At 43.1% G+C, this 144,179-nt stretch overlaps 1 protein-coding gene across 3 annotated transcripts; it reads right to left on the reverse strand.

Annotated features, from left to right (window-relative positions):
- Positions 1-11,619: 11,619 nt before the first annotated feature.
- On the reverse strand, positions 11,620-112,824 carry SPI1 (Spi-1 proto-oncogene). Of its 3 annotated transcripts, none has more exons than XM_030200922.1 (5): positions 112,553-112,824; positions 22,742-22,838; positions 21,818-22,002; positions 18,128-18,287; positions 11,620-12,425 (listed from the first exon to the last, which is right to left on the reverse strand). In XM_030200922.1, exons 1-5 carry the CDS (start codon positions 112,583-112,585, stop codon positions 12,109-12,111), a joined length of 792 nt encoding a protein of 263 aa, XP_030056782.1. In that variant the 5' UTR covers positions 112,586-112,824; the 3' UTR covers positions 11,620-12,108. The 3 variants fall into 3 exon arrangements, with proteins under 3 accessions (XP_030056782.1, XP_030056781.1, XP_030056779.1); XM_030200921.1 differs by lacking the exon at positions 112,553-112,824 and adding an exon at positions 36,062-36,374 and having other exon boundaries at positions 18,128-18,284; XM_030200919.1 differs by lacking the exon at positions 112,553-112,824 and adding an exon at positions 36,062-36,374.
- Between the last annotated feature and the right edge of the window lie 31,355 nt (positions 112,825-144,179).

Below are 144,179 nucleotides of genomic sequence, written 5' to 3' on the forward strand. Positions count from 1 at the left end.
GACCACAGTTAAAGGGCACAACACAATTCCTTGCCACCATGCAAATGGAGGGTAGATACCACTATTTAATTTACTAAACCATCAACATTATAAGTAAGCAAAGTCCATCAATAAAGCTGGATCTTGAAGGTTGACAGCTCCCTGCCTGTCCCAAATTCTCTGTCGCTCAGATGACCTCTCTCTCTTGCAGTCCCACAGGAGTTGAAATGAGAGATAGACAACACAAACAGCACAAAAGAGAGAAAAAATCTCTGAGTCTCTGGATTGGACAACGGTCTACAGAATTCACATTTCCTTGTGGTGTATGTGGATCACTGGATCAATTATGGCTCTGGTGAAGCAGTTCATTGTCTCCTGCGGGAGTCTGGGGCTGAAATTCCCAGGTGGTGCCAAGCTGTCACTGATGATCTGCAGTTCTGATGGCACTTTGATGATAAGTGTCCAATCCTCCGTTAGCTGGCTGACAAACTGAAGACACAATGTTGGCAGCAAGAATGGTCATCCCCAGATGGGTCTCCACGTCAGAGCCAGGGTCCACAAGCTCAAAGGAGTTCTCCATAGCTGGTGATGATTAGTTTGGCCCTAAAAGAAAATCTGGTCCTGATAACCACGCGGCTACCACCAGATGGGATGCTGGCAGCACAGTCTGCTGGAATCTGGTTAGTTGGAACATAATGCCACTGTTCTGATCATGTTGACCTCTGTATACACTCAATTCTGTTGTTGATTTACAAGGAAAATCTCCTGGCCTGGTTGTATATATAGCCCAGGATGATCCCACTGTCAGTGTAAAAATTGACTGTGTCTATTTGAATGTCCATTTCACTTAATATCATCTCTTCTATCTCTACTGCCAGCACTGTTCCACACAATTCTAAGCATGGAATGACATGATTGGGTTGTGGTGCTAACCTGGCTTGACCAAAATGATTCCCACATGAGATAGCTGATCTGAACAGTAGCCTTCAAGTAGGCCACTGCAGCCATGGCCCTCCCAGAAACATCTGAGAAGATGCAGATCTCCTAATGACAGGTAGCACCAAGTGCTGCAGGGATGCAAACATGTGGGATGTGCAATTGTGCAAGAATCTCTATAGAATCTCTCCATTTCTCCCACTCCCATTGCATCTACAGTGGCAATGGGACATCCCACCCATCAGAACCCTGGGAAAACTCCCTCAGTAGGGATCTTCCTCGAATGGTGACTGGAGCCACAGTGGATTGCACAGATCTCTGTGTGCACATGGTCTCTGTTGGGTGGAGACTTGAAAAGTAAAAACATCTCCCGTTAGGTCCCAATATAATCGAAGGCTTCTCTGAAGTGGATGGGTGTCTACTCCTAGATGTAGATCCTTTAAGTCTTTGGCATGATCCTCTGCAGGAAATGCTTTCATTACTTCTGGACTGTTGGAGACAATCCTGTGAAGTCTCAGATTGGCCTCTGCCAGCATTGCTTGTGTTCTCTTTAACAAGTCTATGATTTCTCCTATGGTAGGTAAGGACCTCAAACTGTTGTCAACATAAATGCCTCTTTCAATGAAGTGTTTGGCATTAGTACTGCTCTCTCTCCCCTCCTTCCTAGGCTGTCCCTCTAAATCTGTAGGTTGCTACTGCAGGTGATGGACTGTTACCAAAGACGCAAACTCTCATTCCGTGTTCTACAATCTCCTGGTTATTGTTGCTGTCACAGAACCACAGAAACCTCAAGTAGCCTCTGTAGTCTTGGTGTATGACAAAGCAGCAGAACATCTGCTGAACACCCGCTGTTATGGTGATGGGTTCCCTCTCTGAAACGAATCAAGACTCCTAATAAGCTGCCAATCATGTCAGGCCAAGAAAGCAGCATATTGCTGAGTGAGATTCCCCAATATCAAGAGCTGGAACTGAACACAATCCCAATCTGGCCCAGTTTCCGTGGGTGACACACACCAAAGGCAGGCAAGCACCAACATTCCTCACCATCCCCCAGTGGTGGAGCTGGCTCTGCATGGCTACCATCCAGCATGTTTTGCATGAATGTTACAAAGTGCTGTCCTGTCTCTGGTTTCCCTCCCAGAGTCCTGTGCAATGAAGTAAGTTAAAAGAGAGCTTGCTCTCCGCTACCAGGGAGTCATGATCTGGGCATCTGAAATGGGCATAGGAGCTACCAACTGTTTGACTCATCTTTGTAGAATTCCTTATCCATGATTCTCAAGAACTCTTTGTCTTCTACTGAAAGATCAGTTTGTCATCATCCTTGGTGATTTGGATCACTCAATTCCCCAGATGTTCTCCTAAATATGGTGGAGAGATGTTCTGACAGAACCAGGGTCTGGTTCTTCCTAGCCAAAAACCTCCTTTACATGCAGATGGCTTGAACAAAGTGGTGAACTCTGATCAATGTTGGTACATCTCTTCCCAACAAGTTAGGTCTTGTTGCTGCCATCCATCGTTTCTATCACATATCCACTTGCTCTTCTCCCCATCCTTTTTGTCATCCCTGTACAGGTCTTGAGGTTGTAGGGATACCGATTTCCATGGATGTCAAATAAGTCAAACAATTCTGTCCTTGGTAGGGACTGATTACTCTGCTTATCTATGATGACATACATCTATCAGGATGTAAGGCACTGACGTGCTGGTTACTATCTCACTCTGTATACCTGATGGCTGCTTTACAGTCTTTAGCCATATGCTTGGATGAAGAGTAACATTTGTAACAAATTCTGTACTTTTTCAACAGTTATTTATGTTTTTTCAAGTGTTTCTCCCTAAACCCTCAACATTTTTTGAGAAGATGAGGTATCTTAAATATAGGACACTGTCGGTCTGGATTCTCTAATTTCTCTGTAGTAGGAGGAAGATCAGATGGCGGTGTTGCTGTAGACAACATGTCTTCCTAGTGTTACTGTACTTCTTGACTGGCTTTTCATTCAGGAAGTAATCTGTCTTGATTGCTTTAAGTACATCAAACATGAAACTGGGATCATTTTTTCTCTTTGCCAAATCTCGGATAAATTTCATGAAGACTGAAGAAACATCTCTTGAATGTCCTCTTTACACTATGTACCTAATAATGACCATTGCTCTCTTATGTCATATGGCAGCTTTGTAATAATCTCATTTATGTCCCAAGCTGTCTCCAAGTAGCACAGGCCTGGAAGGTTTGGATCAGCTTTAATGGCTTCCAGTTCCTGGAGGAGATCTCCTAATTCTTGTAATTTGTTATTATCTCTACTTGTAACCTTTGGGAAACTCCTTATTCTCTTTATCAGTGTCTTTTAGATAGCTTCTGGGCTGCCAAAGTGCTGGTCAAATCTTTCCCACATTTCTTTCAAACCTCTAGCAGGGTCTTGCAAATATGCCTCCTTTAATCTCTTTACATGACCAGCTGACTCAGTTCCAAGCCATTTTATTATCAGGTTCATTTCTTGCTTTGGGTAGGCTTCATAATGGCTATGGCATCCTTAAAATCAGATTTTCGCGCTCTATCATTTTGGGGGCAGTCATTGAACTTGGTAAGCCCCATGTTCACCATCTTTTTGTGAGCCATATATGTTGATAGACCTTCTCTCTGAAGTTTCTAGTGCAATGGTAGTGGGTACCTGTGGCTGGCTGTTCACCACAATTTGTCTGGAGTCAGGTGTGGAGTGTGGCTGATTGAGTGCCTCTTGCTTAATCATAGTCTTTTTAGCTGGGCACAACGGCTCAACCTTTATTCGAGCCCAGTTCCTGTGTGGCACCAGAGTCTGTTGTTGAAGTGAAGCATTTTTCTCAGTGTGCTTTCCTGGGTGAGAGCCAGAGGTAGTGCATCCATATGCTTGCAAGCATGTGGATCACTGTGGTGGCAGTTTGCCTCTGTGATGTGCTTTGGCTTAGGCTTGCTTCTTTTAGGTGTGCTAGACTCTGGTGTGGAGGGATGTACTTTCTCTAAATCTGATAACTCTTTTGAATCATACTGGGACTGTACACTTTCATGTGCTAGGGTATGAGCCTTCACATAGGCTGCAGTTCACGTCTCACAATCTTCCATGGCAATGTGGCTAAGCTGGATCTCCCTGCCTTTTTGCCTTATACCCATTTCAAGGGCCATGGCTTCGGCCTCAGTGGCGGCTGCTTCTTTCTCTTGCTGGAGCTCCTCCAATGCAATGTCTAACTCCATATTCTTGCATTCAGAGGCAGCAGCAATGGTGGTGGCAGTGGCTTCAGCAGTGGCAGCCACAGAAGCAGCATCAGCTGCTGCTTTCTTTGCCTCTACTTCTAGTCTAATTTTCTCAATTTTTAGGGTGGTTCCTGCTGACTATAAAGAACATGTGACTTAGCAGCCTTGGCCTTAGCTTGGACCCAGATGGCTGCTGAAGTAGTTGCAGACTGACTGGAATGGCTGGTCCTGTCTGATTCTGAAGTTCTATAACTTCTAGAGGTTCTAGAGTTACACCTAGAGGTGGCAGAATATTGAGATTATGTCACATCCCTCGCCAACTCCGTCTGTGCCTACCTAGAGGCCGGCCCGCGGCCATGGCCGGCCTTGACCCCGCCGCTGGGCGATGCGCCTGCTCCTCGCCCTGATGGCCGGCCATTCCAGTCTCGGGGAGATACCGGCCAAAAGCGGGGGCCGGCCGCCGCTGAGACTGCGGCCGAAGACCGGCCAGTTGTGACTTCCAGTTCTCCATCGCCGGCTATGGAAATTGGGCTCGCTCCGGCAGGGAAGATGGCGCCGGGAACTTGGGACCAGCATCTCTTCCACCTAGTGAACGCGGGAATCAAGATCTCGCCCTGGAGGACCCTGATTGGGTGGTTGGGACCAAGGCTCCGCCCAAAGACCGACCTTGAACCACTCCGAAGGGTTCCTCGGGGGAGCTCCCCCGAAGTCTCCACCCCTGTCAGCTGAAGCTTGCTTGCTGATTACTAGTAGTATTTAAAGCATCACCTCCGGCAGGCATATTGCTTCGGCTTCTGTTTCGTGAGGCTCCAGCTTAGTGGTGTTTCCTGGACTATTTTGCTTCTCGCCTGTTTTGACCTTTTGCTTGTTCCTCGACTACTCTGCTCGCCGCCTGCCTTGACCTGTTGCCTGTCCCTGGACTACTCTGCTCACCGCCTGCCTTGACCTGTTGCCTGTCCCTGGACTTTGCTGCTCCTTGCCGGCTCCTCTCCCCTGCTGGGGTTGGGAGGCTAGTTCCCTTGTGTCCGGTCAGTCCGTCCATCCCCGCGGTTCCAGAAGTCCTGTTGGCCACCTGCAGCTGGGGGCTCAACCTCTGGTGAACGGTGGTCGCCGCGGGTGAAGTCGGGGTGCTCGGCTGTCCTTTGGGGGAACTTCAGGCATTCCTTACGCTCTCCCGGGGGACCCAAGGGCTCACAACTCATTAGTCAGGACAGATTAATTCTCTCCTGCAAGATCTGTATGAGGGTCCGTGCCTTTAATTGCCTCTTTCACCATGGTCTGGCATGTGAGATCTGTAGCTTGCTGTCTCTCTCGGGACTAAGCTACCTTCTGTGTCTTTCCTGCTTAGAAACTGGCAATATTTTTCTGACTTGTGCTGGTACTGCTTATAGAATGACTGTAATTGCTCTATATGGAGGCTATCAGTTTTGCCTTTTTTTGATACCTCACTTATTTTCTGCCCTACTTTGAGTCGGAGTCTTTCCAAGACAGGCAGTACCTCTGTACTTCTGCTTTATAATTTTTTCAGGGTTTCTGTAAGATTTTTAAACTAGTAGACTGTCCATTCTCATTTATGTTTTCAGCATCATCTAATTTTGCTTGAACATTTTGTTCAGTCTGCTCAGTTAATTTATTATTTAACACAATAGAATCTTCCATTGCTTTGCACTGGTAAAAATAACCCTCCCCTCCCTTTTTTTTAACCTTTGTTCTTTTTTTTTTTTTCTTTCTTTGCTTCTTTAGAACACATTCTGCAGTGACTGTGAACCTTGGCTCTGTGCCACAATTGTTACTGTTTTGCTGAAGCAACATAGGGGATAATAGTTTAGTTTAATAGTTTAATACACTTGATAGACCACCCTTCTCAAACTATCCAGAGTGCATTAGCTCCTTCCTCTGCTAGTACTCAGCAACTGTTTCAGTTAATTATATATGCAGGAAACTGGCTCTTAAAAGTCTGGAGCACCAAGTGAGAGAAATAACTTTCCTGTTTGTGAATTTTTGTTAAAAAATGTTCATACAGGCTTTATAATTCTCAGTTATTCACACACTGAATGCCTTAAGACAGTATAATTTTTAGCCTTGATAAACTTCCTCTGAGACTGCTTTCTTGACTCTGTTTTGAAATGTGTAAATTAATGATAGCATTCATCTGTCATCATACATCTGATGCTTTGAGTAAATGCATTGAGACTTTATTAAACTGAAGAAATGTACTGAGACTTTGTTAAACTGAAGAATCCCAAGATTGTTATTGAGACTCACAAGATTTCACTGCAACTCACAAGATTTTACAGTTCTGTCCTCTCACTGGAATGACTGGCATGCAGTTTAAATCAGAGTATAGAACATCACTATCCTGCTTATAATCGAACGAGAAAAACGCCCAAGTTCCGACCTAAATCGGGAGATGGACGTTTATCTCACAAAAACGAATAAAGCGGTATAATCGAAAGCCGATTTTTGGACGTTTTCAACTGCACTCCGTCGCGGATGCGGACAAAGTTTATGGGGGCGTGTCAGAGGTGTGGCGAAGGCGGAACTGGGGCGTGGTTATCTGCCGAACAAAGATGGGCGCATTTCAGCGATAATGGGAAAAAAGTATGCGTTTTTAGCTAGAATTTAGGACACTTTTCCTGGACCCTGTTTTTTCACGAATAAGGCCCCAAAAAGTGCCCTAAATGACCAGATGACCACTGGAGGGAATCGGGGATGACCTCCCCTGACTCCCCCAGTGGTCACTAACCCCCTCCCACCACAAAAAAATGATGTTTCACACATTTTTATTTTCACCCTCAAATGTCATACCCAGCTCCCTGGCAGCAGTATGCAGGTCACTGGAGGAGTTGTTAGGGGGTGCAGTGGACTTCAGGCAGGTGGACCCAGGCCCATCCCCCCCACCTGTTACAATTGTGCTGCTTAATGCTTATTAGTCGTCCAACCCCCCCAAACCCACTGTACCCACATGTAGGTGCCCCCCTTCACCCCTTAGGGCTATAGTAATGGTGTAGACTTGTGGGCAGTGGGTTTTGAGGGGGATTTGGGGGGCTCAACACACAAGGGAAGGGTGCTATGCACCTGGGAGCTCTTTTACCTGTTTTTTTGGTTTTGTAAAAGTGCCCCCTAGGGTGCCCGGTTGATGTCCTGGCATGTGAAGGGGACCAGTGCACTACGAATCCTGGCCCCTCCCACGAATAAATGTCTTGGATTTATTCGTTTTTGAGCTGGGCGCTTTCATTTTCTATTATCGCTGAAAAACAAAAATGCCCAGCTCACACATTGTTGAATAAAACATGGGCGTCTATTTTTTCCCAAAATACGGTTCGGTCCGCCCCTTCACGGACCCGTTCTCGGAGATAAACGCCCATGGAGATAGGCGTTTTCGTTCAATTATGCCCCTCTATGAGACTCAGAACTCTTGAATCAAGATAGTCTTTAATGCAGTAATCAAACAAGGAAAAAAACCTTATAATTCAGATGTGCTGGACAAGAGTTTGTGCCTTGCAAATTGGGAGTCTGTTCTCTACCAGCTCTCTCTCCTTACAAGAGAGAAGCTGAGAGTAATGCTATTTATACTTTTACACTGATAAAATCTTGATAGTGTTACAATAGCTTGAAGGGGGTTATACTGTAAACCCCGCACCCCTGAAACTCTCAGCCCAAAAATAGTGTGTCCCAGGATACCTGATGTTATTGTTTGTAGTCGAACCGAGTGTCCAGGATCACACCACCGAGAGCAGGAGGGAGCACATTAAACTTTACTTCATCTCTCACACTTAAGGTATGAGGGGGAAAGTAAAACTAATTTCAGGTTTTTTTATTTTTTTTATTTTACATAATCAGACACAAGTGTTCACAAATTATTTTTGTATTTTCCTTCAACACAACTTCGTAAGTATTTAACCTTTTTCTCTTAAATTCAACAATATTTCCTTTCTTCAAACATTTGAACATAAGTATTCTATATGTGGTTATAATTATTTACTTATATTTATTTTTATTCTCTTAACAGAGTTATCTCAAATACCCCAGAACAAGAACAATCATCAGATAAGTATACATTTTCCAACATTAAAATGTATCAATTTTCTTTATAAACTTTTAAATTTCTTGCTTTTAGTAAGAATTTGATTATTTGTGGGTATTTTTGTGTGTTCACAGGATTCACTTTAGAAGAACCCAGCAAATATTCAGGTGAGTAAATCAGCTTATCTTTCTTTTATGCAGTTACTTAGCTGTAGCTAAAAATATTATTCTCCAAATGAAATCTGAAGTGCAAAATTCTTTCTTGTGTGGGGGCCCGAAGAATTTTCAGATAGTAGTTCATTGCTTTCTCTTTCCTTTTCTTGCAAAGCTTCTTCCTAAACCTCTCTTACTCAAATTAAATTTGGGGAAGAAAACTCTAACTTCCTGACACGATTCATTAAATTCCAATGTGACATTAAACAATTCTTAAAACACTGTGGCCAATTAATCTAATAAAAATTAAATTAATTAAAATATTCCCTCACTTCCAGGCCTGCACTTTACTTTTATTTCCCTAAACTAGGAAGGGCAAATGAAAGGGCAAAATGCTGTCACTCTGGGATTCTATCAGCACTTCATACAACATTCTAAACACCCAAACACCATTTCATTCATACCCCATTAATTCCCTTTGGTATAACAATAAAACTAACCCCCTTTTTTTCCCCTAGAAAATTAAGTAGAATTAGCTTTACTCACGTCCTCTAATCTATACTAAACCACTTTTAAAATTGCTTTAAACCAGGTTTTTTTTTTCCTGTTTACTGTTTGGTTGATCTCCTTGTCTTGTTTCACTCTCCCTGTTTAGTGGTCTAAGGAAGAGAATAGAATTACCTGATTGAAATAATTCCTATATATTACCTTCTTTGTATTTCTGGCAAGTTGTTTTATCGCTTGTAAAAATTTAAATGGTTATAAATAAAAAAATTTACAAAAAATTGCTTTAAACAAGCTTCACTTACCCTGCCATACACAGCAGTCAAATCTGCACAATCTCTCACCAGAACTACCTGTACTCACCAGTATAAATATCTACACATCACTGTGTCACAGTTTCCCCGCTTAATGCAGACTGGAATCGACTAACGCCGTTAACGGTTATATGTAAGCCACATTCAGCCTGCAAAAAGGTGGGAAAATGTGGGATACAAATGTAACAAATAATAATAATAATAATAAATACTTTCAAACTGCTTCTTCTTTCTCTCTGCCACAAACACACTGAAAACACATCCTCTCTCCTCAGCTGCTTCAAAGTTGCCAGGTGGGCGGTTTTGCGGCTGCGGGGTGCATTTTTTTGGGCTGTTTCCCTGCGGCCGCTGTGCGGTTTGGGCGCTTTTTTTCGGGCTTCTATTGGTCCAATTTGGTCCAATAGAAGCTTTTCAGGGGCGGGGTTGATGTTGGGGGTGGGGTTAATGACGTAAGAGGTGGGGTTTGGTGATGTAAGAGGTGGGGCTAGTGATGTAAGAGGCGGGGCTAGTGACATGGGAGCGGAGTTAGTGACGTGGGAGGCGGGTTTGGTGATGTGGGAGGCGGGATTTAGTGACGTGGGAGGTGGGGTTTGACTTCGGGCGGGGTTAGGGCGGGTTTAGGGCTGGGAAAAATTTTCCCATGTGGCAACTCTGCTTCTGCCCTTCTCAGCAACTGACAGGCAAGCTGTTGCTAAGGCAACGGAGACTCAGCTTGCACACCTGACATCTCCTGGCCAATAGAAATGTCCATTCAGAACCCACATTTTTTTACAGACACTTAGAATCCTGTCTAAACAAACTGATTCTGCATTTTGATTTTTAGTTTTTCCATAGAGAATAATGGAAAAAGTACCATTTACTAAATATTAAAGTGAATTATTTACCAAACTGTACCAAAATCACCAAATCAATTATGCATTACAATGCCCACAGAATTATAGTTTTACTTTTCAAAATTAACCATTTTTGATGGAGTCACACATTTTTCATTAATCCCTTTTAAAATCCCAAAATAAATTAAAACACTTATTAAAAATTTAATTAACCCCTTGAACACCTGCTATGTCGATGGTTTGTTTTTAAATTCCGGCGGAGACCTCTTTTAAGCCCCCCTGGGAAAACTATGACTTAAAATCTTTTTTCCAAATTTTAACCCCCCCCCCCCAGTAAATCTTAAGAGGTTCTCAAAAACCCATAATTAAAAAAAAATTGAAAATCTCATTGACCCCTTAATTTCTATAAATATAAGTCCCAAAATCCACAATTTAAAATAAAACCAAATAAAATTTTGGGCCACCAGACCCCTTACCTGACTCGCTAGAGTCCCCTGACCTGGCGACCACTATTGGTTCCGGTCCCAAAGGTCCCCAGCAAAAATCGGGTCAAAAACAAAAAGACCCCAAAAAGCACAAAAATCCCTGGAACTCCGGCTGGGCAGCTCTAAAATCGAGCCCTAGGCTTCAGTGAGGCCTAACCGAAGCTCCAGGGATTGACTGAGCATGTGCAAACTCTGCTCATGCTCAGTCTGCCCCCCCCCCCCCCGGCAGGCTAGGCTGAAAGCCGGCCATTTTCCTGCTGGGTCCCAGGTTGGTTTCCATCATTCGCGTCCAGTGTGCCTTCGCAGCTGGACACGTTTTTACGGTGCTCCCGGTTCCAGAGTGCCACGGAGCCCCATGGCCACCAATGCCTGTCACAACTGGCCAAGAACGGGCCCGAAGATGCCCGGACTGTCCGGGCAACAACGGAATGGCCCAGAACGGGCAGAACACCCATCGGGCCAGCAAAAGAGCAGCTCTGGGCACAGAAGCACCCCTGCCACCCAGGACTACCCAAAATTGCCCGAAGTGGCCACAACAAAGCCTGGGGAAGCCCAGGTAAGATTTATTTATTTAAAAAATATATTAACCCCTTAGGGTTACAATACAGCAAAATACAGCATAGGCAGTTTCAGTTCACAGAGAAGATATGTTACAGACTAACTCCTACATACCCGATGGAGAAAGAAAGGGGGAGAGAAAGTAGCTCAGAATGCACAGAGTACAAGGCAAGTCAACAGAAAGAGTCCCAAAAGACACAGGGAGCTGGACATGTCCCCCAAAAGAGCCCATCACAGGGAACCACCTGAACATAGGGAATTGCTGTTCAAGAACATCACCCAATTCTCTACCTTTGTGCAAATGGGGGGGGGGAAGAATAAAAGAGTCTATTCTTCCTATCAATGGTAGTTCAACATGGGACAATACTTGAATACTGACCACTTTTAACTTTTTCTTTTTTAGCTATTTCTTCTTAAGCTATCTCCTGGTATTTCTGATTCTTGGTTCCTCTCAATTAGTGGACTACAACATTGTGATATAGTTGTGTTTTTAATTCGATATGTTTAGCTTTATAATTTTGTGTTTTTCATATTGCAATACTTTTCTATTTCAAAGTTGTTTTGATGTAATATTTGTAAATGCAAAAAAAAGAAAAGAAAAGAAAAAGAGAGAATTTGGTTTATTGGCTACTAAAATGCTACAGTGAGGAGAGGGCACATCAGATCTTCTTTCCCTCCATCCCCCCCCCCCCCCCCCACGTTTCACACTTTGATGATGCAAGCCACAGCTATTGCAACATAACATAATAGAAAACAGAACATAATGAGTAGTACAGTAGAAGATCTGGTAGATGTCTTTTTTGTAACACCTAGAACGAAATTAGCATTAATGCTAATCATAGTACAAGTGGAGATCTATTATCCCATTCCCACATTCTTCTTCAGTCCCTGCTTAGAATAAAAATAAGTTTATATATACATACATAGCATAGTGTCCACTTTTTCACAACTCTGCATGATTTGGGATAGAAAAGAATCTTTCGTACCAGAAACATAAGTCTGTGTCCTTAGCAGCCAGACATAGAAGGAATGTTTCCAGTCTTCCCTCCATGCTAGCTGCTGACTTCTTCGGGGCTAGACCATGAGAAAAGTTTTCAATGAGTAAAATGCTTCCTTTCCACATATGCCTTTTGTAAAACTTCTCCACTGAACTGGTAGGTTAACTTCTTCTTGACCTTTTTGACTTCTCCTGTCTTGCCATAGTTCCGTAAGGCTCGGGCCATCTTCTGGTAAGTCATCTTCTTGCGATTCCCCTTCTGAGTACCCCAACGGTTTGCTAGGCTCTCCTTGTTTTTGGAGGAAAATTGAAAGGTTCCCTTGTCCTTATCTACCCACCAGATGCTATCCTTCATGTCTCCACTCCGCAGGAGGTCCAGAAGGAACTGGTACAGGCGGATTTTCTTCTTGCTTCCTATGGAAAAGATGTAGAGACAAAGAGACACTATAGAACGGCTGGGGACAAAAAAAAGTGTGGCAGAGTAACTTAAATGGTGACACAGAACGGTTAGAAAATGTTAAGAGACTGGGGAACTGAGAGAATGCAGCAACGCTATCAGCAACACATTCACAAACAGAGGGCAACTTTCAAACTTGTGTATTTGCATGAAACGTTTGCAAGCACATTTCCTTATGGCTTTTGCACCAGTTCTCAAAGATGAAATACATACATGCTTTCCCTTTGAAAATTGCCAAGTAAAAATTGCCCAGCAATTTGCGCCCTCTTTTTCTATGGGAATATTTTCTGATGATAAAAATACATGTAGTTTTGAAAATGTCAAGTGACATGCATTGTTGTCTAACCCTGCTGCAGGAATGCCTCCATGAAAATGTGGGTATAGATATGCCCATGTGGAATAACTAACAGGGGTTCAATTCGCCCTTTTGCCTGTGTAAAGAACCATTTTGGCAGGTGAAAGACTTTTTGGAATTGCCCTTGTAGCAACCATTTCTAGACCTCAGATACACAAGGAGAGAATAATTTTCAGAGATATTTAACTAGGCCAGAGGTAGGCAATTCCAGTCCTCGAGAGCCCCAGGAAGGTCAGATTTTCAGGATATCCACAATGAATATGCAGGAAATAGATTTGCATACCAAAGAGGCAGTGCTTGCAAATCTATCTCCTGCAAATTCATTGTGGATATCCTGAAAACCTGACCTGCCTGGGGCTCTCGAGGACCGGAGTTGCCTACCCCTGAACTAGGCTAATTGGCCCATCTGAAAATCCCCCTGCTTTGTCTGCCTAGAAGTACCTCTGGGCTTTCACAATATGCTTGTATCTGGATTCAAAGGAGGCAGTTCTGAGAGCATGTGCTGGGAGGGGTTGAAAATTAACAGATGCAGACTGCATTTTCAAATCTATGTGCATCTTTTTTCCAGCAAAATCTGCCAATATAAAGCCTGTGAATGATTTGTACTCACAATTCCTGTAGGTAAATTTTAAAGTGAAACTACCAGTGCAGTTTCTGGCATGGGTAAAAAATGCCTGTAGATACTGAAGCTTTTTGACAATTGCTCCCATGGCTAGTCCCCCAAATATGCACAGAGGCTGCCAGGGTTTTGTAATTTATTTTATCTTTATTTAACTCACACCTTTTCACTAGTTTTTAGTACTGGGGCGGGTCTGGGGACAGAAAGTGGGCGTGTTTTGTGCTAGTCAGCTAGAGTAGCTACAGTGCTGTATGCTAACAGATAAGAGCGTGCTTAGTGCATGAGCCCTTACTGTCTACATAATGGGTAGCGGTAGGGACTCACATGCTAATGGGAAAATTAGCGCATTGCCATTAATAGTGAAAATAGAAAAATCTGCCATTTTACCCCCAGTAAAAATGGCCTTAGTACGTGGGAATAACCCTATAAGGATGTGCTCAGGCCACTTTTACCATAGTTTGGTAAAATGGCCCCTAAGGAGCATCAGTGGGATTTGGGTTAAATGGTCAGTGTTCTCAATGGAGAAGGGTAGATAGTGGGGTTCCACAGGGGTCTGTACTGGGACCGTTGCTTTTTAACTTATTTATAAATGATCTAGATATGGGAATAATTAGTGAAGTAATTAAATTTGCTGATGACACAAAGTTATTCAAAGTTGTTAATTCACAAGACGATTATGAAATTATGAAATTGCAAGAAGACCTTATGAGACTGGGACACTGGGCATCCAAATGGCAGAAGATGTTTAATGTGAGAAAGTGCAAAGTGATACATGTGGGAAAGAGTAACTCGAACTATAGCTACATGATGCAAGGTTCCACGTTGGGAATCACCAACCAGGAAAAGGACTTTGGTGTCATTGTTGATGACATGTTGAAATTTTCTGCTCAGTGTGCGGCTGCGGTGAAGAAAGCAAATAGAATATTAGGTATTATTAGGAAAGGAATGGAAAACAAACATGAGGATGTTATAATGTCCTTGTATCACTATGGTGCGATCACACCTCGAAAACAGAAAACAGAGCCCGTAGTGGGAGGCGGGGCTGGTGGTTGGGAGGCGGGGATAGTGCTGGGCAGACTTATACGGTCTGTGCCCTGAAAAAGACAGGTACAATTCAAGGTAAGGTATACACAAAAAAGTGGCACAGTGGGAGGTGGGGCTGGTGGTTGGGAGGCGGGGATAGAGCTGGGCAGACTTATACGGTCTGTGCCAGAGTCGATGGTGGGAGGAGGGGATAGTGCTGGGCAGACTTGTACGGTCTGTGCCCTGAAAAAAACAGGTACAAATCAAGGTAAGGTATACACAAAAAAGTGGCACATTTCTTGGGCAGACTGGATGGACCGTGCAGGTCTTTTTCTGCCATCATCTACTATGTTACTATGAATACTGTGTGCAATTCTGGTCACCACATCTCAAAACAGATATAGTGGAGTTGGAAAAGGTACACAGAAGGGCGACGAAAATGATAAAGGGGATGTGACAACTTCCCTATGAGGAAAGGCTAAAGCAGCTATGGTTCTTTAGCTTGGAGAAAAGACAGCTGAGGGCAGATATGATAGAGGTCTATAAAATAATGAGTGGAGTGGAACGGGTAGACGTGAATCACTTGTTTACTCTTTCCAAAAATACTAGGACTAGGGGGCATGCAATGAAGCTACAAAGTAGTATATTTAAAACAAATCAGAGAAAATATTTCTTCACTCTACGTGTAATTAAGCTCTGGAATTCGTTGCCAGAGAATGTGGTTAAAGCAGTTAGCTTAGCAGGGTTTAAAAAAGGTTTAGATATCTTCCTAAAAGAAAAGTCCATAAGCCATTATTAAGATGGACTTGGGAAAATCCACTGCTTATTTCTAGGATAAGCAGCATAAAATGTTTTTTTACTGTTTTGGGATCTTGCCAGGTATTTGTGACCTAGATTGGCCATTGTTGGAAACTGGATACTGGGCTTGATGGACCTTTGGTCTGTTTCAGTATGGCACCACTTAAGTTCTTATGCTGTGGCTTAGGAAGGGGGGGCGGGGGGTGGTCCGCCCCGGGTGCACGCCGCTGGGGGGTGTCGGCTCCGCGCTGGTGCACTGCCCTCTCTGCCCCGGAATAGGTTACTTCCTGTTCCGGGACAAAGACAGCAGTGAACCAGCGCGGAGCCGACACACCCCAGCAACGTGCAGTCGGGGCGGATCGGCCCTCCTGCCCGTCCCTTGCCGCAGGTATGCTCTCTGGGAGGGGTTTGCTCCAGCGGGAGGAGGGTGTGCCGTGCTGCACCCGGGGGGGGGGGGGGTGCGCAGCGGCGACCCGCCCCAGGTGTCAGCTCCCCTCGCTTCGGCTCTGTTCTTATGTTCTTAATTCTGGCTCAGGTTTTCAGTTGCCTATTCCTCCTTATATAAATACTGTTAAATGTATCTTAAGCTGTGCGGTACAATTAAGTTGGACTGATGAATATATATGGGTAAGTTACTGGTTTAGGTCAGGACAGCTATTTAGTCAGTTCTACTTAAATGGATAAAGTTAACCAGATAGTACTTAATATCAGCACTAGCCACATAACGTTTGGCTCTCTCATTTGGATGGTTTCTAGCCCTCCTCCTCATAAAGACATATAGATGACTGACCAAAGGTTATGCAGTGAATGGCCCTGAATTTTCAGCCCAAACAATTTAAGCTGTTAATGACAAAGTTAAGTGCAAAAAGTGTTTGGAATATCAACCTCATGAGGAGCCAGCTCCAATATCTCCAAGCACTCACATAGCAGTTCCAGACACTGAATAGACAAGGAAGGGGTATCTCTTTGAAAATTGCAACCCCCCCCCCCCACTCACCTCACGCATTGTTCATAGAATGCATAACTTTACTGGCATGAAAAAAGTGTCAGGGATGGGTTGAGGGAGTTAAAGTAGATTCAGCGATTTTCTGTTAAATTTGCTGCATGTACTTGGCAATTGTTACACTCTGTTCCACTCCTCCAGAGGTGCAGCCTGCTTGCGCAGGGTATGGGCATTCGAGGATGTGGTGGCCATCTTGGATGTGGTATCTCCAGGATAGGAAGGCCATCTTGGAGATGGGCATCTCAGGTTGTGGCAGCCATCTTGGAGTTGGGCAGCTTCAGGAAGGAAGCCCATATTTGGGCGTAGGACATCTCTTCTGATGGAGGCAGCCATCTTGGATCAGCTGCACATGTTTGAACCTAATTCCTACACTATTTAAAGCCCTGCCTCCAGTCCTTCCTTGCTTCGGCTTCTATTGCTGTAGAGGTCGTAGTCCTCGTCTGTGTTCTACTACCGGTTATCTTGTGATCCTGTGTTCCTGTGTTTTGAACCTTGGATTGTTTCTGACTAGGGTTACCATTTTTTGTCCTTAAAAAAAGAGGACACTTGCCCCGCCCCATTTCATGCCCTCTCCCCACCCCTTTCCACACCTCGCCCCGCCCCTTGTCGCACCTCACCCTGCCCCCCTGTCGCATTTTCACCTCCCCCTGGTCACCCCCTCACCTCACCTCCCCTCCCCCTGGCCCTGTCACCACCTCTCCCCTTACGATCTTCCCTGGTGGTCTAGTGACTTCGGGGCAGGAAAGAGCCCCCTCTTTCCTGCCCGGCGCGCTGCTCTGCATCCTGTATGCTGCCTGTGACGGTCTTGGCGAGATTCAAAATGGCCGCCGAGAATTGAAGCGGCCTCGCAAGACTTCAATTCTCAGTGGCCATTTTGAATCTCGCCGAGACCGTCACAGGCAGCATACAGGATGCAGAGCAGCGCGCTGGGCTTTAAAGAGGGGGCTCTTTCCTGCCCCGAAGTCACTAGACCACCAGGGAAGATCGTGAGTAAGGGGAGGGGAGGTCCGCCGCCTGCACGTCAGCGTCAGCCCGCCCATTTGTCCAGAAATCCGGACAAATGGGCAGGCTGACCAAAACCCGTCCGGACATGTCCTCAAAAACAGGACATGTCCGGGTAAATCCGGATGTATGGTAACCCTATTTCTGACTACTCTGCTGTGTTGCTGCCTGCCCAGACCTTGGATTGTTTTCTGACTACTCTGCTGTGTGCTGCCTGCCCAGACTTTGGACTGACTCCTGACTACTCTGCTGTATTGCCGTCTTCCTGGTCCCTGGACTGTGTCAGCTTCCCTGCCTGTCTGGTTGGTGGCCGTACATCCCGCCAATTCCAGAAGTCCTGGTGGCCACCTGCACCTGGGGGCTCAACTCCCGGGGAACGGTGGTCGCTTCCCAGGTGAAGCTAGGGGTTGTCTGGCTGCCTGACCGAGCGCGGTGCTGCTCCATCTTCGCCGTGCTCAGCTGGGGCACAAGGGCTCACTTTCCCAGACGTAACAGCAATTCAGTCCATGCCAGCCCAATTTTCAGAGGATCACTCTATGAGGAGTATCCCTGTGAAAATGAGCATGCAGTTCCAGAGGAACAAAGTTCTTCAAGCGCCATAGGCATATTTATTATTGCCCCTCCACTTCTACTCCATTCTTCTACTAATATACAGCAACCACCTTGGGTGAATCTCTTCATAAAAGCGGTTAACAAATCCCAGTAAATAAAAAAATCTAACAAATCTGTTCCAGCAATCCCCCACATACATACAGCAGCCATCTCTGGCCCTCTCATATATACAGGCTCTTATCCACTCCACCCCTTTTCCTCCCCTCCACTCCCTCAAACATAATCTAGAGGTTTGCTTCTTCCTTACCATGTTCTCCATTTAAAATCCCAGGATTTGGATCACTGCTGTCTATCTCGCCATCAGACACTTCAAGGGGTGGGCTCCGTCTCTCCATATCCTCCTCGTCAGAACTAGCCTGGGTGGGAAAAGCGTACTGAAGGCACATACGAGGCACATAGGGGAGCTGCTGTAGAAAGAGGGATAGGGAATAGTGAATGTGAGAGGTGTTTGGGAGAATAACACAGTGAGTGAAATGGCATGAGAGAATAAAGAAAAGATAGAGGATGAAATAAAGGGATGGAAATGACTGGGAAAAGAGCAAAATGTGTAGGGACGGAAAGAGGGTGAGTAGGGGTTAGTAACTGAGAAAGGGTGAGAGATGGGGAGTGTAAGAAGGGGATTAGGGATTGAGAGAGGAAAATAAAAAGTTGGTACAGTGTTTCCCAAACTGTGTGCGGTGGCACCCTGCTGCGCTGTGCTAAACTCACAGGGGTGCTGCGGAAGGAGACGCACATTAATGGACTGCGCACGCCACTACTGTTTCCTGCCAGCCCTTAGCATGCCGTCTCTAGCAGGGGAAGCAGCCGCACCATGAGAGCTAACACCTCTTGGGGCAACAAATCCCAGGCCTCACTGCTGCTAGAAGGTGAGGAGCACTGAAGGCAGCAAACAGAGCAGCCTGGGGAGGGTTGGAGCTGAGGGCTCGGCACAGGCTAAAGGCCTGATACAGAGGAGGAAACTTGGCTGTCAGTGGCCGCAAGGGAAGTGAGATGCTCTGTCTCCAGACAAGGTAGGACTCCATGCTGCTTGGGGGATGGTTGAGAGAGAGACCTGCACGAGGAAATGTGTGCTTGGGGGGCGGGGTGTGACCTGAGAGGAAATGTCTGGCAGAGGGAGGGAAGACCTGAGACTGAGGCTGGGAAATGTGTGGCTGGAGTGGGGTGCCATGAAAAATTACTTGGACACTAAGTGCACCATGAACTGAAAAAAATTTGGGAAACACTGGGTTAGTGATTGAAAAAATATGAGAGATGATGAACGTGAGAAGGGGATTAGGGATTGAAAGAGATGGAGTGTGTGAGAAGAGGTTAGTGGCTGAGAGTGGGGATTAGGGATTGAGAGAAGGGAGAGATGCAGAGGGACAGAAGATTTGATATACCGTATCCTTAACAATCTTTCTGACAAAAACCACAAGAGCCAAGAAAACAACTACAATAACTAATAGGAAAGGGGAAACAAGGCAGCATGGAGAGGAAAAGAGAGAGAAATCAGAATGCAAAGAAACAAATAAAGATCAAGATAAAGATAAAAAAAAATAGTGGGCCAGACAAGCACCAACTGGGCCACACTGCTGCACTGCAAATCAATCAGGAAAAGCCTTCGTGAATAACTAGGTCTTCAACCCCATTTTAAACTTATCCAATGACAGTTCTCGTCGAAGGTGCAGAGGAAGTGAGAAGGGGGTTAGGGACTGAAAGAAGGAGAGAGATGGAGTTGTGGTGATTAGGGACAGAAAGGAGAGAGATGGGGGAGTGTGAGAAGGGGATTAGGGATTGAGAAATGGTGAGAGATGGGGGCGTATGAAAAGAGGTTATTGATGATAAGAGGGCAAGAGATGAAAAATATAGGAAGAGGGCAGGATGATATAATATGTTATAAAAGAGAGGTCAGTGGCTGTGACAAATTCCAATCCAGAGACATTCCACTGAAGTGTCATAACTAAAACAACTTAGTAAAAATCAGTTCCAATCTTCCTGTCCACAGGGAGCAGAGTAAGTGACTAGGGGTGAGAAGAGCAGCAATGTTCACCCAGGAATTCAGCAACCCATCTTTTCGCCTGCTCTTTCCTTTCTCTTGATCCCTTCTTTTCTTTTTCATGCCCTCACCCCTCTCTCTTCTATTGTCTCTCCATCCTTTTCACCTTCATCCACTTTCTTGTATTTTCTCTTTTCCACCCTTCCTTTGCTCCTTTCATGCCACCCCATTCTCTTTTCTCCTCCTTTTGTTGCCTCTTCCCCCCCCCCCCCCCCGCGTCTCCTCTCCAGTCTTGCTACCTTTCATGCATTTCTGCAGTGGCCTAGTCATGCGCCTGCAGGATGGGCACAGATGCCTCAGAGCCACCTGGCAGTTAGTGAGCTAGCAGGCTTGTCAGTCACGCAGGAAGGGACGAGATTGAGTAATAACTTGTGCAAGCTTCCTGTTAGCTCTTTGAGGATGGAAGCAGCTGCCTGATTAGAAATATTTACCAGCAACATACCTCCCACTGGCCCCTAGGCTACAATTACACAAGCCCTTGCTGTAGCTTTTGGCTTTAGGATTTCTTTAATTAGCTTGCATGTACTGCAAACAGCAGCATAATCATTATAAGACAGATACATTTCATGCTCACTGGAGAAAGTAGAGCATCCAGCAGGTGTAGGAGCTGCAGTGATGTTTCTATCACTGTCTCCAACTCCAATCTAATCTAAAGAGAAAGTATAGTAATTAGCTTATTATAATACATTTGCATTCTGTTTTTGTTAGCTGCTACCGTGACTGGAAAAGAGCTTGGAGAACCCTTTTGTGCATGTCTGGCTGTACTCCTTGCTTGCTAAACCGGTTAGAACCAGTTTAAAACCCATGTTGCTGGCTTGTTAGGTTTTGTGCATCTGGGCCTAAATCAGAGACTTAATTCTCCAGTTCAGCAGGCTCAGAGCATCCAGTTTCACACTCTGCTCAACAACTGACTGTTTTAGCTCTTTAATTTCCCCTGTCACTTCTGCATGGAAGGCCTTCAACTTTTGCAAAATTCTTTCTCCTGGCTCAATCATTTTCTGGGCCTGCTGACTGCCTCCGCAGCCTTTACTTCCTTCTCTAGGCCCCACCGCTTTCCATGCCTCTCCATTCTCCCTGTGGTAATCTGTAATCTGTCCTAATTTCTCTCCCCCTCCTCTGGTTCTTGTAGTCCGTGTTCTATTCTCTCTCAAATTCATGGAAATTGTGGCAACAAAACCTTAGATGAGCATGGATGGTGGGGGTGGGTTGTCAGAGAGCGCTGCGTATGCCTTGTAGCGCTATAGAAATGCTAAATAGTAGTAGTAGAGAACCACATGGAGCTTCAGCAAAAAGAGTACACTGCTTTGAGCTTGTTAATGCTCCCTCATCCCCCAGATTAAAGGATTTTAGAAAGCTCTTTGAGCTATGGTTTCATTTATAATTTTTATTCCCCACCCCCTAATACCTAATAATTAGGGGCAGCACACCATTTCCTATATGTACCTCCTATAAGCAAGCATTTTTTTTACAGTGTTCACTATACATCCCACCATTATCCACAACACCTCAATGTTTTTCTACAGTCCCTCTACACATTCAGAGCTATCACATTATTCTCTACAACTCCTTCCAAAATGCAGTACTCCTACACTATTCCCTAACACCTTACCCCAGCCACCACTCCCTATCATTTCCTGTAATTTGTTCAATGATCAGAACTCGAACACAATTTCCTGAATGTCTTCCAGCAAACTCACACCATCAGTACTCTCCACCATCCCACACAGCTCTCCCACAGCCAGTGCTCCTCCTCCGTTCCCTAAAGCTCCCCCATGGTCATTGCTCTGACATTTGAAACTCTTGTGTGTGGCTTGCAATGATACTAAAGTTCTGGGTTTGCACCAGGAGGCTGAGGCTACTTTGGGTAATGGATTGCCTGGTGACTGGTACTGGAGTGTTTACCTGGTGATTAAGGCCGATGTGTGTGGGCAACATTGTGTCTAAGATATGCATCGGGTCGATCTCCATGTGCCGATGCAGCTGTTGCAGCTGCAGGGGTTGAACACTCTGCAACTCTGTGAAGTGGTTATCAGGGAAACCTTCAAACTCGTTGGGCATGTGGTGCGGATCAAATTGCCATAAATGTTCTAAAAAATGACAGAACACACAGAACAAGGAATGAAAACAATCAGGTATAAAGTAAGAAAAAGAAGGACTGTGCATTGATAATCTTTTTTTTTCCCTGAGTGATGACCTCACCTTCTTACTCCCTTTGCGCCTTGATACAGACTATCCGTGGTAGTATGTTAAAGAAGGGACTAATATACAGAGGGTAAATGACATATGTGTCACATATGTAGAATATGGAAAGAGAAGAACTGTAATATGCAGTGTCACAGCTAAGTCTGCAAGGAGAGAAGCTACAGTAATACATCCCAAATTCTAGAAAGTTCTGCATGCAAATTTCTGACTAGCGTGCAAATCTGTGCAAACAACTTATAGAATAAGGTCAGTTTCTCATGTAGCTTGATAGATTAATTAGATGATAATTGGTCAAGATCAATTGGGGTTAATTGGTACTAAATGCCACTAATTGGCAGTTACACTAATAATTGCCCTTAGTTGGTATTCTATGTTGCGCACTTAAATTCCAGAGTGCGCAACTCTATGGAGGGCCTGGGAGGGGCATGGACGGGTTAGGTGCATGGGATACAGAATAGTATTTACTTGCCATTTTGCTAGTGTAGGTGCGCATACCTATAGTTAAGCTTGTAAATGCGAACTTGCACTAGTGTTAAATAACAGCAGTTGCGCTTAGCACGCATCATCCCGGCACTTTTAGGTGATCTATTGAGAATTACCCCCATACTGTATAGCTGAACTCACCCCCGTGGCTGTCGCCATCACTGTTGATATACTGGTAACACTCATGAGACTGACGGAACATATCTGAATCATAGGAGACTATGTCCTCGGCATGTTGCTGGAAGAGAGATAGACAGAGAGATGCATGAATTTAGCCAATGGACTGCAGTAAAAACCTTATAACAAATTAGGAGAGTGCAGGGAGTGGGGCTGAGGTGCTAGTCCTTCCTCAAAAAATGATACTACTACAAAGTCATGCTTGGATAGCAAAGCGCTAAGATTCAGGAGCTATTCTTGTAGAAATGCTGCAATGAGATGGGAAAGGAGGCCATATTGTCTGTCCCAGGATCACCATTGCTTCTGGAAGTTGCCATTCTCTTCAACAGTCAATATAGTTTAACCTTAAAAGAAAGGTTCCAGGTAGAAAAAACTGTAATAAAGTCTGAAGGCATCGTCAAATTATTTTCTTCCTCCATGCTTATGAATATAACATGGAATGAAAAGTGCTGAATCGACACCCTAGGAACCAAGTCTCCCAATAATCCACAGAACAAGTATAACATGAATAGCTACAGTACAAAGTTCCATCCACCAAACCTGAATTCATATTCACACAGTCAGCCTATCCACAATGAACATATGTGAGTTAAATTTGCATACATAGAGTCTCTAATATATGCAAATGTATCTCATACTTATTCACTTTGGATCACCTTAAAAGCTGATTGTGGAGTTTGAGAAGCCCTGCCCTATACAGACCTGCCAATGTGCTTCAAATTTGCTTTGTAGGGTCTGTCTCTAGGGGGTGAGAGAGTGAGGCAGCCAGCGTCCTTTCAATACATGTCTTCTCTGTCAACAATGGCCATATAATGGTAGTGATTTTAGTGATTGACACTCCTGTTCTAGGGGTATTTAACTGAGCCCACCCAGTATTTCACATACAGCTAATGGCAGATGAGAAGAACAGTGCAGCCTGCTTTCAGTCACGTGATTTTATCTTGGATAGAAGTGGTAATCAACCATAAATAAATATACATGTAGGACTTGATTTTAGGTTCTAACCAATAAATGCAAAATAATATAATAGGTGTTTATTAGAGAAATGCTGCAAGAAAACTGTTTTCTTCTTCTGTCTGCCCTGCATCCTCCACTCTATTCTTGTATCCTTCATGCTGATGACTCCTCAGCTGCACAAATCTATATTTTGGATTCAATCAATGGGTTACACTGATTGGCCTTACTGGTGAGCCAGATTTTGCACAGATCTAACACAATTGCTATATAATGGTTTTGCTAGAATTTATGAGTTTGAAAGATGTTTCATACCTGCCTCATGAGCCCAAGCCAATCATTCTTACTTAGCAACTGAAATCAAACCCTCAACTGTATTACTCAGTGAAGAGATGCACTAGATATGAGGGTATATGAGGAAAATATGGGCCTGGAGTTTCTAAATTTTAATTCCAGCAGGATTAGAGTAGCAGGTTGGGTGAGTTTAGGGGTTCTGTGCCAGGACTGCATACTGCCATGTGGAGGATCTGAGTTCAATTCCTGAGTCAGGTCTTCCAACTCCTGAGTTTGCTAGGACAGCACCAGAGGATGGAGTCCTTAACATTATGCAATAGCTGGATTTAGTACTAATGATTGCACAGGAGAACCATAAAGCATGGCCACAGCAGAGGGCTGTCACTATGAGTAGTGTACCAGGCAAGCTAGGGGTGGGGGTATAACATGGTGATATATTCCCTGGGAGATTATGAATGAATACTCATGGTACCAGATCCCAGCCCTGGTTATGACTGGAAGTATAAAGGAGCAGAAGGAGGGGGAAGGGGAAGAAAAGGAGGCAAGCACAAATAGACAGAATAGATGGAAAAAGTAGTCTTTACTTGCCAACACCTTCTATGTTTCTAGAATAAATGAAGACACGGTCAGTGGTCCATGTTTTAAAGAGTATGCACATACTTGACTGAAGGAGACCCAGTAGATGCTTTTAAGAATAATCTTTTCTGATTTGAACAGAGCACAGCAACATTACAGCTTGGGTGATGCCAGTCTTGCGTATCCCATGAACAATTTTTTTTCTACCATAAAATCTATTGCTGGAACCTTTTGATTCCTCACCCGCCCCCCACCCCCCTTATGTTTCTCATGCAAAGACTCAAATAGAAAAACTTGCAGAGGATGCATGTCTCTTTCAATTAAAAAGGAAGCTCTAGAATAAGGGGGCATAGGATGAAGGTGAAAGGGGACAGACTCAGGAGTGGAGTAGTGGCCTAGTGGTTAGGGTGGTGGACTTTGGTCCTGAGGAACTGAGTTTGATTCCTGGCACAGGCAGCTCCTTGTGACTCTGGGCAAGTCATTTAACCCTCCATTGCCCCATGTAAGCCACATTGAGCCTGCCATGAGTGGGAAAGCACAGAGTACAAATGTAACAAAAAAAAAAGTAAATTGAGGAAATATGTTTTCATGGAAAGGGTGGTGAATTTGTGGAACAGCCTTCAGGTGGAAGTGAAAACTATATTTGAATTCAAGAAAGCTTTGGACAAGTACATAGGATCTCTAAGGGAGAGGAAGGGATAATAGAGGCATGGATGAGCAGACTGGATAAGTCATATGGAGGGGCATTTTTGAAAGAAACGTCCAAGTTGCGATTTGGACGTCTTTGCAAAACATCGAAATCCAGGGGCGGGGAAACCCATATTTTCGAAAAAAAGATGGACGTCCATCTTTCGTTTTGAATATACCGTCAGAGACGTCCAAATCCTTAAATTTGGATGTCCCTAGATTTGGATGTCCTTGGATCTGGACGTTTCTGACTTTCGGCGATTTTCGAAACCAAAGACGTCCATGTCAAAAACGACCAAATGCAAGCCATTTGGTCGTGGAAGGAGCCAGCATTTGTAGTGCACTGGTCCCCCTGACATGCCAGGACACCAACCGGGCACCCTAGGGGACACTGCAGTGGACTTCATAAATTGCTCCCAGGAACATAGCTCCCTTACCTTGTGTGCTGAGCCCCCCAAAACCCACTACCCACAACTGTACACCACTACTATAGCCCTTATGGGTGAAGGGGGGCACCTATATGTGGGTACAGTGGGTTTGTGGTGGGTTTTGGAGGGCTCGCTGTTTCCTCCACAAATGTAACAGGTAGGGGGGTATGGGCCTGGGTCCGCCTCTCTGAAGTGTACTGCAGTACCCACTAAAACTGCTCCAGGGACCTGCATGCGCTGTCATGGACCTGAGTATGCCATCTGAGGCTGGCACGAAATATTTTTACAGGTGTTTTTTGAGAGTGGGAGGGGGTTAGTGACCACTGGGAGAGTAATGGGAGGTCATTCCCGATTCCCTCTGGTGGTCATCTGGTCATTTCAGGCACCTTTTTGTGCCTTATTTGTAAAAAAAACATGTCCGGGGGTGAAAACGTCCAAGTGTTTGTCAAGGATGTCCTTGCTTTTTTCGATTATGGGTCAAAGACATCCAAGTGTTAGGCACGCCCAAGTCCTGCCTTTGCTACGCCTCCGACATGCCCCCTTGAAATTTGGACATCCTTGCGATGGACTGCAGTTGGAGACGTTCAAAATCGGGTTTTGATTATACCGATTTGGATGTCTCTGTGAGAAGGACGCCCATTTTCCGTTTTATGTCGAAAGATGGATGTCCTTCTCTTTCGAAAATGAGCCTGATGGTCTTTATCTGCCTTCATTTTTCTAAGTTTCTATGAAACATTATTTTGTGTCAGATTTTATTTTGTTTCAATTTTTCTGTTTAATTTTTATTTAAAGTGAGCTAACATGATTCAGTTTGTACTAAAACATTTTAATGCATGCAAGGTAAAGATAAAGGTTGTCCTTGGTCCCCTCCAACTCTCTCTCCCCCTCACCCTCATCTCTTGGAAACCATTCCCTTCTGCTGGGAACATAGCAAACCCTCTCTTCACCCTCACCCTGTAAAGACCACCCCAGAGGCGCTGCTTTAACTGCCTCAGACCCTTGGATTATGGAGCCCTTCTCAAATAGTTTTTCTTCCTCCTAGTTCTCTCAGGCTGTTTCTACCACCACTCTCTCCCCAGGCAGACTAGTCAGGTGAAGAGTTGATCCTGGCCAGCCCCAGAGCTGGAGGGCATCTCCACTGAACCACATTCTTAGCACCACTTACAGACTGGTAGGAACTATCACTGTAGAGGGACCCCCCACTCCATTTAATGCTTAATGCTACCTAACCATTCCTTAATAATTTAAAAAAAAGGTTTTTATGTATTGAGTACGTATCTATATATAATTACTTTAGAGATTCATTGACTGTTGTATGTCATGCAAATTGCAAAACAAATAAAAAGCCATTAACTGGATCAGTCTTGAGTTGGTTTTGCTTGACTCAGGATATCTTGGACTAAGGATGCTACAGAGGTAGCATTCACAGCCCTGGAGGGGTGGGGGGGAGGAAGTGGGAGAGGCAGGGCCATGGTTAATGCTTGTGTTGCAAATAGTGTCTGGATTTAGGGCCTATTCCAGAATCCTGATGTTGGGCTCCATCTGTCATTGTAATCAGGTTTGCCAAATAAAAAAAAAAATTCCCACACAAAACAGCCCAAAACCCGCCCAAAAACTGCACACACCCCACCCCCGCCATCATCAACCCCGCCCCTTCTATCATCAACCCCGCCCCCGCCGTCATCAGCCCCACCCCTTCCATCATCACCCCGCCATCATCAGCCCCGCCCCCACCGTCATCGCCCCGCCCAATACGTCACCAAACCCCGCCCAAAATGTCACAAACCCCGCCTCTGTCGCCATTAGCCCCACCCCTGCCGGCAGAAAAACTGCCCCAAAATCCGCACAAAAAACACAAAACGAGCCCAAAAAAAACGCAACCCGCTGCGGGCAAAAGTTACCCGCGGCGGGTTGCGGAAACGCCCAATTGGGTGGGAAAACCGCCCATCTGGCAACCGTGATTGTAATAACCAAACTAGATACTTTGGATGGGAGGGAGCAGGGGCGGGGTAGCTGCAAATGAAGACTCATGGTACCAGGACTCAAGACCTGGTTCCAACTGTTCTAAAAGTACAAAGCAGCAGGAGAAAACTGCTGGGAATAAGAAACTTATAAATGTAATAAACTGAAATAGGCATTTAAATTCTGCACTTCTGTGCTTATAAAGTGTACACAAACGTTATTTAAGTTGGGCCAAGAGATTCATTGATAGTAATATAATACTGCCATAGCAGCCCTGGCTTAACCATTAAGCAAAATAAGCTTGTGCTTAAGGCACCAAGGGAAGGGGGGCGCCACAGAGTTTTTTCCCTTAGCAATCATGCCCTTAACGCTTTCACTGCCATCTGCCACACCTATTATCGAACATGAATTTCAGTGTGTTTCTAATCATTATAAATATATATGATGTTTTGTTTTGTAGAATAATGATATTTCTCAGTACTTACTGTGTCTTAATGTCTTGTCAGTTAAGCAATAGAAGAGCCGAGGGGCACCATTGTTGGGCTGTGCTTAGGGCATCAGTTAATCTGGCCCTGTGTTATAGGGCAGTTTATGGAAAATGGCCTCCACATACTTTTCACTCCATGCACTTTGCGACACTTTCACCATCCCACCAAGTCTCCCACAATGAACAGGAGACTCCCACTTCAGAGGGCTATCTCCCACACAAAATCAGGAAACTCCCACAGAATGTGGGAGACTCAGGAGTCAACCACTTAGTTTCTTCTCTGCCTGACCATCACCATCAGCAACTTCAGGGCTCCACACTTTCTGAAGCAAGATTAACATAGACAGGGCAATGAGATCTGGAATAGTTCCTAGTCCTGATGCTGACAGAGAAGTAGTGCAGAGGTGGTGGAGTGGGCTGGGGCATGAGCTGAATTCCTGATTCCAGGAAAAGCACATTTAAATATGCTAACTTCTGCCAGTAGTTTTATGTGCATAATTTTAGAAATTTGAAAAGTATGCATGTTGCTCCAAATCTTGCCCCTACCCCACACGCATAGCATGCGTGGAATGGCACTTTTACCTGCCTATATGTTGGGCAGTTTTGTAAAAAGCACATTTGTGGAGGCAATGCATGTGCAGAAATGGCTTTGATAATTATCCTCCCTATGTCTGCCATATTTAAGAACATATGGACATAAGGAAAGCCATGCTAAGCCAGACTAAGGTCCATCGAGTCTGGCATCCTGTCTCCAAGTACCCAACTGATCACAAAATGTAGATCCAGTTTGTCAAAGCTCATTTCCAGGAATAAGCAGTGGCTTTTCCAAGCCTACCTGGCTAATAATTTTTTATGCACTTTTCCTTCAGGAACTTGTCTAAATCTTGTCTTTGCTACATCCTCCAGCAACAGATACCCTAAGCCAATGGTTCCCAAACTTGGTCCTGGAGGCACCCCAGCCAGTCAGGTTTTCAGGATATCCACAATTAATATTAATGAGAGAGATTTTGCAGTGCATGCAAATCTGTCTATGAATATTCATTGTGGATATCCAGAAAACCTGACTGGCTGGGGTGCCTCCAGGACCAGGTTTGGGAACCACTGCCCCAGCCTTCTGCCCCCCTGATTTGAGGCTCTAGGCCCCCTCCCCAACAATTTTATAATTAAACTCAATCATGATCACCTCAATGCACTCTTCTCAGAACAGTCCTGTGAAAATGTATAATTGGACATCATACTTTCAGATATTAACTCTTGGTTTATCTACCTATCTACAGATACATATAGATATACATAAATGAGGCAATTCTACAACTGGGTGCTTAGAACTTGAATATTATAACCATATCTGTGTGCACAGATTCTATCCTAGAATACTAGTGTAAGTCAGGAGAAACACATCTACATTTAGGGGCATCCACTTAAGCCAGGTCTATTCTTCAACTTGTGCACTTAAGTGGGAGACACACCCAAGTCCTGCCCATGCTCTACCCACAAGTACTCTCTCCTTGCATTTACACTCTAAGGGTCCCTTTTACTAAGCCACGGTAGGGCTAATGAGTGGCATTAAGGGCACAGGCAGTAAATAGCTGTGTGCTATTTTTAATATTAGCATATGGCCATTTTACCTGCCATGGTAAAAAAATGGCCCAGCGCATGCTAATTTCACACATCCAGACTAGCGCAGGCCACATTTTACCACAGCTTAGTAAAAGGGCCTCTAAGGCAGTTGTGCACCTATACAATACCACTGTGCATATGCGTACAAAAAGCACCTAACGTTAGACACCCTGTTATAGAATGAGGAGGAATAAGGGCAATTTACGAAAGCCATTGACCTGGGTAATCAGGCTATTTGAAAACTGTCCACCCTCCCTGTGGGTAAAAGTACAGGGTGATGCTTTTTTAAGTCTGCTTGACTATTACTTTGCTGCCCTTTACTCTCCCCCTTGAACCTGTTATCCTAGGCAACTGACTAGAGTGCCTAATGGTTACGCCAGTCCTGTTTCTACCATTTATTTTCAGTCTGCTGGTTGCCAGTTTCATGGAGTGTCCCCTTATTTTAGTGTTAAAAACGTAAGAATAGCCATACTGGGTCAGACCAATGGTCCATCTAGCCCAGTATCCTGCTTCTAACAGTGGCCAATCCAGGACATAAGTACCTGACAGAAACCCAATTAGTAGCAACATTCCATGCTACCAATCCCAGGGCAAGCAGTGGCTTGCCCTTGTCCATCTCAATAGCAGATTATGGACTTTTCCTCCAGGAATTTGTCCAAACCTTTTTTAAACCTAGATACGCTAAACGCCATTACCACATCCTCTGGCAGTGAGATCCAGAGCTTAACTATTCTGTGAAAGAAAAAATATTTCATCTTATTTATTTTAAAATTATTTCATATAATTTCATTGAGTATCCCCTGGTCTTTGTACTTTTTAAAAGAGTGAAAAATCAATTCACTTCTACTGGTTCTACACCACTCAGGATTTTATAGACCTCAATCATATCTTTAAATTCTCAGTCTCCCTGTCTCACAAGATTCTTCGGCAAACCCTTGCAATCCTCTGCTGTTTTAATGATTTGAATAATTTCATCTAAACATCAACTCAGAGCTAATGGAATATCACATTATTATCTCATCATCCAAAAATGATATCCATACAATTATCATAAAAGTGGTGTAATGTTCTTTTAAGGGAGGAAAAGCCTCAAACAATGATAGGATACTCCTTTGTTGGCTTTGAATACGACAGTCGATGGGGGAAGAGAGAAAAGCCAGCATTGAATACGACAGTCGACGGGGGAAGAGAGAAAAGCCAGCATTGAATACGACAGTCGACGGGAACCACGGACCCTGATGCAGGTATCGAAACTCGGGCCGAAGTTGGGCCATGGACGGTGATAAGAGACTGAACAGCTGGAGAGATAAGTGAACCTTAAAACACTAGCAGAAAGCAGAATTAAGTGTGGTTTGGGGACCTTATGTTTAAAACTATGGAGGTTTTTTAGCCCATGATGAATGGATGGAACTCCCTTATTTTGAATGAGTGATCAACAAAGGAGTATCCTATCATTGATTGAGGCTTTTCCTCCCTTAAAAGAACATTACACCACTGTTATGATAATTGTATGGATATCTTTTTTGGATGTTGAATAATTTCATGTCATCATAAATTTGATCACCTCATTCATCATTCCTATCTCCAGATCATACATGAATACGTTAAACAGCACAGGCCCCCCACAGACCCTTTGGGTATTCAAATGTTTGAACATCTAAGCAGGAAGACCCAAGGTATGATTTTATTTGAACATCCAGGTACTGTTTTCAAAACACGGACCATCTGAATATAATGCTATTTGAGCATCAAATTCTGCACTAAATATTCAAGCCTCTACAGTTTGTTTTATTTTTTTCTAATAATGATTCACAGATAATTTGAGAGTGTAAACGGTTGTATTGTGCAGATTTTAGAAAAATGTTAGAATTACTCAGATGACCTTCATTTCTACACAGCCTCTGCTACAATGATTTCATATGGTTTTTTTTTTCATTTCTAGCATTTTAGGTTCTCCATCATTTATTTCAAATTGTGACTGTGGGCATATGAATATATGGAAAAATTTTTTGCTCAAAGTTAGAATCATTATTATCTCTTGGATTTTGGTTCAGAGCTGTAGGACATATTTATTTGCCATCATTTGGACTCTGTTTTGATTCATGGCTGTCTGAGGTAATTTGATGTACCTGGGGATACAGGTTGAATGTAGTTTAAAAGTGGGCCATAGTCACTAAAGGCCCACAACATTTGCCCTTTATCTGTATATTACTTTAGCGACATGAGAAAAGAAATAGTTTTATAATCTGCCAGTCATTTCCAAACTCTTAGTAGAATTTATATATTTGTAATAATTAATACTTATGTATTGACTGTAACATAAATATTGTTTATGTGAGGTTGGTAAATTCTGTACCATGCCCAAACTCCCAGCACTTTTAAGAAAACATGGATCCAGATATTGGCGTAAAAGAAACAACAGGAAGAAATACTACAACAGATACGCCATACCAGAAGTGCGGAGGTGGCCACCAGGGGATGAAGCAGGGGCGTAGCCAGACACCCAATTTTGGGTGGGCCTGGGCCCAAGATGGGTGGGCAGAACTCCGCCTTGTCCCTCAAGTGATTTGGTCTCTCCCTCTCTCACTTGCATGCCATATGGTCTCTCAAATATTCCCCCTCCCCCCCGGCATACCTTTTAAATAGCAGATTTTCACCAGCAGCGAGCAGCAACCAATACACACTGCTTATGTTGGCCCCACAGCCTTCCCTCTGATGCAACTTCCTGCTTCTGCATAGGCGGGAATACATCCAAGGGAAGGCTGTAGGGCCGGTGCGAGCAGTAAGTATCAATTGCTACTCACTGCAGGCGAAGATCTGCTATTTACAAGGTATGCAGGAGGGACAGTTGTTGGGAATTTTCAGCTGGTGGGGCTTGGGGATCCCTGCCAGCCACATCATAGGTGTGCTTCTACTGGGTGGGCCTGAGCCCAAAGTGGGTGGGCCTGGGCCCACCCTTGGCTACGCCACTGGGATGAAGAACAACCAAGAGTTGTTACTATGAGAATCTTCCGTCCTACCCATCAAGCCACAGATGTCCACTGTCTTTAGGTCCAGTGGCTCTGTCCATCAGGCTGCCCAATGCTCCAGCTGTCCTCTGCCCCAGAGCCTGCCTGCACTCTGCTATCACATAGCCTGCCTATATTCTGATGCCATGAGGAACTTGCAACTGTCCTGGGAAATGAGATGAGTATTAATACTTTTTCCATATAATCTGGACATGCTGAGTCAGTCCTAAATTTTACCCATTGCCTCTAAGAACTATGGGCTAAATTCAATAAATGGCACCCAAATTTGGGTGCAAAAAAACAACAACAAAAAAAGAGCACTGAGCTCTATTCTATATATGGCACAATGAGTTGAATGCATTTATAGAATGGTGTTTAGCGCTGGGATATGCATACAAAACAACTGAAACCTGGTGTAAATTCACACCTAAATTAGGTGCAGAATTGTCATATTCTATAACACTGCATGCAAATTCTAGGAATGACCCTGACCCTCCTATGGCTACACCCCCTTTTTGGATCAGTGCTTAAAAATGTACGTGCGCATCTTTATTAAATACCAACTAGGAAGATGCACATGTAAATTCAAATTGTTGCCAATTAGTACCAAGAATTGCTTGTTAATGCTCAATTATTGGTACTAATTGGCTCATTATTCAATTAAATTATGCACACAAATTTGGCACACACCCAAATTTTCAAGAAATTTGGAGTGCCATTTATAGAATTTGGGGGTATATGTATAAAAATAAAACCCAGTACCAGCTCAGCCACAAACCAAAGAACGAGATGAGAAAGGGGATAGGATGACTTCCTTATGAGCAAAAGTTAAAGAGGCTAGGGCTGTTCAGCTTGGAGAAGAAACGGCTGAAGGGGGATACAGTAGAGGTCTATAAAATACTGAGTAGAGTGAAATGAGTAGATGTAAATCACTTGTTTACTCTTTCCAAAAATACAAGGACTATGGTGCATGCAATGAAGTTATTAAGTAGTACATTTAAAACAAATCAGAGAAAATATTTCTTTACTCAACATGTAATTAAACTGGGAATGTGTTGTCAGAGAATGTGGTAAAAGCAGTTAGCTTAGCAGAGTTTAAATAAAGTTTGGATAATTTCTTAAAAGAAAAGTCCATAAGCCATTATTAATATGGACTTGGTAAAATCCACTGCTAAGCAGCATAAAATATATTTTACACTTTTGGGATTTTGCCAGGTACTTGTGACCTGGTCTGGCCACTGTTGGAAGCAAGATATTGGGCTTGATGGACCTTTGGTCTGTCCCAGTATGGCAACACTTATGTTCTTAACAGCATATTAACATGCTACATAGGAAGATGGACTATAAATATAATGGATCAAAATAATGCAAAACACAACACGAGGAAAAGTAATGTAAATCAACGCATAGCTAAACAAGAAAAAACCCAAATAAACAAAACAAGAAAAGGAAATAACGCAGCATATTTCTTCAAACTGCAACACAAAAGGCAGAACAAACTTCTACAAACCAAAGCTCAACAGAAGAAAAAGTACAGAAAGAAAATGCAACTACTGAAAAAAGATTAAAGTGTCACAAAGCAAAGCACTACTCAACAGAAAAACACACAACATGGCATAGAGAAACATTTTCTCAATCCCACTAAGGCAGATGTAGGCAACCTTAGTCCTCAATCCAGTCAAGTTTTCAGGGTTTCTCCAATGAATATGCATGAGATCTATTTGTATGCACTGCCTCCATTGTATGCAAATAGATCTCATGCATATTCATTAGGGAGATCCTGAAAACCCAAATGGGTTGCAGCCCTCAAAGGCCGAGTGTGCCCACCCCAACGCTAAGGAATGGCAGAAACTGGGGAAAGCACCACAGAGAACACATCATCACAACAAAATTAAGCAGCCACAAGACTCTCTAGCTTGGGCACAGAACTAAACAGAATTTAAAGCCCAGGCACAAACATTCAGCTACACATTTAGGGGTACATTTTCAATCATACACCTAGGAGCAAAGCTGCTCCTGTAATTTTAAGCTTGCACAAAACAAGGCCGATTTTCAAATGCAAGATACCTAGCTAGTATTTGAATTGTTATGAGGCTACACACACAGACATAACTTTGCCTGTTTCAAAACAGTATGATAAAGGCACACACATCTGAGCCATGCCTATGTTTTGAAAATTAAAACTTTATGTGCATTATTCAAAGCAAGTTCTTCCCTTCCACAATGCCTCTTGTTTATGCAGCCAAAACGAGACACATTATGAACATAATGCTGAGAGCTTTAAGATGCTGAAAAACCACCTAAGTGCCTACTGGTGACATATGCAGGTGATTCTTTATTTTAATGTGATAAATCCCTGAATCAGCCTTTGAAAATAAAGCTTGCTCTGTAATCAGGCAACCATAAGGAGCAATGCAGTTAAAGAGCTAGGTTTAACAGAAATAGACAAACGTCAAAGCTACAATAAGAAGTTGCAAATGAAGTCTCTTTGTCAGGAATGTTAATCTAAAAGAGACAATGAAATGAAAACAAGACAAACTATAAAGTGACAAAGATTTGAAAATACAGTAAGGTTGACTTGTATTTGGAACTCTAAAAACTCCATTTCATGCTGTGTTCTGTACCTCATGTTATAATGTATCCGCATGTCAGCTCTTTTCATCTGGCTTAAACATTAACTATTTTCTGAATTTCTCCTTCCCAAAACTTCCCTTCCTCATCTTACTGTAGTCTTGTTTTTGCTGTTGAAAATTTCCTTTAAGCATTTCAAATACTGTTATGTGTGATCCTATTACCTTCATAATGTGTCACTGTTCCTTTACTAAGCAAATGTAGAGGCAGATTAAATAAATATATTTTCCTTTTTAATAGATTTTGGTTACAGATATTTCATTCTGTTCAGATCTTAGGAAAACAGTAGTCTGGAAAGAGACATTTATAGCAAGAAATCCATCAAAGGGTAACAAGTTTTAGGTCAAAGAACACTGTAGCTGGTAAGTACAGGAATCAGACTGTGGGCAAGATCTCCAATTTTACCACAGGCCAATGCCTGAAGTGACTTGTGGCAAAAACTTTCTGTATGCCTAGAAAAACTCTTTTACTTGTTGTATATTCATTTTCTGGCTCAGATCATGCTATTATAAAACACACACACACATATATATATATATTTTAAAACGTTGTAATCACTAGACTAAAAGACATGCACTGGCTTTTCAGTTTGGACTTTGCTAGGACAGTAATTACTGAAATAACCTCCAAAACTCACCGGGGTTATGAGGGCAAATCCTTCCATTTTGCAAGCCTGCAACATTCAGGCAATATCTCAAACACTTATTTTAGCAAACTTCAATTTCCAAACAGCCAGGGTCCCTGTATGTAAAAAACAGTGTTAAAAGAAAAGAAAAGTAAAATATTGCAGACCGCCTGGCTCTTCCCCTTTCCCTGGTGCCCCTGTTCCTCATTCAGTGAAGGGGGCACCACTTGCTGCCCCTGTTGTGTCCAGATGATTCAGAGGTGAAGTAGCTGCTTCCCCTGAAGTTGCGTTTGAAGTTCCTGATTTTGTAGACTGTGCTTGTACAATGAAGATATTGAGCTGTATACCAGCAGTGTGTGACATCATAGGACTCTCACAAAACCAAGTTTGCATAAATCTTGTTGTAAGGAAGAGGCAGAATTGTGTTTCAGGAAGTCTGTCACCAGCAGTATGGTAATGGAGATCTCTCGTCCCTTCCCACATCTCCTGCAAGTGACAACAGCAGCCTGGACCCAGCACAATAAAAACATTTTAGTAATCTTCCTCCACTGCCCACATCTCTAGCTCTGTAATAAGAGAGATAGAACCCAGACCAGAATCCCTTCTCCACAAGAAACTCCTATTTCCTCACATCCCCCAACCCCATCAAGTTCTATGGCAGCAGAAGCTAGGCCCCAGGTCACAAACCCTCTCTTTAGGAAATTTCCCCCACTTCCCATATCTCTAATTCTCTGATAGAAGAAACTGAAACTTGGTCCAGAGGCTCTCTCCTTAGGAGCTTAGCAGCTACCTTCCTCCTTACTACTAAGAAATGTAGGCTTTTGACATCCATAGGCACTGCCTAGATGCTTCCTCCCAATGGATCTTGGGTAACTTACTTCCTGTCCCTGCAGACTTTGGATCACTCCACTACCCTCTCTTGTCTCCCATCACTCACCCCCCCTCCCATCTACAACATTAGACCATTCCTTTCTTTCCCCTCCATATCCCGTCAACCTTTGACCATTCCTTTTCCCTGCATCTGCTGGCCTTGGATCACTCCCCTTCTCTCCACTCTTCATCCCTCTCCATGAACCTCCAATCACTTCCCTGTTCCCTACTCTGCATGGATCTCCAATCCCTTCTGCCGCTCTTCCTCTCAATCTCCTGGCACCAGCAGCACCAGTACTCTACAGAAAATAAAAATCCTATGAGGAGAAACTCCTCAAGTCTGAATGACTCAACAATGCACAGCACGTTAGTAATAGTGGTAACAATACTCATAATTTTTTGAGACCGTCAACATAAAAGCATAAGGCAGTCACACATCAACTACTCTTCTGGCCATTACATCTGCACCATTGCTAAAATGCGATCACCGGCCTCATTCTAAAGATGAGCTCTGAAAGCATAAAAAGGCCCTTTTACTAAGGCGCGCCAAAAAGTGGCCTGCGCTGGTGTAGGCGTGTGTTTTCCGTGCACGCAGATCCATTTGCTCTGCACGCCTGGAAAAAAAGGCATTTTTTTTGTGCCAGAAAATGGACCTGCGGCAAAATTAAACACCAGCACGCCAGTGCCGTAGCGAGGGCGGCTGACACCCGGGGCGGTTTGCCGCAGCGCAACCCCCCCGGGTGCAGCATGCCGCACCCCCCTTGGCGCGCATGCACCCCCCCGGAGCTCATTCTTACCAAAGGGGCGGGCAGAAGGGCCACTCCGCCCCGAGCGCATGTCGCTGGGAGCTGTGTCGGCTCCGCTGGTTCCCTGCTCTCTCTGTCCCAGAACAGGAAGTAACCTGTTCTGTGGCAGAGAGAGCAGTGAACCAGCGGAGCCGACACCCCCCCAGCGGCGTGCACCCGGGGCGGACCGCCCCCGCCCCTTCCTACGCCACTGCAACACGCGTCCATTTTCAGGCCGAGACCTTACCACCACCCATTGACTTAATGTTAAGGTCTCACGTGCTAACCGGGCGGTAAGCGACCAGTGTGCATAAACTGCTGCTTACTGCTGGATAAGCGTCACATGGTAGAAAATAGAAAATATTTTCTACTGCATGTTTTGGGCGCATGTCAAAAATGGAATTACCAGCTGGGGCACTCGGTAGCCAGGCAGTAGTGCCAATTTGACGTCCGTTAGACGTGCATAGGTACCTATGCTCCTTTGTGAAAGGGCCCCTAAATGCGGCGACTACACTCTTGGCCACTTGACGTCATATGACTCTTTACAACATATAAAAAATAGTGCTAGTGCTAATAGATGTTCTGTTCCAACTAAATTGTCCTTGCAAAACCCAAAAGTGAAAATGACTGTGACAGTACGAAAATGTTCAAATTCAAAATAAAATTGACTTAACTTGGCTGTATGCTGAATACTATACTACTACTTTGCTTTTATCATCATGCTGACCAAGAACATGCAATACTAAATGTTTATATTACTAACATTCTTCCACTACTCATGGTGTATTGTAAGCCACTTTGAGCCTGCAAAGAGGTGGGATAAGGTGGGATACAAATGCAACAAATAAATAAATAAATAGATTCGGCTGCCTTTAGGATTATGAACGGGTCTGACGTGGGTCCTCATTTCGTAACCACTCTGGCAAGCCAACAGCTGCCAAATACTCAGAAAGCATTGCGTATATGCTTGGCCCTATTCAAGTAGCAACATTAATAATCATCGGTGTCCACTCTGTGTGTGAAGTGAATGCTGAGCATCCCCAATATAGAGCAAGTTTGTCCTGGGAAGTATAGTTTGTGCTATGTTTAGCAGCTCCGCTCATTTTGAAAAGTTGGCACCTATATTAATAATAATGACTACAGGGCTGCTCACGGTGGGAAATTTGCCTAATAGGCCTGCATGTAATTGGTGGCCTCTCTCCTTTCTCTTTCTGTAATAACATCCCCAGCTCTGTGACAGGAAGCTTAAAACTCAGTCCAGGTCCTGAACAGCTTTTACTGATCTTTTTACATAGGTCCAGCAAACACTGAAATCCATTGACCATGTGGGTGGATTACCACTTATGTGACTGCAGACTTTCAACTGTAGAAAACTGTTCAATAATAATAATAATTTTAAAAAATCTATGTGTAATTGAAACAGAAAAAGCTTGTTGTGCTCTGTATTCCTAACAGATGCTGATGAGGATTTAAACACTCAGCTAGATTGTTGAGATCAGTAACCTCCATGATAGCTCAGTAAATACATCACTTACTAAACAGAAATGGAAGACATCCAACCAATAATAATGAAGACATCTGCAGAAAGAATGCCTTGTTATATTGTATGTGAGCTTTCCAAACTGCCACTTTCTCTCTCTGGCTGTTATAACATCGGTCATCAATAAATAAAATTAGTGGTATAGAACGGATAAATGTAAATTGATTTTTTTCACTCTTTCAAAAAGTGCAAACACGAGGGGACACTCAAGGAAGTTACATAGGACTACTTTTAAAATGAACAAGAGGAAATATTTTTTCACTCAGGGGTCCTTTTATTAAGCTGCATGAAAAAGGGCCCTGCAGTAGCAGCGGGGGCCATTTTTCCTGCATGCCAGGGCCCTTTTTACCGCAGCGGGTAAAAGCCACCCCAAAAATGGCCATCTGATAACAGTACTCTTACTATGTAGCCATGCAGTGGGGGCACTTACTGCTGGCAAAGGCTCCCCCAGTAACCTGGCAGTGATTACCTGTCGGGTTAGCACCGTGCTAGAAAAAAAAAATCCCGGTGTGCCGGAAATGGCACACACTCAAGCCACAACTACCACTGGTGGCTGTGTTAGGCCAGCGGGAGTTCCGATTAGCATGCAGTAAGCCCGCATTGAGCTTACTGATGCTTTCTAAAAGGGCCCCTATATGAATAGTTAAGCTCTGGAACTTGTTGCTAGAGGCTGTGGTATCAGCGTTTAGTGTATCTGGGTTTAAAAAAGGTTTGGACAAGTTCTTGGAGGAAAGGTTCATAGTCTGCTATTGAGATAGATATGGGGAAAGCCACTGTTGTCCCTGGGATCAGTAGCCTGACTTTTGCTACTATTTGGGATTCTGTCAGGTACGTGTGACCTGAAATGACCTCTGCTGAAAGTAGGTTACTGAGCTAGATGGACCATTGGTCTGACCCAGTATGGCTGTTCTTATGTTCTTAAACTCTAGATAACACCTTCTAATTGGACAAACTCAATACATCTGCCCCTTCACCGACATGATGAAGGGACTGTAGCTCTCAAAAGCTGGTCACAGATGTATGAATTTATCTAATAAAAAGGTATCACTTTTGTAACCCATGTGTCCATGTGGGCAGGGTTGGTTGCTCTGGCTCCCTTTGCATCAACAGTGCTGAGCCACTGGGTACCAACCCTCTCACAGGTTGGGGCACAACACAACCCCTCTGTTGTGTGACTATGAATTGCCATTAGTTTCCCTGGAGGTAGGGGAGAGGGGCGAGTACTTTAAAGAAAATGATTAGCAAAATAGAAAAAATTTCTTTAGGGATGGGAAGAAGTAGGCAATAACTGTCAAGAATGAATGTCTTAATGAATTTTTATTAAAACAGTGGGGCTTGGGGGTGAGGGGGAATGGGATTTGGCAGAAGAGGTTTGGGGTATGTGTGGTGTGTGTGACTGTAGAGGTTGTTTCACGTTTAGTTAGGTTCTTATTATAAGAAAATGCAATGCTTCGGGGCCACCTGGCACAGACTTACATGCTTATATATATATATTTCTCATTATTATTCTGGTTATTTCTTAGATGTGGTACATTGTTCTTGGTGAAGCTGTGTTCTGTACTTGTACGCTTCTGATACTTTGTTTAAGATTGTTCCTTTACATTGCTCTTATAAATAAATAAATAACAAACCAGTGAGGTGGATGTAAAGGACAAGAAAGCAGAGTAAAACAGCATCAACAAAATTCAGTTAGTGCAACAACCTTTGGCTCTTACATTTCACAATATCAACAATAATAATAGACTTTTACAATTGCAATCACACCAATTGTGTAAGTAACTCTCTTCATGTAAGGTCTTCTCTTGCCAGTCCCAGGAAGATCTCTCTTTACAGCTAATAGTTCTGGATATTTTTCTATTACAGCAATTTTATTTTGCAACTCCTGGATATTTATGTATTTATTTGGATTTATGAACTGCTTTTATGAAGGACAAATCCCTCCTCTCAGTACCCTTCTCCACCACCGCCAACTCCAGGCTCCGCCCATTCTGTCTCGCCTCACCCTATGCGTGGAATCAACTTCCTGAGCCCCTACGCCCAGCCCCCTCCCTACCCATCTTCAAATCCTTGCTTAAAGCCCACCTCTTCAATGTTGCCTTTGGCACCTAACCTTTATACCTTTCAGGAAATCTAGACTGCCCCAATTTGACTGCCCCTACTTGACTGACTGTACATTTGTCCATTAGATTGTAAGCTCTTTGAGCAGGGACTGTCCTTCTATGTTAACTTGTACAGCACTGCGTAACCCTAGTAGCGCTTTAGAAATGTTAAATAGTAGTAGTAGATTAGCTTGATCTGTGATATGCAGGTCAGCTCAAATCCTGGGTCCTTTCTGGACAGGTCCCAGGGTCTGTAAAGCTCCCAGAAGAAGTCAGTAGTTCTCCTCAGGGTCAGTGTCATATGTATCAATGCTCCCCACTACAACATTAAGGAGATTTCTACAAAAGGCGCCTGCCTTTAGGTGCCAATTGCATACCATGGGCAATTTGCCTAGCCATACACGCACCTTATAGAATTGAGCAGTTGTGCACTTTGCAAGGTGCACCAATTTAGGCTTGCCATTTACCTGGCTTAAGCTTTTGCACCTAAGTTTTGGCAGCTTTGCTAATATTCTATAATGGGTTAGGTGCAACTTAATGGCATTATAGAATTGGCACTTAAAGCACTTCTTTGTTGTGCCCTACATTTAAATACCACTTCATAGAATTGTCTCCATTGAGTTTCGGCTCAATTGCCGTTACCATTGGCCAGTGTGTTTGTTGCAGGGTCTTGGAGGGTCTCTGGCAATGAGGTCCACAGGCCACCAGAATTCCAGGCCTAGCACTAGGATAAAAAATAGTTTTCTAACTAATTATTAACCATTTTACTTACTTCCCTAGCTGAGTTCCTTTCTCTTCAGGGAGGTCTACTGGCTTCTGTGCAACCAGTCTACCTTCAGAGTCCCTCTGGAGTAGGGGTTTTTCTTTCTGAAATCAGAAGGTCTTTCTGCCACTTACAACTCACAGTGGCTCTCTCTCATTCTGGCAGGATGGTTCTTACATCTCTCTCTCTCTCTCTCTCTCTCTGTCTCTCTGGCAGGATGGTTTTTTCAGCTTGCTCACTTGCTCTCTCCTTTTCTCTGGCAGGATGGCTGCTACCTCCACTTACTCAGAGTCTTCCTCTGCACATGCCGTCTGTTCTGTAGCCACTGAGTACCTGTAGCTTGCTGCACAGCTTCAGCCCCGCAGCCCTGGGATGCTGGTAGTTCTGAGCACTTCTCTGCCTGTCTTCTTGGCATTTGCAACTTTCTGCAGATCTGGGTCTCTTTCCAGAGAAACTTCACAGGCCACAGCCTTTTTTGCTGCCCTTCTTCAACTTCAATCTTCAGCTCAGTCTACACCTTTTCCAGCTTAGGCAACGCATCTTTCTGCTGTCTCTCCTGTTCACTGACCTCTTCCCTGGTTCCACACTGTTCTCTCCTGCTCTTGTTCTCTGAAGGAATCTGCTTTGTATTCTCTTCTGGGGCTTCTCTGATGTCATTTTCTACAGTAGTTGAATCATGACAATTTGGAAGCTCTTCCTTCCTCCTGGTTCCTGTGCTTGGATCTCAGACTCTGACAAACATGAATTATCCCATAGATCTCAGACTATCATGGATCCATATTATCTCATAGAGCTCAGATCCTCTTATGGCCCTGGATTATCTCATACAGCCCACTCTCATTGTCTCACGGAACTGGGAAAGTCATGGACCCACATTATCTGATAGAGCTCAGATGCTCTCAGCCATGATCATGCTGCATTTTTACACAGCGCTGAGGCTCTACCACAACCCCATCTTACCCATGGAGACCAGGGGGTGTAGCCAAGGCAGACTTGGAACTCATCTGGGTACTGCTGATATTCAATTCCGGTACCCAAATAAGTATCCAGGTAAGTTAGAACCACAAAACAGGATAGTTACACAGATAACAGTGATGAATATCAGCCATACCTGGATAAGTTCTGATGGCCTTATAGCCGGATATTGGGCACAGGTATCTCAATATTGCCTGGTACTGAATATCTGGAAGAAAGGCGGGAGAGAGGGGATATGATAGAGACATTTAAATATCTCCATAGTGTTAATGTACAGGAGGTGAGCCTTTCTGAAATGAAGGAAAACTCTGGAATGAGAGGGCATAGGATGAAGTTAAGAGGTTATAGGCTCAGAAGTAATCTATGGAAATATTTTTTTACAGAAAGGGTAGTGGATGCAAGGAATAGCTTCTCGGTAGAGGTGGTGGAGACAAGGACAGTATCTGAATTCAAGAAAGTGTGGGACAGGAACATGGGATCTGTTAGGTAGAGGAGGAGACAGTGGATGCTGTGGATGGGCAGACTGAATGGGCCATTTGGCCTTTATCTGCCCTCATGTTTCTATAACTTTAAACACCACAGTCGGCATTTTGAAGCAAAACCGACCATGGAGTTTAAATGTCAAGGGCACAGAAACTCTCTCTTACAATATTTCAGAACAGTACATTGGTTTCTCAGATATTTTTTAATCTACATGTAGCATCTGTCCACAGACAGATGCTACACTGTGAAAGATGCTGCAGATAGAGATAAATAACCAGAGAGAGAGAGAGAGAGCGAAAGAAAGAGAGATCCCGTGCTCCATGCCTGAAACTAAAATGATTCAGAGATCAAATGTCTGCTGAGTGCAGATGATCTGATCATTTTATTCCATAATCTAAACCTTCAAAAGAATTAGTGCATGGGCCCAACAGGTGGAAAAGACAAACATTATGATTTTCCAGAAGAAAAACAAAAATATATATACTAGGTAGGAGATTACACAAAACCCTTTTTTGTATACCCCAGTGATAATGATATAACCAAACCAACCATTCATTCAATCACTTGCGATACATCAAGTGCTGAAAATAAAGAAATAATATAACTGGATATGTTATAAAAATTTCACTTAATCATAAATGCTAACACAAAATTAAAAAAAAACATTAAAAAATCTAGAAAACTATGAACCCAATTCTGTAAATGTCACCCAAATTTGGGCACAAAAAAAATGCGCACTAAGTGCTATTCTAGAAATGGTGGGCGCTATGTCTAGAATAACGCTTAGTGCCAGGATCTGAACCCAAAATTGGGCATGAGGATTTACACCATCTGAACCCTGATGTAAATCCCCACACCCAAAATACCCTTGGATGCCCCAAATTTTATAAAACTACATGCAAATCCTAGAAATGCCCCTGACCTGCCCCTCCCATGGTTAGGCCCCCGTTTCAGATCCAGGTGGAAAAATTTACGTGCACATCTTTATAGAATAGTGACTATAAAAATGCACACGTAAATTCCAATGATTGCCAATTAAGACATAAGTGGAATAGCTAACGATTTCACTGAGGAATCAGTATATTACTATGCATCACCACAAATTTAATATTATTTGGAGGAAACCTTTCTTAATGAATCAGAGAATTTATTCCATAACTCTGACCACTTCCAGAAGTTTTCTATTATTGGCTCAAAAAAACCTCCAAATATTTGGTCCCTGCCTATGTCCAGTTCCAGATCTTTCCCTCTGACCCATCTCACTCATGCAGAAACAGGAAGTGATATCAGAGGAGGCAGAATGAGCCAGAGGAAAAGCTTTGGAGGAGATCACAGTCAGCATATGTGCACTACTGCCGCTGCTGGGGACCAACAGAAGACCATTTTTAAGGTAGGTTGATGTGAATCCTGGTTGGAGGGAAAGATGCTGAATCATGCTGAGGACAGGGGTCAGAAGTGGAAGAGAACAGAAGAGATGTTTGGAGGAGACAGGAGATGCTGCAGCGTGATTAAATTCTCTAATTGCGATTAATTTTTTCAATCGTGATTAGTGCAATACTTGCACACTTAACTGTGATTAACTTGCAGCCTTAAAAATTATATTAAAAATTATGTATATACATATACATATACCCCTTAATTCTATATGTGTATGTATGTACATCATTTTTAATATAATTTTTATTTTGTGCTAGCATGTATGATTAAGCAACATTTTTATAACATACCCAATTATACAGTTGGTTTGCATAAATTTAAATGCCACTTGAATGCTTAAATTACAGAATACCAGTACTTAAGTGGGTAAGTGTACAGTTATGTGCATAAGAGCTACATGTGCATTCAGTACTATCTATAAATGAAGCACGCAACTTGCTTAGCTCTCCTTTTACTAAACTGCGTTAAGCACTACTGCTTGCTTACCGCAGCTTACAAGTGCTTACCGTGAGACGTTCTGAGGCATCCCACGGTAAGTTCTAAATGTGTGTGGACAAACCATGCAATAAATAATATTTCTACGTTGCTGTGTGCTAACTGATTAGCGTGGAATTAGTGTGTGAGCCCTTACTGCCTTCAAAATATGTGGCGGTAAGGGCTCACATGCTAATTTTTGGTGGTAACATTAGCATGTGGCAATTAATTTGGAAAATAGAAAAACAGCCATTTTCCGGCTGCGGTAAGAATGCCCTAAGCTCATGAGAAAAACCCGCATAAGGGTGTGCTAAGACCACATTTTACTGTAGCTTTATAAAAGGACCCCTGGGGGGGGGATTCTCTGTATGGCACCTAAAAAATCCATGCAGAAAACATTTCCGCCTAAGTGTTTTCTATAAGTGGCGCCTAGATTTATGCACGGTATATGCTTATTTGATAGCCCAGCACCTAAAACTACATGCCTCCATTTACACCAACGAAAACATGACGTAAATCCTGGTGCATAGATTTAGGTGCCGAGGGCCATATTCTGTAACTTTGCATGTAAATTTCAGAAGGCCCACGAAACACCCATTTCCCCGCCCATAACCATGTTCCTTTTGGTCTGTGCACATTAGAAGCTAGGCGCATTACAGAATACGCTTAGCGAGTTGTGCATGTAAATTCTAATTATTGACAATTAGTGCTCATTATTACTTGTTAAGTGCTATTATCCATGCTAATTAGCTTCTTACGCCAATTAATTCAATTTGAATCAATTCTTGTATATCATTAATATCCCCTTTCCAGGGTTCAGTGCGGTTTACATTCTAGGTGAGACAAAAGCAAATAGTGTTAGTGTGAGGTATGAGAAACATTAGAGATCATTGGTGTAATGCATGAGACTAAAAATATTAAGGAAAGGATAATGGATGATACTAGGAGGTCAAAGTCATGATGGATTGTTATGAAGCAGTCTTTGGGAAGAGAAAGGTTTTAGCCTAATTAAGTTACTTGCGTTGTTATAGAATCCACCTGGATTTCGGCATGGATCTCTAGGTGCGCTATATAGAATCCGGGGGTTAGTGCATAAAGGCAAGGTGGGTGTTCACAGCGGAGGAGCATGGCATTGGTGTTAGCACCTAAATGTAGGCATGATTCTGTTGTCGTATGCTATAAAAACACTACATGCTTAAGTGTATTTATAGAATAGTGCTCGACAAGCATAGATCTGGAGTTTAACTTGTAGCATTGTAAGCTCTTTGAGCAGGGACTGTCTTACTTCTATGTTTGTGCAGCGCTGTGTACGCCTTGTAGCGCTATAGATATGCTAAATAGTAGTAGTAGTAGTAGTAGTAGTAGTAGTAGCATTGGTTATAGAACTGCCCCCTACATGATGTTAGATTAGAAAGAGAAATATGCAAACAGTGGACTGACACTCCAAGAGCCTGACTGCATGCAATTCAGCACTGGAGGAAGAAAAACAAAAATGCATTTTCTCCTCACCAGTACAAATACAAAGATAGAAGAGATATAGATTTTTTAAAAACTGGTAGTTTTATCATTAACTGATATTGGGCTGTACTTGAACGTATTGGGCTGTTTGATTTGGGTGACCATCTACCTATGGAGACTGCCTGATGTGTGCTTCTTTATTATAGGAATACATTTTATTATGGGTATGTTATTATGGGTGGGGTTTAGATTGCAATTAAGTTTTTTTAATGGACACTCTTGTTGGGATGTATGATTTTTTTGATTGTAAAAATCACTGCTGTTTTTATGTCTACTATGTAAATTGCCTTAGGCTATTTTAATATAAGATGGTATATAAATAACATTATTGTTATTATAAAATAAAAGATTTACCACAAATGAATTATCAGGGAAAACTCTGTATAATTCTGAGGAAAATAGGAGGAGCAGCAATGGAGCAGCAAAATATATCACATCCTGGCAGTAGTGCACATACAGAAATCAGAATGTTTTTTTTCTACTTTGTAATTTTATTTTACTCATTTTATTTATTTATTTATTTATTTATGACATTTATATCCTGAAAACAAGACCGACTTCAAAGTGGCGTACAGTTTAGATTAAAAATACAGAGTTTGAATTTCAACAATAGTGAAGTAGTATGATAAAGTGGCTGAAAGTGACAGATTAGCAAATAAACTGCAAACAGTGGACATATTGATAGTTCCACAATACAGAAAAGAGTCAAGATTATCAACTGGTTATTGTTATATTAACTAGTGTACTGAATTCTGGAGTGAACTGGTGAAGAAATGAATTTTTAGCAAGATTTGGAATTGTAAGTAGTTAGGATGAAATTTAATAGATTTTGGGAGAGAGTTCCAACATTTGGTTCCAATATAGGTGAAATCAGCAGAAAGTACTGATTTATATACCACATCTATAAAATTTGGTGGACAAATTATGAGAGTGTCCCTGGCTCCAAGGAAGGCTTTATGTGAAGACGTTTTTATTAAATGGTTCATATAATCTGGATCTCAAAAAAAGTTTGAAACTAAAGTTTTGCAGGTGTCTGTCCTTGTAATTCAAGGAAAATCATAGAGATCCTTTCCTTACTAGCAAATTAACCAATAGGGAACCTGAAAGCTTTGAGGTTCCCTATTGGCTAATTTGCTAGTAAGGATCTCTATGATTTTCCTTGAATTACAAGGACAGACACCTGCAAAACTTTAGTTTCAAACTTTTTTTGAGATTTAGAATTTACATTGATTTTGTTTGGAATTCCCTGTTTAAATATAGAGAGTTTCTCATATAATCTGGAGCCAGTCCGTGTAATATCTAGAATATAAAGGTACATGAATGAGATCCTGGCTTTAATGGGGAGCTAATGTAATTAATAATATTCTTTTCTATTACATGTTCTCTTTTCTATTACATTCTTTTCTCTTCTTTTATATTATTACCCCTTGGGGGTAAATTCTGAAAGGATCTACCATATAAATGAGAAGCTGGAGTGGACTTAGATAGCAACTCCTGTATTTGGGACATACGGACAGTGCCAGGCAGACTTCTACAGTCTGTGTCCTAAAAATGGCAAAGAAAGATCAGGATTTAGCCACACATATTATAGAATAGGACATAGGGCAGATCCACATGTAAGGCCTAATTACTACCAATTAAGTGCTTGTTAATGTCAATTATTGATTGTTAGTGCTTAGTTGGCTAATTAGTTTACGTGCAGATCTAGGATCTGCACCCAAATTTGGGCAACCTTTACAGAATAAGGGGGAATATAAATGACCCATCCCTAAGGATGTAAAAAGAATTGAAGCGGTGCAAAGAAAAGCTACGAGGATGGTATGGGATTTGCGTTACAAGACGTATGAGGAGAGACTTGTTGACCTGAACATGTATACCCTGGAAGAAAGGAGAAACAGGGGTGATATGATACAGACGTTCAAATATTTGAAAGGTATTAATCCGCAAACAAACCTTTTCCGGAGATGGGAAGGCGGTAGAACTAGAGGACATGAAATGAGATTGAAGGGGGGCAGACTGAAGAAAAATGTCAGGACGTATTTTTTCACGGAGAGGGTGGTGGATGCTTGGAATGCCCTCCCGCGGGAGGTGGTGGAGATGAAAACGGTAACGGAATTCAAACGTGCGTGGGATAAACATAAAGGAATCCTGTTCAGAAGGAATGGATCCTCAGGAGCATAGCCGAGAATGGGTGGCAGAGCCGGTGGTGGGAGGCGGGGCTAGTGGTTGGGAGGCAGGGATAGTGCTAGGCAGACTTATACGGTCTGTGCCGGGGCTGGTGGTTGGGAGGTGGGGATAGTGCTGGGCAGACTTATACGGTCTGTGCCAGAGCTGGTGGTGGGAGGCGGGGCTGGTGGTTGGGAGGCGGGGATAGTACTGGGCAGACTTTTACAGTCTGTGTCCTGAAAAAGACAGGTACAAATCAAGGTAAGGTATACACAAAAACTAGCACATAAGTTTATCTTGTTGGGCAGACTGGATGGACCGTGCAGGTCTTTTTCTGCCATCATCTACTATGTTACCACATTACTATGTTACTAATCAAAGTGAAGGAGCTTGCTCAATATTGGGCATGCTCAACAGCCACTGACACCCACAGAGCTGCCTCCTATGGATGCCACCACCATTCTTGTTAAAGGGGCAGGAAGTCTTGTGGTACAACCTCCCTGTATTCATATGCAAATTTGCATGCCAAGAAAAACAAAGAGAGATGAGAGGGAAGTGGGAACATAAAAAAGAGAGAACAGGATACTGACATGATAATTTGCAGTGGACCTATTTGCATCAATTTAGACATTATATTGCTGAGCATGGTCCAGTTTGCTGTTGTGGTATTCCTTGTATGTTGTTTCGCTTGGTATGAGGGAAGAACTCTTTGGCGTGTAATCATTGGAAGTATTGAAGCAGTGAGAGGGGAAAGAGGGAGACAAACAGAAATATGTTTTATTACTATATGCCTGATTATTACAATTGTTTATCTGTTCAGTACTTTGGATCGATGGGCTATTAATAAGTAAATTAATAAAAAGTACCTAAATGAATATAATTGATCAGTATCTTAGGAGAGATAGATGCTCATTTTCAAAGCACATAGACTTACAAAGTTACGTAGTAACCTATTTAACTTTGTAAGTCTATGTGCTTTGAAAATGAGCCCCCAATTATACTTAAGTCCTAGATATGATTTACAGATATTGCAGATGATAGTAGTTCATCAATCCATCCTACCGTCTACTCCATCTTTGTCTCTCTTTTCTCACATCCTCAGGCTTTGTCTGTAGGGCTGCAGGAGGCAGGGGAGGTGGCCAGGTATTTCCTAGCTGTCTACAGTTTGCTTTTGTTGATAAGTAATGAAGCTGCCTCTTTATTGTTTGTAGGAGAGGCTCATCTCTCTGGAAAAGTGAAGTTAGGGCTTGACTTCTCTTTTATTCCATAACCTGTGGCACTGTTCTGCTTTTGTATGGTTCACCTTGAACCGTGTGCAGGGGAAATAAGAAGTCAAAGCAAACTTCCTTTCCAACACACAGGGAAACCCAAACCTTTCACAGAACTTCCTCTCAGTTCAGCTTTGGGGAACCTATAAAACAAACTTTAACTATGCTGTATAATAAATTCATAATCTGTAACCCGTCATTAAAATCATCCATAGTACCTGAAGATTGGAGGATGGCCAGTGTAACATGGATTTTTAAAAAGGGTTCCAGGGGACATCTGGGAAATTACAGACTGGTAAGCCTTACTTCACTGCTGGGCAAAATAATGGAAACTATTATAAAGAATAAAATTACGGAACACGTAGACAAACATTTAATGGGACAGAGTCAGCATGGGTTCAGCCAAGGGAAGTCTTACCTCACCAATCTGCTTCATTTCTTTGAAGGCGTGAATAAGCATGTTGATGTAGTCTATCTAGATTTTCAGAGAGCTTTTGACAAAGTTCCTCATGAGAGACTCCTGAGAAAATTTAAGAGTGATAGGGAAGCAATGTCCTTCGGTGGATTAGAATTTGGTTATTGGACAGAAAACAGAGGGTAGAGTTAAATGGCCATTTTTTTCAATGGAGGAGGGTGAATAGTGGCGTGCCACAGGGATCTGTACTGGGACCGGTGCTATTTAACATATTTATAAATGATCTGGAAATCAGAAAGACGAGTGAGGTGATTACATTTGCAGAAGACACAAAACTATTCAAAGTTGTCAAAAGACATGCGGATTGTGAAAAATTGCAGGAAGACCTTAGGAAACTGGAAGACTGGGCATCCAAATTGCAGATGAAATTTAATGTGGACAAATGCACAGTGATGCACATTGGGAAGAATAATCCAAATCATAGTTACCTGATGCTAGGGTCCAACTTTGGAGTCAGCACTCAAGAAAAAGATCTAGGTGTCATTGTAGACAATCGCTGAAATCTTCTGCCCAGTGTGCGGCGACAGCCAAAAAAGCAAACAGGATGCTAGGAATTATTAGGAAAACTATACAAAATAAGACCAAGAATATTATAATGTCTCTGCATCTTTCCATGGTGCGACCTCACCTTGAGTATTGCATTCAGTTCTGGTCGCCGTATCTCAAAAATGATATATCAGAAGTAGAAATGGTTCAAAGAAGAGCAACCAAAATGATAAAGGGGATGGAACTGCTCCCATATGAGGAAAGGCTAAAGAGGTTAGGGCTCTTCAGTTTTGAAAAGAGACGGCAGAAGGGGAATATGATTGAGGTCTATGAAATCCTGAGTGGTGTAGAACGGGTAAAAGGGAATCGATTTTCCACTCTTTGAAAAAGTACAAACACCAGGGGGCACTAAATGAAATTACTTGGAAGTACTTTTAAAACAAATAGGAGGAAATATTTTTTTTCACTCAAAGAATAGTTAAACTCTGGAACTCACTGCCAGAGGATGTGGTAACAGTGGTTAGCATATCTAGGTTTTTAAAAGGTTTGGACAAGTTCCTGGAGGAAAAGTTCATAGTCTGTTATTGAGATGGACTTTGGGGAAGCCACTGCTTGCCCTTGGATTGGTAACATGGAATGTTGCTACTAATTTGCTTTGTGCCAGGTACTTGTGACCTGAATTGGCTACTGTTAGAAGAAGGATACTGGGCTAAATGGACCATTGGTCTGACTCAGTATGGCTATTCTTATAACTATATGTACAGGATCAAGGGACTCTTTGGATTACGGTGCTGCAGATGAGAGAGAGAGAGAGAGAGAGAGAGAGAGAGAGAGAGAGAGAGAGAGAGAGAGAGAGAGAGAGAGAGAGAGAGAGAGAGAGAGAGAGAGAGAGAGAGAGAGAGAGAGAGAGAGAGAGAGAGAGAGAGAGAGAGAGAGAGAGATCCTGTGCTCTAGGATTGAAACTAAAATGACTCATGTCAAAAGTCTGCTGAATACTTAGCACTTAGCACCTGTGGAGGAGTAGCCTAGGAACAGAGTTCAATTCCCACTGCAGCTCCTTGTGACTCTGGGCAAGTCACTTAACTCTCCATTGCCCCGGTACAAAATAAGTACCTGAATATATGTAAACTGCTTTGAATGTAGTTGCAAAAACTTCAGAGAGGTGGTATATCATTTCCCTCCCCCCCCCCCCCTTTATATATCATCAGCATGAATTATTCTCAGGAATAAGTTCCTGTATATAATATGTAAACCACTTTGATTGTAACCACAGAAAGGCAATATATCAAATCTCATCACCTTTTCCTTCCCTTTCCCATTACCCTGTATCCCACCTGTGTGTTACTTAAATGCTGGATACTAAGAGATGAAGGTGACTAATTAATTCTGATTGACTTTGCTATGTATTAGTCTGGATATGTCTGGTTGGTTCTGGTTAATATTGATCTGGTGATGGCTGGTACCATATGGTTAACCAAAAGAAAAAAAGCAGATCAAAAAAGACAAAAAAAATGGAACAGGAGGGTAACAGAAGAAGTGGATTATTGCAAGGTTACCCGACGTGGCCATGTTTTGCCCTCAGGCTGCGTCAGGGGTACAAAAAACTAATAGGGGTAAAAAGCAAAGTGAACCCCTAAAAGTAGTCATACAACCACCTTACATAAGTGCTTCCCAAGCTTACTCAGCAGACTTCGCAATGCTATGCTGCCAGTCAACAAGGGCGAAACGTGGCCTTGTCAGGTAACCTTGCAATAAATCACTTCTTCTGTTACCTTCCTGTTCCATTTTTTTGTCTTTTTTTATCTGCTTTTTTTCTTTTGGTTTGCTATTTCTGTGGTAGATCTTTACCTTTTTTTGTTTCTGTCTGGTACCATATGGTTTCCATCATAATATGCCGGATGTCGATTGGGGCGTCCCCTGCTGTGGGGTTGTCCAGAAGCAAATGAATCTTGGATTCCCTACAGGAAGAACTGTTTCAGCAGTAGGTAACGGAACCAACGTGGGATGGAGCGATTCTGAACCTGGTGCTTACAAATGGAGAGAATGTTTCTGATGTCACAGTGGGAGACCATTTGGCGTCTAGTGATCACCAAATGGTGTTGTTCAATATTAAGACAGATGAGAGGGCTTATTCAAGATTGAAGATCCTGGATTTCAAAAGAGCTAACTTTGCTGAAGTCTCAAGAAATTCTTGGTAGGATGGGAACAGCTAAAGGAAGTAGAACAGCAGTGGCGATGGCTAAATGGAGCTATTTTAGTGGCCTAATGGTTAGTGCAGTGGACTTTGATGGCAGCATCCTGGGTTTGATTCCCACTGCAGCTCCTTGTGACCCTGGTCAAGTCACTTAACTCTCCATTCCTCAGATACAAAAACCAAGATTGTGAGCCCTCTAGGGACAGAGATAGTACCTGCCTACAATTGGATTGTAAGCCACATTGAACCTAAACTCTGTTTGGGATAATGCAGGATACAAATAACTTAAAGGCAATTAACCTTTATATTAATAAATTACATAAAGGAAAGAGGAAAAGAATGCCACTGTGGTTCTCTAACGTAGTAGCCGAAAAGGTAAGGGAAAGGAGGTTAGCTTTCATACGTTATAGGATGACTCAGAAAGAAGAAGACAGGCGAGAGCATAGGCGGTCGGTGGCCCAACTGTTTGGGGAGGCTAAAGGGGGCGGGGTTAGGGGGTGGGGGCCAGGGGTGGAGCTTAAATCCACAATTGTCCGATAACACACAGAAAAAAATAAATAAATAAAAATAAAAGTCACAATTAATACCTTTTATTAAATTTAGATATTAGATATGTATCATATGTCAAAGAATAAAGTGGTTGTTCAAAGCATATACTAACCACAATCGCTCAACTCCAAAACACTATGCACAACTTTGTGCAAAAACACACTCAGAACCTTACTGTACCATAAATATTACACTGGGCAGAACCTAATACACCAATATACTACCCATACGGAAAATGCAGACCGTCAACAATATGAAACAAGGGATCATAATATCACAATTCTCATGTAGAGCCACAAAACATCCTAATTCATGTTTAATGTGGGATAAAAAGCCATACATAAGTAAATAAATATAAACATTTAATGTTGAGCACCTGATTCTCAAAGTGGACATATTCCAAACACTTTAAAGAAAATAAAATGATTTTTTTCTACCTTTGTTGTCTGGTGACTTTGTTTTTCTGATCATGCTGGCCCAGTATCCGATTCTGATGCTATCTGTCCTCTTAACTCCGTTTCCAGGGCTTCCTTTCCATTTATTTGTTTACTTTCCACCTTTCTTCTTCAATTCTTGTCTTACACCCTTAAGTAAAAGCTGGGTCCTCCGCAGACTTGACTGTCCAGTGGATCCAGCTTCTGCCTATTTTCTTCATCCATGTGCAGTTTTTCTACTCTCTTCCTTTTCCCTCATCTCATCTCCTTCCTCACTCCTCCCTCCCCCTCCATCCATGTCCAGCATTTCTTCTTCTCTCTCCCTTCCCTCTCCTCCATCCATGTAATGCAACCCTCCTCTCCATCCGCCCACCCATGTCCAGCAACCCTTCTCTCCCCTGCCCTCCCCTCCCTCCACTCATCCACCCACCCACTTACGCAGCAACCCTCCCCTCCCCTCCATCCACCCATGTCCAGCAACCCTCCTCTCCCCTTGCCCTCCCCTCCATCCACCCACCCATGTCCAGCAACCTCTGCCCTCCCCTCCATCCACCCATGTCCAGCAACCCTCCTCTCCCCCTGCCCTCCCCTCCATCCACCCATGTCCAGCAACCCTGCTCTCCCCTCCATCCTCCCATGTCCAGCAGCCCTCCTCTCCCCCCTGCCCTGAGCCCTCCCTGCCCACCAGCGACTCTTCTCTCCCCCAGCCATGTGTGCCATCTGTAGCTTTCGCTCCCAACCCCCCCCCGGGGGTCCAGTCTTTTCACTCCGCTCTCACCCATCCGCGTTCTCCCTCACTCCGACACCGGTGATTCAAATAGATGCCAGCCTTAATCTGCCTGCGTTGGAGCCTCTTCCTCAGACGCGTCCCACCTCTGCGCAAGACAGGAAGTTGTATTACAGGAGGTGGGACGCATCTGAGGGAGAGGCTCCGACGCAGGCAGATTAAGGCTGGCTTCTATGTGAATCGCGGCGTCAGAGTGAGGGAGAACGCGGATGGGTGAGAGCGGCTGCAGTGGGGGGAGGCAGAGACCGGTCATCTGTTTGGGGGAGCGACCGCTCCCCTTGTGCCCCACCTTGGCCAGCAGCCAAGGAAGCCCACGATTTGGCTGGGGAGGCTTAGCCTCCCCAAGCCTCTTATACGGTGCGCCTATGGGCGAGAGAACCTGGATAAGCTAAGAGAAGCTGGAAAAGCTGTCTGGAAAGCAAAGAGGCCAATGGAAGAAAAGATAGCTAATACGGTAAAATTGGGGGATAAGACATTTTTCAGATATGTAAGCGATAGGAGGAAGTGCCATAATAGCACTGTGAGGCTCAAACCTGAGTGGGAGGAATATGTGGAAGCTGATAAGGATAAAGCTAAACTCTTGACAACTATTTTTGTTCTGTGTTCAAGGATGAAAGGCCGGGGGTAGGACCACAGAAAACAAATGCAAATGGGGATGGATGTATGGTAGACCAAGACCTGTTCTCAGAGGATTGTGTTCATGAGGAGCTAGCTAAACTAAAAGTGGACAAAGCAATGGGGCCTGATAGGATACATCCGAGGGTGCTCAAGGAATTTGGAGAACTTCTGGCGGCTCCACTGACTGACCTCTTCAATGCTTCCTTAGAGTCTGGAGTGGTCCCAGAGAGTAGGGCGGATGTGGTCACTTTGCACAAGAGTGGAAGTAAGGAGGAGGTTGGGAATTACAGACCTGTCAGTCTATCAGTCTGTCAGTCTGACTTCAGCGGTGAGTAAACTAATGGAAACACTTCTAAAGCAGAAGATTGTGAGGTTTCTCGAATTGAATGGAATGCAGGACCTGAGGCAGCATGGCTTCACTAGAGGAAGGTTGTGCCAGATGGATCTGATTGAGTTCTTTGACTGGGTGACCAAACAGTTGGATGTGGGAGGGGTGTTAGATGTGGTGTACTTAGATTTCAGCAAAGCCTTTGACATGATTCCACACAGGTGACTCATAAATAAACTGGGTACCCTTAAACTGGGTACCCTTGGTATAGGACCTAGAGTAATGGAACAGAAGGAAACAGAGGGTAGTGGTAGGAGCTTAATCTGAAGATAGGGATGTCATCAGTGGAGTGTTGTGGGGATCAGTCCTAGGGCCAGCTCTTTTTAATTTCTTTGTGACTGATGAATGAAGGGCTGTCTAGTAAGGTTTGTCTCTTTGTGGATAATACCAAAGTCTGCAACAGGGTGGACACCCCAGAAGGTGTGGATGACATGAGGAAGGACCTAGCAAAACCTGAGGAATGGTCCAATATTTGACAACTGAGATTTAATGCTAAAAAATGCAGGGTCATGCACTTGGGTCACAAGAATCTGAGAGAACGGTACAACATAGGGGGTGAAGTGCTTCTGTGTACAAAGGAAGAGCGGGACTTGGGGGTAATTTTGTCTGAAGACATTAAAGTTTCCAAACAGGTGGAAAATCAATGGTCATAGCCAGAAGAATGCTGGGTGCATAAGGAGAGGGATGACCAGCAGGAAGAAAGAGGTGACAGTGCCCTTGTATAAGTCTCTGGTGAGGCCCCATTTAGAATACAGTGTGCAATTCTAGAGACCGCACCTACAGAAAGATGTAAACAGGATGGAATCAGTCCAGAGGATGGCTACAAAATTGGTAAGCGGTCTTGGACATAAAACATATAGGGACAGGCTCAGAAACCTCAACATGTAGATGCTGGAAGAGAGGAGAGAGAGAGGAGATATGATAGAGATGTTTAAATATCTCAGGGGCATTAATGTACAGGAAGAGAGCCTTTTTCAAATGAAGGAAAACTCTGGAATGAGGAGGCATACGATGAAGTTAAAAGGAAATAGGCTTATGAGGAATCTAAGAAAGTGTTTGTTCACTTAGAGGGTGGTGGAAGCATGGAATGGCCTCCCAGCAGAGGATTGTGTTGTGTTAGACACCACATTTGTAATCTTACTTAACATCGTAAGGAGAGGGAGGTTGGGGTGCCATGATGTTGAATCTGGCTATCCAAGCAGTTCTGTACTGTGAGTGAGTCCTGCGGGACATGCCCAGCCACTGAGCACCACTTGCATATTACAAAAAAAGAAAAAAATAGTACACAGTATCAATACAATTAATTTATGCTTAGTTGTTTTATTTTATTTTTTTAGTTTGTGGTTTTCACTGGTAGGAATTAAGAAATACAAGTAAAACTGAAAATAAGTATTTACCCCAGAGGATTCAACTATTAAATTTAACTGCTAGACCCTCGACCATTCTTCTAACTTTTGGAGATCCCTTCTCATCGTTTCTACTCCCTCCAGGGTATCCACTCTATTGGCTACCTTTGTGTCATCCACAAAAAGACAAACCTTTCCTTCCAACCCTTCAGCAATATCTCTCACAAATATATTAAACAGAATAGGCCCCAGCGCCGACTCCTGAGGAACTCCACTGCTCACTTTCCTTTCTTCCGAGCGGATTCCATTTACCACCACCCTCTGCCACCTATCAGTCAACTAGTTTAGTTCAGCCCTTTCAGCTTATTCACGAGTCATCTGTGAGGGACCATATCAAAGGCTTTGCTGAAATCCAAGTAGATTACATCTAGCGCACGTCCTTCATCCAGTTCTTTGGTCACCCAGTCAAAGAAGTCAATGAGATTCGTTTGACAGGATTTTCTTTTGGTAAAGCCATGTTGCCTCGGGTCCTGTAACCCGTCAGCTTCTAGAAAGGTAACTATCCTTTCTTTCAGCAGCAACTCCATTATTTTTCCTACCACCGACGTGAGACTTACCAGTCTGTAGTTTCCCACTTCTTCCCTGTGTCCACTTTTGTGAAGAGGGACCACATCTGCTCATCTCCAATCTCACGGAACCTCTCCCGTCTCTAAAGATCTGTTAAAAAAATCTTTAAGAGGTCCCGCCAGGACCTCCCTGAGCTCCCTCAGTATCCTAGATTGTATCCCATCTGACCCCATAGCTTTGTCTACCTTCAGCACAATACAAATGACCTCTCTTTGAACACAGTGAAGGAGCTTCCTCAAGATTGAAGATCATCACCCACAGGCACCCATAGAGCTTGACTCCAGTGGTTGGTGGAATCTTCATCATTGGAGGTTTTAATGAATTTTAGATACATACCTGTCTGGGATTCTATTGGGAAGGGCTTCGGGTAAAATTTCATATAAATTTGTTATTCCTCCACTGAAGGAGATTATAGTGGTTAACAGGAGGCCTATAGTCTGTATTGTATGGCCACAATCACACTGTAGCTTGTCTTTAATTTTTCATTTATGAAAGAGATGAGCACATTAGCCTGCTGCTATTTTAAAGCAAGGGTGTCCAACCTTGGCCATTGCCAGTTTAGGTTTTCAGGATTTCCCCAATGAATATGCATGAGATCTATCTGCTTACAATGGAGGCAGTGCATGCAAACAGATCTCATGCATATTCATTGGGGAAATCCTGAAAACCTGATTGGATTACAGCCTCAGGGACTGAGATTGGACAACCCTGTTTTGAAGAGTTGATGGCATGCTGTGTCTTCAAAGAATGTCACTGCTAGGAAGAGCAATATTTGACTCTTGAATGAGGCCTTCGTTTAGGATGTTTGCATTGTTCCATTCTGTTCACCAGATGTGGATGAATGTTTAGGAGGCTGGCAGCTCATTATCAGAATAGAGATCAATAGCTGAATTGCTGTTGAGGTACATTATTATGCTGACATATTGTTTTGTTGGAAAGGAAGCATGGACTCTCTCGTGCAGTTTGCATGATCCTGCAGCTAAGGTTTATGGTTTATTTCCTCCTAACATTCATGCAACAAACACTGCTCTTGATTTATCTGGTGGCAGAATGTTCACCAGAGCAGGAACACACAGAGCAAGTGCTGGTGTAAGTGTTCTGGTTATGATGCATATCATGCTATTCAGTTGTGCACTCAGAAGTTTTGTATATGAGCTGCCTGTTCAGGTTGGAATGCAGTAATCTGCCACATCAGCTGAGGTGCTCCAGAATGTTTCTGCAAGTTTCTGCATGAAAGCGATGCTCAATATGATCTTTCGATAGATCTATTTTATTTGGGGATCAAAGGTCTGACTGATATCCATCCTAGATATCTTGAAGTGGTGTCACTGTGCTCTGGGTTACCACATGACAAGTCAAGGGTGGTGTTTGTTGCATATTGATAGGTGGAAATCACTTGAGGCGATTTTGGAGAAATTTAGTCAGATCTCTAGTGACAGAAATATGCCTCCAATAACATTTAACCAATTGTTTGAACACTGGAAATGCTCTTGATGTTGATTTATTTTATTTTATTTGTTGCATTTGTATCCCACATTTTCCCACCTATTTGCAGGCTCAATGTGGCTTACAATGCATCGTTATAGGTAGATAATAGATTGGCAGATAACAATTAGTGTTACATAGAGAACATGGATGACATAATAGAAATTAAACAAGCAGATATAAGAAAAAAGAAAAAAACAGTTCTGATTGTAGGTAAGGTGGAGATGTGTTACATTTACAATTGCTGATCTTTGTGGTATGCCTTGTTGAAGAGGTGGGTCTTCAGAGATTTACGAAAGTTAGTTAGTTCATATATAGTTTTTAAATTGAGCGGTAATGCGTTCCATAACTCTGTGCTGAGGTATGAAAAGTTTGACGCATGCGTTAGTTTGTATTTTAGACTTTTGCAGCTGGGGAAGTGAAGATTAAGGAATGTGCGGGATGATCTCTTAGCGTTCCTGGGTGGCAAGTCTACCAGATCTGACATGTAGGCTGGGGCATCTCCATGAATGATTTTATGAACTAGGGAGCATACCTTGAACGCGATACGTTCTTTAAGTGGAAGCCAGCATAGCTTTTCTCTTAGGGGTTTAGCACTTTCATATTTTGTTTTTCCAAATATGAGTCTGGCTGCAGTGTTTTGGGCAGTTTGAAGTTTCTTGATGATTTGTTCTTTACAACCAGAATAGAGTGCATTGCAGTAATCTAGGTGACTAAGCACTATTGACTGTACCAGGTTGCGAAAGATGGTCCTTGATGTATTGTGCAGTAAGGTCTATGTTCTCTTCATACATGAATTTGTAAGATGATGTGCATGATAGACCAGCTGCATGTATAGACATTAAATAGAGATGGTGCAAGTACAGAGTCTTGAGGGAGTCACTATTCTGGAGTCTTTCCTGGCCATATATATCAGCAAGGTGTACAGTGAAGGGACAGTTGCAGAATATAATGCCAATAAGTTTACAATATCTCTGATGATTGTGGTAGTCCTCATCAAAAATGCATGACATCAGTTGATGTCATAGGCAACAGAGAGGCCATTCACTGCTATATAAATTTTCTGTTGATGTTGGAAATCAATAAAAGCAATAAGGACAATGATTTGTTTGAAGTATCTGTAGTTCAAAAATCAGTTTGGTCAGGAAACAAGTGAGGGTCAAATAGAAGGGAAAAATCTAGGAAGCAGTCTGAGTAGATATAAGTAAGAGTGGTTATAGATCTAGGAAATTCTTGTAACCAATGAAAGTAATTGATATCAGACAGAAATAAAACACCACAACTTATCTGCTGAAATTTTGAACCATTTATCATACGTACATTACAACCACCGCACAGGTAGTCTTAGGAATCCATATTTTAAAAAAAATACAAAAGGTTAAGTGCAAAATCTCAGTACAAATCCAACATGACACTTAAAGCCCACTTTGAATTATTTGCACCTGTTTGAATGAACACTCATAAAAATAATGCACGATTTGCCCAGAGCCGTTTCATAACTACTTTCTTCTGAAAGTATAGAAAACCATTCAGTTATTTTGCAATGGGAGGGAGAATTCTCAGGAAAGAGCTACAGCACAAGGATTTGCAGACATCGACACTAACACAGTTTACAACACAGCTTTCCTTTCTTGTCTAACGCTTACCAAATCTAATGTCGTGATGGAGAGTATACATGTGGTCAGTAACATTGAATCTCACCATTCCCAGTAATGATAGTGAGTTGCATACAGTTCAGTAACAGTTGTTTAATTGCTGCTAGTAAGAAAAGAACAAGCTGCAACAGAAATTCTCCTAGCTTCTGCTTCCCATCCAAGTCCTCTTTCTGCTCCCTGCTCTTCCTTGGCCGTAGGCAGCTGTAACTGGACGCTGTTAGCTCAATATTCAAAAGCACTTACCCAGCAGCAGCAGGTACTACCCCAATAAATGCCATCAATTGGGGCCAGTCACTGATTTTTAGTGGCATAATCTGAATAATTTATTTATTTGGATTTAGTTCACATCTTTTTCAGTACTAGCTCAAGGTGAGCTACATTCAAGTATTGTAGGTATTTCACTGACTCCAAACTCTCTAACGGGTCCTTTTACTAAAATGTGCTGGAATACGGGCTTCATGAATAATTTAAAAACTGAATAAGCAAAAATCAAAGATGATATGGTTTGGAGGTTTTGATTGTGTTCCATGTAAAGAGTTGGTTTGTTGGTTTCAGAAGAAAACTTGAAGATAGATGACCATTCTGAAGTACTTGGGATTATCCTGGATTCTAAATTGAGTTTTGATATGCAAATTAATACCTTTAGTAAAAAGATTTTTTTTTAAAGACTTAGACAACATTTGCCAATTAGATCCTAGCACAGGCAATTCTTCTTCCACAATTGGACTATTGTAATTCCTTGTATTACATTGTTTCAATTAAATTGCAGAAACGTCTGCAAGGCTGATTTTTGGTAGAGGACGATTTGATAGCATTACACCAGTCATGAAAGATCTTCATTGGTTGTTGGTTCAGCAGTGTATTAGATTTAAAACAGCTTGCTTAGTTTTTAAATCACTTTATTGATTGCATTCAGAGGGCCTCAGGGAAATAAATTACTTGTGAAACCTTCTTCTGGACATAATCTCTGTATTTCCCATACTTTGCAAATAGGCTATCCTGCAACCCTTACAAATATACATTTGAAGTCTATTTATGAGCATTCATTTCCATTCCAAGGGGAAAGCCTTTGGAATATGCTACCTTGGGAAATCATATTTATCCTTTAGAAGGGCTTTGAAAACATACTTATTTGAAAAGTAATCTGAATGTTAAACTGCTGCTTATATACTCACTGTATCCCTTAATTGTTGAGATTTTCTTGTTTGTTAACCACTGTGAATCCTCACTGGATAGTGGGTGGTATATAAAACACCAATAGAATAGAATTTTACTGCATGCTAAACCCAGATTTAATGCAGCATTTTGGGGGGATTTTTAAAATATATATTTTGTCAAGTCATGTGTTAATGTTGTCATTAGTGCATGTTACCTCCTCCTATTTAGAAGGCGTGGAGGGGCATAATCGAACGAAAACGTCTATCTCCATGGGCGTTTATCTCCGAGAACGGGTCCGTGAAGGGGCGGACCGAACCGTATTTAAAAAAAAAATAGACGTCCATGTTTTATTCGACAATTTGTGAGCTGGGCGTTTTTGTTTTTCAGCGATAATGGAAAATGAAAGCGCCCAGCTCAAAAACGAATAAATCCAAGGCATTTGTTCGTGGGAGGGGCCAGGATTCATAGTGCACTGGTCCCCCTCACATGCCAGGACACCAACTGGGCACCCTAGGGGGCACTTTTACAAAAAAAAAAAAACAAGGTAAAACAGCTCCCAGGTGCATAGCACCCTTCCCTTGTGTGTTGAGCCCCCCAAATACCCCTCAAAACCCACTGCCCACAAGTCTACACCATTACTATAGCCCTAAGGGGTGAAGGGGGGCACCTACATGTGGGTACACTGGGTTTGGGGGGCGGTTTGGAGGGCTCCCATTTACCAGCACAAGTGTAACAGGTGGGGGGGATGGGCCTGGGTCCACCTGCCTGAAGTCCACTGCACCCCCTAATAACTGCTCCAGTGACCTGCATACTGCTGCCAGGGAGGTGGGTATGGCATTTGAGGGTGAAAATAAAAAGTTGTGAAACGGCATATTTTGTGGTGGGAGGGGGTTTGTGACCACTGGGGGAGTCAGGGGAGGTCATCCCCGATTCCCTCCAGTGGTCATCTGGTCATTTAGGGCACTTTTTGGGGCCTTATTCGTGGAAAAACAGGGTCCAGGAAAAGTGCCCTAAATTCTCGCTAAAAACGCATATGTTTTTCCATTATCGGCGAAAGGCGCCCATCTCTGATCGCCCGATAACCACGCCCCAGTTCCGCCTTCACCACGCCTTCGACACGCCCCCATCAACTTTGTCCGCATCCGCAATGGAGTGCAGTTGAAAACGTCCAAATTCGGCTTTCGATTATACCGCTTTATTCGTTTTTGTGAGATAAATGTCTATCTCCCAATTTGGGTCACAATATAGGCGTTTTTCTATTTCGATTATAAGCAGGAAAGTGCTCCTGTGTTAACTCTGTATTAGCCAGATAACACGCATTACGTATAATGTGCTAGCTGGTTAAGGCTTCCACACCCACTCTCCACCCATGACACGCCCTCTCCCAAATATATTTTTTAATATTCAGTAATGCACAAGTTAGTGCACATAAACAGGCAAAATACCATAACATGCATTTCTGCAGTAGCTTATTTACATGTGCTAATTGCACATTAAGGATTTAATGCCCTTTAGTAAAAAGACCTCAATGTTTCTACCTAAGGCAATAGAGGGTTAAGGGAGTCTTTTACAATGGTGCACTAGTGTTTTTAGTGTGTGCTAATGATTAGTGCAGGGTAAACACTAGCGATGCCCATAGGAATATATGGGTGTCTCTAGCTTTTAGCTTATGCTAAAAACATTAGCGCACCTTTGTAAAAGGACCCTAAGTGACTTGCCGAAGACCACCAGAAGGAACAGTGGGATTTGAACCAGGCTTCTCTGGTTGTCAACCTGGTGTTCTAACCAGTAGGCTACTTTTCCACCAGTGTAGCTGAAAATCATTGCGGACCACCCCAGTGGTACCTGAATAGCTCCAGGGTGGTATGGGGGTGGAGCAAGAAATTATCCAGATAGTAGCAATATTGTACACCGCTATCTAGATACTATCTAAACAACTTAGGACAGAAAAACTGCTGTGCTAAGCTGTCCAGACAGCAAACCAGATAGCAGTGCTGAATCTTGTCATTATCCGAGTAACTCCAGCTGCTGGTAGCATGCCAGAATATTCCGCATCACTGGAGAGTGGCCAGTGCTGGGTATCCGGAAATATACTCAAATGTTGTGGTTTGTGATTAAAAGAAATGCTGACCATGAAATCTAAAAATTGTTCTGTGACTGTCCTACTTCTCTTCCTCTCCCCAGTCTCTCCTGACACATTGCTTGCTCTTTCCTGCAAACATGAATTATGATGCTTCTCTTCCACAGGTTGCAGATTCAACACCGGATCTGAGATTCTATTATTTTAATATGAGATCTTCCAGACCACAGGCAACTAGACTGCAACTGTTACTTTCCCAATGTTTAACCTCACCTGAAATTGTGAGTTAAAGTTACAAACTTTCAGCTAATAGACTGTTAGAAAGGAGATTTTTCACTTCAACATCTTGCAGATCTGAAACTAGAACTGGGATTCTCAGAGGGAAACTGACAACTGTGGTCTTACATTTAAAGTCTCCTAGGAAGATTGCAGGGAATGCAGGTTTGTCACATATATATTTATTTAGCATTAGCATATAGAGATATGATGGTGGTCATGAAAGGAGGTACTTGGAAGAAAAGGCACAGTGTACTAGGATCAAGAATTTGAACATTAGACATGCAAACATGAGGAACCAATGTTCTTCCTTGGGGAGGGGGATATGTGGTCATAGCAACCAGCCTTATGTTTGAGTTTCACCACAGTACACTGAACTAATTGAAGATACTGGAGAGATTTAAGGGTCAGCCCATTGTAAAGTGCGTTACAATAGTCTAAACTACTGATGACTAATGCAAAAATGAGAGAGTAGAAGGGTCTAATCAATTGTACACAGTCAAGTGCAAAAAAGGAGGAGCTCACCTCCTAGTCAATTTGTGATCAAAAGAAAGAGCTGAGTCAAAGATTACCCCTAAGATTTTAATTGTGTCATGGAAATGAAGGGTAGAATCTCCCACTGCTGGAAATGGAGGAATAGTAGAGTATGGGTGTGAAAAAGTGAATTACTTCACTTTCCTGGAGTTAAGAAAAAGAGAATTGTCCAGAAGCCAGTTTCGACAGTGCAAAGGCAAGTCTAGAGAGGATAATATTAGCAGAAGAATCCAGGGTGTACATGATTTGGATGTCATCAGCATAGAGGACGTCCAATGGAAAACAAAAATGAGGACCGCACCTCGAATACTGTGAGAAATTCTGGTCACCGCATCTCAAAAAGAAATAGTGGAATTAAAAAAGGTACAGAGAAGGGCAACAAAAATGATAAAGGGAATGGGATGACTTCCCTAGGGTTGTGAATTCTTTTGACATAATGACTGTTAAGTGGCTCAGCAAAATAAATGTAATTAATATTATTAGCATTTGTTTAGCACTACCAGATGCACACAGCGCCGAACACCTGACATAGAGAGACAGTCCCTGCTCAAATGTTCTGGGAAATGTCTTGCTCCAGTTTTGTGTAAGATCAGTTTGGACAAAGATTCTCAGTAGAACATGAGGAGCTCATAGGCATGGTTTTTATTTTTTTTTTTTTGGGGGGGGGGGGGCATACAGCACCACCACCAAATGCTTCAAGTGCTGGTGCTCAATTGGTCCCCCATGCTACAAGCAATATGGCTTCTTACTGCCCACTCCCTCAAACCAAGCAAGGAAACTACACCCATGGAGGAGAGCAACTTGAAAGATGAGTCCAGAAAGGCCTTGACAGATGTGACCAAAGAGGAAGGACATGCAGTAATACACTAAAAGAGTTAAAAGTTATTTTAAGGTAATGTGAATCAGAATGCATTCTGCATTAGCTGGAAATTCCCTTAACAAGTTATATAGTCACTGAGAAAAGGGAAATGATCTGAGCACAAAAAGAGCAATCATGAAGCCAGAGCTGGGACTCTTTGTTGGGGATGTAACAAAATCCCAGGACTGCAGAAGGGCTTACCTGTCCAGAAAGTGAGAAAAGAAATTGGTAATAATTTAATGCAATGTATGAAAAAAGTTTGTATCTGTAGCCTCTTCTACTGTCCTTAATGGAGACAGGAAGCTTTGGGTGCCCTTTCTCTGGGTGAACTTTCCAGCAAAAGCTTAAATAAATAAATAACGTACTTAAAATATTTAATTCCCTTATATGTTAAAGCACATTATTTAACTTTATTACCACAAAATATTTAAGATCCGGTATAAAAAAGGCTTAGGCTGGCAGGTATATTCTGCATAGAAAAGAATTAATTATGCAATAGAGAAGCCAATTCAGCTGACAAACAACTTTACCGGAAATCTCAAGAAGTCAGACTCTGCATGTACAGCAATATTAGAAAAATAGAAACTGAAATGCAAGATATCAAAGATGTGCATTTCCCAAAGCTGAAATATTCCAATTAATAAATTCAAAACAAAATGTTCTTTTCTATCTCTGTTGTCTGAGCATTTTATTTTTTTATTTGCTTTGATTCCAGTATCTCTTTTCTGCTTTTCTTCGGTGTTTATCCTAACTCTCTTTCCAGGGTCTCCTCTCCATTTTACATTTCTTCTCTCTACATATCTGTCATCCGTCTACCCTTTACATCCCTATCTGTCTAGTCCAGGATCTCTCCCCTGTGTCTCTATCCCTCCCCTATATCCAGTATCAACCCTCTGTGTCTCTATCCCCCCACTTTGTCCAGCATTGCCCCTCTGTGTCCCGATCTCTCCCCCTATGCCTAGTATGTTTATGTTTATTCACAATATTTGATATATCACCAAAATTTGAACTAGTATTGTTCCTCTCTTTAGCTCCCCATCTGGTCTCTGTTCCCCCCCTTCCCTTGTGGGTCCACAGAGACACCATGGCCCCCTTTTACTAAGGCGCGCTCATGTTTTTAGCATGCGCTAAAATTGTGGGCACGCTAAAAGTTAGAGATGCCCATAGGAATGCATCAGTGTCTCTAATGTTTAGCACGCCTACCGTTGTAGCGTGCACTAAAAACGTGAGCGCTCCTTAGTAAAAGGGGGCCCAAGAGTGGCCCATCCCAAAGCTGGAGATTTATCACCACTATGCTAGAGGCTTTTCTTGTGGGCAGATATGCATTCCAAAAACTGAGATATTACAATCAATAAATACAAATTCAAATTCCTTTCTCTACCTTTGTCATCTGGCCATTTTAATTTTCTAATCGTGATGGGCCCAGTCTCTGAGTTCTGCTTTTTCCTGTCTTCTCTTAGCTCTCTTCTCAGGGTCTCTTTGTCCATTTGGCATTTCTTCTCTCTCCATGTCTACCATCCATCTTTAGATGTAGATTTTATTATTTATAACCCGCCCTTATACAGAGTGAGGTACAATATACACTCATAAAAATACATAGAACATACTAGATAAAATTTGACAAACAAAACCTATACTTTATTTATTTATTACATTTGTACCCCGCGCTTTCCCACACATTGCAGGCTCAATGTGGCTTACATAGTAAATACAGTTACAAAATCTAGATCAGAATCTTACAAGTTGTAGTACTACTACTACTTATCATTTCTATAGCGCTACAAGGCATACGCAGCGCTGTACACCATAAACATAGTAATTGTGAGGTTACTGACATCAAAATTCATAAACAATCGAAAAAGTTCAAAATATCAACCATATGCATAAGCAGAAAAGGCCAGACACATCAATTGTGTCTTCAATTTATGCTGTCTGCAAAGCTCTCTGTGTCACTATCTGCCCTATCCACTATTTCCCCTGTGTCCCTGCTCTTATGCTACCACCATGTTGAGCATTCCCCTTCTCTGTATCCATATTCTTATGCTGTCCAGCATCACCCTTCTGTGTCCCAATCCCCCCTCATATATCCAGCATTGCACCTCTGTGTCTCTAACCCCTGCCACACATCAAGCATCACCCCTCTGTGTCCCTATCCTTCCCCATGTCCAGTGTCACTCCTTCTTGCTTCCCTCCATCCTGCCTCCCCCCCTCAGAATCCAACATCTCTCCCTCTCTCTTCCCTTTCTCCTGCCCTGCTCCCCAGGAATTCAGCAAATGTTCTTCTCTCTCCTGCCCCCCTTCCACCTGTGGGCCCAGTAACTCTCCTTCTTCCTCCTTCCCCTGCAAGTCCTGGTATAATATCCTCTCCCTCCCCTCATGGGTCTAGTATCTTTCCCTTTTCCCCCCGCAGGTCCTGGCATCATTTAGTCTCTCTTCCCCCTTGCAGTATAGCAACTATCTCCCTTACCTTGCCCCCTCCTGTGGTTCAGCATATCTCACTCACTCTCCTCCTCCCTTCAGTTCAGCACCTCATACTCCCCTGGTCCTTTAAACTTACTTAGATTGCTGGCAGCAGCAATGATGGAAACACGCTGCCTCTGGCCAGTCTACAGGGCCTTCCCTCTGCTGATTCCACTTCCTGTTTCTGGATTGGGACCAGCAGAGAGAAGGCCCCCATGGACTAGCCAGAAGCAGCCTGTTTTCAGCTGTTGCTGGCATTCAATGGTGTTTTAAATTACATTGGGGGGGGGGGGGAGGGGGTTGAATGAGTGAAATATGCTGAACCATGGGGAATGGCAAAGGAACGGAGAGAGATGTCTTTACCATGAAGGTGAGGAGCAAGGAAACAATGCTGGAGGGAAGGGCACTTTGGTGTGTGAGCTGGAGAAGGGGACCAAATGCATGTGACTTGGCATATCTGGGTCTGGCATTTCTCCCTTATCACTCCCCATGGTCTTCCAAACTTGTGTGTCACCGACAGTGGCAGCAATGAAGACAGACTGCTTCCGGTGAGCCTTGGGGTCTTCTCTGGTGAGCCTTGGGGTCTTCTCTTTGCACATCCTGCCTTCTCTAAAACAACTTCCTGTTTCTGCCTGAGCTGGAGGCAGCCTTTCTTCATCATGGCTGCTGCTGGTGACCCACGGCAAAGTTTGGAGGACTACGTGGAGGGGGAGCGGAGGGAGCTTGTGAAAATGTGTTATTAATCTAATAAAAAAGGTATCACCTTATTTTCCTTTCTTTTGTTTTATTTTATTTCTGTTGTATATCTATTTATTATCTTTAAAGTGGACTAACCCAGCAAACACACTACTTTATCCACGAAAAGTCTAAGACACTGAATCCAAACTATGTGATTGGGTGATTCTGTCTTGAAAAGGAAAGTAAACTCTAAGTTATGTAACTGGGGTCTCACACCCCGCTAGCTCAGTTCCATTTCACACTGAGTCCAACCTGGGCCACAAGCTAAACTTCATAATGGTGTCACAGGGGACCACACACACCACACTCACAGTTCCAGATCACCAGCCATCAAGCTTGGCAGTGGGTCAATGGTCCAAAATAGTGATCCAGGGTATTGGGTGATTAGGATGAACTGTATAGTGGTACTTCTCTCAGTCCAGGAGCAAGCATCCTCACTCTCACACCAAAGACCACATGCACTTTAGAATCTTTCTATTTACAGGATATTATACTGCATGCAATGCTGTTCCACCTAAGACTGAGACCATTTATGACAGTCTCAGCCACTCCACTCCGATATTTATATGTTTACATCTTCACCTGTCCATCTATGTATCTTGTTGGATCAAGAATAATCAAAGGCTGCTCCCTTTACTTCTGATATCAATCCAACTCTCTCAGGCACAGACCCTTTTGGCTGTCCTCCTTCTGGCAAATGCACCTTGCGGGCTGTACCCTGGCCTTGAACAGGCTCCTCCTGTTCTGGATCCATTGTTCAGGCTGGACTCCCTTGTCTACCTGAAACTGACTCCTTCTCAGTCGCCGCTTATAGGGGCAGCAACTACTCCTTTGTTCCAGCCCGAGTTTATTCTGCACCCCAATACTCCCAAGGGTCCTGGCAGGGGTTACAGGCAACCAAAGACTTCATGTTCCCCATTACAATCCCTTTTATTTTCCCAAACTCCATTCCTGATGCCACTTACCACTGGGATCCACTTTATCTCTGCAACTTCTCTGCCAACCCCTCCCTTGGGCAGGCCTCCCAACCTCTCTCTCTAGCCCACTGGAGGAACCTTCCTTCCTCCAGGCCTCTGGAAAAATTCATCACCACATAATTGGGGTATTCCAGTTATAATCATTAAGGGCCTCTTTTATCAAACTGCGCTAGCGATTCCCAAGCAGCTATGCCAACGAAGCCCATTGCTGCACTAGGAATTGCTAGCATGGTTTAGTAAAAGGGGCAGTAAATGAATATTAAATCTAATTGAGACTACCCCTCTGCCCTGCATATTACATACATATACACGTGGCTCACATTGCTGAGGCCTGGTATTTTGTGGGTATGAACTCAATAAAGAGCAAGCAACTTGTACACTCTTAAAATAATCTCCCTAACTAAAAGCAGAAAATATGACTGTAGCATATTTTAATGACTATGGAAAATGAGCAATTTTGATCTGGCTTTTCCACTGCAAAAGGAGGACTGTGTTTCATAAAGTAGATCATCAGCACGAATGTGAGAACTGCCCAAAGGAGGCCTCCTGATACAAAAGACTGGCCCTTAAGAGAGCTCCCAACAAATGGGAAATGGGACTTGATATACTGCCTTTCTGTGGTATTTTGCAACTACATTCAAAGTGGTTTACATATATGCAGGTACTTATTTTGTACCTGGGGCAATGGAGGGTTAAGTGACTTGCCCACAGTGACAACGAGCTGCAGCAGGAATCGAACCCAAGAAAGACTGCAATGCAAAAAGATACCACAGGTACCCAAAATCAGACTTCAAATAGAAGATTCACAACTACACAAAGGAGAGCAGTCAACAGAAGAGGCACAATAGCCCACCAGAAAACTCTTAAAACAGAAAGATTGCCACACAAGCATCAAAGCTGAGTACAAAAAGGTACCACAGCTGCCCAAAAGCAGACTTCAAGTAGCTCTCAATACAAGAGGCACAGTGCCCCACAGGAGAGCTCCTAAAACAGAAAGGCTGCTACACTATGAGCACTCCCAACACAACCTTTATTGTTGACCAGAAGAGAATACCACAGCTCCCCAAAGGCAGTCTTCCAACACAAAAGTCACAAAGGAGAGTTCTGGACACAAGAACACAATCGCACAAAGAACAGCCCCTAACACGAGTCTCAGCTGCTCAGATGAGCATGTCACAGCTGCCCACAGCCAGATCTTCAACATAAAGAATCACAAGAGTAATTTCAGGACAAAGGAGGACCCCTAAAACTAGAAGCCTACTACACAATGGGAAACTCCCAACACAAGCATCACCACTGTCCAGCATACTGTTTAAATCCCCCCCCTTGTAGACCTCCTTCTGACTCTTTCCCACGGGGGGCTAAAGGTACTTATTTCATATAACAGGTTCTGTATAGTTTCTCTGACCTCCATTGTCACCCAATCACAAGGGGGTCTGTTCTGGGGTGACATTAGGAGCCGTAATTGAAAACTAATTCCCATAACTACTGCTTTCTATCTTTCTGGATCTAGGTATACTCTGGGCCATTTATGTTCCCATATAAGACCTATTAAAAATCTGTCTAAGTTTCTCCAAAGACTGAGTGTCACTTGTATGTGATCTGCCTTGTAGGCTAAATAAATGTAAGGTAAAGAGAAGATAGAATCAATAAAATAGAGGCAGAGATAGGTTCAAATAGATAGGTACATTTTATTTCTTACCCAAAGACAAGTCTTCCAGTTGGTACAAATACAGACATCAAACAGATTCTGGGTTCATCTGCACAGGGCCCTGCCGTCTGAGAGAAGCGTTGGGGAAGACTCCGACACTAAGGCAAAATCTCCCCTCTTTTATACACAAACCTCTCCATAGAAGTAAATGGTGAGATACCTTGCTCTCAATTTCTGAGATGATACTTTCCCACGCGGTCTTATCAGCATGTTTTGGGAACAAGTTCTTTTTCTCATCTCACGGTCGAGATGCCAGTTTCACATCTCCCAATACTTTTCACACCATCTTATGAACTCTGTATGTCCTCTGTATTATTTTATACAAAAATTATAAGCTCCATTTTATTCATCTGATCCATCATTCTTTCATTACAAGTGCTGTATTTGATTTAAAAATTGTACCAATTTGTGGCAGGACTCATTGTTCAGACCTGCTTTTTTCAGATTCTCAAATATTAAATCATTTACTTGTTGTTTGGCCTAGTCAGTACTTTTTCAGTTGTTTTAGGCTGCATAGCTTTGGCCATCACTATTCCAGTGGTAGCCTTAAAGCCAGGCCATATATTAACAATACACACCCTCATCTCATATACAGGTAACATCATTATTCTGACAGCTTATGTAGCGCTTTCCAGCAAGCACAATAAGATGATTATAATCCAGAACACTTACAATAAAATACTGAGCTAACTAAAGACAAAACATGAGGTCCGAGATGAAGGAGAAAGGATAGAAAAAAACTTTTAATGGGATTCAAATAAGAATTAAAAACTAAATAATTTTAAGAGGTGTTATTTATTTCCAAAACTTTCCTATACTGCTCTAACTGACCAGCAGAGCAGAGTGGTGTACAGGCTAAAATAAAGAAAGAAAAGAAAAGAACTCCATTTTAACATAAGAAAGCGTAACAGTCACACTAAGAGTCAAATAAGGGGAAGGGGAAAACAAGTAGTATAAGGGGTGGGCAGAGGAAGATCAACCAAAATATTTTGACAGTCTCTCCGAACACCTGTTGAAAAAGCCAAGTTTTTAGTTTGGCTTTAAAGTTCTTAAAGGAAATGCTACTACAGAGGGAGAGAGGGAGATTGTTCCAAGTGTATGGGGAGAGGAAGAAATGGGAGCAGAGCCGGAGTTGGTGGACTGTTCATCCACAATATAGTAACAAAGCTAACGCAGTTAAGACAAAGCACAGACTGGATAGGACTTAACTTGCACTGTTTCAGTAGTTCAAGGTGAGTCACATTCAGGTACACTGGATATTTCTCTGCTGCCTGAGAGATTACAAGCTAAGGGGCCCTTTTACTTACCTGCCTTAAAAGTTGGCCTGATTTATGACTAGCGCATGGGTTTCTCCATGTGCTGAGGCCACCTTTAGCACAGCTGTAAAATGGTCGTGTTTTCATTTCCTCAATTAAGGGAAAGGGAAATGGGACTTGATATACCGCCTTTCTGAGGTTTTTGCAACTACATTTAAAGCAGTTTACATATATTCAGGCACTTATTTTGTATTTAATGGCCATGCACTAATTTCCCAACTAATGCATGAGCCCTTATGACACCTATTTAGTAGACAGAAAGGGCTCATGCACTAACCATACGCTAATAGGTAGCGCACAGCAATATAGCTGCGCTAACCAGTTAGCGCTGGGCATGCACTCTCTGCCCCCAAAACACGCCCCCAGTGCCAGGGAAACATGTGCAAATACCAGAATTACCGCAGGATGCCTGAACGTGCCCTGCAGTACTGCATTTTGGCACATGGGAAGCACACTTTAATGCTTACCACCACTTAGTAAAAGGACCTCTAAATTTGTACCTGAGGCAATGGAGGGTTAAGTGACTTTTTCAAGATACCAAGGAGTGTTGGAGTAGCCTAATGGTTAGAACGGAGGACCAGCAAACCTGTGCTTCATTCCTACTTCAACTCCTTATAAGCCTGAGCAAATCACTTTTTAACCCTCTGTTGGCCTAGTACAAACACTTAAATTGTGAGCCCCCTAAGGAGAGAGAAAGTACCTGTATATAATATGCAAACTGCTTTAGTTGTACCAGAGAAAGGCAGCATTTCAAATGCAAGATTTGAGCCCTCGTTCTCAACCCATTGCTCCACAAGACAAAATTGCTCCCCTCGCTGCAATATCCAACTCTACCAGAGACTTCAGGTTTCACATCTCTCTTATTTATTATCCCACTTAATACACAGCCTAAAACAATAAACCCCAAGGAGACATAAATAATAAAACAAATTACAACAGAAAAGCACATATATCAGTATAACCTTCAATATAAACCTAAAATATTTTAACACATTACAAATATATGAATCAATAAAAAAAGCTACACATTTTATCTAAACATTTCTTTATGATATCTTAAATACTAGAGCTCCAGATATAGAGCTGTCCAGTAGCTGAGCTGGGAAGAGAATCCCATCTGTTTTAACCTGTCCTGTCACTTTGTTGCTCATTTCCAGTCCTTTCTCGGTCAGCCCTGTTACAGAAGCTTTAGGGATGCACAGTTCTCTGCAGCCCACTCACTCTTAATGCCTGGAAGTGTTTGGTCCTGCAGCTTCTAGGCATTGTACTGAATAGGTACAGTCAGCACTTTGGTTTGTAGGTGCTGTTCTGCATGGATACAGTCAACATTGTAGTTGGTGGTCCTCTCTGGCACTAATACATAGTAATGTAGTAACATAGTAGATGACGGCAGAAAAAGACTATGCACGGTCCATCCAGTCTGCCCAACAAGATAAACTCATATGTGCTACTTTTTGTGTATACCTTACCTTGATTTGTATCTCCCATTTTTAGGGCACAGACCGTAGAAGTCTTGCCCAGCACTAGCCCCGCCTCCCAACCACCAGCCCCGCCTCCCCCCACCGGCTCTGCCACCCAATCTCGGCTAAGCTTCTGAGGATTCATTCCTTCTGAACATGATTCCTTTATGTTTATTCCACGCATGTTTGAATTCTGTTACCATTTTCATCTCCACCACCTCCCGCGGAAGGGCATTCCAACTATCCACCACTCTCTCTGTGAAAAAATACTTCCTGACATTTTTCTTGAGTCTGCCCCCCTTCAATCTCATTTCATTTCCTCTAGTTCTACCGCCTTCCCATCTCCGGAAAGGGTTCGTTTACGGATTAATACCTTTCAAATATTTGAACGTCTGTATCATATCACCCCTGTTTCTCCTTTCCTCCAGGGTATACATGTTCAGGTCAGCAAGTCTCTCCTCAAACGTCTTCTAACGCAAATCCCATACTATTCTCGTAGCTTTTCTTTGCACCGCTTCAATTCTTTTTACAAAGAGCTCTGTAGTTGGTGGATGCTGTGCTGCATAGAGATAGCCACTTCTGCAACTCCAGGCTCTGTATTGCAAGGGCAGTATGGTGCTCAAGCTTTGAGATAAAGATATTAAATTAGCAGAAGTATGAACCTTCTGAGCATCAGCACCCACTGTCAAGGCTTTCATCCTGGTTGATGTTCATTTACACATCTTCCATTTGCATTAATCATTCAATGCAATCATTTGATGTCTGTCTATAATAGAGTATGTTTGCATTTGAAATGGTTAGAAGCATGCAGGCTAAAACTCTTAGGGAGTCTCACTTGGAAATTCAGATAACAATGCATGAACAGGTTTCAGAGAATGGGGAGGGGAGAGCCATGTTATCCCTTAGTATAAAAATATACAAGTGGAAACCTGCAAAATAATAATAATAGTTTAAAAGGTAAACTTTTTAAGCCTTGTGCTCATGCTAAATCCCAAATCACTTACCTTCTCTGCTTCCCCAGCCTCATATTCACTTTGTAATTCTGTGTCCGAGAGAAGGTGTATCCCTTGCTCCTATGCATAGTTTTTGTTCCCCATGGAGGAGATCCCCAGCCTTACACTCTCTCTACTCCTGAGTTCAGAGAGAGGATCCCCCAGCTTCTTACTCATCTTTAAATACTTTGTCCCACTAAAGATGTATCCCTTCGTCCTGCATTCACTCTCTGTTTTCCAGGGAGGGGATCCCCCAGTCTCATACTCACTTTGTAATTCTGTGTCCCAGTGAAGGTGTATTCCCTGCTTCGGCACATGTTTTTTGCTCCCCAGAGAGGAGTTCCTAGTCTTACACTGCTCCTAAGAACCAGGAAGGGGATCCCCCAGCCTCATACTCAGCTTCACGTTCTCTCTCTGGGATCCTCAGCCTCACACTGACCATGTGACAGAGGAGCCTGCATGCTCCATGTGTTGGGCATTTTAAAATTGGTCATTGTAATAACTTCCATTGTACTCTTTTTGTTGTTGTTGTTAATTTTAGCCAGCATGCCACTTAAAAACACTGGTGCTGATAAAATAATTTATCAGCAAACTTTAGAGTTTATCACATATACATTTTGAAAATTCAGCACTGCTGAATGTATAATTGTAGCTGAATATTAATGAGGCTGGCCAAAAGATATGCAGTCGTGTGGAGAAGAGCCAGAGGTGTTCCAGCCTGAGGTGTGCCAAAATATTAACTGCATAAAGCCAATATTCAGCTCTATCTGATTAACTTTAAGTCAGACCACATAAAACACTGTTCTTAAGTGAGCTGGATATTCACTGTATATTCAATGATCAGACGACCATGTACATCAGCTGAAAATCCACTTAAAATTGACAAATAAGTGATCCAGTCAATATTGTGTTTGTTTTTTTTACAGCTGAATATTGGCTTCATTATTCCAGGACAAAACTAAGAATCATGCTCTTTCCAAAAGCCCACCAGTCATTAGTGTAGGACAAGAGGAGGTACCCTAAGCATTCCCACAAACAGGATGAGTCCTGTATTTGTATAACAGTGTGTAATGCTTGTCCTCTATCTTCAGGCTGTGATGGAAGAAGCTGATTCGGACTTAGTGGCAATCACAGAGACATGGTTCACAGAGAACCATGATTGGGTTATACGTATATACTTGAATATAAACTGAGATTTGGAGGCCAAAAAAGTGGCCCAAAAATGGGAGTCTCATTTATATTTGAGTCCCCACTGCTGTCTCCTCCCTTCCCAGAGATGTCCTGTTGTCATGCCGCAGCCGGCTCTGCCTCCAGCCCCCCCAACTAGAAACGCTCAGTCTCTCCTTGTAACAAGAACAACCCCCCTCCAGGACCCACAGTAGACCCCCTCCCCAGGCCTATCTTACAGCCCTGGTGGTCCAGTGGTGATCTGGGGCAGGAGCAATCGTCCTACGCTCCTGCCCATGCAGTCTCCATAGTTAAAATGGCTGCCACTGTCATACCGGGGTACAAATTATATTGTAGTGATAGGGTGGATCGAATTGGTGGAGGGGTAGCATTGTATATTAACGAGAGCCTTGAATCAAATAGATTGAAAATTCTGCAGGAAACAAAACACTTCATGGAATCACTGTGGATTGAAATTCCATGTGTAAAGGGGAAAAGGAAAATGAAAGGAGTGTACTACCGTCTGCCTGGCCAGGATGAACAGAGATACAGAAATGTTAAAGGAAATTAGGGACGCAAACAAACTGGGCAACACAATAATAGGTGATTTCAATTACCCCGATATTGACTGGGTAAAATGTAACATCGGGACATGCTAGGGAGGTAAAATTCCTTGATGAAATCAAGGACAGCTTTATGCAGCAGCTGGTACAGGAACCGACGAGAGAAGGAAAAATTCTAGATCTAGTCCTTAGTGCAGCGCATGATCTGGTGTGGGAGGTAATGGTGCTGGGGCTGCTTGATAACAGTGATCATAATATGATCGGATTTGATATTAGTTTTGAAGTAAGTACACATGGAGGGGCATAATCGAATGCGAACGCCCATCTCCATGGGTGTTTATCTCCGAGGACAGGTACGCGAAGGGGCAGGCCAGACCGTATTTTCGAAAAAGATGGGCGTCCATCTTTTGTTTCAATAATATGGTTTGTGCCGGGCAAATGCACCGCATTTGGGCGGATTTGAGCTGGGCGGTATCGGTTTTCAGCGATAATGGAAACCGAAGGCACCCAGCTCAAAAATGAACAAATCCAAGGCATTGGGTCATGGGAGGGGCCAGGATTCATAGTTCACTGGTCCCCCTCACATGCCAGGACACCAACCGGGCATCCTAGGGGGCACTTGTACCAATTTAAAAAAATATTAAAATACCTCCCAAGTCCATAGCTCCCTTACCTTGGGTGCTGAGCCCCCAAATCCCCCCCCCAAAACCCACTGCCCACAACTCTACACCATTACCATAGCACTTATGGCTGAAGGGGGGCACCTAGATGTGGGTACAGTGGGTTTTGGGGGCGGTTTGGAGCACTCCCATTTAGCAGCACAAGTGTAACAGGTAGGGGGGGATGGACCTGGGTCCACCTGGCTGAAGTCCACTGCACCCACTAACAACTGCTCCAGGGACCTGCATACTGCTGTGATGGAGCTGGGTATGACATTTGAGGCTGGCATACAGGCTGGAAAAAAAGTTTTTAAAGTTCTTTTTTTTGGTGGGAGGGGGTTAGTGACTAGAACTAGGGGGCATGTGATGAAGCTTCAATGTAGTAAATTTAAAACAAATTGGAGAAAATGTTTCTTTACTCGACGTGTAATTAAACTCTGGAATTTGTTGCCAGAGAATGTGGTAAAGGCGGTTAGCTTAGTGGAGTTTTAAAAAGGTTTGGACGGCTTCTTAAAGGAAAAGTCCATAGACCGTTATTAAATGGACTTGGGGAAAATCCACTATTTCTGGGATAAGCAGTATAAAATGTTTTGTACATTTTGGGGATCTTGCCAGGTATTTGTGACCTGGATTGGCCACTGTTGGAAACAGGATGCTGGGCTCGATGGACCTTTGGTCTTTCCCAGTATGGCAATACTTATGTACTTAATGCAATCTTGCAAGGCTGCCTCTGAAACTTTGCTCTTCCCACCTACAGATATACAATTAATGTTCCAAATTAATATTGGGCTTTAGTATGAATATATATTTGACATTTATGCTAATGGGTTTATTGTACACAAAGAAGATGAATATAATTGGATAATTAAAAACCACACAGAAATAAAGCGATATACAATATGCCATGCTAGATCAGACCAGCATCCTGTCTCTAACAGTGGTCAATATGGAACACTAAGATCTACTCAAGAGATCCCATTGATTAGATCCATGTCTTGCAGCACCCACTCAAGATGAATAACAACATTCTGAGGTCTGCTTGGCTAGCAATTATATGTGAACTTCTCTAGAAATGTGTGAAATCTCTGAGACCCCACTTTTCCCTGTCTGAGTCTCTGCTTCACCTCCCAGTCCCTGAATTTTCATTCTCCCAAATCCCCACTCAGCTCCATGCTGAATTCTCATGCTACCCCAACACAGTCTCTGAGTCATCATGCTACAACTCCCCACCCAATCCCCGAGTTTTCCCTTTCAACCTCTGTCCACCTGATTCAATCTTAGTATCCACTTTCTGCCCTAATCCCTGAGCCTTCATTCACTGCTGATCCCAGCCTCCTCTGCTTCAAAAGCTGCTGTTTCTGCCTGTCTTCCAGCCTCTCTCTCCCTCAGCGTCCTCTCCTTTCCTTCGTCCAGCAGAGAAGAAGGGTACCACTTATTGCTTAGCCCAGTGATGACGCTAGATGGGAGCTGCAACAGGCAGCAGTGATAGCACTGGCTGTTCCTTTCTTCAGCTCTACTCAGGTAAAAGGTCGTGGCTATGGTTGGTTTTATCCTTTCTTTTTTTTTTATTTACATCGGCCTTACATGGGAATTATCAGAAGGGAAGAGATGGAAGACTGCAGTGGCAATCTTTCCTTCATCAGCCCTGTATAGGCTCTATGGGAGTGGAGGGTGAGCAGAAGATAGCTATTACAATTGGTTCTCAGATTCCATGTGTCAGTGCTGCCCCTCTCCCCCCCCCCCCCCCAAAAAAAAAAAAGATGTTTCTCTAGATTAATTTACCTTATGGTTAAACCAAACCTGTCCCCAAATAGAAAATAGGAAAATAACTTAAGAACATGCCATACTGGGTCAGACCAATGATCCATCTAGCCCAGTGTTCTGTTTCCAACAGTGGCCAATCCAGGTCACAAATACTTGGCAAAAACCGAAATAGTAGCAACATTCCATGCTACCAATCCTAGGGCAAGCAGTGGCTTCCCCATGTCTGTCTCAATAGCAGACTATGGACTTTTCCTCCAGGAACTTCTCCAAACCTTTTGTAAACCCAGATACACTAACTGCTGTTACCACATCCTCCGGCAACAAGTTCCAGAGCTTAACTATTCTTCGAGTGAAAAATATTTCCTCCTATTTGTTTTAAAAGTATTTCCATGTAATTTCATTGAGTGTCCCCTGGTCTTTGTACTTTTTGAAACAGTAAAAAATTGATTCACTTCTACTGTTCTAATCATATCTTCCCTCACCCATCTCTTTTCCAAGCTGAAGAGCCTTAACCTTATATGACAGTAGTTCCGTCCATGTCTTCTCTCTTTAAGGCAAGAGGTTTTTCCAAGGCACCCATACCACCACATATTGGGGGAAATTCTACATATGGCACTGAAATCAGTGCTAAGTATATTCTATAATCGGTGCCTAGATTATAGAATATGCTTAGTTGATATATCAGCACCTAAATCTGTGTGCATTCAATTACACCAACAAAAATGTGGCATAAATCCCAGCACATAGATTTAGGTGCCCAGGGCCATATTCTATAACTAGGTGCATAAATTTCAGAACGCCCATGAAATACCCAATTCCCCACCCATAACCATGCCCCTTTTTATCTGTGTCAGTAGCGTAGCCAGACCTCAATTTTTGGGTGGGCCTGGGGGTGGACTGGGTGGGCATGACCCACATATTTCCTCTCTGTCCATCCCCCTCCCGTAAAGATAAATACCTGGGCTGGTGGGGATCTCCGGGCCCTGCCAGCTGAAGAATCTTCTGGAGGCCCCCAAGGCTTGAGAAGTCTCATCCCTGCGCCAGTCACCAGCGTGGCGGGAAGCAGCATTCAGCAGCGTTGCCTGTGTGCCTGCCTCCCTTTAAAATAATTCGTCTCCCCAGCCTCCGCTGCATTTACTTCTTCGCCCATCACAAAGCGCTGCTGTTCGCACAGGCAGCTCCGCTCCCCTTTGCCGCGTCCATCCGGCCCTCTCTGGTCCACTTCCTGTAGTGGATACATAGGGCCAGATGGATGCGGCAAAGGGGAGCGGAGCTGCCTGTGCGAACGGCAGCACTTTGCAACGGGCGAAGAAGTAAATGCAGCGGAGTCTGGGGAGATGAATTATTTTAAAAGGCAGGCAGGCAACGCTGCTGAACGCTGCTTCCCGGACCCGGCGGAGCCGCGGGAGAAAAGGCAGCGACAGCAGCAGGATGTTGGATGGGTGGGCCTGGAGGGAAAGTGGCTGGGCCTGGGCCCGTCCAGGTCCGCCCGTGGCTACATCCCTGATCTGTGTGCATTAGAAGTTCTGCACACATTGTTACAGAATACACTTAGCACCTGAATTCTAATCAGTGTCAATTAGTGCTCATTATTGCTTGTTAAGTGCTGTTATCAGCGCTCATTAGCTTGTTAAGCTTGTTAAATTACACGCGTTTTTATAAAATCCGCGCAAATTTCAGCACAGATCTCTAGGCGCTATATAGAATCCAGGGGATTGTGGTGTCACTACTGCAACATACTCTAGAAAGAGAGGAAAGAGCACATCACTCTCTGACTTCCATTCTTACTCCAGTTGGCCTCTAGGACTCTCTAAAGGTCACTCTATTAAACTCAGAACAGGGGCATTGACAGGGGTGCTTCAATTTGAAGGTAAGGAGGTTTCCGTGGTTATTTACTTTCAATTTAGGAGTTACTATTCAAAACCAATTTAACTGGCCAGAAACAGCTCCTGGCCAGTTAGATTTCTGGTTTGGGGCTCACCGGTCATTTTCAGTGGTGCTTAACTGGTTAGTGCAGCTGAAAAGGTCTGATAAGCGCCTATCTGACAAACCAGCTATTTTGGGGGTGTTTCAGGGGCAGAGTCAGCACTTGGTCACTTAATTGCTGATATTCAGCACTTGCTGTAGCCGGTTAAGTGCTGAATATCGCACATAACCAACTATTTATTTATTTATTTATTTATTTGTTTGTTGCATTTGTATCCCACCTTATCCCACCTCTTTGCAGGCTCAAAGTGGTTTACAATACATCATGAGTAGTGGAAGAATGTTAGTAAGTAAACATTTAGTATTGCAGAATCTTGGTCATCATGATGATAATAAAACAAAGTAATAGTATACAAGCAGATATTGTGAAACAGTTCTGAATATAGATGGGCGAGTTGTGCATATTCACATTGGTTGATCTTTGTGGTACGCTTTATTAAAGAGATGGGTCTTCAGTAATATGCGGAAGTTCGTTCTTTCGTAGCTCGATTTTAAGGTGTGCGGCAGTGCGTTCCATAACTATGTGCTCAGGTAGGTAAAGTTTGACACATGCATTAGTTTGTATTTCATTCCTTTGCAGCTGGGGAAGTGTAGATCAAGGAATGTGCGGGATGATCTTTCGGCATTCCTAGGTGGTAGGTCTATCAGGTCTGACATGTAAGCTGGTGCGTCTCCTTGGATAATTTTGTGAACTAGTGAGCATACTTTGAACGTGATGCGTTCCTTAAGTGGGAGCCAATGTAATTTTTCTCGTAAGGGCTTGGCACTTTCAAATTTTGTTTTGCCAAATATGAGTCTAGCTGCAGTGTTCTGGGCTGTCTGGAGTTTCTTGATTATTTGTTCTTTGCAGCCGGCATATAGTGCGTTGCAATAGTCTAGATGACTGAGCACCATTGATTGTACCAGGTTGTGGAAAACACTCCTTGGGAAGAAAGGTCTTATTCTTTTTAATTTCCACATTGAGTGGAACATCTTCTTGGTTGTGTTTTTCACGTGGTTCTCTAGTGTTAAGTGTCGATCAATGGTGACTCCAAGAATTTTTAGGGTTTCTGAAATAGGAAGGTTTAGAGTTGGTGTGTTTATGGCGGTGAATTCTTTCTTGTTGTGTTGGGAGGTGAGTATTAGGCACTGGGTTTTTTCTGCATTGAGTTTTAGCCGAAATGCGTCCGGCCAGGAATGCATGATATTGAGACTTTGGTTGATGTCATTGGAAATTTCTTTTAGGTCTTGTTTGAATGGGATGTAGATCGTTACATCATCTGCATAAATGTATGGATTAAGGTTTTGATTTGATAGTAATTTTGCCAAGGGTATCATCATTAAGTTGAATAGAGTCGGCGAGAGGGGGGATCCTTGTGGTACTCCGCATTCAGGTACCCATGCGGCTGAACTGTCAAGTTAGATGTTACTTGGTATGATCTTGTGGTTAGGAATCCCTTGAACCAATTGAGGACTTTGCCTCCAATTCCGAAGTATTCAAGGATGTGTAATAAAATTCCGTGGTCAACCATGTCGAAAGCGCTTGACATGTCAAATTGTAAAAGCAGTATGTTCTTACCAGATGCAATCATTTGTTTGAATTTAGTCATGAGAGTTACTAATACTGTTTCGGTACTGTGGTTAGACCGAAATCCTGACTGGGAATCGTGAAGTATTGAAAATTTATCTAGATAGTTTGTAAGTTGCTTGGTCACCAACCCTTCCGTTAATTTGGTTATTAAGGTTTAGCTGGCTTGGAAAACCTGGAAATTCCATGCTGGCACCTGGGCATGGCACAGCATTCAATTTCTGGGCTTTACACCAGTGGCAGTCAGCAAAACACTGAGCACCACTGGCTGAATATCGCTGCTGTAGCGTACCAAGGGTGGGGTGGTGGGGGCGGTCCACCATGGGTGCAGACAGCAAGGGGTTGTGCAGAGCAGGCAGGCAGCTGTTGGCTCTGCTGGTCCCCCTGCCCCCTCTGACATCAACTTCCTGTTCTGGGTAGAGGACCAGCAGAGCTGTCAGCCGCATGCCTACTCCGCACACCTCTTTGCTCGAAGGAGGGGTTGCTTCACCTTGGGTAGCATCTGATGTAGGTATGTCGCTGTATTGACCCCTTAATTTTTTTTATTTTGTTTTCCATCTTAGCATTTGTTATTAGCAAATAGCATGTGCTAAAAGGGAAAAGAAAGCAAAATGAAAAAGAGGCCAGTTACAACTGATGTGTTTTAAAATTTTCATCTTAAAACAAAAGGAAGCAGGCCCATTTTGTTGCGTTTTTAAAAAAAATTTCATTTCAAATGGTTTGATTGAACTGCCTCCATTCACTTACAATCACCTACAGTCTCCAGGATGCTGAATGAATTCGGTTTCCAGTGAAATATCAGAAAGCTCCGGGTTCTGTTGGCACTGGCTGCATCAGCCGAAGCAGAATGACAGATAAGAGAATGCATTCCTCATCAGCATGGTAATCAGCCCATGTGGGCAGAAGTACTAAGAAGAGGCAGTATGCCAGTCTGAAGAAGTAGGAAGCAGGTCAGTTTGGCCCACATGGGCTGAAAAATTGGTGTTGTCCTGACCCACACAAATTAAAGACACCATTACTCTGCCATAGGACTAGAGAATGACATGGGGATGGGGACCCGCAGTAACTGCAGGGATGGGGACGGGGACAGAGCCCATGGGGAGGGGGCGGGGACAGATCCTGCGGGGTCGGGTGGGGATGGGGACAGATCCCATGGGGACGGGGCGGGGATGGGAACAGAGCCTGTGAGGACGGGGACAAACTTTGTCCCCATGTCAATTTCTACTTTGAAGCCTATTAATGAACTGGACTGTTATTTATGTTTGTTTGATGCAGATGAAAATATTTTTATTTTTTGGAAAAACAAGCAAACATGCTGGCCACAGCTAGCAAAATTTGCAGGGGGATCCTGTACATCCTGCTATCAGGACATCTTCTAAGAAGACATCTTCTATTGCAGGAGGGACTGTGGAATACAGGAGAGCTAGACTGAATCCTGAGATTGTTGATGACTTTTATCCACAGATTAAAAAATCATAACTGTGCTTCATAGGGCATATTTCTCCCCTCTAGGGCATACAGAACTGGTTGTATTTTGTATCCCTGGACATTTTAACAGGGTGGATTAGGATTTCTTGGGGTAGTAGAAGTCAGCTGTTGTTGGGGTTGGAAGGCTAGAGGGTAGTGGTGGTGGTGGTAGTAGGGTTTCTTATAGTTGCTCATTGTTACTATTGTTTTCTATTTGTAATTTATACACAAAAGTTGCATATTGTTCCTTTTTATACTTTCATAAAAAGATTTAAATATAAAGTCATAAATGTTAGAGAACAAAGCCCATGGGGACAGGGCAGGAACAGAGACAGGGCCTGCAGGGACGGGATGGGGACAGAGACAGAACCCATGGCTACAGGGTGGGGACGGGGCGGGGATGGGTACAAATTTTATTCCCGTGTCATTTTCTACACAGGACCTCAGGGAGGATCCACAAGCCATATGCTCACTGTTTCTCTCCTGGGGTAAGCACTCATTGTCCCTTTCCCTGCAGCTCAGGGAGGAGATCCCAGAGCAAATGCTCAGAATCTCATTCTTTGTTCAGGGAGGGGTTCCCTGGGTAACCATTTACAACAGCTCCAATGATATCTGCCACATGGACATTTTTGGACAGTGTTACTTTTCCTTTTAAAACCCTCTCTTTTCTTTTTGGCAAAACTAAACATTTTGATATTTTCAAAAACACCTTAACCCTCTTTTATGAGCAACAGATGTGCTCTGCTTGCAGAAAACTGATTAGTGTTATAAAACAGCATTGCTGAGCTAGTTAAAAGAAAGAGGAACCTAAAAACCAAAACATGCTGGTTTTTGCAGAATTTTACGTTATAAATGTAAAACCCAAACGACTGATTTTGGTTTAGTATGCAAACAGTCTCATTTTTCTCAGGATGCTACTTTATGTTACTGAAACAGCTGGCCTGACAGGTGCCCGTTAGCCAGTTCTAGGATAGGAATTTTAAACCAGTCCCGGATTTCTGACAAGCCTATCCTGATGCATTCTGGGATGTGCAACACTAATTTCACTGTTTACAATCAAGGACTGCAAACACACACTGCGTTGGGATGTAAGTTAAAACCAGGACTGGCCATATTGTCTCCATCCTGGAACTGGGTGACCTGGTAGCTCTGTAGGTGAAAGCTGTTTAAATGTTACATGATGTGATGCTTCTATTTAAAGGAGTCTCTTACGAATACACAGCATACATGTGTTTTGAAGGTTAAGCTATTCAATAGGAGTTGAGTCAAGTCAAGTCAATGCTCTAGCTTCAGTAGGGTGGATTCTTAGTTGGTAGGGCAGTCCCTCAGGTGCTGTTGTGGCCATGGTTAGGGTGTCCATAGTGAGCTCTTCCAGTGCAGTCAGTCCTGAGCAGCTGCAGTAAAAATCATCTATGTAGAAATGGAGCTTTTTGTTTCAGCCTTGACTGGTTTTTGCAAAGTCTTCCTTTGAACACTTTTTACAACCTGCTAATCAGGTGGTCAATGCTGTTGAAATAACCACCTTGTTAGCTGTGATGCCTCCATTCTGCAGACATGGCCAAATCAGCGGAATGTTATTGTGTTGCTTTTTCTTCTACTGTAGGTTGTTTGTTGCAAATTTCTTGAATTTGTTGCAAATTCAAGAATTATTGAATTTCTTGAGTATGCTGATTTGGTAAAATGGGGGAATACCTGAAGAAGGAACTGACGACATGGGTAGGAGAAGTGGAAGTGCAGTGGTCCAAGCTGAAAGCTGCTATAAATATGGCAACAGATCTTTATACAGGAAAGTAAACAAAAACAAGAGAAACAGGAAGCCTATATAGTTCTCCAAACAAGTGGCCGAAAAAATAAGGGCAAAAGAGGCTGCATTCAAGAAATACAGAAGAACACAACAAGAGGATCATGGAATAGATTACCAGATTAAACTCAAAGAAGCAAAGAGGGAAATACAGCTAGCGAAAGCACAGGCGGAAGAAAAAATGGCTAAAGATGTGAAGAGTGATGACAAGACCTTTTTCAGATATATTGGGGAAAGGAGAAAAACTAGGAATGGAATTGTAAAATTGAAAGATGCTGAGAATAGCTATGTGGAGAGTGATGAGGATAAAGTGAACATGCTAAGCAAATACTTCTCTTCGCTGTTCACGGAAGAAAATCCTGAAGAAAGACCAAGGTCGGCTGTTGAGGGTATATCTGGGAGTGGATATTGCACCTTTTATGGAAAAAGGGGGTAATGAACAGACGTGCATTGTGAGAGCTCCCGTACCTCCGTTGTGTGTTTGGCAGTGCGGTGCATCCCCAGTGAAATGGGCAAGAGAAAGGGGAAAACCGGTACCCCTGCCTCCTCGGGATCGGTTGGGAACCCCACCTCGCGCCAATCTACTCTGGAGGCATACGGGATCCGGGCGCCGGAGACTCCAACGCTTACCTCAATAGCGCAGACATCCGCACACAGCAGTAGCGAGGGAGTGATGCTCAGTCCTCCTTCGCAAGGCCTAACCCTGCCACAACCCGGAAGCAGTGTTGCTCTAAGCAGCGATCGCTCGAGGACGTCCGAAGTGGGCTTGTTTCCTAAAGCGCTCGGAGGAGGCTTACTCTCTGAATCTCTCGCTGGAGAAACATCAATTGAGGGATTGAGATCTACCTTGACGCCGTTACAGCCCAGAGAAGGTATTTCCGGGGGAATTTGTGGTTTGGTAAAACCTGCCTCAGTCACAATTGACATGCTCTGGAATGTCATACAGAGGCTTGACTCATCTTTAATTAAAATTTCGGAATCTCTTCAATTATCCAGTAAAGTAGAGGGAAATACAGATGGTATAAAAAAACTGGAAATTGAAATGGTATCCTCAAAAGAAACTACAACAGCACTAATTAAGGAAAGAAATGTAGTTGCTAGAAAATATGAGTTCCTTGAGAATCAACTCAGGAAGAATAACTTGCGACTTTTGAACTTTCCTGTCTCAACATTTATTTCCCCAATGGAGCTGTTAAAGAAATATTTCTCACAAATTTTGGGTTTCACAAATGATAATTACCCACCAGTGACAAAAGTTTATTATATAAAAGGAAAAAGGGAGATTGAACAATTACCAAATGCAGGCGAAGAACCTTTAAACGTAACAGAACTCTTCAAATCCTCTGTGATAACAGAGAGAGCTACTTTATTGGTATCCTTCGCTTTTGAACTGGATAAAATCAATGTTCAACGTATATATTTTCAACATATGAAAGAAGATTTCATGGGGGGACAGATTAAAATTTTTCCTGATTTATCATGGGAAACTCAGTTAAGGACGAAAAAACTTCTGGCCTTTAAGGCAAGAGTTTTAGCCCTAGGGGCATCTTTCTTTATTAAGTTCCCATGTAAATGTTTAATTTCTTATGAAACTAATAATTTTCTTTTTACCGACCCCATGAAACTTCAAGAATTTGTAATTGCTAAAGAAAGTTTGAGAAATCCCTCTGGGGATAATGCTGCTGTTTGATTGTATAGTTGGTTTAACCTCTGTTCTAAAATTTAAGACGATATTGTGTTTAAGTTAATTTCTTATTCTTGGATCTCACTGGTAGTGGTCTATGAAAATGAGAATATTTTCCTGTATGTTAATTTTTTGAAATGATTTAATTTCTGTAATTTCTGTTATTGTGTTCCTTTGTGAATGTTATAAATTAAAACTAATAAAGAAATCAAATAAAAAAAAAGGGGGTAAAAACAACTTGAAAATTTGAAAGTGGACAAAGCTATGGGGCTGGATGAGATACATCCTAGGATACTGAGGGAGCTCAGGGAAATCCTGGCAGGACCGCTTAAGGATTTATTTAATAGATCCTTAGAGACAGGAGAGGTTCTATGGGATTGGAGACAAGCTGATGTGGTTCCTCTTCACAAATGCGGGGACAGTTGGAAACTACAGACCGTTAAGTCTCAAGTTAGTGGTAGAAAAAAAAATAATGGAGTCACTGCTGAAGGAAAGGATAGTTAACTTTCTAGAATCTAATGGGTTGCAGGATCCGAGGTAACATGACTTTACCAAAAGCTGCCAAACAAATCTGATTGATTTCTTTGACTGGGTGATGAAAGAACTGGATAAAGGACATGTGCTAGATGTAATCTTCTTGGATTTCAGCAAAGCCTTTGATATGGTTCCTCACACAAGACTAATGAATAAACTGAGCGGACTGAATTTAGGACCCAAATTGGTGAAATGGATTGGAAACTGGTTGACCGACAGGCAACAGAGGTAAAGGATGGTGAGTAGTGGAGTGCTTCAGGGGTCGGTACTGAGGCCAATTCTGTTTAATATATTTGTGAGAGACATTGCTGAGGGGTAGAAGAAAAAGTTTGCCTTTTTGCAGATGACACAAAGATAGTCAATAGAGTGGATGCCCTGGAAGGAGTAGAAACCATGAGAAGAGATCTCAAAAAATTAGTTTAGTCAAAGGCCTGGCAGTTAAAATGTAATCAATTTATTACCTCTGGGGTATCAAATAACTTCAAGTTCTATATATGTTATAACTCTATTATCAAGAACCTTCCCAATTTTTTACAAAATTGTTATTTATAACTAAAACAAATTGCACACAATTTCAAAATTAATAAACCATATGTAAACTAGTCATTGACCAACCTTGATCAGGCTTTCTACACCTTTATTTCATGGCACTCACAAAAAAACGTCAACACATGTGCACATGTCTTTTCTTATATAGTTGATCATTGGATACCTTTAACTCATACTGATTGGCTGAAAGGTTGGTAACATTAATTTTAAAATTGTGTGCAATTTGTTGTGATTATAAATAATTTTCTAAAAATTGGAAAGGTTCTTGATAATAGAGTTAAAATTTAATGCCAAGAAGTACAGAGTGATGCACTTGGGGTGCAGAAATCCAAAGAAAATGTACTAGATAGGAGGAGAGAGATTGATAAGCACAGCTCAGGACCTTGGGATGATGGTGTCTGAGGATCTCAAGGTGACAAAACAATGCAACAAAAGAGTGGCCACAGCCAGAAGGATGCTAGGCTGCATAGAGAGGGGTTTAACAAGCAGATGAAAAGAGGTATTGATGCCCCTGTATAAGTTGTTGGTGAGGCCCCACTTGAAGTATTGTGTTCCGTTTTGGAGACCGTATCTCACTAAGGATGTAAAAAGACTTGAAGCGGTTCAGAGAAAAGCAATGAACTAGTATGGGGTTTGCATCACAAAACATATGAGGAGAGACTTGAGGATCTGGAGGAAAGTAAAGACAGGGGTGATGTGATACAGACATTCAAATATTTGAAAGGTATTAATCTACAAACAAACCTTTTCCAGAGATGGGAAGGTGGTAGAACTAGAGGACATGAACTGAGGTTGCAGGGGGCCAACTCAGCAATAATGTCAGAAAGTACGTATTCACAGAAAGGTTGTAATATACCTGGAATGCCCTCTCATGGGAGGCGGTGGAGATGAAAATGGTAACAGAATTCAAAAATGCATGGGATAAACACGAGTCCTGTATAGAAGGCACCGAACCAATCGAGCTTAGTGGTGATTAGATGGCAAAACACCAGTAATTGGGAAGCAAAGCCAGTGATGGGCAGACTTCTATGGTCTGTACCCTGATCATGGCTGGACAGATTCTGCTTCAATAGCTGGAGAACAAGGCCAGTGCCAGGCAGACTTCTATGGTCTATGCCGTTATCATGGTTGGACAGATAGTCCAATGCCGGGTAGACTTCTGTAGCCTGTGCTCTGATTGTGGCTGGAGTGATTTGGATGGGCTGGAATTGGGTTTTTATGACTTCAGGAGGACAAGGCCAGTGCTGGGCAGACTTCTATGGTCTGTGTCCTGAAAATGGCAAGGACAAATCAAGATCAAGTATACATATTTGGTAACTCATCATACTTCACGCTATGAGTTTATCTTGTTGGGAAGACTGAATGGACCATATAGGTCTTTATCTGCCATCATCTACTATGTTACTATGTTGAATGGTTTCATTGTACTGGCAGTCGAGCAGCAAAATGCCAAGAATCACATGCAGGCATTTTAGTTTATATTCAATAGGAACTGCTACTTAGTTATAGGAGTCCTTTGCTCTACAGGGTAACTATGAAAGCTAGTGTACAGTATTCCTGTGAGATATGAGGCAATTTATGATCAGTGCTGGCTTGTTGATGAATGGATTAGACCTTGCTGGAGAGATAAGTCTATTTATGAGACTTATATTATGGCCTCTCAATTGTGCTGAATTGGCTGTTTGATCATCTCATTTGGAATAATCAAATTAGCTCTTTCTTTAAAAAACATGTAGGAGATTTTGTTCACATATTTCCTACTTCAAGAAGAATGTGGTTTCTTCAATAAGATTAGATTATTTGATATTTAAAAGTGATCATTATTATTTAAAATGCTAGAGCAGCAGACATGCTAATGGGTTTTTTCAACTTTAATAATTGCTCTATTTAAATAGTAGAGTTGTCTCAGCTTGTCAGTAAGTTACTTGTGAACAAGAGGCTTTATGGAATTTTAATTCTGGGTGGATGCGAGGAGTTCTCTTATGAGATGTCAATGATTTCCCGTTCAGCTATACCCAGAATAGAGAATGGATTTGGTTTTTGTTTAGTGCGAGTCACATTCTTCAAGTATTTGAGATGCATGCATTACTCAATTAAGGAGTGGAAGAGAGCTGATTGTCAAAAAAAAAATCAATGTTATGTTGAAAATTGCTATGGAATTTTCCAATTCACCAATCAAGGCACAGCAAGCTTTTTCTTTTTGTTCAAGAAAGCATTACATTATAGTTTTCCATTTGTATTATATTCCATGGAAATTGTCCCTTTTTTAAAACACAACCACATTAGGGTTGTTTTTAAAAATAATAGGTTTTTCTTTTGCAAGTGATTATTTTATAAGTTATCTCACTAAGGAACCCTTTTACTAAAGGGTTGCCGTGTGGCACGCGGATGCTGGTGGTGGTTCCACCCCCAGTGTGCGCCATTTCCAGTGCTACAGAAAATCATGTCTGATTTTGAAGAAATTATGAGCACAAGTTATGCATTATGGAATAGGGTTAAAAAGGTTAGAGACTGATAAAGTCTGTACAGCTCTGGAAATTATCAAATTGACAGAGCGTACATGATCTCTGGGATTTATGGTCCCTGGAATTTATGGTACCTTTAGGCAGTGGTGTGCTGGTAAATGTTTAACAACAGGCTCTCTCCCCGGTCCCCCTCTGCGCCCCCCCCCCCCCAAATTGCAGAGATGGCTATAGCAGGGGAGAGAGCCTGGGGAGGGGCAATGCATTACTCCAGAGAAAAAAATTAAATGATCCCAGGTTCCAATCTAATTCATGTTTAATATGTGATAAAATGCCATAAATAAGTAAATAAATAAATATAAACTTTTAATGTTGAGCACTTGATTCTCACAGTGAACATATTCCAAACACTATAATGAAAATAAAATGATTTTTTTTTCTACCTTTGTTGTCCGGTGACTTTGTTTTTCTGATCATGCTGGCCCAGTATCCGATTCTGCTGCTATCTGTCCTCTTAACTCCGTTTCCAGGGCTTCCTTTCCATTTATTTCTTTCCTTTCCTCCTTTCTTCTTCATTTCTGGTCCTCTGCAGACTTGACTTGTGGATCCAGCTTCTGCCTATTTTCTTCATCCATGTGCAGTTTTTCTCCTCTCTTCCTTTTCCTTCATCTCATCTCCTTCCTCACTCTTCCCTCCCCTCCATCCATGTCCAGCATTTCTTGTCTCTCTCCTCCCCTCCATCCACCCATGTCCAGCGACCCTCCTCGCCCTCCACCCATGTCCAGTGACCCTCCTCTCCCCTGCCCTCCCCTCCATCCACCCACCCATGTCCAGCAACCCTCCTCTCTTCCCTGCTCCCCCTCCAGCCACCCATGCCCAGCGACTCTCCTCTCTCCCCTGCCCCCCTCCAGCCACCCCTGTTCCGGGGCAGAGGGAGCAGAGAACCAGCGGAGCCGACAGGTGCGCGGCTGCTCTCTGCACCCTCCAGCACCGTGCACCCGGGGCAGACCGCCCCCACTGCCCCACCCTTGGTGCACCACTGGCTGTATAATTCTCTCATGAGAAAATATTGAATTTGTAATTGGTAAGAAATTTGTAATTTGTAAGCAAATAAAAAGAAAATACTTTCTGATATCCTGTTTAATTAGCATTGGTTTCTGTTACCCCTCCCGGTTCAGAATGGCTGGTTCATGCTAATTGGGAGGGGATAGAGCAGCCTTTTTAATTAAAAACAATTTTCTAGTGCAGCAGTTACCCAGCAGTATTCACTTCCTGGTTATTGCTGGGTTAGCATGGGAGTCCTTATCGCCTCCTCAATGGGTGGCAGTAAGTTCTCCCCCCAAAATGGCTATGTGCAAGTGTGAACTTACTGCATGGCTATTTCTTTTCTGGCCTTTTTACCCACTGTGGTAAAAGGGGCCCTGGCATGTGGCAAAAATGGTCACTATGGCTAGTGCAGAGCCCCTTTTACTGCAGCTTCATGAAAGGGCACCTAAAAGCCCCTTATACAAGGTTGTGGTAAAAGGGGCCTTGCAGTAACATCAGCATGTGGATTTGCTGTGCACTGATGCCCCCTTTTACTGCAGCGGGTAAAAGGCTTTAAAAGAAAAAGGAAATGGCTGTGCGGTAAGTGAACCACTTGCCGCATGGCTATTTCCCAGGGAAGCCCTTACTACCATCTATTTAGGAGGGGGTAAGTGTTCCCAAGCTAATCCAGTGGTAACTGGGCAGCATGCAGGGCTGTCTGATTACCACCAGGTAAGCCCCTAGTGCTAAAAAAATTTAAGTATTCTTTTCAGCGCGTGTTGGCTGGATTGGCGTACAGCAAAGTGGCTGTACAGTTACCACTGCTTTGTAAAAGAGACCCTAAAATTATTTTGTGGGGAGTTTAAAAATTAAGTTCCATTGATGGTACTCCCTCTCTCCCTCCACATTTAGTTTTCATATTAAAATTAACTTTGTGGGGGGACTTATGATTAAACATCTGTCAAGCCGTTTATGCATGGCAGTCTTTAAATGTATGCAATATCCTTAGTGGTTTTATTTTAACAGCAAACCACACCTTGCCTTGCAGTAGGTTGCAACCCTAACACATACACACCCTCCCACATCACTCCAGAGGCATAGAAAGGTTAAATCTTGAAAGAGGCTCTCTTTCCTGGGATGGTGCGGCAGGATGTACACAAAAATAGAAGCTCAAACAGTTTATGTGTGACACTGAAGAGTCAGAAAAGATGCACAGGGAAGAAATAGGCAAAACATTATTAATCAAAACCCCTTCACAAAAGTTATGTGTTTCTCTGAAAATTGTGCATATATACAGTTTTTAATCTAAATAGTGTTTTAGAGGAGAGAAAGAGAGCAGCAGGATATCATAAAAATGTACATTAGGTGTTTTCTTATTGGTGTTCACTCAATTGACATGTCATTTATTTCAAACATTTGCTTTAAAGTATATCAAAAAAATCTCCATTGGAAAAAGACGAAGGTCACATGAATGCATTGCACAACTGTGGCTGGGTCTGGGCAATGAAGGTCTGCTTTGAGGGTCCAATTTAATCAACAAAAATAAGGGATGACCATCTATATAGTTTTTTTTTTAAGACAAGTTCCTCATTCCTAATCAGGAGTGCTGGTAACTATCCTACCCATGGTTCCTGAGGTAATCATAGTTATTGTACAACTAGGGCAAATCTGTTGACTCTCAAAATGTTCAAAGTGTTCACAAAGGTGGATGTGGCTTCTTTAGAACCAAAGGCATTCCATGTCCAGCCACAGGCTGGTGAAAGGGCTATGAATGCTGCTAAATAAGTAGATAGGAAACAGAGAGGGAAAGTTAGTTCTCAGATAGGTGAGTAGGAAAGATAATGAGACACTCTTGAAGTGTAGAAGGACATAGAATAAAATAAATACAATGGTTTGGGGACATATCCAGGCACAAAAGTCTGTAGGAGATACAAGTATACCAGATATACTAATACAAATGGGTGCCCCGCCTTGAACACTCTTCAGGTAGTGTCTTGTGGTAGACATCATAGTGCTATCATATAGGTACTAATGCTCTTTTCCTGCATTGATCTCTGCATGTCAATTTCTGGTGCTTCCTTGTGTGAACTTTCCCCTCTAAATCCCCATTAATTGCAGGGTAAACCCAATCCAAAACTACACATGGAGGGGCATAATTGAACGAAAACGTCTATCTCCATGGGCGTTTATCTCCGAGAACGGGTCCGTGAAGAGGCGGACCGAACCGTATTTTCGAAAAAAATAGACGTCCATGTTTTATTCGACAATTTGTGAGCTGGGCGTTTTTGTTTTTCAGTGATAATGGAAAATGAAAGCGCCCAGCTCAAAAACGAATAAATCCAAGGCATTTGTTCGTGGGAGGGGCCAGGATTCATAGTGCACTGGTCCCCCTCACATGCCAGGACACCAACCGGGCACCCTAGGGGGCACTTTTACAAAACAAAAAAAAAAGGTAAAAGAGCTCCCAGGTGCATAGCACCCTTCCCTTGTGTGTTGAGCCCCCCAAATCCCCCTCAAAACCTACTGCCCACAAGTCTACACCATTACTATAGCTCTAAGGGGTGAAGGGGGGCACCTACATGTGGGTACAGTGGGTTTGGGGGGGTTGGACGACTAAGCATTAAGCAGCACAATTGTAACAGGTAGGGGGGGATGGGCCTGGGTCCACCTGCCTGAAGTCCACTGCACCCCCTAACAACTGCTCCAGGGACCTGCATACTGCTGCCAGGGAGGTGGGTATGACATTTGAGGGTGAAAATAAAAAGTTGTGAAACGTCATGTTTTGTGGTGGGAGGGGGTTAGTGACCACTGGGGGAGTCAGGGGAGGTCATCCCCGATTCCCTCTGGTGGTAATCTGGTCATTTAGGGCACTTTTTGGGGCCTTATTCGTGAAAAAACAGGGTCCAGGAAAAGTGCTCTAAATTCTAGCTACAAACGCATACTTTTTTTCCATTATTGGCGAAAGGCGCCCATCTCTCCTCGGCTGATAACCACGCCCCAGTTCCACCTTCGCCACGCCTCCGACACGCCCCAGTCAACTTTGTACGCTTCCGCGATGGAGTGCAGTTGAAAACGTCCAAAATCGGCTTTCCATTATACCGATTTATTCGTTTTTGTGAGATAAACGTCTATCTCCCGATTTGGGTCGAAATCTAAGCGTTTTTCTCTTTCAATTATAAGGTGGATGGTATATCATCAAGGCTTCATGGCACAAAAACAGCCCATGATGCTGAAGAGGCACAAAGCACCTTCTGGGATGCCCTTGATGTAGCTTGAAGAGATCTCCAGAATCTACCATTGCTTACTAGAGACTGCATTTTGAGTACTGTCTGCAATTCTAGTCGCCAGACCTCAAAAAAAAAAAAAAAAAAGAGATGTAGCAGGATTAGAAAACTCAAACTTTCACTATACAAGTTTATACTACCCATTGGATCGTCAGGTGGTGGGCTGAGTAAATCACTTATTACTGCCAAACACCGAATTCCTCGTACATCCAAAAATGATTTTTTTCTTTCTTCTTTTACATGTTTTAAATATTCCTTTACTGTCTTGGAGTTTAAATATCGATCAGTAGTTAGCTTAATTAAACACTTCTTGAGTGCAGGCAACCTCTCAACATGATATCATTTTTTGTATCACTGAATCAGGGATGAGGCATTATATACACTCTGAATCAAAATACTTCTTTCTCTATATTGTAGTCTCCATTATGGAAGAATATTTGAAATATTTAAAAGAAGAAAGCAAATTAAGACGTTTTGGGTCCATGAGGAATTTGGTGTTTGATTTATTGATTTATTTGGCCCACCATCTGATGATCCAATGGGTAGTTTAAATTTGTATGGTGAAATTTTGAGTTTAACAGTGATGGTGCTTTCCTATTAAAATATATTTGAATACCACATTTTGGGAGCTGGAGGGATTAGAAAAGGCACATAAAAGAGCACCCAAATGACAAAGATGATGGAATGACTCCTCTGTGAGGAAGGGCTAACGAGGATACAGCTCTTCAGCTTGGAGAAGAGACAGCTCAGGGGAGATATGATAAGTCTACACAATAATGAGTGAAATAGAATGGGTAAACACAAATCAGTGGTTTACTCTTTCAAAACTACAAAAATTAAGGAACATGACATGTAGTTAGTACTGCATTTAAAACAAATCAAAGAAAATATTTTTTCACTCAACATACAATTAAGCTCTGGAAATTGTTGGAGGATGTGGTAAAAGCAGTTCCTATAGCAGTTTAAAAAATGTTTGGAGAAATTCCTGGAGGAAAAGTCTAAAAAAAGTTATTAAGGTCAACTTGGGGAAAGCCTCTGATTCTTCTAAGGATAAGCATCATGGAATTTTGTTATATTTTGGAATCTGCCAGTACCTGTGATCCAGATTGGCCACTGCAGGGAACAGGATACTGAGCTTGATGGACCTTTGGTGTGAGCCAGTGGGGCAATTCTTATGTTCTTATGACTATAGGGATCACTGCTGCCTCACACTGTCTGACTGAGATATCACCAGACTGAAGAGATCTCCAGTGCCTGATGCTACCTGATCAAGACAGCCTGGGGCTAAAGTGTTTTGCAGCTATGACTCCTGAGGCAGGCGGTTGTGGTTTAGACTTTCACTTTCCTGTTGTGGTTATGGTGTTGGCAAAGGTGGTGACACAACACAATTTTGCAATTCAGCAAGCATCCAGGAAAAGCACAAGATGTCTGTACTAGCACCTCCTTACATACCCACCCTATTTAGAAAGTCCATTCTGTACAAATAGCAAATTCATTAGGACTATTGAATTATGAACACAGTATCTATTCCTTCTGTTTAGTTGATCCTAGTAACTGTTTTCTTCTGGCAAAATATACTGAAGGACTTTCTTCATTTTGGATGAGAAATGTTTATGACATCAGAACTTTAATTCCTCTATTTGTGGCCCTTTCTACAGCTTAGCATGTGTTAAATGCTGCATGTCCTATTTTATAACTATGTCTGTTAGTGTGCACTAAGCTTTAATAAAAGGGCCCCTTCACTGCTAAGAATAAGTTGTCTAGGGTTACCGCTGTTTCAGAGGAGAGAGAGAAGTCTGGTGGAGAGTTTCAACTTAATTTAAAAAGAAAAAAAGTTATTTGTGATACTTTTTTTTATTTGACCAACTTAATAGATTTCTGAGAGCTGTACTATTTTCCTCAGTTCCAAGCAGAATGAGCAGGTCACGGCAAAAAATGAGGCTGCTTGAATATACCCGTAAATCACAGGCTCATGCTTCCTTATCATCCCGAAGCAGAGCCACTGGTTTCCTGCAGCAACTCCAGGCTAAATTCTGAGGCAAGAAAGTTCTGAACCAACCAGCGCACATTTGGAGTGAAGGAGTAGCCTAATGGTTAGAGTAGTGGGCTGAGAACCTGGGAAACTGAGCTTGATTCCCCCTGTGGCTCCTTGCCATCCCAGATAAGTACCCAACTCTCCATTGCCCCAGGTACAAACCATAAATTGGGAGTACACTAGGGACAGAGAAAGCAACTAGATATGATAAACATAAAACTACTTTGGTTAGACCACAAAAAGGCAGTATATCAGATCCATGGCCCTTTATTCTCCTTCCCCCTCCAGGAGCTGCCAATGCCCACCTGGTGAATGGAAAAAGCAGATTCTAACAAAGCAGAGCTAGACCTGAGAAGGGATCAGTTTAGCATGGGGTCAGGCAAACCTTTTGCCTGACACTCTCCACTCCTGCCAATTCTCTTCCAGATCCTTCCTGAGATTTTGATAATGGAGCTTAACAATCATGATTACCTCGACATCATCCCTTCCAGAACTAATCTGTGTATGTTACAGTTGAACATCATAAGGTAATTTTATAAAATATGCATGATCACGGGTATTGTATGTGCATCATTTACAACCGATCAAGAGCAGATGTAAAGCAGCATTGCAGAAAGGACGTGGAGATGGGAATTCACATGTCCAAGTCAGGGCATATGGCATTCTCACACTATTCTACAAGAGGCTCTGCCGAACATAGAGTCTCTTGTAAAACAGAAGCCAGACAGCAGATCCCAGATTCTCCAAGTGCAGAGGGAGTAGCAATTTGACAAAGCTGCAATCCGACTGGGAACCAAAGGAGTAAGCCCGCAGTACTCATTGTTCATATGTTAGAGCAAGGGTGTCCAACCTCAGCCCTTGCCAGTTCAGGTTTCAGGATTTCCCCAATGAATATGCATGAGATCTATTTGCATACAATGGAGGTAGTGCATGCAAATAGATTTAATGCTTATTCATTGAGGAAATCCTGAAAACCTGACTGGATTGTAGCCCTCAAGGACTGAGGTTGGTCAACCCTGTGCTAGAGTGATTTATCTTTGACAGATCAGAACATTTAAGTTGTGTTGGACTCTAACATACCAAAGGCGGGGTGGTGGGGGCAGTCCATACTGGGCGCACTCAGCAAGGAGGTGCACAGAGCTAGGGGTATGGCTGTTGGCTCTTTTGGTCCTCTGCCCTCTCTGATGTCAACTTCTTGTTCCAGGGCAGGGGACTGGCAAAGCTGACAACTGTGCACCAGTTCTGTGAACCCCCTTGCTCAAAGGGGGGGGGGGGTGCTCCAACCCAGGTGGCATCTGAGGTAGGTACGCCGCAGGTGTTGGAACCTCTGACCCAGGCATTTTGCCAAAACACAGCCCATGTTGGGTCATCCAACTGATGGCTTTCACCCCAGTTCTTGAGGTCCATTGTGCTGTTTTTGTTGTTGTGTGTTTCTCACTGTGCTTTTGATTTCTTCTCCTCTGTTGCCCCATTGAGAATTACACCAGAATTACACATCGATGTTTTTAAAAAATACTCATACCAGCCAGGGATTTATATGAAGGATTAAGGGAGTCATTCTCATTAATTCCATGTAGTTTATTTCTACCTCCAAAATGAAACCAACTTAAGAATGCAACTTCACAATTTAATTGACGGCATTTACATATGTAGGTTTGTAACATGGGGCAGGTACATGTGGAGGTTGCAAAATCACCATTTTCATATGCAGTGTTATTCCCAGAAATTTGTGCCAGCCGAGTGACATAAAGGACTGGGGACTGAGGAGTATTGAACAGGATTATAAAATGTTCTGTAAGTTATCTGGGTGGTCAGTAAAATCAGTGGAGAGCCCACTAGGGGCAGTGAATAAATATAAACTGCTTTAGTTATGTTACAGAAAGGTGGTATATCAAATACATGGCCCTGACTCTTACATATAGTAACATAGTAAATGACGGCAGATAGAGACCTGTACGGTCCATCCAGTCTGCCCAACAAGATAAACTCATTTTACATGGTCTGTTACGTTATCCATTCTAAAGGTACTGGGCTGAACACTGCATGTGGAAACTGCCAGTTTCATTTTTGAATTGCACTTTCTAGAATAGCTGTGCCCACTGCATGTGCCTGCACATTCACGTGCAATCCTGCAGGTATTTTAGAATTGGCCCTGCGTCAGTTCCAATCTCTACATTCTGTGTAAAATAATGCTCTAGTGTGACCTATGTCTTTTTGTAGAATACTTATGTACATTGCAACTCTATCCCAGCTCCATCCAAACTATGTCTTTGGGAGTACCTAGTACCTACACACTGTGTAATCCTTGTGGCTCAGGCTAAATACAAAATCACTTGCCCTCTTTGTTTCTGCTATCCAGGCAGGGAATCTCCTGGCCTCATACTCTCTTGGTGATTCTTCTTTGAGCATATAAGTTCATGTGATGTTGATGGTGTGTATTTATTTATTTATTTGTTACATTTGTATCCCACATTTTCTCACCTATTTGTAGGCTCAATGTGGCTTACATAGTACCGGAGAGGCGTTTGGAGACTCCAGTGTAAACAAATATAAAGTGATGTTGTGGTAAGATAAAGTTCATGTGGCACAGTCACATTAGGGAATCGTACAACGGAAGAGTTGTGTTATGTCCATTACGTACTTTAATTTTGTTGTGTTGCAGAGATCAGGCATTTATGCTGGATTGGTAGGGTATGCCTTTTTAAACAGGTTAGTTTTTAGTTTTTTCCGGAAGTTTAGGTGGTCGTACGTAGTTTTCAAGGCTTTTGGTAATGCGTTCCACAGTTGTGTGCTTATATAGGAGAGACTGGATGTTTAAGTTGATTTGTATTTGAGTCCTTTGCAGCTTGGGTAGTGCAGATTTAGGTACGTTCGTGTTGATTCGGATGTGTTTCTAGTTGGTAGTTCGATCAAGTCTGTCATGTAGATAATTTTGTGAACCAGAGTGCAGATTTTGAAAGCAATGCGTTCTTTGATTGGGAGCCAGTGTAGTTTTTCGCGGAGGGGTTTTGCGCTTTCAAATCGCGCTTTTCCGAAGATAAGCCTAGCTGCCGTGTTTTGAGCGGTCTGAAGTTTCTTTAATGTTTGTTCTTTGCATCCTGCATAAATTCCATTGCAGTAGTCTACGTGGCTTAGTACCATTGATTGTATCAGGTTGCGAAATGTTTCCCTCGGGAAGAATTGTTTCACGCGTTTTGAGATTCCACATTGGGTGGAACATTTTCTTTGTTGTGGATGTCACTTGACTCTCTAGTGTTAGGTTGCGGTCCAATGTAACGCCGAGGATTTTCAGGCTGTCTGAGATAGGGAGGGTGTAATCTAGGGTGTTGATAATTGTGGGGTTCTCCGCGTTGTGTTGGGATGAGTGGATAAGACAGTGTGTTTTTTCTTTGTTGAGTTTTAGTTGAAATGCATTTGCCCAAGAGTCCATGATGTTCAAGCTGATCTTGATTTCGTTGGTGATTTCTGTTTAGATTTGTAAGGAATGTATATTGTGACATAGTCTGCATAGATGAAGGGGTTAAGGCCTTGGTTGGATAAGGACTTGGCTAGTGGGGTCATCATTAGGTTGAAGAGGATCGGTGATAGCGGTGATCCTTGTAAGCATGTATTTGACTAAGCAAGAATCAGAACAGCAGAATTGGAGTCACTAGGGAGAACAGAGGTGGCAGTGCAGGGTGAGGTAGGGCCTGTAGATTTTCCTCCTGGTTGTGGAGGAGGGTCAGGAAAATAGGTCTGCTGTTTATTCTGCCGTGCATGATTTTAGTGTTTGTATGCTTAATTTTTAATTGTTGTGTTTTTACTGATTGTGTTTGCTGTATACTGGTATAGTTTTTGTTCTCCACGTGGTAGCCTTTGGGGTCTGAAAGCATCACCATATTTTTAATAAGCAGTAAGATTCAGAGATGGGAGGGGTGGGTCAGGAGGGTGAAAAGGAGCACATGAAAGTGGGGGAGGAAGGGGAGAGTGAAGGAGCACAAAAAATAATCTGGAGGGGAGGAGGGCAACACCACCATGGAATGGAGGAGTAGCCTAGTGGTTACAGTGCCAGGCTTGACATCCAGGGGTGCTGTGTTCAAATCCCACTAGTGCTCCTTGTTGTCTTGGGCATGTCACTTAACCCTCCATTACTTCAGGTACAAGCTTAGATTGTGAGCCCTCCAGCAACAAAGAAATACCTTACATTCCAGAATGTAATTCATCTGAAAAAGCTGTGAGCAAAATCCAAAATAAACATATGAAGTATTTCTACCTTAATACGTTTGAAGTTTGAGAAGTGATGAAACTGCATTGTAGACCGCCCCCCCCCCCCCCCCCCCCCCCCCCCCCCCCAAGAATTGAGACCTGACTCACAGTAGAAAACATACATGAGACCTTCAGAACTGGTTATTCTTCTTTAGCTTTAGTGAGAGGGGAGAAACAGTACTGGACAAGCAGAAGCAGGAAAAAGTGTAGCATGTGAGTGCCTGTGCACCCTAGTGAAAGAGATACTGGAAGTGTCAGGCACCCAGGGGGTTACAGTTAGACAGGAGGAGACCGGCTCACACCCTGCTCTCACACCATGGCAAATCACGCAACCTGGCCTCTGACCATCCATGTTTCATATTGAGCCAGAAGGCAGTTTCAAAATCAACATGACTACCACTAAAGCTCCAGAAGTCCTGAGAAAACAGGAAGCTTAACTACCACCACAGGAAGTTGTGTATTCTTGCTTTGTCTTTTACACTTACTCCAAATGAGAAAAACAAAAATGATTGCAAAACCTTAACAGAACAGCACTGTAGGCAATGAAAGGATGCAAACCAAGAGCCCTAATAGAACAGTCCTCTGCAACTCTTGTGTGGCTTAAGGCTCCAATATTTGTTTTGCTCAATAAACCATTGAGAGCAGATAGATAGGTCTTTAGAAGTCCATCCTTAGGGTATGCGATTGATGTGATACTACTGCTTCACAGGTTCACAGGGTAAATTTGAATCAGCAGTTCCACTGATTTTGAAATTACATTGGCTCTCATTTGAACCTCGAACTCAATTTAAATTATGTATGATGATTTTTAAGGTTTGTTGTTTGGTTGAGTGGGCTACTCTCTTGCATAATGATTCCATACACAAGACTTGAAATCAGATGCTTTTATGTTTTTCATTGGTAAAAATGCTGTTTAATTCTGCATTATATTATCAGGCTACCTCGATTTGGAACACTTTGCCATCTCCCATAAGATCTACCAATAATTATCTAACATTTCATAAGAAGTTAAAAACTTGGTTATTTAGCACGTTTTTTCTCATCTGATTACTTCATTTCACTATATGAGTTATTGCTGAAGCGTATACCTTCTCCTGCTTTAGACTTAATCCTACCCACCCTACCCCTCTACCCACCCACCCCTAGAGTGACATGTCTTATATAACCTCCCTATCAACCCACTCATTACTTTACCTCACCCATTTCTATTCTTCTATCACCTTCTCGCACTACTCCAACCAGAGTTACACCTAATCACACTGACCACCCTTCAACATCTTCTGTCCTTCTGTGACTGTTCTCTTGTGCTTGACTGCTTAAATATTTTAAATTTAAATGCTTTACTTTTTGTCTATTAGATTGTAAGCTCTTTGAGCAGGGACTGTCTTTCTTCTGTGTTTGTACAGCGCTGCGTACACTTTGTAGCGCTCTAGAAATGTTAAATAGTAGTAGTAGTATATTGTAAATTAGTCTTATGACTTGAAATTCCTGGTAGCGTATTGTCCAGTCTTTTGTTAATGTAATCTGCATAGAATTGTATGGGTGTTTGCAGAATAGAAGCAATGCATAATATAACATATGGATAGTATCAAGCTGAAACTATGACTGAGCAGCCCATTATTATCCATATAAGAAGGAACTGGGGTTGGGGGCAGGGCGAGGTAATTTGGATAACATCTAGATTTAGTTTAGGCCTGAAGAACAGTGACTACACTCTCCATATATTCAGTACCACACCTATACAGGATAGTGGTACTGAGTAGACATTATAATTTAAGCACCAGTCACTATTCTGGCTGAAAATCTGGCCCAGTACAGAACTTAACTGTAGATAAAAGACAAGCCCAGTGGGTCAGTGGTGAAAACCTGTACCTTGGACCCTTGAGTGTTAGGTGTGAGGCTCCTCTGAAGGACTTTTCACTTTACCACATGGGTCCTGTAGGGCAGTGCTGCTCAAACTTTCATCCAATATTTATTTATTTATTAGGATTTATTTACTTTTTTAAGAAATACACCCATGGTGGTATACAGCAAGAATAAGTTGAACATAGGTAATAGACAATTCTTGCTTTGTCCATATTTATTGGTCTCAAGAGCAGTGGCGTACCAAGGGGGGGGCGGTCCGCCCCGGGTGCACGCCGCTGGGGGGGTGCCGCGCGCCGGTCAGCGTCGTTGGTTTCCATGCTTCCTCTGCCCCGGAACAGGAAGTAACCTGTTCCGGGGCAGAGGGAGCATGGAAACCAACGAAGCTGACCGGCGCACGGCACACCCCAGCGGCGTGCACCGGGGGGGGTTCTTTCACCGGGGTGGGGGGTGTCCCTTCGCCGGGGGCGATCCGCCCCGGGTGTCAGCGCCCCTCGGAACGCCACTGCTCAAGAGTTCCTGACTGTTAGCTAACAGAGTTTCATGGGTACTTAGCTCCCATGAAACTCTGTTTCTTGGTGTTTGTCTTTTTATTTTTGTTTTATTCTACTTTTTCAATTGATGATTGTCTTTGTTTGCTTTACTCTGCTTCTTAAATTGATGATTGTCCTTTTCGGATATTGTATACTACTTTGGTGTTGGTTCACAAGGTGATTAATCAAGTTGTTGTCACATTGCCATTGACATTTGCAAAAAGTGATTCTGAAGTTGTATTGTGTAGGTAGAATTCAAAACCAATCTAGTTCCCCTACTGCAGAGTTGGACGGCTGGATCAAAGGTTTTGAAAATCGACAGATACTCATTGGGTTTGTTGTGTTATGGGGAGAAATATGTGCATTTATTACATTTACAAATATATGGGTATATTTTCCAGAATCTTATTCAACCCACAGATAGATATAGCAGGGTACATTGGTACTGTCAAACCCGCATAAATTTCAGCAAAGTTTTAAAGTAATTTTTCTTTGAATTTTGTTATAACTCATGGAAGCAGCTATATGTCTTATTTCTAGGCAGCTCACAGAAAATTGAATTGAATAAAAGTGATACAGAAAATGAGAACTATCAAGTCTGAGCTACACTGTGAAATGGAGCTGGCCTGAACACACAAATGTACACTAACAGTCTGTCCTTGCTGCCTTATCATTGGGAACATATATCAGTGCTTCAGGCACACCTAGTCCCAGGGCCGTGCCAACACAGTAAGCGTGGTAAGCGCTTCAGGGAGGCGCCTGCCTTCAAGGGCGCCGCGCCGTCAAGTTGTATTAAAAAAAAACCTTACTCCTCCACTCCATCCCCGATTCCCCGGCGCTTTAAATTTACCTCGCTCCGCCTCTGACGTCTGCGCAGCGTCAGTGAAAGCGCTGCCTGTCTGACGTCTCTCCACCAGCCTTCCCTTCGCTCGTTCGTTCCCTCTGTGTCCCGCCCTCAAGGAAATGAAGTCAGAAGAAGGCGGGACACAGAGGGAACGAACGAGCGAAGGGAAAGCTGGTGGAGAGACGTCAGACAGGCAGCGCTTTCACAGACGCTGCGCAGACGTCAGAGCCGGAGGCGGAGAGAGGTAAATTTAAAGTGCGGGGGGCACACGCCAACTGATGGTCTGCAGGGGGCGCCAGAGACCCTAGGCATGGCCCTGCCTAGTCCCATCAGGTTTTCAAGATATCCACAATGAATATTCAGGAGATAGATTAGCATGCACTGCCTCCTTGATATGTAAATCTATCTCATGCAGATTCTTTGTGGATATCCTGAAAACCTAATGGGAATAGGTGTGCCTCAAGGGCTGTGTTGAGAAGCACTGCCATATAATGAATACATCCCAAATATCAATGTGAAAAACTGGGGGTCTCAGAGCACTCAGGTATCTGTCTTTCCACATAGCAAGGCTCTGTCTCTTTCAGAGAGCTAGCAGGGCCTGGAAGGGACAGACCCCTGATATACAAAAAGACAGATCAGCTTAAAGGACAGAAGCTGATCAGTAACAGGAAGGACTATGGTAAAAAGCTTAATATGTTTTATGTTCAGTTCTGTACATTGTAGTCACTGAGCAATATTTTCACACAGATACTGAATTTTATCTAATGGTCACCAGCTTTCCAAGATCCTTTTCCCAGCATATTATATTACACACGTAATGAGGGTACATGATAGATATTATAGGCTTTTTCTGTTCTTGCTCCGAGAGCTCTGATACGCCCTGTTTTCACATTTAAATTTGTGATGCATATAGTATAAGGTACCACTTGTTAGTGAGCAAGCTGTTATAATTGTACAGAAAGTGAGATGCCATTAGTCAGGTTCTTCAAAAGACCAGACAATCATTCAGAATGAATTCTTTAACAGTGGAGAATGAATTTAAATCCTGAAACGTTAATGGCTGAATCTGGAGCTGATTTTGATCTATGAATCTCAACCCATTTTCCTTAATGAACAATATTTGTTCATGCAAGAAGTTTGCTTTTGACTCTGCATAGGCAGCTAGGAAGCCAATGTACTGTATTCCTCTGCTCTTCTCCTCAAAGCTTGCTGCAGTTTTGTGGGGAGCTATGAGATACACTCAGCAGCATTATCACCATTATCTGCTTTCTGAACAATGTTGTATTGATATCTTTACTAAGCTGCGTTAAGAGTCTATGCGCACCAAACACACACCAAAATGGAGTTACCGGCCAACTACCGTGTGGCTCTTGTGGTAATTTCATTTTTGGTGTGTGTCTGAAAAATATTTTTTATTTTCAGACGCGCGCCAAGTGGCATCTGATGCATGTAGGTCATTACCGCCCAAATTCTTTACCACTAGGTCTGTGGCTGGCGGTACGGCCTCAGGCCCGAAATGGACACGCAACAATTTTGATTTTGCCGCACGTCCATTTTTGGCAAAAATTCTAAAAAGGCCTTTTTTACAGGTGCGCTGAAAAATGATTCTGCGCGCGCCCAAAACCCACGCCTACACTACCGCAGGCCATTTTTTCAGCACGCCTTTGTAAAAGGACCCCTTTGTAAGCAGACCCACATTTCAGAGTAAGTTGCTTGTTTGTTCATGGGTTACCAAAAGTAGTGATGAGTGGTCTGTGATTAGGGTGAAGAGAATCCCATAATAAAAAAAGGTGCTAGAGCTTACGTCCCTGTATGGCAGCAGTGTTTCTCAACCCTCTCCTGGAGGCACCCCTAGATGTGCATGCAACAGGTATCCCATATATACAGATCTATCTCATGCATATTCATTGTGGTAATCCTGAAAACATGACTTGCTAAGTATGGTTCCAGGAGATGTTGAGAAGCGCTGCTGTACACAACAGCTATATTCTTTTCTTTTTCTTCTGGTTTTGATATTTGTTCTCAGAAACTTGTGTAACAAAATATCTTTGGTTGGGAATCATCTCTCTCTGTAATATATATTGCTATATATCTATATCTAATAGTAGACAGGGCTGGACCTTCTATTAAGTGACTGTGATTTTCACACATGGCTCCACTTTTCTGACCTCCTTTTTAGTTCCTACTGACTTATACAAATGAGGCCCTAAGAGAGTCTCTGCACATGGCTTCACATCCCTCTGCATCCCCCATGGGCCACCCCTGATAGTGGATGGAGGTGAAGGCTGTCTGTTGCCATCCCAGGTCTTAGCTCCAGATTAAGCATACAGGAGAATATGCAGGCTTCAGTAGATCCTTTGACTGAAAGATGATAGGGTGTGAGGGAAGTAGAATATCTACCATGGCAGTGTTTTTCAACCAGTGTGCCACAGCGGCTCTCCAGGTGTGCCACAGTCAAGAGGGGATCCCATGGGGAACTCCTCTGGCCTGCCCTTCCCTGGTTCTGCAGTTGTATGCATTCTCAAGAAACTGCAGCCAGCTCTCAGTCATGATTTGGCCCTGGTTCAGCAGCACTTTCCGCTCCACCTCTTGTGGAAGTGTATAAGCCTCTCGGTGACCACCTCTATACCTAGGGTCCTCCAAGACATCCAAATACCACCTCCTCCTCCTCCCTTCAATAATTCTGCCCAGGCTGATACAGCAAGGCTCACACTGACACAATCATGGGCCAGCAGCATCAGAGGTCACCTGATCTACTGGCACATGCATGTGGCGACCTCTATATACAGCTGGCCCATACATAGCCTGTGCAGAGAGCAAGTGTGGTGCTGAATTACTGAAGGGAGGACTCAGAGGACTTGCACAGTGTCAGTTAATTATGGTTTGTTACCAAAGCGGTAAGTGTTTGATGTTATGAGTCTCAGATGAGAATCTCAGATGAGTACTGATAGGGGGGCTGGAGTGTGGGTGTAGGGAGGGAGGCTGGAAAAAATTTGGATGGTATATGGGTGCAGGGAGGGGCTGGAAAAAAGATGGATGTGTGGGTGCAGGAAAGGGAGCAAGAGTATAGGTGCAGGGAGAGAGGCTGGAAAAACAGGTTGATAGAGGAGGGGGACTGGAAAAAATATGGATGGTATGTGAGCACAGGGAGGGAGCTTGAAAAAGATAGATGGTGTATGTGTGCAGGGGGGCCTGGAAAATGTAGATGGAGGGAGGGGTGCTGGAGTGTGGATGCAGGGAGAGGGGCTGAAAAAAGGTGGATGGAGTGTGTGTGCAGAGAGGGGGCTGGAAAAATATAGATGGTATGTGGGTTCAGGATGAGGGCTTGAAAAAAGATACATCATGTGTGTGTGCAGGGATGGGGGCTGGAAAAAGATGGATAATGTGTGTGTGCTGGGGGGCCTGGAAAAATATGGATGGTATGTGTGTGCAGAGGGAGCCTGGAAAAAAAGATGGATGGAGTGTGGGTGTAGGGAGAGGGGCTAGAGTGTGGGTATAGGGAGAGGGGCTGGAAAAAAAGGTAGATGGAAAGTGGGTGCTGGATGGGGGCTGGAGTATGTATGCAGGGAGGGGGTGAAGAAAAGGTAGATGTGGAGGGGCATAATCGAAAGGGGCCTCCCATCTCTAAGGGTGCCCATCTCCGGGAACGGCTATGAGAATGGGCGGCATTGGAGCCGACTCTGTGGGTGCTGTGGGTGCTTGAGCACCCCCAATATTGAGAAGATTCCTTGTATGTGTCCAGGGAGGGGTCATTTCCATTGGGCTTAGTACCCCCAATAATTTTGAAAAGTTGGATCCTATGAGGGGCGGTCCCAACCGTATTATCGAAAAAGATGGGCGACCATCTTTTCTTTCGATAATACGGTTGGGGATGGCCAAATGCCTAGGATTTGGGCGGATTTGAGATGGCCGGCCTCGGTTTTCGGCGATAATGGAAACCGAAGGCGGCCATCTCAAAAATGAACACATCCAAGGCATTTGGTCATGGGAGGGGCCAGGATTCGTAGTGCACTGGTCCCCCTCACATGCCAGGACACCAACTGGGCACCCTAGGGGGCACTTTTAAAAATAAAAACAAAACATTAAAATACCTCCCAGGTGCATAGCTCCCTTACCTTGGGTGCTGAGCCCCCCAAATCCTCCCCAAAACCTACTCCCCACAACTCTACACCATTACCATAGCACTTATGGGTGAAGGGGGGCACCTACATGTGGGTACAGTGGGTTTTGGGGGGGGTTTGGAGGGCTCCCATTTACCACCACAAGTGTAACAGGTGGGGGGGGGGGATTGGGCCTGAGTCCACGTGCCTGAAGTGCACTGCACCCACTAAAAACTGCTCCAGGGACCTGCATACTGCTGTGATGGAGCTGGGTATGACATTTGAGGCAGGCATACAGGCTGGCAAGAAAAGGTTTTAAAGTTGTATTTTTTTTTGGTGGGAGAAGGTTAGTAACCACTGGGGGAGTCAGGGGAGGTCATCCCCGATTTCCTCCGGTGGTCATCTGGGCAGTTTGGGCACTTTTTTGGGACTTGGTCGTGAAAAAAAAAAGGGTCCAAAAAAAGCGGACCAAATTTTCGCTACGGCCGCCCTTCTTTTTTCCATTATCGGTCGAGGGTGACTATCTCTTAAGCACGCCCCGACACGCCCCTGTCCCACCTTCGCTACCCTTCCGATACGCCCCCGGGAACTTTGTTCGGCTCCGCGATGGACTGCAGTTGGGGGCGCCCAAAATCAGCTTTTGATTATATCGATTTGGGCGCCCACGGGAGAAGTGCGGTCATCTCCCAATTTGGGTCGGAATATGGCCACCCTTCTCTTTCGAAAATCAGCTGGATAGTGTGCTTGCAGAGAGTGGAGATGGAAAAAAGATAGATGGTGTGTGTGTGTGTGCAGGAAGAGGGGCTGAAAAAAAGGTGGATGGAGTATGGGTGCAGGAAGGAGAGCTGGAAAAAACATCACCAAGCACAGATTTCACACTGATTTATTTTTTTTAAAGATGAGAGTGATGGATGGAGGGGGGGATTTGCTTTACAATTGTTGTGTTTAAATGTATGCTATTTGTGGCTATAAAGATAATGATAAGAATTTTAATTATTGAACTTTAAACACAGTATTTATACTTGTTTGTTAAATTATAAAATATATATATCCTTGACAAACTGATGGTGTGTCTTGACAATTTTTGTGGTTTCCAACTTTATTTTAGACTTTCCTCTCAAAATGTGTGTTCCAACTTATCTCAAACCATCCCTTGATACTGCATGCCCCAAGCATTATGTTCCTGTGCTGGTCTGATCACATGTCTCTTCTCAGGCTGGGCCTTTCACATGCCTGCTGTATCTGTAAAAGGCAGACTACTCCTTATTTTGTAATAGAATGTAACATTACCTGTTAACTCATTGCAATTTCAACAACAGTACCAAAATCCATCAGAAATCCTACATGCATCCCCAATCTATTAAAAGAGAATAAATGTATGGTTCTAAGATGATTTTATGAACTTTATTTTTATAATGATTCATAAGAGATATTAGAATGTTTCACAGCATCATGTATAATTTTGGGTTCTCCAGGACAAACCAGTGGCATAAGAAAGAGCACCTCAGTCACGTATATATATAACATTTTATGAACTCCAGAAAGATTGACACAATGAACGTATTACAGAGAGTGTTAGCAGTAAATTTGCAGTAAATTTGCAAGACTGAGATCACATATCCTGGCTTAGAAATGAGATTTATTACTGTCATGGTCCATGCAAAAATAACCCATTTGGAGACATTGCCCCTGAAAGAAACAAAATCCTGAGTGGTATAGAACAGGTAAAAGTGAATCAGTTTTTCACTCTTTCAAAAAGTACAAAGACTTGGGGTCTCTCAATGAAATTGCATGGAAATACTTTTAAAACAAATAGGAGGAAATATTTTTCATTCAATGAATAGTTAAGCTCAGAAACTTGTTGTCAGAGGATGTGGTAACAGCGGTTAGCATATCTGGGTTTAAAAAAGGTTTGGACAAGTTCCTGGAGGAAAAGTCCATAGTCTGCTATTGAGTTAGATATGGAGGAAGCCACTGCTTACCCTGTGATTGGTAGAATGGAATGTTGCTACTATTTGGGTTTCTGCCAGGTGCTTGTAACCTGGATTGGCCACTGTTGGAATCAGGATACTGGGCTAGATGGACCATTGGTCTGAACCAGTATGGCTATTCTTATGTTCTTATTTAACAACAAAGATCAAACACTATCAATCAAAATACACAGAAGTCATTCTTATGCAATCAATGCATTTGAAAATGGTTGTTCTACAGAGGTCATAGATACAATATCTCTTTCTCAAAAGCTTGTCCTATGCTGTGCTTTATAATGGGAAAATAGATAGCGTCAATATAAAAAAGAAAAGTATTTAAATGACCTAGCCAGCACAGATCTGTCTTCTGCAAAGCAAACACAAAAGAATTTCAATAGGACACTTCTAAAAGTTTACCTGTGGTGGATGCATAGTCAGGTGTGTGTCCATGCTATCTCAGTGGTAGATGCTTCTCTGGAATGATAAGTTGGACATCTTGCAGCTGACGTCCTTTCCAGAAATAAGAATGGATCCCATGAATCTCCCATGTAGAAAAGATGCAATCATTTGGCCTGTCTCCACTGACCAGTGTTACACCTTTTTACCACTCTCTACTCTTCCCAGTAGTCACAACTTTTCTCTCAAGAGACAGTAAGAGCCTGATCTTTGAGGTTCTTTTTAATAATGACAGAGTGAGGGAAAAAGATAATTCTGCATTTCATGATACTTATAAAACAAAGAGGGAAGTCAATACTGAAGTGAAAAAAATGCTTCCTTTCTTCACACTGCTGAGTTGATAGGCGAAGTTCTTTTTTACTGTTAGTGACTTCGCCATAGCTGTTCTGAAATGTACTGAATTCAAATAGAGTCATGGGATTTCTGTCTTTTTCATGTTATGTGAAAAATTAGCATAAGAACCTTTTTAGCCTTTCCTCATATGGAAGAAGTTCCATCCCCTTCACCATTTTGGTTGCTCTTCTTTGAACCTTTTCTAATTCCGCTATACATTTCTTGAGATACGGTGACCAGAATTGAATGCAATACTCAAGATGAGGTCACACCACGGAGTGATACAAAGGCATTATAATATTCTTGGTCTTATATTGCATCTTTTTAATTCTATGCTATTCCATGTTATTTCAAAACTGCATGCTAAGGCCTTCTTGTCCTAGTAACACTTGTTCTAGTAACACTCACCCTGGGATTCAGCAGTACTGACCACTGTGGAAGTCAAAGAAAAAACCAAAGAAAAAAAAATAAAATTACGCAACACACTCCCTCAGCATAACACCAAAATCAAAAACTTCATCAATGGTCTGGACTCAACCTCGGGAGAATACCCAGCAGACCGTACCTGGTCAAAATGTGCTCTCCTCACTGTCAAATCAATTACCCAAGCGATCTATAGATTCTCCAATACCCACTGCAAACTGGACACCTGCCCCAGCCATCTACTCAAATCTGCCCTCAATCGCCTCATAGTAGACCTCACATCCTATCTACAGTGGTGGAAATAAGTATTTGATCCCTTGCTGATTTTGTAAGTTTGCCCACTGACAAAGACATGAGCAGCCCATAATTGAAGGGTAGGTTATTGGTAACAGTGAGAGATAGCACATCACAAATTAAATCCGGAAAATCACATTGTGGAAAGTATATGAATTTATTTGCATTCTGCAGAGGGAAATAAGTATTTGATCCCCCACCAACCAGTAAGAGATCTGGCCCCTACAGACCAGGTAGATGCTCCAAATCAACTCGTTACCTGCATGACAGACAGCTGTCGGCAATGGTCACCTGTATGAAAGACACCTGTCCACAGACTCAGTGAATCAGTCAGACTCTAACCTCTACAAAATGGCCAAGAGCAAGGAGCTGTCTAAGGATGTCAGGGACAAGATCATACACCTGCACAAGGCTGGAATGGGCTACAAAACCATCAGTAAGACGCTGGGCGAGAAGGAGACAACTGTTGGTGCCATAGTAAGAAAATGGAAGAAGTACAAAATGACTGTCAATCGACAAAGATCTGGGGCTCCACGCAAAATCTCACCTCGTGGGGTATCCTTGATCATGAGGAAGGTTAGAAATCAGCCTAACAACTACAAGGGGGGAACTTGTCAATGATCTCAAGGCAGCTGGGACCACTGTCACCACGAAAACCATTGGTAACACATTACGACATAACGGATTGCAATCCTGCAGTGCCCGCAAGGTCCCCCTGCTCCGGAAGGCACATGTGACGGCCCGTCTGAAGTTTGCCAGTGAACACCTGGATGATGCCGAGAGTGATTGGGAGAAGGTGCTGTGGTCAGATGAGACAAAAATTGAGCTCTTTGGCATGAACTCAACTCGCTGTGTTTGGAGGAAGAGAAATGCTGCCTATGACCCAAAGAACACCGTCCCCACTGTCAAGCATGGAGGTGGAAATGTTATGTTTTGGGGGTGTTTCTCTGCTAAGGGCACAGGACTACTTCACCGCATCAATGGGAGAATGGATGGGGCCATGTACCGTACAATTCTGAGTGACAACCTCCTTCCCTCCGCCAGGGCCTTAAAAATGGGTCGTGGCTGGGTCTTCCAGCACGACAATGACCCAAAACATACAGCCAAGGCAACAAAGGAGTGGCTCAGGAAGAAGCACATTAGGGTCATGGAGTGGCCTAGCCAGTCACCAGACCTTAATCCCATTGAAAACTTATGGAGGGAGCTGAAGCTGCGAGTTGCCAAGCGACAGCCCAGAACTCTTAATGATTTAGAGATGATCTGCAAAGAGGAGTGGACCAAAATTCCTCCTGACGTGTGCAAACCTCATCATCAACTACAGAAGACGTCTGACCGCTGTGCTTGCCAACAAGGGTTTTGCCACCAAGTATTAGGTCTTGTTTGCCAGAGGGATTAAATACTTATTTCCCTCTGCAGAATGCAAATACATTCATATACTTTCCACAATGTGATTTTCCGGATTTAATTTGTGATGTGCTATCTCTCACTGTTACCAATAACCTACCCTTCAATTATGGGCTGCTCATGTCTTTGTCAGTGGGCAAACTTACAAAATCAGCAAGGGATCAAATACTTATTTCCACCACTGTAAACTACACATTACAACAAGGTCTCTTCCCTGAGGAACATGGCAACATTCTACTCACCCCATTACCTAAAGACATAAATAAAAAAATGAATGATCTCACCAATTACTGCCCAGTCGCATCTATCCCACTTGTAGTCAAATTGATGGACAGCCTGGTGACCAAACAGCTCACTGACTACATGGACAAGTTCTCATTACTACATGAATCACAATCAGGATTCCGCCCCCTCCATATTACTGAAACTGTACTAGTCACCCTCCTGTCCAAATTCAAGCATGAAATAGCCATAGGTAAAAGCATACTTCCCCAATTTGACATGTCGAGCGCATTCGACATGGTAAACCACAATATACTACTACGTCTCCTAGACCACTTTGGGATTGGTGGAAATATACTTAGTTGGATCAAAGGTTTCCTAACCACCAGAACATACCAAGTAAAATCAAATACAAACAAATCACCACCGTGGAAAGCAGACTGCAGTGTACCTCAAGGATCACCATTATCACCAATACTCTTCAACATACTGATGACCCCACTGGCCAAGTCATTATCCAATCAAGGCCTCAACCCATTCATCTATGCAGACGATGTCACAATCTACATCCCCTTCAAACACGATTTGACAGAAATCACCAACGAAATCAAACGTGGTCTGAACACCATGGACTCATGGGCAAATTCATTTCAACTGAAACTGAATACTGAAAAAACACATTGCCTCATCCTCTCATCCCAACACAATAATTACAAACCTACATCCATAAACACCCCAGACCACACTCTCCCTATTTCAGACAGCCTCAAAATACTCGGCGTCACGATTGACCGCAATCTTACACTTGAGAGCCAAGTAAACTCCACTATAAAGAAAATGTTCCACTCAATGTGGAAACTCAAACGTGTAAAACCTTTCTTCCCGAGGGAAACATTCCATAACCTAATGCAATCAATGGTACTAAGCCATACAGATTACTGCAATAGAATTTTACGGGATGCAAAGAACAACTCATAAAGAAACTCCAAACAGCCCAAAACACAGCAGCCAGGTTAATATTCGGTAAAACACGATTCAAAAGGGCCACTCCCCTCCGAGAAAAACTGCACTGGCTCCCAATCAAAGGACGTATCACCTTCAAAATCTGCAGCCTGGTCCACAAGATCATCTACGGCGTAGTCCCAGGTTACATGTCAGACCTTATAGATCTATCAACCAGAAATAGAACCGGATCATCATGATCACACATGAACCTCCACTACCCAAATTGCAAAGGTCTCAAATACAAAGCAACCCATGCATCCAACTTCTCCTACATAAGCACACAACTATGGAACGGACTACCAAAAGCCGTGAAAACAACCCACGACCACCTAAACTTCAGGGAATCACTAAAAACCTATCTGTTCAAAAAGGCGTACCCTATCGACCCAACTTAAATGCCTCAACTCAGCAACACAGCAAAACCAAAGATCATTCTGAACATTATACAGTGAAATCTCGGTTTTCATCGATAATCCGTCCGAAAATAATCCGCGAAAACCAAAACCGACGAAAACCGAGGCAATAAGAAATTTTTTCTTTTACATAAATAAAAAAGACAAATGTATAGAATAAATGAACATTTAACACGGCATTGAGCCTGCAAAGAGGTGGGAAAATGTGGGATACAAATGCAGCAAAAATAAAAAATAAAAAAAATTGACCTTTCTGAAGACACTGAACCAAAAGCAGCAGTGTGGGCAAAACGACAAAATTTCTATCATCAAGCCACAGTTTGAGAGCAGGCAGTGATCACACAACGAGAAATAACGCAGTGTGGGACAAACGACAAAATTCTTATTTGCAATCTGTTGTCTGAGAGCTGGCAGTGATCACACAACGAGAAAAAACGCCCCAGAAGAACACTGCAGGAGAATGCAAAATTAGCAGCGTGGGCACGCTGATGAAATCCGAAGCAACCAACGAAAACCGAGACAAATTTTTCACTAATAAATGTGCCGAAAACCGAAAACGACAAAATCCAAAGTCAACGAAAACCGAGGTTTCACTGTATAACCCCCCTTTCTCTGACCCTATTGTCCCTGAAACATACCTACCTTATCTGACCTTGACAATACACTGTATTTATCTACCTTATTCGACCTCAACATTACATTGTATTTGTTCCTCTACTGGACTAGGCGAATGCCTTACGGTACTATGTAAGCCACATTGAGCCTGCAAATAGGTGGGAAAATGTGGTATACAAATGCAACAAATAAATAAATAAAGGTAATCACATGGGAGTAAATATTCAGCTGGGGGTAGTCAAGCATTTTTTTGGCCACCATTTGCCTTGCCCTGGTCTGGGCAGTGGCAGTGAATATCCGAGTTTGTGTGGCTGGCTATCTCTTATTCAGTTAGGTGGTTAAATGCTGAATATCACTCTTAAGTGAAAACAGACAAAGATAGGTCTGAGTTGTATGGGTACAATTGGTCTGGTTAACTTAGGAGGTTCGTAAGTGCTGAATCCGCCCCCTGCCCACAAAATCACCAGCTATGGCTTTAGAAGTTTGTGCTCAGCTCAGCGGTGTTATCTGGTTAAGTGACACTAAATATGAGTGGATAACCCCGCACAAGTGACTTAACTGCCCAGGAACCCCTCCTGCACAGTTAAATTACTTTGAATATCAATCCCATAGTTGTTTTCCTTCAGCCAAGTAAGAGCAAAAAACGCATCAGCTTAGCAATGGCTGGCATGTATTGAGCACTGGATGCACATGAAAGATCAGGATATTATTTTGCCATTGCATAATACTCTTCTTGGGGTACAGTTTGGGGCTTGCACTTTGGGAAATATGTCACAAAATGATGGAGGGGTGTGGTGTGGTGTATAAAAAGTACCAGAATTAATGACATTGGCCAATGCAGAGGGGTTTATTTGTTAAAGTTTTGCTCCAAATGAAATGAAAAAAAAAGTTGTTTTAGCTTTGGACTCCAAAGATAAAGGATATTTCACAATCTCATAAAGCAAGCAATCCAAAAGTAAACAAAAACTTCTTTTGGGGGATTACTATTCTCCCCATTGAAAATACAGAGATATTTTCGGTGATAAGTGTTGAAACTTTCTGTGCTGGGGCCAATCCGATACAGGCCTCCAACTCAAACAGAGAAACTGGACAGAGATCTGGTCATGGGTATTCATAAGTTGGGAACAAAAGACAAGGTACTGCTGCTGGGAGATTTCAACCTGGCAAACCAAAGAGTAGGGTAGAGAGGCTGGCACTTTCCAAAAAACATGAGGGAGACGTGGTGATTCTTGTATACATGTATTGGAAATACACCAAAATGACTTGACACAGCAGCTGTGTTTCGGTGCATAGTTGCCTGCCTCAGGAGTTTACAAAATAGATATAAATAATCAGTATAAAAAGACTAAAATATGAACAAAACACTAAAATATGAACAAATATATATATATATATATATATATATATATATATATATATATATATATACACTGAAATATGAAAAAAGTATATACATATCAACACAAGCATATATAAACAATAGCATATGATTAATAAATAAAAACGTAGACCCATCTTTGTGCAAGGAAAGAAATAAAAGCAAGATTTTAAGAAAAAAGGAAACTGAAATGGTTTTCCAAAACAAGCAGTCATGAAAGAACACAAGAAAAGAGTAGTGGATAAAACTCAAAGAAGCGGAGAGAGAAATACAGTTGGCAAAAGCACAGATGGAAGAAAAAAATGACTAGAGATATAAAGAGAGGTGACAAGACTTTTTTTCAGGTATGTTGGGGGAAAGGAGGAAAGCTAGAAATAAAATTGTAAGACTGAAAGATGCTGAAAACTAATATGTGGAAAGTGATGAGGAAAATTAAAAATACTAAACAAATATATTTGTTCTGTGTTCATGGCAGAAAATCCTTGAGAAGGGCCTCATTTAGCTGATAAAAGTGTATATTTTATTTTTATTTAAAAATTTATAGTCCACACTATCCTTTATTCTAGACAGGTAACAATAAAAACATACATAATAAAATCTAAAAACATCCTTGCCTCACCAATCTACTACATTTTTTTGAAAGGGTGAACAAACATATGGATAAAGGTGAGTCGGTTGATATTGTGTATCTGGATTTTTAAAAGGCATTTGACAAAGTACCTCATGAAAGACTTCAGAGGAAATTGGAAAGTCATGGGATAGTTAGTGTTCTATTGTGGATTTAAAACTGGTTAAAAGATAGAAAGAGAGTAGGGTTAAATGGTCAGTATTCTCAATGGAGAAAGATAGATAGTAGGGTTCCACAGGGGTCTGTGCTGGGACACAGCTTTTTAAGGTATTTATAAATGATCTAGAGATGGGAATAACTAGTGAAGTAATTAAATCTGCTGATGACACAAAGTTATTCAAAGTTGTTAATTCGGAAGAGGATTTTGAAAAATTGCAAGAGGACGTTACGAGACTAGGGGACTGGGTATCCAAATTGCAGATGACGTTTAATGTGAGCAAGTGCAAAGTGATACATGTTGGAAAGAGGACCCGAACTATAGCTACGTAATGCAAGCATCCATGTTGGGAATCACCGACCAGGAAAAGGATTTAGATGCCATTGTTGATGACACGTTGAAACCCTCTGCTCAGTATGTGGTGGCAGAGAAGAAAGCAATTAAAATGTTAGGTATTAGGAAAAGAATGGAAAACAAAAATGATGTTGTTATAATGCCCTTGTATTTCTCCATGGTGCAACTGCACCTCAAATACTGTATACAATTCTGGTCATCGCATCTCAAAAAAGATATAGTGGAATTGGAAAAGGTACAGAGAAGGGTGATGAAAATGATAAAGGGGGTGGGACGACTTTCCTGTGAGGAAAGGCTAAATTGGCTAGGGCTCTTTAGCATGGAGAAAAGACGGCTGAGGGGAGATATGATAGAGGTCTATAAAATAATGAGTGGAGTGGAACCGGTAGACATGAATCACTTGTTTACTCTTTCTAAAAATATTAGGACAAGGGGGCACACAATGAAGCTACACAGTAGTAAATGTAAAACAAATCGGAGAAAATATTTCTTCACTCAATGTGTAATTAAACTCTGGAATTCGTTGCCAGAGAATGTGGTAATAGCGGTTAACAGCGGAGTTTAAAAAAGGTTTGGATATCTTCCTAAAAGAAAAGTCCATAAGCCATTATTAAGATGGAATTGGGAAAATCCACTGCTTATTTCTAGGTACTTGTGACCTGGATTGGCCATTATTGGAAACAGGATACTGGGCTTGATGGACAATTGGTCTGTCTCAGCATGGCACCGCTTATGTTGTTATATGTTCTTATCCATTAAAATCACAACAATAAATTCAATGACAAAGACAAACACCAGCAAATAACCTGGTTCAAAGGCAGCATCTCAATCAAAAATCAAAATATGGGAAAGGAATAGATACCACACCATTCACTGAAGAAAATATTTCTGAAACTTGAAAAACTGAAAGAGGGCAAAGCCATGGAACTGATGAGAGACCAGTGCTTAGAACTTCTGGAATCTAACCTATGGATGATATATCAGACCATGCACTTCAAAAATGTTTGTTTTGTTTCATTTTGGGCAGGGTTTGGCTTTCCTTCATGACATGGGGTAATCTTATAAATCTTTTTCCATGTATAAAATCCATTTTACATGCAGAGAAAGGCTTCTTTAGAATTCCATGACTGCACAGACACATGGAAAGTGTGCACCTTGATTTTGTGATCTGTTTATAGGCCTTCCTGAGGCATAGTTTGGGTGAAGTGAAGACAGAATAGCGATGTATGTGTATTTTATAAAATATGCATGTGCAGAATACATGAACAAATTTACACCTTCTTTGGAGCAGGGGTAAATTTGCACATCAGCTTTTGAGTGCCACTGGAGCTGGAGCTGGGATCCTATTTTGTAAAAGCACGTGGAGGGACATTTTTGAAAAAAACGTCCAAGTTGCGATTTGGATGTTTTTGTAAAACATCCAAATCCGGGGGTGGGAAAAAACGTATTTTCGAAAAAAGATGGAAGTCCATCTTTGCTTCAAAAATACCGTCAAAGACATCCAAATCCAAGGACATCCTTGAATTTGGACGTCCTTGGATTTGGACGTCTTTGACTTTCGGCAATTTTCGAAACCAAAGATGTTCAAGTCAAAAACGTCCAAATGCAAGCCATTTGGATATGGGAGGAGCCAGCATTTCCAGTGCACTGATCCCCCTGACATGCCAGAACACTAATCGGGCACCCTAGGGGGCACTGCAGTGGACTTCATAAAATGCTCCCAGGAACATAGCTCCCTTCCCTTGTGTGCTGAGCCCCCCAAAACCCACTACCCACAACTTTACACCACTACCATAGCTCTTACTGGTGAAGCGGGGCACCTATATGTGGGTACAGTGGGTTTGTGGTGGGTTTTGGAGAGCTCACTGTTTCCTCCACAAATGTAACAGGTGGGGGGGGGGGGGTATGGGCCTGGGTTCACCTGTCTGAAGTGCACTGCAGTACCCACTAAAATTGTTCCTGGGACCTTCATGCGCTGTCATGGACCTGAGTATGACATCTGAGGCTGGAAAGGAGGCTGGCACGAAATATTTTTAAAGATGTTTTTTGAGGGTGGGAGGGGGTTAGTAACCACTGGGGGAGTAACGGGAGGTCATCCCCGATTCTCTCCGGTGGTCACCTGGTCATTTTGGGCACCTTTTTGTGTCTTATTCATGAAAAAACACATTCGGGTGAAAACGTCCAAGTGTTCATCATGGACGTCCTTGCTTTTTTCAATTATGGGTCAAAGACATCCAAGTGTTAGGCATGCCCAAGTCCCGCCTTCACTACGCCTCTGACACGTGCCCTTGAAATTTGGACATCCTTGCAATGGATTTCAGTTGGAGACGTCCAAAATTGGGTTTCGATTATACTGATTTGGACGTCTCTGGGAGATGGACGTTCATGTTCTGATTAATGTCAAAAGATGGACGTCCTTGTCTTTTGAAAATGAGCCTGATAGACATCTATCTTGCCTTTATAAAACAGGCTTAAAATTGGCACCTTTTTGTACATCTCACTTAGGCATCCTGTTATAAAATTACTCCTTTTAAATTTGATTTAACTTCCCTTTTTGTTTTTACTGCATTCCAAAAACGTAATAGAACTCTCCTGGATTTACCACATCCTCCTGGACCTTTCCCTTAGTGCCTTATCTCATCCCTGGGGTTCAAAGGGGGCAGGAGAGGTCCTAGTTTTTTTCCACCCCAACAGTGCTGAACTTCAGAATAGTGCTGGCCTTGGGCTTACAATGCATAGAGTCAATGATTTTGATGTGGGATGTGATTAATGTCCACAATCTCCAAAGTTTACTGATGATGTCAAGGGGAAGTTATGGTATGGGAAATCTCTGGTGGGCAGGATAGTGTTGAAAGGTGTGCTGGAGAACAGCAACAATTGTTATTGAGTGAAAAAGCTTCTCTTATTAGGGAACAGTCTGCTTCTTAATTAGAGATATAAATAGAATGTTGGGAATCGAGAGATCCAGGTCATGATGTTCATGATAAACCCAGTATTTTACACAAGGCTTTGCCAAAAGTGGAACCTTTTGGAAAATACTCACAAGGACATGCAGGGTATGCATGTACTTGCTGGCACATCCAGTGGAAGTAACAATTTTAAAAAGTTGCATGTGGGGAAAAAAAGAGCATCCTGCCCTTCACAATTTTCCATGGCTGCAGCTTCTTAAAATTTCAGCTTTCTACAAAATTGAATTTTCTATCCCCCCCCCCCCCCCCCCTGGATCTTCTGACATCTTTATGTGTCCTGAACCCCCTTTTTATGAATCACAGCAAACAAAAAAAAAGTCTTCCCTGAACCCTACCAAACCCCAGCAATAACAGAAGTAGTCTTCCTCCAAATCCCCCTGAACTAAAACTGAGTAATAACACTAGTAATTTTTCCCCAATCCCCCAAACCCCTGCAACCACAGTAGTCTTCCCCATTTCCCTGAATGCCAGCAATAACAGTAGTCTTCCCCTGCAACCCCTGACAAAGGATGACTTCCCCTGTTGAACACATTCCTGGTCTCTCCTGATTCTTATTTGGGGTCTTTCTAGTGTCTGAGGGATGGGGTACAGGATCAATCCCACTATTCCTGCTTTGTCAGGCACTGGGTTCAATCAACCCTACAAGTAGTCTTGTTGTACTTCCGCTTGGGGGTCCAACCTCCAAACACATTCTTTTTCACACACTTATGATACTGGAAATGTGTGAAGTTCCCAGTTATGGCAAACCTGCAAAAGATTTCTTGCAGAATGAGACTGGAGCTCATTTGCATGCCATAGTTAAATTTCACAAAAATGGATACAAACTTATTTATCATTTAGGAAAAAATGTTTACTAGTAGAATATCCAGTAGAGGCCGGTCAACCATAAAATACTACTAAGACTCCTAGATTACTTCAGGATTGGTGGAAACACACTTAAATGGATCAAGGGTTTCCTAACAACTAGAACATATCAAGTGAAATCAAGCTCAAACATATCATCACCGTGGAAAGCAGATTGCGGAGTACCTCAAGGATCACCATTATCACCGATCCTTTTCAACCTTATGATGACCCCACTAGCCAAGTCCTTATCCAACCAAGGCCTTAACCCATTCATCTATGCGGATGACGTCACAATATACATCCCTTACAAACACGATCTGGCAGAAATTACCAACGAAATCAAGCTCAGCTTGAACATCATGGACTCGTGCGCAAATGCATTCCAACTAAAATTCAACACAGAAAAAACACACTGTCTCATCATCTCATCCCAATACAATACATATAAACCCACAAACATAAACACCCCAGATTACACCCTTCCTATCTCAGACAGTCTGAAAATTCTCGGTGTTACAATCGACTGACACCTCTCACTAGAGAACCCAGCAAAATCTACAATAAAGGAAATGTTTTACTCAATGTGGAAACTCAAAAGTGTGAAACCATTCTTCCTGAGAGAAATATTTCGCAACTTGAAACAATCAATGGTACTAAGCCATGCAGACTACTGCAATGGAATTTATGCGGGATGCAAAGAACAAATCATAAAGAAACTTCAGACCGCTCAAAACACAGCAGCCAGGCTTATATTTGGAAAAACGTGTTTTGAAAGCGCCAAACCCCTCTGAGAAAAACTGCACTGGCTCCTAATCAAAGAACGCATTGCTTTCAAAATCTGCACCCTGGTTCATAAAATTATTTACGGCGAAGTCCCGGGATACATGACAGACCTCATAGGCCTGCCAACCAGAAACACAACAAGATCAGCGCGAACATACCTAGATCTCCACTATCCAAGCTGCAAAGGACTCAAATACAAATCAACTTATGCATCCAGCTTTTCCTATTTAAGCGCACAACTATGGAACACACTGCCAAAAGTCGTAAAAACAACGTATGCCCACCTAAATTTCCGGAAATCACTAAAAACAAACCTGTTCAAAAAGGCATACCCCACCGCCCAACATAAAAGCCTGAATACCTGCAACACAACAAAACCAAAGCTTGTAATGGACATAATTTAACTCTTCCACTCTAAGATCCCCTAATGTGTCTATCACACATGAACCTTATTATACCACAATATCACCTTGTATTTGTTCCTACTTGAATTGGTGAACGCCGATAAGGTACTATGTAAGCCACATTGAGCCTGCAAATAGGTGGGAAAATGTGGGATACAAATGTAACAAATAAATAAATAAATCTATGGACAGATTTAAAAGCCAGTCACAGGTAGTTTTGAAGGACTAGATGATGAGCAAGTAAGATAAACTGGGTAGATTATAGATGCTAAGTCTGCCCCCCTGATAAGTCTCTCCCTTCCTTCCTTACCGACTTCGATGCCTGACTTTCCGTTTTTCTTGAACCCTCATCTCTGTCCCTCATTCTTGGAGACTTTAACATACACGCTGATGACCCATCCGACTCCTACGCTTCTCAGTTCCTCACTCTGACATCCTCCTTCAACCTCCAGCTGAGCTCCACCACCCCTACTTACAAAACTGGCCATTGTCTTGACCTCGTCCTCTCCTCTACCTGCTCACCCTCCAATTTCTGCACCTCTGCTCTTCCTCTCTCAGATCATCACCTGATCTCCTTCACACTTCATCACCCTCCCCCTCAGTCCCACCCAACACTAACCACTACTTTCAGGAATCTCCAGGCTGTCGACCCTCCCACCTTATCCTCTTGTATCTCTAATCTCCTCCCTTCCATCATGTCCTCGGAGTCTGTCGACAAGGCTATCTCTGCTTACAATGCCACTCTCTCCACTGCTCTGGACACACTTGCACCATCCATCTCCCGTCCCACAAGGCGTACTAATCCCCAGCCCTGGCTGACCCCTTGCATCCGATACCTTCGCTCCTGCGCCCGATCTGCCAAATGCCTCTGGAGGAAATCTCGCACCCATACCGACTTCATTCATTACAAATTCATGCTATCCTCCTTCCAGTCCTCCCTATTCCTTGCCAAACAGGACTATTACACCCAATTGACTAATTCTCTCGGCTTCAACCCTCGTCGTCTCTTCGCCACACTTAACTTCCTCCTCAAAGTGCCCTCTACTTCCATCCCCCCCTCACTCTCTCCTCAATCACTAGCTGACTACTTCCATGACAAGATGCAGAAGATCAACCTTGAATTCACTACCAAGCCACCTCTTCTTCTTCACCCTTTAACCCACTCCCTCAACCAACCAACCCAGGCCTCCTTCTCCTCTTTTCCTGATATCACCGAGGAGGAAACCGCCCACCTTCTTTCCTCCTCGAAATGCACCACCTGTTCCTCTGATCCCATCCCCACCAACTTACTAAACACCATCTCTCCTACTGTCACCCCCCATCTGTCATATCCTCAACCTCTCTCTCTCCACTGCAACTGTCCCTGACACCTTCAAGCATGCTGTAGTCACACCACTTCTCAAAAAACCATCACTAGACCCTATCTGTCCTTCCAACTACCGCCCCATCTCCCTCCAACCCTTCCTCTCCAAGATACTTGAACGCACCGTTCACAGCCGTTGCCTTGATTTTCTCTCCTCTCATGCCATCCTTGATCCACTTCAATCCGGCTTTCGCCCTCTACACTCGACAGAAACGGCACTATCTAAAGTCTGTAATGACCTGTTCCTTGCCAAATCCAAAGGTCATTACTCCATCCTCATCCTCCTCGACCTATCCGCTGCTTTTGACACTGTCAATCACAACTTACTTCTTGCCACACTGTCCTCATTTGGATTCCAGGGCTCTGTCCTCTCCTGGTTCTCCTCTTATCTCTCCCACCGCACCTTCAGTGTACATTCTCAAGGATCTTCCTCCACCCCCATCCCGCTCTCTGTTGGAGTTCCTCAGGGATCTGTCCTTGGACCCCTTCTTTTTTCAATCTACACCTCTTCCCTGGGTTCGCTGATCTCATCCCATGGTTTCCAATATCATCTTTATGCTGACGACACCCAGTTTTACCTCTCCACACCGGACATCACTGCGGAAACCCAGGCCAAAGTATCGGCCTGCCTATCTGACATTGCTGCCTGGATGTCCAACCGCCACCTGAAACTGAACATGGCTAAGACCGAGCTTATTGTCTTTCCACCCAAACCCACTTCTCCTCTCCCTCCTCTCTCTATCTCTGTTGATAACACCCTCATCCTCCCCATCTCATCTGCCCGCAACCTCGGAGTCATCTTCGACTCCTCCCTCTCCTTCTCTGCGCATATCCAGCAGATAGCCAAGACCTGTCGCTTCTTTCTCTATAACATCAGCAAAATTCGCCCTTTCCTCTCTGAGCATACCACCCAAACACTCGTCCACTCTCTCATTACCTCTCGCCTTGACTACTGCAACCTACTCCTCACTGGCCTCCCACTTAGCCATCTATCCCCCCTTCAATCCGTTCAGAACTCTGCTGCACATCTTATCTTCCGTCAGGACCGATATGCCCATATCACCCCTCTCCTCAAGTCACTTCACTGGCTTCCGATCAGGTACCGCATACAGTTCAAGCTTCTCCTACTTACCTACAAATGCACTCGATCTGCAGCCCCTCATTACCTCTCTACCCTCATCTCCACTTACGCTCCTACCCGTAACCTCCGCTCACAGGACAAATCCCTCCTCTCAGTACCCTTCTCCACCACCGCCAACTCCAGACTCCGCTCTTTCTGCCTCGCCTCACCCTATGCGTGCAATAAACTCCCTGAGCCCATACGCCAAGCCCCCTCACTGCCCATCTTCAAGTCCTTACTCAAAGCCCATCTCTTCAATGATGCCTTCGGCACATAACCATTATACCTCCATTCAGGATATCTAGACTGCCCCAACTTTACATTTCGTCCTTTAGATTGTAAGCTCCTTTGAGCAGGGACTATCCTTCTTTGTTAAACTGTACAGCGCTGCGTAACCCTAGTAGTGCTTTAGAAATGTTAAGTAGTAGTAGTAGTAGTAGTAGTAGAAATATACTGGAGGTGTGGGACACGCTGCCACTAGCCGGAGAAGCAGGATTTGACTGCTTCATGGGAACAGGTGAGGTAGGCTTTCGGCACCCTTGAGGCTTGGTGCCCTGAGCTAGTGCCTCACCTGGTCCATGCCTTGAGCCAGCCCTGCTTGGCAGCTGACAAAGGAGCAGCTCAAGAAAGCAGAACACTGCAACCTTTGGCCTTTCTATAACCTATTTTACTGTGTTACTATGAAGAAGGGCTACGTTAAGATGTGTTATTTTACTTTTAACCCCAGTTATTATAATAAGGTTTCACCTGTGCTAAAATAGCACATTAGTGGTTAAAAAACATGGCTTAATGGTAGCCTGCATGTTGATAACTTTTCCCCTTAGTGTGAAGAATTTCAGTTTCTGGTAACCAAAGCTGATATTGTGATGTCATAATGCCTCATTCTATCAATGCCTAAGAGCAAACCTGATCCGTGATGTCACAATAGCTTGATTGCTCTATACTTGGCTCACTTTTATTCATATGGCAGTGATTTTGATTTTTAGAGATTTTCTTTTTTTCTTTAATTAAGGGGGGGGGGGGGAGTTATCAATATGAGCTACCAAAGACATGTTATTTACTGCTAACCCCAGTTATTAGTAAGTAGGTCTCATTCTATAAAATGGGACCTGTGCTAAATTAGCAAGATTTAGTGATAAAACAATGTGTCTTAAGGTAGCCTATGTTGATAACTACTGTCCTATATATATTTTTATTAATGAAGTGGAAATGAATACAGAGAGAGAAAGAGTTGTTAATCAGAAATGGAGTTAAAGTCTTATACAAAAATGCTATTGAAAACCAAGAAATTACCAGGATGAACAGAAATCCCAATTTCCTTTTACACGGTTTCAGAATTTGTTATTGTGATTGGGAATGACAGATTCTTGAAGCTAGTCAAGGAAATTATAAAGAAAACACAATAAAAGGGTATCATTTTCTATATTTTTGGCTTATTGCCTTATGTATTTTGGAGCATTTGATATTTGATTAGAAAGTTTTTGGACTGATATTGAAAGCCACTTATGTGGGTAGCAGGAGCCCCATTACCATATAAGTGGTGCTTACCAGGGCCATCCCTTGATTTTCAGCAGCATTATCTAGACAATGGCATTGAAAATCATTGTAGACTGCCCAGATGCTATCTAGTCTGTGGATGGAGTGAGGATGGCCACTGGAGTTATCCAGTTAGTGGCAATATTCAGTCTGCTAACCAGGGAACTATCTGTAAAAAGTTAAAATAGCAAAAGGCTGTACAGTTAGCTCTCTGGAGAGTGGGCTGAATACCACCGCTAACCAGATAGCGATGACTTCCGGTGCTGGATCTGGCTCTTTAGAGCTGCTACTAACCAGATACCAGCTGCTGAATATGTAAAGTTATTTCGGCTGCCGCAACCACCATTTTAGAAAATGCTGACTATCCGACTGAGTACTAACCTGTTTAATTTTATTGGTTTAAAAGTACGGTGAGATCTCCCTTTTAAAAGTAAAATTCAATTAAACTAAATTTGTATTTAATGCAAAATATAATATAATGTTTGTTTATTTAAAACCTTATACACTGCTTACCTTTTGTAAAACCTAAGCAGTTTACAATAAAATTTTACATAATTAAAACCAGAAAATTGAAAAGACCTCCATAAAATCAAGTTTGCTAAATCCATCCATAAGTATCAATAAACATGTCTTTGATGTTTGCTTCCCAAAGGGAGAATCAGAAAAAAACATAATTGTGCAATGTTTGAGGCAAAATTGTGTAAGTGGGACATGAAAGGTCATGCAGTGTACTGAGTCTAATCTTGTGGGAGAGATTTAGCCATTGAATCTCCTAGGCAAGCATACAAACTCACTGTGGGCAGCAGAAACAGCCCCAGTTCTCACTTAGGACACCATGTCACCATGAGTCAACAGTCTGGTCATGTGGTTGGTCTCATGTTTTTCCTTTATAGTTTTTCACTACCAGAGCTCTGCTTATTTCAATACCCACATTTTATATACATCTATATTGATGTCAATATGTAGATAGATATCTCTATATACACACACATGCACTTCACAGAAAAATATTGATTTAACCATATCAGTCCTTGTTTTTGCATCTTATGGCCATTAAAGAAACCTATCTCTTCTCCTGCCTTGTACAGTATATACAAACAATTAAAGGCTGTTTTATATAATACCCAGTGTAACTGAATGTAGCTCACCTTGAGCTACTACTGAAAAAGGTGTGAGCAAAATCGAAATAAATAAATAATGTGAAGGGGCATAATCGAACGGGGGTGCCCATCTATAAGGGCGCCCATCTCTAAGGACAGCGCCACGAAAGGGCGGGGAAACCCGCATTATCGGAACAAGATGGGCGTCCATCTTTTGTTTCGATAATATGGTTGGGGACGGCCAAATCTCAACATTTGGGTCGACTTTAGAGATGGTCAACCTAAATGTTGAGATTGTCAACTTTAGAGATGGGCGACCTCGGTTTTCGCCGATAATGGAAACCAAACACATCTATCTCAAAAACGGCCAAATCCAAGCCCTTTGGTCATGGGAGGAGCCAGCATTTGTAGTGCACTGGTCCCCCTCACATGCCAGGACACCAACCGGGCACCCTAGGGGACACTGCAGTGGACTTCACAAATTGCTCCCAGGTGCATAGCTCCCTTACCTTATGTGCTGAGCCCCCCCCCCAAAAAAAAGCCCACTACTCACAACTGTACACCACTACCATAGCCCTTACGGGTGAAGGGGGGCACCTAGATGTGGGTACAGTGGGTTTCTGGTGGGTTTTGGAGGGCTCACATTTACCACCACAAGTGTAGGGGGATGGGCCTGGGTCCACCTGCCTGAAGTGCACTGCACCCACTAAAACTGCTCCAGGAATCTGTATACTGCTGTGATGGACCTGAGTATGGCATTTGAGGCTGGCAAAAAAGTATTTTTAAACTTGTTTTTTATGGTGGGAGGGTGTTAGTAACCACTGGGGAAGTAAGGGGAGGTCATCCCTGATTCCCTCCGGTAGTCATCTGGTCAGTCCAGGCACCTTTTTGAGTCTTGGTCGCAAGAAAAAATGGACCAAGTAAAGTCGGCCAAGTGCTCGTCAGGGACGCCCTTCTTTTTTCCATTATCGGCCAAGGACGGCCATCTCTTAATCACGTCCCAGTCCTGCCTTCGCTACCCTGCCGACATGCCACCGTGAACTTTGGCCGTCCCTGCAATGGAAGGCAGTTGCGGACGGCCAAAATCGGCTTTCGATTATGCCGATTTGGGTGGCCTTGCGAGAAGGACGCCCATCTCCCGATTTGTGTTGAAAGATGGGCATCCTTCTCTTTTGAAAATAAGCGTGATAGTAACATAGTAGGTGACGGCAGAAAAAGACCTGTACGGTCCATCCAGTCTGCCCAACAAGATAAACTCATATACGCTACTTTATATGTATACCTCACCTTGATTTGTATCTATCATTTTCAGGGCACAGACTGTAGAAGTCTGCCCAGTACTAGCCCCGCCTCCCAACCACTAGTCCCGCTTCCCAATCTCCGCTAAGCTTCTGAGGATCCATTCCTTCTGAACCGGATTCCTTTATGTTTATCCCATGCATTTTTGAATTCTGTTACCGTTTTCATCTCCACCACCTCCCGTGGGAAGGCATTCCAAGTATCCACCACTCTTTCCGTGAAAAAATACTTCCTGACATTTTTCTTGAGCCTGCTACCCTTTAACCTCATTTCATGTCCTATAGTTCTACTGCCTTCCTGTCTCCAGAACAGGTTCATTTGTGGATTAATACCTTTCAAATATTTGAACGTCTGTATCATATCACCCCTGTTTCTCCAGGGTATACATAATAATAACCTCCCTCTAGCCCAGCATCAGCCCTGCCCTTCCCTCCACCCTCCATCTCTCCCTCTAGTCCAGCATCAGCTCTTTCTTACCTCCACATCCTTCCCTCTAGCCCGGGATCAGCTCTGCCCATTCCTAACCCCCACATCCCTCCTTTTAGTTTGGCATCAGCCTTGCCCTTCACAATCCCCCATCCCCACCCAGTTGCCCAACAAAAGGGTTTTTTTTTTGTCTGAGCACTGCAAAGCCCACCCCCACCTGGGCACTGCAGAGAAAGTTTCCTGCCCCCGAAGAGGCCCTGATCAGTGTGTGCACATGGTGCAGTGCTGGAGAGGAGGACCAAGCAGGCTCCTATCAGTGCCTATTGGCCACTGCAATGGCTGCTGACTCCTGGCATCTGGGGCTGGATGAGTGCCCAGATTTCCCCATCACTTGATGGAGCTCCTGAGTTCTAACTCCCTGACTCTTCTGCAGATTTCTCCGGGGCTCACTGATGTCTGGTGCCCTGGCACGATGCCCAAGCCAGCCGGACCATTGTGCGCGGGCCATGAGGGCAGACATTAGTGAACAGAAGCAGAGGCATGAAAAGCTGCAGGGTATAGAGGCGCGTGCCCCCTCCTCCCTGATGCCAGACCGTTGTGCGCGGGCTGTAGGGCTCGCAACACTGAGCAGAAGAGCAGCAGCCGCTGGGAAGAAAGGCAGACTGTGGGAACACCGGAGCAGAGGCGTGTGTGTGCATCCCCCTCCCTGATCCCGGACCATTGTTGTATGCACGTGGCGGGGGGGAGGCATCAGTGAGCAGAGGCAAGAGCAGCAGCCACGCCGGCACCAGAGGCAGACTATGGGAACACTGGAGGCTGGAGCAGAGGTGTGCGCCCACCACTCCCCGATGCTGGACCGTTGTGTGTGGAGGGGGGGGAGGAGGCATCAGTGAGCAGAGGAAAAATAAATTAATGGAGCAGAGCGGACAGGGAGGCACCCATCCCCCCCAATGCTTGACTCCCGAGCAGCAGCTGCAGCAAACAAGGCAGGCAGGAGGCTGCTGCTTGCTTCCTGGAGGCTGGAGCACTGGTAAAAACAAAAATAACACCAGAGCTGCGATTGGCTCACAGACTTGGACTGGGTGAGCCTGAGCCAAGAATGGATGGGCCTGGGCCCACCCAGGTCCACCCGTAGCTACGCCCCTGGGTATGAGTTTCGTTGTGTTGCAAGGTTCAGGTGTTTAGGTTGGATCATTGTGGTATGCCTTTTTGAAGGTTGGTTTTTAGTGCTTTCCGGAAGTTTATTAGGTCGTGCATTGTTTTCATGATGTTTGGTAGTGCATTCCATAGTTGTGTGCTTATTATGTAAGAGAAACTGGATGCATATGTTGATTTATATTTTAGCCCTTTGCAGCTAGGGTAGTGAAGATTTAGGTATGTGCGTACTGACCTTTTTGTGTTCCTGGTTGGTAAGTCTATGGGGTCTGCCATGTAGACTCATTGTCTAACACATACGTCTCCCATGGATTTCTACTCCCTAAGTGCATCACTTTGCATTTCTTTGCATTGAATTTTAATTGCCAAACATTAGACCATTCTTCCGGCTTCTACAGATCTTTCTTCATGTTTTCCACTCCCTCCGGTGTGTCCACTCTGTTACAAATCTTGGTGTCATCCGCAAAAAAGGCAAACTTTACCTTCTAACCCTTCGGCAATGTCACTCACAAATATGTTGAACAGATTAGGCCCCAGCACCGATCCCTGAGGCACTCCACTACTCACCTTTCCCTCATCCGAGTGAATTCCATTTGTCACCACCCTCTGGTGTCTGTCTGTCAACCAGATCCTAATCCAGTTCACCACGTTGGGTCCTATCTTCAGCCTGTCAAATTTATTCAAGAGCCTCCTGTGGGGAAGCGTGTCAAAAGCTTTGCTGAAATCTAAGTAGATTACATCTATAGCACTTTCCTGATTCAATTCTCCGGTCACCCAGTCAAAGCATTCAATGAGATTCGTTTGGCATGATTTACCTTTGGTAAAACCATGTTGTCTCGGATCTTGCAATTTATTGACTTCCAGGAAATTCATTATCCTTTCCTTCAGCATCGCTTCCATTACTTTTCCAATAACCGAAGTGAGGCTTACCGGCCTGTAGTTTCCAGCTTCTTCCCTATCACCACTTTTGTGAAGAGGGACCACAACCACTGTTCTCCAATCCCACGGAACCTCTCCTGTCTCCAAGGATTTATTAAACTAAGAGGACCCGCAAGAACCTCTTTGAGCTCCCTCAATATCCTGGGGTGGATCCCGTCCAGTCCCATGGCTTTGTCCACCTTTAGATTTTCAAGTTGTTCATACACACTCACTTCTGTGAACGGTGCTATATCTGCTCCATTCTCTTATGTACTTTTGCCAATCAATCGTGGTCCTTCTCCAGGATATTCTCAAATTTGCTTTTCCTTCATCATTATCCACATAGCGGTTCGCAGCATCTTTCAGTCTCACAATTCCATTTTTAGTCTTCCTTCTTTTACTAATATACCTGAAGAAATTTTTGTTGTCCCCCTTGAAAATGGCAGCACCCAGCCCTGCCCAGTGCATCCTAGGATGTGCTGAGGGGGGCTTCACACTAGACCACCAGGTTGGGGAGGGGTTGATTTGCAGCCCACTGGGCCACCAGGGCTTATTTGGGGGAGATGCTAGGGGGGGTTAGGGGGGCTGGAGACCCACCGGATCTTCAGCCCCCACGAACTTGTGTCGGGGGGGGGGGGGGGGTCTGGGGGACTGGAGGTTCACTGGACCTCCAGCCCTATGTTGTTGGCTGGAGATTAGGGTTCCTGAGAGGGGGGGGCTTCTGCAGGGGGTTTGTATTGGGGGGAATGGAAAGCATGCTAAGATGCAAATGCATGCTGGACAGGGCTCACCATTCCTCCTCAATGGTCTGCAAACCCTAACGCCAGCTCGGAGCTGGCGTTAGGGTTTGCCATGGACATTGCATCAATGCTTGGTGTGCTGCTCGCTGATCATTGGGGAGGAATATGTTTAGCATGCATTTGCATGCTAGTTGCATTCAGAGCCCGTGAGCGCGTTGTTTCACATGCTCAGGAACTCTGATCATGGGGCAGTAGCAAACGCAGGTGCTAGTATGGTGCTAATATCCTCTAGTGCCTGTGTTTGCTTCTGATCATCAACCCATAGGGGCGTGAGCACTTATGTCTGCTAAAGGCTGGTGTAAATGCTGGTGCCCAACTGAAGGTAGTTAGACACATAAATAGCAGTATTTTAAAACATTGCACCCAGATTCTAGGAATGCCCCTAACTCGCCCTTGCCCCTCTCATGGTCACATCCCCTTTGGAGTTGTGCACTGTGAAATTTAGGTGTGCATGTAATAGAATAGGGCATAGGACAGATCTGTGCATAACTTCTAATTACTGCCAATTAAGTGCTTGTTAATTCCAATAACTGATTGTTCACACCTAATTGACTAATTAGTTTACGCATGGATCTGGGATCCACACCCAACTTGGGCGACCTGTACAGAATCCGGGAGATGGTGCATAACAGCAAATGGGTTGTGCCAGTGGGTGGAGCATGGGCATATCATGGGCATTCCACCTAGCAATTTGCGCACTTTATAGAACACTACCACATGTGTGCATTGAAAGGCGCACTTAGACTCACCAGCTTATGCCTGCCATTGATCTGCCAGAATCTGGCACACCAAAGTTTCCAATCACTACTAAATCAATAAATTTTGCTTTAAACAACTGATGTGGAGTATTCACAAACCACTACAACTGCAAATTACCAGTAAACATATTTAAAAAATGAAGCTCAACCACCCCGAGGGTAGCTCACATTGGCTCATTACACAGACCTCAGTGGAGTTACTATCACTGGCTTTTGTGCATAGTGGAAAAATGATTCCCAAAAATAACTATGGAGAGAAAAGCCACTACTGAAGAAAGCATCCTGCGCTCAATATGTTAATAGTGAGTGAAAATTCCACAAACAGTGATTATTTAAAATATTCTATAATGTTCCAGAACAAAAGAACGTAAAGCAAAGAGGAAGTTGCATAGTACTTCAAGTGCTACTTATTTTATGGTGTTTCAAATCTAATCCCGCTCTCTGTAATGCATCCACTTGTGCAATGGCTTCACAACATGCATAAAGATGCATATAGATGTTCTCATTGTCCATGTCCATTGAGGTCTGTTTCTAGCAGGGCAGTGGCAATTTTCTCTGCTTCAGGATATCTGGTAGCAAAGTCCACCACTGTCAATATATATCCACAACTATTCTCTCAAATGGCTCACTGATAATGGGTAAAAGTTTAAGGGGAGCTCAGGGGTGATCTTGGGTCTTACCCACTCTTTGGCATGCATCACAGATTCGACAATAGTCAGCTACGGCTCAAGATAGTCCCGGCCAATAGTTCTGGGTCAATCTAGTGTGTGTTTGGGTCACCCCCTGATGCTCTGCTAGTAGAATGTCATGTGCAATCTGTAGGAGTCATTCTCTGTATGCTTTGGGCACTATAAGCTGTTTGCCTGCTGCCCAGGGCCTGTTAGAATCAACGGGATCAGTCTCTCTGTACAGCAAGCCCTGTTTCCATAGGATACATTCTTTACAAGTCTCATTGGTTGGCTGACCAGCCCTCTGCATCAGGCCTTCCAGGTCAGGGTCAGAGTGTTGTGCTTCCTAAAAATCATGTCTCTTTGCTAAATCAGTATCCATATCTGGAAGGGTCTCTGCTGGTTCTGGGTCATCAGTCTGATCAATAGGTGTGTCAGTTAAGTTAGGCTGTTCTATACTCATGGCCCAAGTCACCTCTGGAACTGGTGCTGCTTGTCAGCTGGTTCTACCTCGACAGGCTCAGGATCTGGAACTGAAGAGGTAATCTCTGCTGCTTCTGCTTGTTGGGCCACCCAGGCCTAACTATGGGTCACCATAGCGGAAATGCTGACTCTGCTGTCAAGGGTAATGTTCATTGGATCCATGTCGGTCCCACAAAGCATTGGTACTGGCATGTTTTTCATTATGCCTACTTCTGTATCCAGGCTTGGTACCCCTATCCAGGAATACTCGAGCAGTGGATACAGTCTCTCTGGATCCATTGGCTACACTACACCTGCACTGCGCCCTGGTAGAATAGCATCTTCTGGCACTAGCTCTGGTCATAACAAAGTCATGCTAGAGCCAGTGTCCACAAACCCAGCTACCTGGGTCTGATTCACAGTTACTGGGGTGCTGTAGTGTTGTGGAAACCTATCTGCTTCCTTGCTTGATGAATGACCAGTAACCTTTTGTGCTGTGGCAACTGCGTGGGCCTCCTTCATGGAACTGGAGCCACCTACGAAAGCTGCCAGCTTTGGTGCTGGAAAAGAAAGGCTCTTTAATGCAGATTTGAGATTATCTGGGTAATCTGCTTTGAAATGTTCTGTACGCCCACACTGGTAACAAGGATGTTCATGCCTAAAGTCTTTAGGTTTTTAGGGAGCACTGGAGGGTTTACTGACAGTCTCAGAGGTTGCTGAGATATTTGGCTTAGGGTCCTGGCTGTCCTTAGATGCCGGCTGCTGCGGATAAGGACAGCTTCTCTTTGCCAACCAGGGATGGTTAGCCATAAAGATGTCAGCCAACTCAGCTGCCTTCTCTGGAGTATGTGGCTGGTGATCTTGATCGTGTTCCCTCACCTCTGGACGACAACCCTGAAGAAACTGCTCCAGGACCAGCAGGTTTTGGCAGTTCTTCAGGGTTTTAACCTTAGCTCCACTGAGCCACCGCTGATACTGGTATCTTAGCTGAATCACAAACTTGCTGTGAGTATCATCTGCTCTCTCATGCTGGCCAAACTAGAGAAATACACTTCATGAAATATTCTTATAATTCATATGCTGGAAAATTCACCATTTTGCCACAGGCACACCTTAATGCCATTATGAAATTTGCGCTATCCCCCTGACTTTCATAAATGGCATGCAAATTTCTTTGCACAAAATTGCACACTATCCTGAGATGTGTGCACAACTAAATTGGCTAATAAGCCAATTAGCACCAATAATTAGGTGCTAATGGTCAATTATTGGTGTTAATTGGCAACAATTTTGATTTGTGTGTGCATCTTGCTAAGTGCTATTGTATAAAGATCTGTGCACGAATCTTATAGCGTGCAACTCAAAAGGGGACATGGCCATAGGCAAGTCATTGGCGTTCACTAAAAGTGCATGCAGTATTACTCAATACTGGGGATCTGCACCTAAATTACATGCCAGGATTTACACCAGGTTTTAGTAAATCCTCATGCCCAAAGTTTGGCGTAAAACTCAGCTCTAAGCTCTATTCTATAAATAGCGCCCAACTTGGAGCACCGTTTTTTAAAAAAATCATCTTTTATTAAATTTTTATCAAAGAAAACATTTAAACCCCCTCCCACCCTATAGCAATCAGCAAAGAGTCCAGTCAGCAAATTATCAGTTACAACAACTAAAACTCAAAAGATACAAAGAAGTTGGTGTCCAGCTCCAACAGTCGACATTGTATTGCAGCGCCGTTTAAAGAATAATGCGCTGCATGGATGTTTTTCAGCACAGTTTTTTGAGCACCATTTACTGAATTTAGTCCTAAGTATGCTTCTTTTTTGCCCCCTTAGAGTGAAGTATGGAGGGATCAGATGATCCTATTTAATCCTTGGCACTCAACCACTTTCTACAGGACAATATCCAAAACCATTTGCATGGGTAAACTGGCCTGTTTGAAAGTTGCCCTCCCTGGTGCGGCTAAACCCATGCACAGCCTTCGACATTGCTCATACTTTTGGTCAGGTTAAAATATATAACAGCACACTTTGCATTCCAAAAACATTTGCCTCCCTTTGCCACCTGCACAAAAAGCGAGTGCAAAGTCCATTTTTAGCTCAATTTTCAAAGACAAACTGTAGAACAGTGTTAACAGTCGGGACCAATCACAGCAGTTTCACATTCAGTTAACACCCAGAAGAATCTTTTAAAGTGTGTTAATTGCACTGTAGATGATGCTATGCAGTGCTAAGTGCACTGCTTTATCTGCCGCAGTAACAGCTCATGCAGCTAATAAGCTCTAAACAAAATCATATATGACTATTATACAATTGCCTAGACAAAGGCACTTTTATTGGGAGAGGAAAGAATGTAGCCGTATCAGCAATAACAACAGAAGCTGCAGCAAAAGAGGTCATGGACACAATGGGTGCCTGAGGAATCGTATGCTAATTCTCACAAGAGCATAGGCGCCACTCTATGGGTTCTTGAGCACCCCATAATATTGAGCAAACTATTACACTGACAAGGGAGCATTCACTTGTGTTGAGTGTAGCACCCCCAATTTCCTTGAAAAGTTGGTTTCTACCCACAAGAGAAGGAAAAAAAATGCAGCTGTAATCAAGTCCCCAGAAGGAAAGAGGTTCCAGTCTTTTGGTATGAGTAGAGTAAATCTTGGCAGGGGTACTTCCAACTCTTTGGAATAGGCTTTGAATGCAACTGAAACATTGATTGCTGGGACTATCAAGATGTTTTGGAGAGATCTTTTTATTTTAGTGGGTTGGAGAGGAAAACAATTGTTCTGTATGGGAGGGGGAGAATCAGGAGGGGTGTTTGTATGTTTTAAGGGTTGGTATGGTTTTGTAATGGGGAGAAGCTGGATTGAGCTGTTCAGGCGCATAAGTGAGGTTTTTATATGTTACCTTTCCAAAGGGCTTAAATGCTGTGAGATATATACATAGGGGCTGTTTTAAATTTATGAGACTATAACTCACCTTGAATGGCCTGGGAACTGGAAGGGCGGCAGCTAAGTGTTAAATTCAATTTCTGCTAGGTCTCTTCTTGAGCGGGTTGGAGGTTTTGAGTACTTCCTCCTGTTACAAGTAAGTCCAGTAATCCTAAAACCATTCTTGCCTTACTTTCTCTTCCTTTTTTAATGCTTTCATTGTAGCTGGGACAACAGTGTTCTCAGAGCTATCACCACAGAATGGTTAAAATTAAACACAACTTCCTCATAAAACTTATTTACTCCTTGTTATTTACCCCTTAGCTATATCATGGTCATTTTATAGCAAGGAACTATTATTATTCAATGACTCTTTTCCAGTAGCAGTCACATTGTTAGTGTAAACATGGTCAGCTAATTCAAGTGTTTAAAATGCAAAATCCCAGGGCTTTCGCCATAGCTCAGACAGTGGCACTGCGCTGTGTGGTGCAGGGATCTGGGTGTGCCATGGAGATAGCATGCAGAAGCCTGGGGGGGGGGGGGGGGGGGGGGGGGGAGGAAGGGAAAGCAGCTGCCACTACAGTGGTCCCCCTGCTGGTAGCATCCACAATGCACAATGTGCACTGGAGGAGATCCCCTGCTAATCCTAATGATTGATGAATGTCACTGGCATCATCTAGATTTGGGGTGACATAACTATAGGCCTTCATTAACAAATATCCAGGGATATGGAAAAATCAACTCGGGTATACATATAAAGTATCACATACCATGTAAAATGAGTTTATCTTGTTGGGCAGACTGGATGGACTGTACAGGTCTTTATCTGCCATCATTTACTATGTTACCATGTTACTATGATATTTTTTCTATTTCATTACTTAGCTCAGTCCTGGGCCAGGGCCTTGGACTAGTACTCTTTTTGGTATCGTGCTATCATGGACCCTAAATCTAGCCCTTTTAGGGACCATGAATGCTTATGTCACAGTTTTTCATGACCTCTGCATTGCTAAGGTATCAGGAGGGTGTGAAGCATTTTACCAAATGCTCACCAGCTGCATTCCTCCTGGCCCTTCTCTTATCTCTCACTGTCAGCTTCGTCCACCTCACCGCAGGAACCACATTGGGGGCTGCTAATCTGGTTTAAAATGGCAACACAGAGCAGACAGCATTTGTACAGCCTTCAGTCACAAAGGGGTGAATCAGAGGTGGAAAGCAGCACTGCTGCTAACCTTGGTAAAAAGACAACATTGAGTGGTAGAGACTTTTCATTTTTTTTTTTCATGTAGCATAATGCTGTAGTAGTTGTATCAGTTTTGGAGAAATCTGGATACAGAAAAGGGGCAAAAAGATGCAGTATAAACTAGAGTTAAAGCTCGTAGTGTAATACCAAGTCATACAAAACTCTAGAAAAACAATCTTCAAAGAGAGTGCTTCTGAATGGAGAAAAAGCCCTCAGAAACCTAAGGCAAAGAGCCAAAGGTTTTGAGCAAAGTTACTCACAACACTAGTAACATATGCTGGGTTTCTATCATTGGGCATAAAAAACTCCACAAAACAGCTGAGCTTCTTTTTTAGCTCTTCAGCTGAACAACTATCTCTTGCTCTTGACTATTACTATTGCCAAAAATACAGATTTCAGCTCACAGCATCAAAAAAATAAAGGCACTTAGCTCAATAGCGTTAGTTAAGCACTCCTGTCTTAATGTTCAATGGAGACGCAATTTTTAATGTTCTGGTGCTCCGTTTAGAAATTTCCAGCATCATTTTGTAGTGCTCAGATCCTGATGAAGCCTTGTTGCGGGGTGAAACGGTGGCCCCCGTTGAACATTAAGACAGGAGTGCTATTTTGTGGAGTTTTTATGCCCGATGATAGAAACCCAGCATATGTTACTAGTGTTGTGAGTAACTTTGCTCAAAACCTTTGGCTCTTTGCCTTAGGTTTCTGAGGGCTTTTTCTCCATTCAGAAGCACTCTCTTTGAAGATTGTTTTTCTAGAAATCTGGATATCTTTCACTGAACCAACATGAATTATTCTAAACTGTCTACATAACACTGAAACTTCCAAAGTTCCTGAATGTGTGGTCTTGAATGCTCTTGTGTTGGCCCAATAAGCGGTATTTCAGGAAATGACCGTGTAACCCATGTACCAAGCCAACTGCAGCCCTGTCACGTGATTTTGTGAGCTGGGGAGTGTAGTATATATGATATGATCTAGCATGGCCAGAACCCAAATTTCTCTGCAGTCTCTTTTATTTTTTTATTGCATTTGTACCCCACATTATCCCACCTTTTTGCAGGCTCAATGTGGCTTACAGATTGTTGTAATGATCTAGTCGTTACATGGTTTTAAATACAGTCGATAATAAGCTGAAGGTAAAGAGGGTTTAGATGGAAGGTGTTAGGTAAGGTCGTGTGAGAGGTGTTTTTTTGATGTACTTGGGTGGTTTAAGGAATGGTTTGTTTCATTAAGGATGTTTCTTGTAGGCTTTGTTGAAGAGATGTGTCTTCAAAGCTTTGCAAAAGCTGGTTAGATTATTTATGGTTTTCAAGGCCATGGGTAATGCGTTCCAAAACTGTGTGCTTTTGTACGCAAAGGTAGTAGCATAGGCCTGTTTGTATTTCATTCCTTTACAGCTGGGGAAGTTCAGATTGAGGAATTTGCGGGCCGATCTTTTTCTCTTCAGTTGCTCACATTTGTAAGTGCACAAGCATATGAAGGGATCAAGCCCATACTGGATTGTTTCTCCCACTGCAAAGGAAAAATTGACAAGGAGGAAATCTGTGGCTCTGCCCATCAGAGATTTACCCCTAGATGTTGTCTGCATGCTTCTGAATTTTGCAGCCTACAGGTGTACAGATTTCCATTAACTCAGTATACTGTGGCACATCTCAGGTGTTGCACAGCACATCCTAGTAACTCCTGGATAATTTCTCTAGATCAGTGTTTCCCAAGTCCAGTCCTGGAGTACCCCTTTGCCAGTCAGATTTTCATTATATACAAATCTCTTTCATGCATATTCATTGTGGCTATCCTGAAAAACCTGGCAAGGGGTACTCCAGAACCGGATTTGGGAAACTGCTCTAGATGCTGTGGCATCTTGTGCTGGTGATAGTGGTGAAGGCAGGACCTAAAAAATGGAACACATGGAGCGGTATTTTAGAAAGTATCACCAGACCCCTTCATCATCTGACCCCCCCTAACATAAGCAGCCCCCTCCCTGCAGGCCTCTATGTATGGGCACAAGTTCAACACATGGCAGCCTCCCCCTTACTCCCCCTCCCTTCATAATTGGTCATGGGTTGCAAGTCCCCCTACTCCTCACCCCCCAAACACCATCCCTGGACTTACTGGGGGTCCTTGGTGTCTAGTGGCATGGGAGTGATGCCCACTTACTCCTGCCTCATGACCACCAGGATCTAAAATGTCTGCCAAGACCTCTAGTGGCAGTACTGCAATATTACCGGTAGAGGTCAGGCTTGCAGATATTGATGTGGGGGGGGGGGGGGGGGGGGGAGCGGGGTTTGGTAATGGCAGGGAGTGCTTAAGGTGGGAGATCACTGGCACTGCAGGACCCAAAACCTCAAGATTTAGCACTGACCCTGCTGTAGGCACTTAGTTGTACCTGGGAGTACATCTAAATTCCAATGTCTGGGTTTTTCACTGTAGACAATGATTAGATTTAGTCCCAGTTTCTGAATACTAGGTTACACATCCCCATAGTAGTCACTGAACAAAACAGTGCCCGGGCAAGGGCTGCTCTCAGTGCTCTCTGTCCCCTTTGGACTCATGTACTCCCAAAAGGGCAGCTGGATACCCAGGGCAGTTGCCTCTCTACTCATTCTTTGTGACAGCTCTAAAGCACTCCAGTTCACTAGGGGCAGGATTCATGCTCACGGTCTTTGAGAAGCATCATATATACGGACATCCCAATGCACTAGGGCCATAACTTTCTCTTGTGTGCTAATTTGGTCCCAGTGAGTCTCTGGACTTCAGGATGAAATACAAAACAGGGACCAATGATCAAGCACAGGTCACATCTTTCAAGTGTGTCTATTGGCATGGAGAACTTCTATGCCACAATTTTACACAGTTCTATCTGAGCATACTCTGCCTTCATGCTCAGTATTCCATCACTGATAAACAGCTATAGCATGAGGAAGGATTCAGACGCAGAGATGCCAAGTTACCCAGTCCTGGATTTCTGACCACGCCATCCTGGTGCAGCACTGATTTCAGAAGGCAGGATCAGACGCAACAAATCCCACATTGCTTTGGGATGTAAGTTCAAAACCAAGACTGGCCAAAAAGTCTGCAGTCAAGAACTGGATAATTTGGCATCTCTGCAGACAAGAAGCTTTGTTCCCATCCTCAACCCACTGCCATTATTTCATACCTCAGTGCTTAATTCTGCCATTTGATCCCTATTCCAGCAATATAATCCTTGTAATTCTGTGAATCTTCTTGCCCTCTCTCAGGTGCTCTACACATCATGGGAGGGGAGTGTGGGAATGAGAATTTTGTTTAGAATCACAAAAGTAATTTATAATATACAGATGTCACCACTAATCATCTGTTATTAGCTAACTTTTCAGGAATGAATATTTTCTGCTTGCTTTCCTTGGACAGCATTGTTTTGAGGGTGGGAGGAAGAGTGGATCATGGGATACTTTGGGCTGGGCTGGGCTGTGTTCATGCAGCAATTGCCTAGCCACCTGCCTGAGGCTACCCCGCAGCCACTTAGAGGGTCTAACCCCAGCACAGCTCAGGTCCACCTGCACCTGCTGCTTATGCTGTACACTAGCACCCTCCTCCCAGTGACTGGATC

This window comes from Microcaecilia unicolor, chromosome 4 (assembly GCF_901765095.1).
Source record: "Microcaecilia unicolor chromosome 4, aMicUni1.1, whole genome shotgun sequence".
NCBI lineage: Eukaryota > Metazoa > Chordata > Amphibia > Gymnophiona > Siphonopidae > Microcaecilia > Microcaecilia unicolor.

What these genes read in the sequence shown, in the direction of transcription:
- SPI1 (XM_030200919.1), bottom strand. Translation starts at nt 36,106, where the DNA reads ATGTTGCAGGCTTGCAAAATGGAAGGATTTGCCCTCATAACCCCG. An exon ending in TGATGGCGACAGCCACGGGG is followed by an intron (nt 22,003 to 22,741) that starts GTGAGTTCAGCT and finishes GTCATTTTTTAG; the next exon opens with AACATTTATGGCAATTTGAT. An exon ending in GATTTTAAATGGAGAACATG is followed by an intron (nt 12,426 to 18,127) that starts GTAAGGAAGAAG and finishes TCTTTTCCATAG; the next exon opens with GAAGCAAGAAGAAAATCCGC.